At 41.1% G+C, this 112669-nt stretch overlaps 1 protein-coding gene across 3 annotated transcripts; it reads left to right on the top strand.

Annotated features, from left to right (window-relative positions):
- Positions 1-28748: 28748 nt before the first annotated feature.
- SNAP91 (synaptosome associated protein 91) lies at positions 28749-100159 on the top strand. Of its 3 annotated transcripts, XM_054821308.1 has the most exons (30): positions 28749-28904; positions 29548-29706; positions 48923-49065; positions 50151-50226; positions 52505-52607; positions 54540-54633; positions 55891-56002; positions 57434-57540; positions 58876-58917; positions 62488-62558; positions 63921-63948; positions 65894-66003; positions 67078-67178; positions 71950-71964; positions 72108-72278; positions 78419-78526; positions 79054-79311; positions 79519-79596; positions 79704-79775; positions 80227-80310; positions 81242-81325; positions 87413-87550; positions 88833-88982; positions 90413-90443; positions 91667-91778; positions 92608-92631; positions 94801-94884; positions 94955-95059; positions 97366-97466; positions 98727-100159. In XM_054821308.1, the coding sequence occupies exons 2-29, from the start codon at positions 29577-29579 to the stop codon at positions 97456-97458; spliced, it is 2724 nt and encodes a 907-aa protein (XP_054677283.1). In that variant the 5' UTR covers positions 28749-28904; positions 29548-29576; the 3' UTR covers positions 97459-97466; positions 98727-100159. The 3 variants fall into 3 exon arrangements, with proteins under 3 accessions (XP_054677283.1, XP_054677284.1, XP_054677285.1); XM_054821309.1 differs by lacking the exons at positions 78419-78526; positions 79054-79311; XM_054821310.1 differs by lacking the exons at positions 71950-71964; positions 72108-72278; positions 78419-78526; positions 79054-79311.
- The last annotated feature ends 12510 nt before the right edge of the window (positions 100160-112669 follow it).

The following is a 112669-nucleotide window of genomic DNA, read 5'->3' as shown; positions in this document are numbered from 1 at the left end:
TGACGGGAGAGTCTTTTCATTTTCCAGGAGCTCAGGCATGCTGAGGACCTTGGGAACTTCCTACCTGCTTGTGCATGTGGAAATGGTTTTACTGCCTTAGATCATACAAGCCCACCCTCAGTGCTGCTAGGTTTTGGAAAATAAGAAACATTCAGCCTATCTAAAAAACAACAGTTTGATACTAGGTGTCCTGGGACCTGCAGGAAGGCAGGTGAATTTATCTGGTACTCTGCTTTGGACTTCATTTCTGTGAAGGAGATGATAGAAAATAAATTCCAAATGGAAGCTGAAAATGTTCTCAATTTTTAATACTAATATCAATTCAGAGGTGGTCATTGGTAATGCAGAAAATCAAGCAAAAAAAGAAAAAGAAAAAGACTATATGGCTAAAAGGAATGGAAGGACAGATGAAGTTCAGGGAGAGCTATAAAATATAACTACTGTTACATTATTAAACAAACAGAAAGAATGATAGAAAATGGTTGTTTAATTCCAGCAGACTCAGATAAGAGTAGTGGTCAGTCTAGTTATCCCACCTTTCCTTCCTGTTGTCAGCTGACATCAATCAACATTTCATTCTGTTGGACAGTAGCGGAGAAATGTACTTTAAAGAAGAGAATATACTAGTATAGATTACAGAAAACTTGTGAACATGGGATACAGATGTTATTTGGATGTATCACAGTAATCATGCATGACCAGTAGCAAATACATTAGAAGAGGGATGCTCACGATATTTTACTTTGTGCTGAGAGAAGAAGCTGTGATATCTAAGCCTGGGTGTCAGTTTATCTATCTTACACATAATTTATGCATCTGCTCAAATAAATGTTGGTGTTAGTCAGAGGCCTTGAGACTACATTAGCTTTGCCACCACCACATGGTCAAAAGGAAAGAAACAGATATCAAAGACATGAAATATCTAAGCAACAAGAGCTATTAACCCTCACTTATTTAACAAGATGCAACTTCTCAAAGTGCATTTTACTACAGTGTTGAGTTGAGTTGAAAATAAGCAGAACATGAACCAGAACAAGAGCCAGACTCCTGGAAGCTACAGATGTAAAGCAATATCCCTTTATGTTCCCCCTGTCCTTTTTTTTTGCCTTCTCCTAGGATGAAGACCGTATATGAATTTTTGGGTTGAGCCAACTGAGCCTTTTTTATATTCTAGTTCTGCACTTTGTGTTCAATCTTTACTGAGGCAAAAGTCCCCATTGAATTATTATTGATTTCAAAGCTAAAGTGTGCTACAGAGTACACAAGACAATCCTTGATTTCTGGAGCTTATAATCTATGTTTAATGAGAGACCTGTGCTGAACAAAGTCTGAAAGATCTTAATTTGTATTTGCAAAATAAAGTTGCCCATCCTGTATACATATCCATGTGGTATTTTCCTCTTCATAGTCCCAGGAGCAATCGCTCAGTCTCGGTCAATACTCATTGACTACAATGAAATGGAAATGTAATGAAAGGAAAGGAGTCCTCTCAGATGTAATACCGCACGTCTGGGTTCAGGATTATGAAATCAGACATTCAGCCCCAGCAACATGCAAACTTCCCAGCCCCTGTTCTTTACTGAGGATACACAAAACTTCAATGTGTGCATTTAAGTTTGCAGAAAGAGTAATAGAGCTGGAAAAAAGTATAGTAGCTATGCTTGGGGGCAAATTACCCACCTCTGGGTAAGTACTGCAAATGAACCTCCAGTGTTATCAGCACACCAGGTTTTTGTTCAATCTTACTCTCAGTTTCCTCTTTTCAAAATAAATGACCTATTTCAGAGAGGAGAGAGAGACCTGAGTGGACTTCTACAAAGTATTTAATAAGCACTCCAAAAGGAAAAATTGTTAGCTCAACTGTACAAGGAAGGCATGATGTTTCAAGGTGGCCACAGCTGAGGAGGAGGGAAGGAGAAGGAGGGATGGGACAATAACAGCTCATTGTACCTGGAGGCAAGCTAATGATTTGAAGGACGATACTCTGAGAAGTGCTGGAGGTTCACCACTGACATCCAGTTTAACGGACAAGTTTGGGGTATGGGTGTGCACCGAGGTGCACACAGCTGTGGGACGCCAGCGCGTCAGAGGAGTATCCAGCCAGCAAGCTGGAGGAGACTGATGAGCCTAATGGCAAGACTCCAGCACAACAGGTAATAGCATGTACTGAACTGAGAGAGGCCTTGACCTCATGTGCAGTCTATGATGCCTGTTTTCTAGACTCCCTGTTATGCTCATAACAGGCAATGGCGGAAGCCTCCAAAAGTAGTCGAGAGACACCGTGTGCCCCAAGCTCTCTGCACCACTGCCCAACCCACCGCCTCTTCTCCAGAGATCCCATCCCCTCACCTCTTTCCTTGCCTGGTCACACCCTAATCTCACCTGGCTCACACCCTCCGGATGGCCCTCAGCAAGCTGATGTCTCTAAGCCCTTTGCCCGGGCTGGGATGCTCCACCGCCAACGGCAGCTGGGTGTTTTGTTGAGAGCCCAGGAGCAAAAAGCTCTCGGCATATCTTCAGGGTAGGGAGATGAAGGCTGAAAGAGCACATGCTCTTCCTCCCAAGCCTGTGAGCATGTGGCTGGGAGTCACACGGTCTAATGGGCCCGGTGGGAAGTTCTGTTGAGCAGGAAATACCAGGTAGGGAGAAGAGCCGTTCAAGCTAAAAAACAAAGCTGGTACAGGAATGAAAAAGGATGATATGTCTGCAAATGAATCTAGGCTGGAAATTAAAACCTTCCTAAGCTGCAGAGAGGTACAGAAACAAAACACAATCCCAATAGTTGTTGTGGGAATAAAACCCAGTAATTAGATTTTAAGATAGAGCTTCATCAGTTTATGAATAGGATTACTTTACCTAACTGCTTGCAAAAGCAAAATTAGGCTTAATGACTCTGAAAGTCCCTCACAATCCTGTGCAACAGCCTGTTCGGACTGCTGGGTCTTCAGAGCAGCAATGGTCCCTTCCTGTGCTCTTTCAAAGTGCCACCCATGACCATGGTGGGGCTTTTTTTTGCTGCTGTATTTAAAAAAAAAAAAAGAAAAATGACTGGGGGGGAATTAAACACACACACAAAAAAATAGTTGTGAAGCTCAGAACGGCTATTTGATATTTTTTTAGGATATGCAGAATCGTGTGTTGGAAGAAGTTGAAATTTCTAGCGTCTCATGGCAGACAGCCCATTTGCTGGGGCTGCTCTGGGGTGCAGCCACAAGCCAGCAGCCTCAGCAGGGCTGCTCCAGCAGCAAGAAGGGATTGCTCCGCTCATGGATGTTTGGTGCCATCTACGGCCAGATACTGAAAATTGTTCACACATCCTGGGATCATTTTAGGAAGGCAAGCATGCAGATGTGTTTTAATGAGATCAGCAACTACACTGATACACAATGCATCTATAAATATGTCTATGGATATTAGTGCATCACTTCTCTGCTAGTGTTTGGATGCTACCAGTGAGCTCCTATAGGCTATTAATAGCTTTTGAAAGTGCTAAATACTTTTCAGATTTGCCTTCATAGCCAAAGCAGAGTATATTAATTTGGGGTATGGAGTTAGGAAACTACTGGAGAAAAGGAAACATGTTGCCAGAGAAGATGATACAACATCTGTTTTTCTACACAAATGATGCATTCATTACAGACATCAGTTGCTGTGTCCCCTTCCTCCCATGCATCCTCAAAGATTGGCAGCAGTCCGTGCCATGGCCAGAGGTTGCTGTGTTGTTTTTGGGGATGCTGTCTGGCCGTGCCCGTGGCTTTGCAAAGCTAGCTCTCAGATGTAAAAAAACTACTGAGCGGCTAGGCAGAGGCCTTGGCAGCATCGTTTGTCCCCAGCCATGCTCCAGCATGTCTGTGTGTTCACCTCTTGGCGATCAATGTTGGCAGTGCTGCCTATCGACTCCCTCCCCAGCAGCAGCTCCTCTGGGGGGTGGGAGCAGCTAGCAGCAGCAGCAAGGACATGTGCACAAACCCAGGGCTGCCTGGAAAACCTCCCGGTCCCGAGGCAGAGGTCTGTGTCTCCTCTCTCCTCCCTCTCCATTCAGTCCCACTGTCTGATTCTGCATTTGTGGACAGCTGTGAAGCCTCCCGAAGTATCTCTGGAGAAATTTAGGGCACACCAAGGCTAGGACCAACCCTGGGTATGCCTAAACAGTCTCTTCAAATGAGTCTCTCTCCTAGATGACACAGGGAAGGATGCAAACACCTGCACGTAGATGTCTGCATATCTAGGTCTACATGTGAGCCAAGCATCCAGACCCCCACCACAACTGAGAGAGGGCATGAGTGGGATGCAGCGCCCACGCACACACACCTTGTGCGATTCCAGATGCCGTTGTGTATCTCACTTATCCACAGAGAGCTGCCACATGCAACAGCAGGACCTGCAGGAGACCCAAACCCTTCTGCAGCAGGAGCTGGTGGCCCAGCAGGACACCCAAGGGATGTTCAAAAGGCTTTAGATGCCTGTGTGTGGGCAATGGAAGACACTGAAATTCAGATGTGTTGACCTGGAGCTGAATCCCACTGACTGTATTGCTATCTTTTCAGAGCTACTGGCAACACACGACCAGCTGGTGTAGTCTCTATGTAAAACAGACCGCAGAATTTCCTCCAGTTACTCATAATATTGCACCAATAATTTCTACTGACATAATTAACAGCTGCAACCGTTAGTCAGTTCAGGTTGTGGGAACTTCCACTGAATTTAAAAGAAGGATCTTTTAACAGATTATTTAAATAGCCAAATGACTCAAATATTGTCTATGGATCTTTATCTGTAGTCTCAATCATCTGATGTTTACTCATGCAGTGCATCTCCTGACAACACCAGTGAGGTTTCTGATGTAATACTCGAGTGAAGAAGGTGTTGTGCATACACATGTTGTCTCCGTGAGCCAGAGAAAGGGGCTGGGAGATGCGTTCCCAGATTTTGACTAAGATCTGCTGTTTCACATTGATAATAGCATTGCTGTAGACTACATACGAGCCAGAATTTTACTAGTCAAGGGTTTGAAGGCTCAGAATTTGAAAGCTCCTCACTATTTGTGTTTATCTTTCAATAGGGTGTAAATTACTTTGTTGGATTTTAGAAAATGACAATACTTAGAAAGAGGTATGGCTTCCAAGTGTTCCAGCATCTGTAGGAACCAAATGTAATGAACCAATGCTAGTTTTCGAAACTGTTTAAGAGATATATATAATAGAAAGCAATAAATACAGCTGGGAAGTATAAAAAAAAAAAACCAAAAAAACCCCATAAACCACACCAGATGTGTATCCCCAACATACAAAATATACAAGAATATTGAAAAGAAAAAAAAGCCAACTGTGAATATGCCACAAGTGGGTGCAGGATCACTGAAAAAGAGAGTTTAATATGATGAAGCTGTCAAATGAAAAAAACATTGTAGTACTGGGACCTTTTCTTCTCAAGGTGAGTAGGTGTTACATTACAGCAGCACTTGTAAAGAATTTTGATTGCTTTTGTAATATCAAAAGTACAGGAAATAGGATTGGATATGGCACCGTCGAGAGTGTCTGAATTTGGTCAGTGACAGTAAAACTATCCTCTAATAGTCTAATAATTGTAGCAATTTCTTAAGAGATCTTTTACTCAATTACCCTATTATTTTCCAATTTAGGGTGGAGGAAGAAGTAAGGCAGGACCGGGCAGACGTCTCTGACATGCTGTCATTCTCCTCTTGCCTGACAGAAAAGGAAAAAAAGAAGCGGGGATACCAAGGAACAATGAACTTCAGAAGTACAGATGTTTTCCCTGAAGTGACCATGTTGGTGTGGCATAACTGGCATTGTCTGCAGATTGAATGTGGTGTATAGAAGCCTTGAAGAGGCATCTGGTTTTGGAAAATCAAGCTGATCAATCAGTAGTCAGAGAAATTAAGTTTTAAGCTTTACAAGTGCGATTACTTTAAGGGTGGTAAACGCCGCGGCCAGCCTCAGCAACGTACGCTTGAAATGATGGGTTTGGTCTTCTTCAGACGACAGGATTCTAACGCTTGGCACTTACAAGTGCATTTATTTCAACAGTACAGAAAACCTTTTTTTGGTTTTGGATAAGGAGATGAAGAGACATTGAGACTGACTTCTTTAGATCATAGGTTACGGCAGAAAGAGCAATACAGAATTCATATGCCCTGGGTCTAATCATTATGAAGAAACACAGCAATTTTATGCAAATCAAACATTTGAAAATAAATGCAATATATGAGTGCTGCTTTTTCTCACTTCCTGTTTGGATCTCAGCGTATTCGTACCATTTTTTATTAGACTGGTCAGTATAGTATAAACATATATACTATAATCCTTGCAGTATATATCCTATAATTTCTTTTTTGGATTTATGGCCTGACATTTACCTTCCTGTGATTAGACGATGAACTTTTGAGCCTAGCCATTTATAAGGAGCTTATAATTTGTCTCTTTTGCATGAGGGTGTCCCAATCCAGGATGTGTAGCCCCAGCAGAGACTCACAGTAGATCATACGATGGTGTAACATCCGTTGGCTCTTTCAAAATACTGTTTTTAATGCAACCTACCCTTCTTTTGACCTTTTTCACACACCAGACCTGTAAGAGTAGGAAGGAGGGTTTTTTCACATGGCCTCAGTGCAGTGATTTAAGCTGGCTGTCTTGTCTTCCTAAGCTCCGTCTCTGCTCAGCTGCGCCACACAGGCCGCAGCATCGGTCACCCCTGAGCAGAGGCCAAACTTGGACTCTGTGGACCAGCTCCTAAAGGCTTCTGGCTTCCAAGAAAGATCAAGGGCACCAAGCTCTGTGTCTGAATGGCTAGGGTAGAGGGGTATTCACATCACCTTTGTTCCAGGATGAGGTTGTTACAAACTCAATTTGGAATTGAAGGGTTTTCTGAATGAGAAAGGCATATATATACCAGGGAGGGTTGATAACCTGGAGCCCACTCTTTTATGCTTTTTTTTCTCTCCATGCTTACAGGAAGAACTGGCATTTTCAAAGACCTAAAGCATAAAATTAATCATTATTGTTCGACTATTCTGATGGCTTCACTGTACATACTTACTATCAAAAATATTTGAAATATTTGACATTAAAATCCTTTTGGGCAATACTTCATGGACTTTTCGATCCATGGTACATTTGTGGGTTTGCCTGTAGGTCTGCATTCATCTTGGATATATGTCCATATTTTACTGGATCATGTTCATACTTTAGAGGGACCTCTTGCATTTCATGATCTGGTGCCTCAAAATGTAAATCTAAATAAAACCAGGAAAATCAAAAGTATACTTTCAGTAACTGCAGCTTTATTAGAGTATTTGCTGTACTTGACCTTTAAATCCAGATTTTTTTTATTAGGGCAAATGTTCTAGCTCTTCTTAATATGGAAGGGGTTAAATAACTCATCAGTCTTTTATGTGCAGGGTATGCTGCAGAGACAGGAAAGAAACATTTGCAGATTTGTAACATTTGAACATGTCTTTATTAAAAGAAACTAGTACATAGCCAGCAGCCTCACTTCTGGCAAGGCATCTAAATGCAGCTATACAAATAAGCCAGTTTCTGACGTTGAAGCAATAGTCAACCCCGCTGAAGCAGAAGAATCTATCTTTTCTCAGCTCATTGACAGAGATGCAGTCATCTCCAAAGCCCAGAATTATTCACTGATGTTAATCCTGCTTCTCTTCACTGAGAATGCAGATAACCTTCAATTTGCCCCATCTTTGACAACTTTGCTCGCCTTCAGTTACCAAAATTGCATCCATTCTTTTGGCGAAATCTGGATCACTAGGATCTCCCCTCTCATCTGCTGCTTTCCAAAGCCTGTGATGCAGCCCTGGTTCCCGCTGTACAAGGGGTTATGTCTCAGAAGTGTTCTATAATTAGAACTGACCACACAGATGTGCTTCAAGAGACTATGCAGCTGAAATGCAGAAAATACTCAAAAAAAAAAAAAAAGTTGGTTTCAACTTGCATCATTGCTGCTTTCTGTTGGCAGCTTTCCTCCACGGTATTGCACATCGCTCTGCCTCCATTCATTTGAGCAGGGGTAATTAATGCCTTTTCCATTATTAAAGCCTTGGGAACAGAAGATGAAATCCAGTCTTCGTTAAAGTCAGTGGCAGAACTCCCATGAACTTCAGTTCCTTGAGTATCAGGCCAAAAGGGATCATTAGATCGTCCTGTATATCATTGATATTGATGTTGTGTTGGACTACTGCCTATCCTCCAGATGGCATCCAAGCTGTGAATCCAAAGGGACAGAAAATCCACCACTACCCTTGGCGGTGACACGTTCTCGTGATTAGTTACCATCTCACTAAAAAAAAAATCCTATCTTTTATCCTATTAAGCTTGCCCAGTTTAAAATTTCAGGCACTGATTTTTTATCACTTTCCTTCCCAAATTGAAGAGACTTATCCTACCTATCATACTTTCTCCAGAAAGAGGTTGATTCACTGTAATGTAATCTCTTTCTAAAATTCTAACATCTTTAACTACCCAAAGTAATAACTGCAATTTCTGGCACTTTGCCAGAAATTATCTCGTTCCTGTGTCTTTTGCCTGTACTTTTTTTTTTTCATTCTCCCCTACCTTCTAAAGATGCGTACAAAGGAATCTATGTGGTGTTTCAATATCCATCTCACCAGCTCCACTCACAGCATTATCTTCCCACACTTCTGCTGGTTGCAACCCCATCCGAGCACATTGTGTGTGGTGCTGAGTTCTCACGGTGAGCAGCTTGTCTGCTGTGGTCCTTACATCCCCTCCTGGACACATCTCCCTTATATAGACAGTTGGAGTACATTGTTCCCAGATGTATAAGACTGCTTTGAGTGACATTAAAATTTGTTTTGGTGTGGTTAACCAAATAATTCAGATCAGTGTGTATGATAGCCCAGTCCTCATCATCACCATATTGCCAGTTGTTGTCCTCTGCACACCAGGAGCGTTATAGATCTGTTCTAGATCACAGAGAGCATTGCATATGCTGCAGCCATGCATCCTGTGTAGAGCCCCATTAGAAATATGCACATTTGATAGTAATCCCCAAGGATAATTCTGAAATGTGTCATTTAGCTTGTTCTCAGTCCTGTTTAAATATTCTCTATTGGTATTTTGCGCTGCTTAACCATACTCAAAAAGCCAGGTGAATGTCCTTATAAAAGTCTCTCAGGTGGCAATCACACAGCTACATTTATCAACTAAAGTCAGAGTCCCACAGAAAAATGGAATATGTAGGCCCAGGCTTCTGTAGCCAAGACTCCTATGAAGCTGACAAGGTTAAGGCTATAGCAGCAAATGGAAAAGGTAGAGAATTTGCCAGAAGCAGGGTATTAAATACATAAAGCTACAATGACATTCCGTTTGGACTCCAAGTCATCCCAGTTAAAGGCAAGCTATATGTATTTACTTGGTGTTCTGGGTAAATACAGCTCTAAAGCCAGACAGCGATGCTGGACATTTTATCCTAGCCATCAGAGCCTTGGTACATAATCATCATGGTCAGGATAAGGAGAAATAGTGATATTAATAAAGGTATCATCTTGTATAGCAGGTAAATAATTTACAAAGGCTTATCTCCTAATGCAATTATACCATTATTAGTATTTCATAACACCGCTTTGTGTTTGACACTTCTGTTGCAGCATGCTGTTGCATAATACTTCACACTTTCATAGCGCATTCCACCTGAGAATCTGATCCTCTACCAAGAATAATGAGTTGAGCTCCACAAAACTGCCCTGAAGCAGACCTTGTGCTAGTCCCAACCTCAAGATGATGAAAGGGAATGACAGCAAGGATAAGGAGTGCTCAAGGTCGCTAAGAAAGTCTATGGAAGAACTGATTCTCGAACTAAATTTCCTATTTCCTTGCCTTAGGCTTTCACCACAAGACTGTTCCTCTCCAGAGAATAATGATAAAAAAAAAAAGAAAAAAAAATAAAAAGAAAAAAAGAAAAAGGCCTTTTATTAAGAAATAATTTCAATAGTTTGCATGGAGATGCCCCCAGGATGTTAGTGCATTGATGTACTAGAGAAGGCTTAGGCAGCACGCAGTCAAAGAAAGCAGAGTTTGCAAAGTCAGGCTCTCAGTAGTTGGGATGGAATGAAGGTTCATGTGCAACTTGGTCTGTTTTCATTATGGCATTTTTCCTGAAGATTGTTCTTTCTCTACTCTGAATAAGTGGAAATAACTGGAAAAAAAATCATATGCAATCATATAATTAAAGAGGTTTTCAGGGTCATGTAGCTGGTCTAGCCGTTGTCAGTGTGACTCCTGCTTCACTAGCTCCAGGAGTTACAAACTGTGCAGCGAATGAGGCCGGGGACTGCAGGCAATAGAATGCTGCCCTGGGGAGATTGATGCTATCCCTGCCTCTGTCATTCTTCATTTTCTTGTGGCCCAACGGGAGACATCTGGGTCTAAATTAGAAAAGGGCTGAACATTCACAGCTGCACTTAAAATTGCTAGCTGCAGCTTGAACACATGGAAAAAATCAGGCTCTGAGCTTCTAAAATTGGGCACCCAAATTTAGACAACACTTGATAATTCTGGATTTGACATCTGTTCTTCAGGTCTCTCTGTCTCAGGTCCCTGGGCATAAAATTGAGGGAAGATTAATGTCAAAACAGAGCTGCAGGGGTACATTAATTAATGTTGGTAAACAGTGATAATATTGCAAAGAGATCATTGTCATAAATCTCATGAGGAGATTAAGTATTCAATAGAGGGTTTGAATAATTGTGTTGATAATGTGTAAGTAAGGCTTGAGCTTACTGGAAGTGGAATATTTGATTGGCTTGCCCCTCAATGAGGTCTGTCCATCCTCCAGACAAAATAAGCAGGAGTGCTGTGGGGAAAGGATGTGACTGTGTCATTAGGTACGGTATTATTAACTGTACTCACAAATGAGCTAAATTCAAGTTACTCTCCTAATTTTGGCACTCCCTAACTTTTAAGAGGCTGAATAGCTCTTTAAAAACATTAACATTCTTTTATTACATGCTTCTACATACTGAAGTCTTTGTATATTATTTTTTTTAGTATAATTTGGGTGTAACTGCCATACACCCAATGGCAAATAGCAGCTCCCCTGAACTTGAAATTCATGTGACAAGTACAGGGAATTATGTATAAAGAAGGCAAGCCGGATTGCTGTTGTGAGCAGACTGAAATGTCATGCACAGATAAGAATCAATAATGCCCCTTAGTTTTAAATATGTCTTATTTGCACTGCCTTCCTCTGCTCAGGCTTATTCACTATGAAAATCACATGTTTCTGCTGCTCCTGAGAAGCTGGTATACTTTTCCACATGGCAAAATCTTTGGTCTCATGGTGGGAGCACAGGCTGTTACACACGACATACAAACTGCGGCCTTCAATTACACAAGCACCGCCTTCACAGTGTTGCAGAGCAATCTCCATAAGGGCCTTGACATCCCACCGGTGGGTTTTGGCAGACCGCACCCCAGGAGTGCCATACCAGGCAAAACCAGAACATGCTGATTTTAAAGGGATTTTTGCTCACCGATGCATGGATATTGTGTTTCAAAATACGCATGGTGGAGGGATGCTAACAACTGCTAACAACTACTGCGTTGCTGCTCTTCCACCCCAACAAAAGTCCATGTAAGTCTTTGCCACCACAAGCTTCACTGTGCATCTCCCATGGGCCCTCTCCATCACCAGTGGGAGTTCCCTGGCACTTTAGGGATGCAGAAACCCTATCCCACTGTCAGAAAGCACCAATATAATAAGGCTGGAATTTTTTTCACTGATAGTCATCAACCTACTTACCGCATCGCCCTTCAGCTGCTGCTGGAAAACCAGGCTATGCAGACCTGTGGCCACAACAGACCACGGGGTAATATTTTGAAGGGACGATGCGGCTCGATGAAACACCACGTTTTGGTTTTATCTTCTCTCTAGTTGGTAAAATAATCCAAGCTCCAGCCAATTCTTTTGATGCCACCAGCCGTCTCTCTTCAATTGCTTTCAGGTGTTGGCAGCCCTGTTTCAGTTTGGGGCCAGACCTTGCAAACTGACTTCCACATCACTAGGAAATGGTGCAGGTACTTTTACTGACTTACGTCTACCTAAATAAGAACAGGACTTTTTGCTTTTAAAAATCATTTTTTTTATCCATATGCAAAATTACACAATGACAAAAACTAGAACCCTGTTCTATATTCCAACACCAAACCAGATACGTAATACAGCTTAATTCTGACACCAACTTGTAATGAAATAATCTGTTTTATATTATTTCTGGTCTAACTTCATACAACAGATTTTAATAGTTTGGGTTTTTTTACTGTATGTGTTTTAATTTGGAGAGGAAGGACTTTTTCTTCTAGCTTCAGAGAACTTTTAAGGCAGTCAGCCAATATAGAAGGTGTATTTGGAAACTTTCCCTTTGTTCAATTAAGACAGCTGGGAGCAATCCAGATTCAATGCAATGCTTTCTTTAACCAGCTCTCATCAAATTTATTATTCATTTTTTTTAGCCCAGCTTTCAAGTAAAAATGATGAGGATATTAAACTATGAAAAAACCATTCAGATGGGCTGACCTCATCTCTCAAAAAGCAAGAGAGCCAAGGTTAAAACTGTCACTACTAGGAGACCTCTATAATGTTAAAGAGACACAATGAGAGCAAGCTAAAAATGGTATTTCAGGATTAACTCAATTTTTTTGTGTGTGTTTGCAGATTTGTTACAGAACCAACTCTTACTTATGTTAGGTGACTAATCTCATTGCAATGTAATAACTCGCATAAGTAAGGCAAATAGGACTTAGCCTTTACTGACTGTTAGCCCACTGAATTAAATTATAGTTTATTTTAATAACTCTTTAAATATATGTGCCCTTAACAACTGCACTGATTTATATTTTTGATATTTGGTCCTACCAATGACAGAATGAGATGGATTTTAGAGGGGAAAATCAGGAAGAATAACCATGTAAATCATGTCAAACAAGCATTGCTTGGCATGCTCTGAGCACTGCCATCACAAGTGAGCCAGAAAGCAAGCATATAAAATCAATGTTGCATTTAACTCTGTTCCATGGTCTTACAGATCTTTAAGAAAAAAAAAAAGAAAAAAAAAAAAGAAAAAAAAGAAAAAAAAAGAAAAAAAAAAGATTAGCATCTCCCACGTGTGCGCAGGTTGGGGTGAATTCAAGGTTTAGAGTGGTGAATTGTTCCATGATTGTTTTTTGGTAGTAGAATTAGTATTATGTCTAGCTGTGTCTTCAGAACTTGTAGCAAGAATGCAGGCTAGCATCAAATATGGTGATCAAATACCAGTTTGTTTTATTATAGAAACATGACACAGTAATCTGGAATGAAATACGTACCTTGTTGGTCATCTGTTATTATACAAAAAAGAGAAAAATTCAAAAAAAGATTTGTCAGAAGGTAGAATAATATTTATTAAAGTTCATGTCCTGGCAGTGAAAGCATTGCTTTTTTAAACTAAATAACTAAGTACAAGAAATATATATATATTTGTCAGCAGTCAAATGCATCTTGAAGTCACAGAGGGTACTGAATCACAGAGAGAAACAGTAAATGAAATGAAGAGTCTTTTCAGTTCTGAAAGATTATGCATTAGCTATTTGTTGCAAGAGCGTTGGAGCAGCGTTATGTTGTCATGATCTATGTCTGCCACTTCTATGTCAGTTCAAAAATTGGGGAAGGGAAATCTAAACATATTCGGGATGCTTTCTTAGATTCAAATTCTAAAACTTTTATACGCATCAAAGAATAACTTATTCCCTTCATAGTCCCATAGTCAGCGCTCACCTTCCACAATGAGGGACTTTTCAGTAGATACTCACAGTGACCTGCATCTTTCCTACCAGTTGCTTCCCTGGTGCTTACATCGAAATTCTATTCTCCTTCAAGGAAAGATTTTTTTTCCAATTTTGTACGAGCTTAGAAAAAGCACCGAGGGCCACTGTGCGGGCACATCTTCATATACTTCCCATGTGTTGTGGTGCCTTCTTTTTTTGTGTCATCATGATCTCTAAAATCTCCATCGTGTTATGTGTGCTTGTTTGCACACTTGCGTGCATGCACACTCACAGAGTCTCTCAATAAATTTTCTTCTGACACCCCCGCTAGCTAAAAGGCACTAGAGCTGTCACTGGGTCTGCGTCACTAAACTGGGTACAACAGTACAGAGCGTCTTTTTGAAATTTTGCAGTTTCTTTTCCTAAGACAAAATAACTCTGATTCACACTGGATGAAGATCTTAGTGTTGTATTTCTAGTAAAATCTGTCATATTGAAGTCGACTTGCTGAGGGAATGGGATGGTAATATGAAGGGAAAACCCTTCTACCCATCCTACACAGCTGCATGGACAGGGTGGGGACAGGATTAGGCTGTGGGGTGCTTGAGCAGTGCGAGAGGGAAGTCCCTGAAACAGCCGAATAAATCTCAGTAACTTTCTCTGCTCTAGTATTACTGGGTCATGTAAGTAGCAGGAGATAAAAGGACATGGCACAAATAGGTCAGAAACCCTCCTGATGGTCTCTTCCAGGGAAGCAGCCACTACTGCAGCCCGCTGGAGGAGCAGATGTCCTGTTCCTCCTCCATCTGCGTCTGCAAAACAGAGGGCATTTCCTTTCCCTTCTCTTTCCTCACCTCTCCCACTCAGTTTCAAGGAAGAATATTAAAACCCATTTACTCAGGATTTGTGGAGAGCTCTAATTTTACCCCCTCTAAAATCTCTTTTCCTTTTAAAAGAAGAGGACTGCAAAAAGGATGATCTGAAGTATTTTCAGCAGCTCAGCAGGTCTCAGGTTTTGTGACCTTTGATACAGCCCGGAGCCTTTATTATTGCTGAAGACCAGGTGTTCATCCTGCACTTCAGCAGCCTCCAAAATTGTCGGCTATAAGGACCTGGTTACACTCCTGAAATCCCTGGCAGAAGCATAGGAAGACACTGGAGAGGTTCCAGCATGTTACGTGCTTCCCAGAGCTAATACTTGTCAAGTGTCCTATCCTATCATCTCTGCTTTGCATCATTCATTCAGGGCTAATAACAGTCTTAGCAGGGAAATAAAGGCCATGGAGTTCTCATTATATTAGTGAAGCCAGGAACTAAGATTCATCTCAGGTCACTTTAGATGCCCACACCATGGATATTTGTACGTGAGCTCGTTACCTGGCTTTCCTTTATTGTCAAGAGAGAGAAATATGCGGGATTCATCTGGTCTTAATGAAGACACCTATTTTATGATAAGACGGATAGTACCTCAGAATTGCCACTTCTTGGCTAAAAAGCAGATAAATAGCTCAGATAGATGTCCACATTTCAACAAATGAATCACATTCCTAGAGTTCAATCTCCATCTCTTCGAACCTGTGATCTTGCCAGAGCAATGTACTCTGCTGTAATGATGACAGGAGTGTAAATGAGAACTAACACCACACGTAACTTTCAAAAAAGTTATAGAAGATAGAAACAGCCAATGCAAGGACATCACCCTTCTGAGTGAGAACTGGAGAACAATGTTTCTGTAATGATCTTGTGATTCCCCTGTTACAAGTGTCTAGCTTCTTTTCATTTTTTACCCTTTTTTTTTTCCCCCCCGGTGATTATTTTTCTAAGAAAATTTCAAATTGTTTACTCTTTTTAAGACAATACTTATATGTTAGGTACTGTAAAAAGCAACATGAAAGTATTCCTTGTTTAGGTAACCTCCTCTCCAGAAACTATCCCCAAAGTATCCTCAGCTGATTTCAAGCTGAGTATGACTCAACTCATCTTTTTTAGATCATTAAATGTTAAGTAGCTGGTTTTTTACTTGTCCCTTGAGTGGGTGCTTGAAGCAGGTTCACTGCAGTTTTTATTATTGTTTTCAGAAGACCCTATTTTATTTTCTTTGCTGTGAATTTTTGTGGTTTAGTATTGTCCTTTTGGGACAACAGAAATATAATGACCCAAGCTGGAATATATCCAAAGCCACTCAGAAATGTTATCTAATTCTTTATCTGCTGTGTATGTTACATGGAGAAGAAATGCTTAGTTATCCTTGCCTTAAAAAAAATTACAACCTGAAGATGTATATGCACTTGAACAGATATCTCAGTTATATAATTTTCCCCTAAAATACCAAAAAAAGTTTCTCGTTGCTGTGGATTGAACCCGAGCCAGAACTCAGTTTATGGACTCATAGTGCTTAGCAATCATGAAGAATCCACCTCATCTAATTGTTCAAAATCAGCAAACTTCAGTGCAAGACTTAAAGACGGCTCAGTGAGTTTCAAAGAGAATTTTTATTTGTTTATAGCTTTGTATGTCAGGGTTTACAGCAAAGGTTATAATGAAACCTGACTTCTAGACCTGTGAATAGAGAAATTTCTGAAAGTTTCGATAAACCTGTACACCAATGCGAACAACAAAACTGTAATAAAAAAAACATTACTGTATCCAGGTTCTTCAGATTCCTGTATTTGTGCGGGATTTTGGATTGTAAAGTGAATGTGCTTGATTTTCATGAAGACTTCTGTCTTCCTCACCCCCACTCTGTCTCAGAAGAATCATGTCATTCTTACAAAACTTTTGTGCAAGGTTTTACACTTAGTGTAATTCAAACCATTGGTTGTGAATGAAGCCTGTAAGACCCAGGTTCATCTTTTGCATCTGCATCAAACACATACAGAAAATCTGCCAAATTTTAACATTTTATATTCTGTACTTGTATATACCTTCCTCTTATATTCCATGCTCTCATAAAACATCTATATGAAAACCTTCTACAGGAATACTGGGCCAGAGCATGGCTGAATTATAAAACAAGGCAATCAGAAATTAACCCTTCAAGAATTTTAAGTGTGCAAGGGATGCACGGGCAAGGCTGCCTGTGTCTGATTCATTTGGGTAAAGAGGCGTTACCTCATGATCTTTTCCTGCCAGCGCACAAGAGAAAAGCAAGCTTGAAGAGTACTGGTTCTGTTTTTCCCAGTTTGTGAGCCAGTGATACAGAAGCAAACTCCTTTTTCTTCTTCAGAATTTTTTGAGGCAGTTCAATAACATTTCAAGGATGTTTGAGTGCAGTGAAGAACCAACACACGAAAAATCAGAGCATGCAGGGGTATTCCTGCATTGTCTCATATCATCCAAAAAGTCTAAAAGCTATGGTAATCTCTAACAGTTTGAATTAACGCTACAAACTGCTCTGGCATTTTAAATAAAGGCTTATCACATAATTTAGGCCTAGCTTGGCTGAGCTATGGCCTATTTGATGCATTGCAGTGACCACTAGAATTCTCTTTGGTGCTTGATATAGGTTAGAAAAACCATGATGAAGGGCTGCATTGTCCCCATTACTGTCATTCATGGTTGAGATCAGCCCTCTTTCCTACCCAAGGGCTGGAAAGAGACAGCATGCCATCCATATATTGTTTATATGCCAATAGAAATACTTGTGGGATGATCCTGGTAGGTTTCCAGATCCTTTTTGGGGCAGGAGTGACATGAAAGGGCAGCAGCAGACTGGAAATCCAGCCCCACTGTTCCACTCAGGTCTTTGTTTGCCAATATAGATTGTCAACAACTACTTTTAATCTTCAAAAATGGGTGTTTTAAATTAATAATGATGTTGACAAGATGCAGTCTAAATGAGTTATTCCACTTCATTACATCTATTCCAAAGTCATTATCGGAGATCAGAATGACTATGAAGCATTCTGGATATCAAACTTTCATAATGGATTCAGTGAACCCTCCAATATCAGTCTTGAGAGAGAAAGAACAATTCATCCCTATCAAAAAATTAATTTCTTTAACGCTGATACTACTGTTAATGCACATAAAGTGCATACATTCCAGGCTTACAGTCATGGTATGCACCTTCTGTCTTTGTCATGAGTAGGTATCAAATAGCTGTATAATTCCAGTGAAATTCAGTGTAAGTAAAAAGCAGTGTCTACAGATGTTTATTCCAATGAATGCTTACTAAAGAGACATAAATGCATATCATTAATTATTGAAAAGACATATAAATATAAATATGTTAGCACTATGCAGTGGGTTAGCCTCCCTCTACAACAGTCTCACTCAAACTCATCAAGATGAAACACACACAAATACTGAGTGTTCTGCCCTGATCTGCCACTGTAAATGCAAAAAAGATGCAAAAGGATAAAATTCCATATTCTCCACTCTTAAGTACAGCCGTAAGACTCATTAACTGCCACTTACACAGCTGAAAGCCACACATATGCATCCATGTGCTTATTTACATGGTTTGTACACCAAAATATCAATGGAGTATAATATGGCATGTGTGTTTTCTATATGACATCCTTGCTGTGTCTTTTTTGATTATTTTTGTCACTGAACTGCATTTTCCTGCCCATTTTTAAACTTACTGCTTAGAGACTTACTAGCAGAATTGTTTCACACTGAACAAAGATAGCCCTTCATTGGTTTTGCTCCTTAGCTATCTAGCGCCGCAAACAGCTTATTATAGAAAGTCTCCAGCAGTGCCAGCAATGTGGTAAGCACTTCCCCGACATAAAGAGAAGGCAGTCCCTGGGGGTAATAATACTTACCTTCCACACAGTGAAGTTGAGAGGTTAAATTAGCATTTGTGAAGTACTTGGAGTTATTTGAATGGAGGACGCCATAGAAATGAAGGCTAAAGCAAAGTACATTGTGAAGCAAAAATGTCAACAAGCAATGCTATTCAGTAATGGCCATGATTTTTGTATTAGCAACACATAGAAATGAGACTCATGCTAGATCTGGATCGGTTATTATTTTAGAGTGAAGTCTTCCATACAGGCACTTAATTATATACCCAGGCATATGAATAAGTAGCCCAGTAAACATGGTCGGGTAGGCAATCCCTGTCTGCATCTTGGTCTCGATCCATGTTTGCTTCTAGAGGTTGTCCCTCTCTTTCAAGCATATGAATTTATAATCATCTTTAGCCTCCTGCTCTTGCAGGCCCTACTATGCTTTCTTTGTCTGGCCTCGCTGTGGGAGAATCTGATTATCAAGCCACTTCCCTTATCACAGTTCCTCCTAGAGGTCACTTTTGCCATTCTGCCCACTGGAAGCAGCATTTCTTGATTAAACCATGCATGCTACATATGTAAGTGTGCATGCTTAACAGCATCGCATTTTCTAGTTCTAGCCTTGAATTCCCTACTTCACCCTAAATTTAACAAAATACTAGCTCCCACATATGTAATATCTAATCTGAGGCAGGATAAATAACTTGCTCCTGTCAATCTTTGGATCCTAAAAAAAACCACCACCACTTTCCAGAGCTGCGAGGTACTCATAGTGCCTCCTCTTCCAAGGAGAGCTTTGGCACTCAGCACTTCTAGAAAACAGGCTGTCTCATCAGATAGCTAAACAAAGATTGAAAAACCTCAGTAATGTTGGACTCGTTCTTCTTGTAGGCTGAACTCAACCTGGCATCAGGAAATGTTTGGCTCTTTTTCTGAACACAAAGCAATTAACAGGTAATTGTTTTCTTCTTAGAGTGAGTATTCTACAGCAGCAGGACAAACACAGTTTGGCTTAGTTAAAGATGATGTTTAAACACCTCTTCACATTTTGTATAATTTTGTATATTTTGAGCAGTCAACGTTGTTCTTACCCAACTGGGCAAAACTCAAGGAGAAATTAACTTTGATGCATTTTCTTTAAGTAATATTTTAATTTACTAACTAATGGCAGGTCCTGCATCTGCTGTCGAAATTATGCTTTCTTGTGATAGCCTACAAGGAAACTTTCCTACCATTGTCTTAAGAATAAAATGAACTCATCTGTCTACCCATTGCCAAATCCATGCCTCTGATTTTTATAGTCCTGAATTTCAAGAAATTGAGGACTGTTTTTCTGGATTTCTATTTAAGTATAAGCAGCTTTGACAAAGTGAGAAAATCATCCCACAACCAGAAGATACAAGAAAAGAAATGGGGAATGCCCCACAGGCAAGCAAACATGGCACTGGATAGAACTGCTGAAGGAAGAGCAGGAGCGAGCATCAGGGTTGCACTGGGCAATGCCTATGCCAAATACTCACCTACATGGGGTGTGTGCAAACACAGGAGTGGTTAATTTTCCTCCTGTGCTGGAATATATGTTTTTTTCCAAGTAAGCAGTTGTTATCACACTGCACAGTGAGGTAAGGAATGGGCAGGGGAACTTATATTTGTCACCGTTCATTACAGTTCTCTGTGTCAGGACTGGAGATTGCAAACAGCCTGAGCACAGTCCTGTCCCTGTGAGAGCCAGTGGAAAATCTCTCTTTTGGCTCGGAGGCAGCTTGAACAACCATCCTGTGCAAAAGGATGCATTTCTCTCCCTACAGAAATAGTAGCCACATCTATAGCTGGGCAGAAGAAAATGCCAGAAATAAAATCCTACCTCTTACAGATGCTCCCGACAAAGAAAATTATTTGTCCTCTTCTGCTTCATCTTTTATCAAATGATTTAGCTAATTTGCAGAAGTAGAAAAAATCTTTGCCTTTACGGAAAGCAGCCTACAGCCATGGTCCATATGTCTATCATGAGGAGATACATGAACCTCTCTCTCAAGAGGACAGAAAGAGCCTCCTAACACTCTAGTCCATTTTCTCAAAATTGTTTAAAGAGGCCATGAAAATAAGAATTTAAGCAGTCTCGTAGTGCCAGTGTCATCCATGCCATACATAGAAATGAAAATCACACCCTGGTCCTGTTGGTGGTATCTGATTATAAAGTCGTAAGTCTGACCAGGTCTTTCCACACAGCATCACACTGGAAGTTCAAATATGTTGTTTGCCTGCTATGATCCCTAATGCTTTTTCAGAGTAAAAGCTTTCCAGCAAGTAATCTTATAGGATTTGCTTCTAGATAGAGGTATTTGACTGTATTAAAGTGTTGGTAATGATCCCAGTTTACCAAGCAATCCAAAATCAGAAGGGCTTAGTCTTTTATATGGTTGTGACACAGTCAACATTGTGCAAGATCAATTAAATGTATAATGCATGAAGTCAAGAAGAAGGAGTTGACTGACTTCATCCCACCACCAAAATGGCCCTTAGGTTGCCACTGGAGGCCAGGACAATCCAAAGTGTCCTCCTGTGGGTGGACAGATTTGGTTGAAGAGCAACTTGAAGCTTGGAAGAGTAGGAAGTGAGAACATACCAAGCCATACCAGTCACGCTACCACTTCAAAAGCATAGCTGAAGAATTTGGTCTTACATTAGCAGACTGAGCTTCATGCTCAGAGGCCTTAGCAAAATTATAATGTGCACTGAAAATACCAGAACTATTACAAGATTAGGAATTAAGTATTGCTAAAAACATAGAAAAAAAATCACTGTGATATACATATCTGCATATATAAGTTTTAGCATACATTCATGTGTCTGTCTAATCTAGCTTCTTTTCAAGTGAACAGAGGCCGTATTTGGTTATAACGTATTACAATTCATAATCTCCCTCCCCTATTAAACACGTGCTTCTCTTTTTTTGCTTAAAACTTATTCTACCCTCTGGGTTGAAAATTTTACTTTTATTTGACGTGTAACTGACATCTATTGAGCCTCTGCTGAACAAATCTGTCACTGAAATTATAACTTCAGAAATTTCTTAGCAGACTTTGACAATACTTTGCAGTCACTTGACTGTACAGCTGTGTATTTCTGAGCCTAGAGCGGCAGCAGACGGGACATGCTGTATGTGGTTGAAAGTTCAGTCCTAAAGTCTGGAGGGCACCACTCTTCCACTGACCGCGAGGAAAATGCATTATGTTGAACCCCAGCAACTTCTTCCTTGTCGTTCAGCTTCTTTTTGCAATACATCAAGTTCTCATTTGGTTAAAACCTGCTTCTAGGATGTTGAAAAGCTCAAATAAACAGTTCACATCACCTGGCAGAGCTCTTGAACAGGAGGTGGGTTGTCCCTTCTGGCGTTGACTGAAGGCCCGCTGTCTTAAGAGCTTTTGCCTAACATTGTCTGTCCATCAGCTCCTGCAGATACTGGACAACATGTAAAATAAAAACATGCTGTAAATGCACATAATTTAACAAAAAGTATTCAGCACATTAAAGTTACTGTTTAATGGCAACCCCCTTTCTACAGAAACGGACAATTTGCCACCTAGATTTGCTGCCAAGAGCCAGACAAGCAGGTGAGAGACCAGGCTTAGGCTTCAGGATGCTTCAGCTATGCTTTACTGATTTGGCACAGCAAAGAGACGAAATTGCCTTCTCTTGAAAGGCTTTTCTTTTTGCAAAAGTATAGAGAAGCTTTCTCCTTTGCAGATCATGGCTAATTTCTTCTCAGCCATAAGAGAGAGCAGACAGAAGCTGGACAAGTGACAGTCAATGAAGAACCCCTGGGCACGATGGCCATAGCCACAATATAACCACAATTGTATTAAAATATAATTATTACAATTGTACAATTATTATAATTATTAATCATAGAATCATAGAATCCTAGAATGGTGTGGGTTGGAAGGGACCTCAAAGATCATCTAGTTCCAACCCCCCTGCCATGGGCAGGGACACCCTCCACTAGACCACGTTGCCCAAAGCCTCATCCAACCTGGTCTTAAACACTTCCAGGGAGGGGGCATCCACAGCCTCTCTGGGCAACCTGTTCCAGGGCCTCACCACTCTAACCAGTAAAGAATTTCTTTCTAACATCTAATCTAAATGGACCCTCCTTCAGCTTAAACCCATGACCCCTTGTCCTGTCACTACACTCCCTCATAAACAGTCCCTCACCACCTCTCCTGTAGGCCCCTTCAGGTACCGTAAAGCCGCAATTAGATCTCCCCGGAGCCTTCTTTTCTCCAGGCTGAACAATCCCAACTCTTTCAGCCTGTCCTCATAGGAGAGGTGCTCCAGCCCTCTGATCAGCTTCGTGGCCCTCCTCTGGACTCGCTCCAACAGCTCCATGTCTCTCCTGTACTGAGGCCCCCAGAGCTGGATGCAGTACTCCCGGTGGGGTCTCACAAGAGCAGAGTAGAGGGGCAGGATCACCTCCCTCGACCTGCTGGTCACACTTCTTTTGATGCAGCCCAGGACATGGTTGGCTTTCTGGGCTGCAAGCGCACACTGCCAGCTCATGTTGAGCTTCTCATCAATCAATACCCCATACAATACAACAGCAATTCACCACTGACGGCAAAATGCTGGTGCTTTGTCAGTATGAATAAGAAAATGACACGCCTTTACGAAAAAGAGTTGGGTTTGCTTGAACATAAAAATTTAATGACCACAAAGTCAAGGTAGGTTAAGAGTGTTGTCTGTTCCATGGATCACAATTTCTTGTTAAAAACGGCACATGGAGAAGTGAAATTTGGGCTGTATTTCAGGCAGCATCCTTCCCTCTTTGAGGAAACGATGCAGCTGTGATCAATGCCTTCAGAATTACTTTGTGTTCAAAGACAGGATTGTCAATTAGTCAATAAGTAATAAATTTTAAAAGTTAATTAGTAGTAAATTATCTGTTTCTGTATACTTCTGCAAATCTGTTTCATGGTAATGTCTGTGAGGCCTAGCGTGACTTCATCTAAATTGTTTGACAGATGTTCCCCTTCCTGCTATCAGCAGCTTCAATGGAATATTAAATATTTGTATTTAAGCTGACCTGCGGACTTTCTCAAATTAATTCTCACATCTGTCTAGTATCAATATAAAGCTGCTGTTTCTACATTGAATATATTAGAATACACATTACCTATAGAAGCAGCAAGTTAGGCATCTTTTGGTACACAGACTTGTTTAAATAAATCCGTAGAGTAAGATTAGTGCTCAGTATAAAAGAAAAGGTTAAAAAAAAATAAATTAAGCCTAGCTTGAGTCTGTTGTGTAGAAGTGCAATATACTTCATAAGTCCAGACTTTTGCATTGGAGGCTCTACCAAGATTATAAAATTAATGTCCAAAATCAATACCAAATAGTGAGGAGTTTCATGGGTGCTGACTTTCATGATTACAAGACTTATGTCCCATTTCTGATACGTGTGTCCATCTGTCCCACTTCTGGTCTATATTAACCTTGGCATTACTGCCAGACCCAATCCAAAAGCTACTCCAGCAGCAAAGTTTATCCTTGTAATGTGCATGACCAGGTCCACTAATGCATCAGACAACAGAGGTCTCCAAGACTACACAGATTTTAAGGTTGTCCTTGTGGGACCAGCATGATGGATAAGGGGAAGGAACACAGCCAGTTGCTCTGTACAGAACAGCACAACACGTGCCAATTACCACCTTTCTGTAATCACCAACTCTGCAATGTGCCAATTGCTCCATATTCCACAGAACATGACCTCGGTTTGACATGGCTTAGCAACCAGTAAAAGAGCCTATATAACTTTCTCCCTCATATTAATTCTCTCCCTTATCTAAATTATCTTTTTAATTTTTGAAGTTCTTCAAACACGCAAAAAAGGCATTTCCTATGGGATGCAGATTATGTACTCACACCTCCCAGCCTGCATCCTTACCACTGTGTATTGTTATTCTCTTAGATTAATTCAAGTGGTCCCCCAAAATTTAATTAATAGTCTACTCAGGATATATGAGTACATCCAGGCTACATCCTTCTTGGCCCTTCATTCTGACTGGAAAACTGACAGCCTGCTTTAATTTCTCATTGGTGCTTTTTATCACGGTAACCAAAGGAACTACTGGAACAGCTGCCATTAAGGAGGGTGAATACAGAGGCTGAATGAACTGTTGTGGACAGAAGCCACACGAGACCAAGTAATGAGGTTATATTTAACAGCAGAAGCACAGAAACTCCTGGGTATCGCATGATTTGGGTATCTACTGGTGTTCTGCAACTTCTGCTGCATGTGCCATAGAGGAAGAATACTGCTACCTACCTGGCTCCATCAACCTGATACAAAGTCAGGAGGATGCTCCTCCTTTGAAAAGTCCTTTTCTCCCTCTTCCCAGAGCTAAACAGATCTGTTCAGGACTGCTGCTATCACTATGGTTACAGCCAGCCTCTCCAGGAGCTCTGTTTGTACCACGGGCCCGAAGAGCATGAGGGAGAAGCAAAACAACAACGTTGGGCCTGATGCTGGCGCTGGCAGGAATAGGATGGGAGCTGAACCTCTGCCTGGGCTGTGAAGGCAGGAGGAAAGGGCATTGAAGTTGGCTGAAGAACTGGAAGACCTCAGGGGAAAAAAATGGGAAACAAACAAACAAACAAACAAAAGCAGAAATATGGTGAGAAAACCCTAACTTAAAATGCAGGAAATAGAGTCCTACATGCTTTACATCACCTGAGACACAGGCATCTCTGGTGCAGAATTCAGGTGTAAAGTGTGATGAATCAGACTTGCCTCCTTCCCTCCACGTGGGTGTCTGAATGTGAGATTAACATAGACCGACTCTTCTTCCTTGTTTCAAAATCAGTTAAGAATTATCTTTGAGCATTTGTCTCAAAATGGCCATTCAACTTGTCATTAATATATCTTCTCTCCTTCAGGGTCTTCATTATGAAGTTGAAAGCACAGTTACAAACAGTCAAGAAAAATCCCACAATTCTGGGTTATTCTTAACAGCAAGAACCCTTTCCGGCTGCTTATACAGCCCATGTCTAGACCTCCCGGTGCATCCCACCAGGCAAGCTGTGAACCTGGGTTTCACAGAACCAGCACACCAGGCGACTTCTCAGGACCAAGTCTAAAACTACCTTGCCAAATGGTAACCCCAAGCCGTTGTCTATTTAGGCCTGGGCAGCTCCCTCCATAGTCTCTCCCATAGTCAAGATGGTTCCTATTTCCTGTGTGGCTTTTATTACAAACCTGACCTGATTTGAGGGGTTGTTGGCGATTTTTTTTGGGTGGTGGTGGATGGTTTTCAATGCAAAAGCAATACACCTTCAGTAGATTGCATCCCTTTACTCTGAATTTTGAGTACTGATGTCTTCTTCTTGTCTCACCCTCTTAAAGCATCTTAGGTTTTCAAAAAGATCATCACGCACCAAAAATTCAGATAATATGCTTATGGAGAATGAGATTTGTCTGAAATACCTCTCGAACCTCTCAGGGTCAAGTGATCCTGGTTTTGCTCAACAAAATCTCTGTATGTGGTGGTCAACAGAAGTCCATCCACCAACTTTAAGAAGAAACAGAGGAGCCTGATATAGAGCAGTATTGACCAAACACAGTACAGACGTAAATAAGACAAATTTTCATAGTGGTTTGTATTCATGACACTGGTTATTTGCTGCAGAATATGCAAGCTATGGGAGATAAATTAACATCTTAGAAATGCTTCTGTAATTGCAATCTTGCAATGTGTTCCTTTTGCATACGCCAGCTCCTGACTTAGCAACCTGCTGGTGTATAACCAAAATACTGGAGGATCTCTTTATTCTTTGCATTTAAATTCAGTTTGCAATACATAAATTTTAAGGAAGTAGTGCAAATTGTCTAACTTATCTTTTGCCTAAATACTTTGACAATATGAAGATATAAAATGAGCTGAGTATTAACAATCATAGTTTTTTGTGACACAGATGAAAATGTCAGTGACAGAAACTGCTGATAACAATATGGGTTAGTTCAGAAAGTATCCAGATCTTCACATTAAACTTGGTTCAGAAGATGTACACTAGACATTAATAAAAAGTTGCATCACTAATTAAGTACTTTGCCTAGCATAAAGTTGAAAACTATCTTGCTTGCCGCAAGTAAAGCTACTCTAAATTTCTGCTGGGTGAAATCAGCAAACTCCAAACCAGTTTGTGTATTCTGTTTTCTTCTATAATACATCAGTTAAAAAGAAGCGTCCTGTCTTTTTGAAAGTTAAGCCATTCTAAACTCCTGTCAGTATTACCAAGACGAGTTCAGAGACACTCTTAATGCCAGTGATGGAACACGAAGTATCTGTAGATCCCAACTGTCTCTTTCCTCTGAAATCAATTGGCACTATGACCCCAATAACTGATAATGAAGTATAGAGGGAAAACTGTTTGTGTCTCTCTGCTATGACACGCTTCTAGCTCCTCCAAATCACCCCATTAATGATGAATTTCTAGGAATGGAAGTTAACATTTCTGTGGTAAAAGAAACATGATTTTTAAATATTACTAAAATGTGTCTGTACTTGAACAGTAGACTATAGTAATGCTAAAGAACACAGTGTTATATTATCTTTCTGTGCAACTCCAGCATTTCTTCATTTGCTACTCATTACTGAATGGAGCTGAGAAGCACGGACACATTCTCACTATTGGAATATGAGAGTCGCACTTACGGGAACATTCAAAGTTTGCAGACCCCTAAACGCTTATTGCTAGCAGTTAGCAACATACACTTCACATCTTTTCTGAAATTAAATCCTTCTCCATATTCAAACACTGCATTTGAGAAAACATTTGAATCTTGAAATCCAAATATCTCTACCTACTCTGCAAAAATGAAGGAGATTCAACCAATGTTGGAAGCCTGAAAGTCCAAACACCTTTCTTCAATGGAAACAGGCACCACTGGAACAGCTATTTTGGAAGGGATTTTCCATAGAAATGGTAACTTGAACTTTTGAGCATTGTTGTAACAGGATTCCCAAGATTTCGGACTACCTAGGACTTAAAAATCTCTTGGTCGTTAGGTTAAAAAAACCCCAAAAGAGTAGTAGTAAAAAAGCTGCTGTTTCATACTGTCACACACCACAGTCCCTCGTCAGTATTCTGCTCCTGGCATAATAAATAAAAACGGTGCCGTATGTCTTTGTATGCAACACAATCCAATTATCACTTCATATGCACAAATCTTCAATACTGACTGTACATACTGTTTTCTTCAGCTCATTAATAACACGCATTTACATCGTCTTCTGAAATTTGTTCTAACGGCAGCTCGAAGTAATTGCTACCAGTACCATTTCATTTAGACCCCACCCACTTAAATCACTTTACTCCAAAAACTAAGTTCAGCCAATCTATGGTAATATATGTATGCCACATTTCGCTTCACTTACACAATAAAATTGTGGCAATAAATCCTCCCTAGCATAGCGCTGTGTTGTAACCAAGACCTTTAGGATATCTCAGATAACAGAAAGAAAACCTTTCCGGGGACATATTTTAGATATCTTTGGTAATAATAACAACATCCTAAAGGGATTCTGGAGAAATCTAGTGTATGTGCAGTCTGGCCATCCCTCAGTGCATTATTTTAAGCGTTAACGACAGGACCACACTGCAGACAGGGGAAGCATCCGTGGCTTCGGTCCCCCCAACAAACCTCCGTGCCTGGCGGATCCCCACCGTGCTCCCCCAGACAGCACCCGGGTGGGAGCAGCTCCGGCCGGCCGCCCCCGGCCGCCCCCTCCGGGAAGCGGGAGGCGAGGGGGAGGATGGGGGCGGCGGCCCGGGCCGCGCCTGGCCGCACACCTAGCGGGCAGGCCGCCGCGTCCCCTTTAAGAGGCGCGGCGCGGCGGGGGGCTCTGCCCCGCGGTACCGGGCGGCCCGGCCGCACCGCGCCGCGCGGGGTCACCTGACTGCGCCCGGCCACCGACCTGCGGCGGCAACGGCAGCGCCGCGCCGGTCCGCTCCGCTCCGTCCCGCCCTCTGCACCGGGGTAGGGGGCGGCGCTGCTGCGGCAGTAGCGCGGGGATTAGGCTGCGGGAGGATTAAGCCGCTGGCTGGAAATAGCAGCGGCGGCTCCCGGGCGTGGACGCCCAGCGCATCCCCGGCGGCGGCGGTGGGAGGGGGCAGCCCGCCCCGCACCTGGGGCTACCGGGGCCGGGGGGAGGGGGGTGGGGGGACGGGCGGGCTGCTGCGCCGCGGGGCGCCTCACCAGCCGGCAGCGCGGCGGGCCGGGCCGGGCCGGGGAGCGGTCGCGGCGGGAGGCGGCGGTGCCCTCCCCGGAGCGGCGGCGGCAGGAGGACGGGAGGGAAGGACGCACTGACAGGTCGGCCGCTGGCCCTCGCTTCATCCTCTTCTCACCCCGCCGCGCCGCCCCGGGCTGCTGCATGGCGCTGGGCGCCGGCCGCATCCAGCGGCGCCCCATTTCCCGGCGGGAGGGGGGTCCCCATCGGGGCCGGGGGCTGGTGGTGGGGGAGGCACCGAGAGGGCATAACATGGCGCAACGGTGCCATAATCTCCCACCCGGGAGGCGGCGGGGCGGGCGCTGCGGCGGGGCCGGGGCGCGGCGGCGGCGTCTCCCCTGCGGGCCGGCTGGGCGGGCGGGCGCTGCCGGGGCAGGTGTGTGTGGGGTCCTTCTCCCCCCTCCCCCGGGGCTCGTACGTTATTTGTGTGTAGCCTCCTTCTGCTACCATCATTTCCCCTTCAGCCTTTCCCTGCAGCATCTAAAATATCCTCCCCCCCCCTTTTTTTTTTTGCCCCCAGGCGGCTTCTAGCAAGGCAAAGGCTTACACAACGGGGCGGGGGGGGCTGCGCCTCGGGAGGGGCCGGGCTGCCTGAAGGACCATTGTGCGTGTGGCGTGGCTGTGTGTGTCCGTGCGTGTCTCAGTCGTGCCCCCCCCCCCCCCCTGCCTCCCTCGGCGATAAACCCGGAATCTCCCCTTCCCCTCCCGTGTTTTCCGCCTCTGCAGAGCAGGCAGCAGCAGGCACGCCAGCGAAGATGTCGGGTCAGACGCTGACAGATCGCATCGCAGCTGCTCAGTACAGCGTTACGGGATCAGCCGTAGCCAGAGCCGTCTGCAAAGCCACCACGCATGAAGTGATGGGGCCCAAGAAAAAGCACCTGGACTGTGAGCATCCCTTTTTGTATCCCCAGCGAAGACCCGGGGCTGAGGAGGCTGCCCACGGGGCTCCTTAGTGTGTCTTTGAGCTGTCTGGCTACCGTGCTCGCTGTAATCCAGCTTGCAAACCGTAAGGGTTATGAGAAATCTCCAGGAGAGAATGAGTTATTATTGCATTTCTTCTCTTATTGCATAATACTGCTCTTTTGTCCACGTTTTTCTTCTTTTGTTGTTGTTGGTTTTTTTTTTTTTCCTCATGACCTCTTGCCTTTTATCCAGGAAGGCAGTGCGAAGCGTGCCTTGTGGAGCAGGGGCTTGGAAAGCGGGGAGGGAATTGGGCACAGGGTAAAATGGCTTGTCACCACCTGCTTTGGCCAGGATTAAGCTAGGCAGAGACATAAATGTTACACCAGGAGCTGGCCAAGCACAGGTAGGAGTGTGGATGTCTCCACAGCAGACTTCTGGAGAGGTTTAGATGGTGGTGTGCTTAAATGGCAAAGAGCTTGGATAACGCTACACTGTGGATTGGGAGAGTTTAAGCCTTTGGAGAGTTTAAGGGCTGTTGCTGAGGTTCGAAATATCAGAGAGCAACTTCATGAGCTGACTGATGGCTTGCATTATGTTGCATTGAAGATGACTGTAGTTTTGTCTCCAAGATTTATGATATATTCTGGACTGGCATTAGAATCATAGAATCGTTTAGGTTGGAAAAGATCTTTAAGATCATCAAGTCCAACCATTAACCCTGCACTGCCAAGTCCACCATGCTAGTTAATGCATGAAACAAGGTTGAAGTCAAAATGTTTCTTAAAACAATGAGCCAGTGATGTTTTGTCTTGACAATTTTATTTCTTTTCAACCCACTCAACTGTCAGTCCTTGCTTGGAGACACCAAGCAGTAGAATGGTGAAATAATTTAATTGCGTAATGTTAATTGGCCTTGTTTACCAGTAGTAACTGTGACCAGCATTGAACTCAGTAGATCAACAGCAGTTGTGATTTTCCCTTTTTTTTTTTTTTTTTTGGACATGGTAAGAAACATGTTCAAATAAAGATCAGCAGGTTTTATACCAAGCAGTCTCTTGGCTGCTGGCTGTTACTAAGTAATGCTGGTGCAGGTGCGTATGTAAGTACAATTCTGATGATGCTGTATTTCTTAGAAGGAAGTAGTATTACTTCTGGAAAATAATTCCAGTTTTCAGTGCTAATGACTTCATAGCTAACACTTAAAGTGGCAAACGATGTGTTGGTCTTCCACTATATCTAGTCTTGTACATATGTTGAAGAGATGCTGATGTAAGCAGCATTGATTGAAGACTGACTTGAGTGTAAACTGTTGTTTAAATAGATTGCCTGTCTTGATATCATGTATTCTCTCTTGTTTTCTTGTATATTTTAAAAAATCATCTTAGTTATTGATGTCTCTTACGTTGCTGTTTGGTAGCTGTCGACACTTCTTAATCTGTAGGCTGTGTCTGGACAGTCCTGCTGTATCTGTTACTAGAAGCTTTAGCTTAGAGAAAAAGCCAGCTTGTGTTTAAAAGCATGCTGTGTCTCTGTGTGTATTTTAATATATATACATATGTGTGTGTGTCTACATTTATATAAAAATAAAAGTACTAACTGGAATAGGCAGGATTAAAGTGAGGTAGAAATAATTTACCAGTGCTACATTAAAGTCTGGAAAGGGATTGTGTTTGGATATTGGTGCTGATATTACTAATTCAGAAAATGAGCATGGGAGAGACTGAAGTCGGTAGCATTCCATGCAATTTCATACCCACCTGCATGTAAGACACACAGGAGGAAGAGAAATTACCATTTCCTGGGAAGACACATCCCTGATCATTTTTCCTTCTATTTTCTAAACTGCATAGAACAGTTATCATTAAAGACAGAATCTTGTCAGTGGGAGATATGCATAATCAAAATTGTGGTCTGTAAATGAAAATCAAGTTCATGGTTCAGAAGAAAAAAATATTATCAGGCTCTTAAACCTGCGGCATCTCCTCAGAACTATGAATTGTTAGGCAGTTGCTTGAATTCTGATGTGTATCTTATGAACAAGTGTGAAAATGGGCCTTATACATTGTAATGAGAGAGTAAATTAAAAGGTCATCCTTTGAAAGAGCAATACCCCCTGCATGCAGGAGGTACTGCTTGGTGGAGGTAGATCTGAGCCACGTGGCTAACTGCATTTCAGGTTGGATAAGTAGCATTTGAAAATGTGGAGAAGGAAATGAAAGGTAAAACTTGCCAATGCCTTAAGGTAAGTTTTGAGTCAAGGTGCGAAGGATTGAGATGATTAAAACTTAAGGTACCAGAGAGCAATGGTTGGAGTGATACTTTATGAAGAGCTGTAATTCTAGTATTGGTGTGAGGGTTCTGTGTCCTTAGGGAACTCCATAATTTTATTTTGTGTTGTAGTGGCCAGGTGTCATGTCACACAACCTATCTTCTGCTGCTTTGCCTAGCAGCTGGGCTTTGTAAATTAAATGGAGAGATCGACTATTTAACATGAGTTAAGTAATCCTGTGAGGATGGGACACAATGATGCCTGTCCTCGTGTTTTCTGCAGAAGATGTTAGTTCCAGAGGGTTATAGAAGGATGATAGGTGACAAGGTGTGGGGTGGTGGTTTGTTTAGTTTTGTGGTTTTTCCTGGTTGGTTTAGTGTGTTGGGGGTTTTTTTGTTGTTTTGTTGGGGTTTTTTTTTAGTGAGTGCTACTTAAAGGGAATTTGCTCTGAGGAGTAAAAAGCATGATTTGGGTGTGAGTGCACGTGTGTGAGGAAGGGAGGAGAGAACAAAATGAATGTCTTTTGTGAACAAAAGCTGAGCTGTTAAGTGTTTACCTTGGTGTGGTTTTCTGTACTTGCATAGCTTACGAGTGCAGGCTTTAATATGGATGCTGCATAGTGCCTGTTCTTTGGCACAAGCTCTGAGTGCTGCACAGACTTGTCATGTAAAGAAGTACCGAAGTATGATTAGGTTGCTATCATATACTCATTAGTAAGATTTACCATTTTCTTGAATTCCAGCTCTCATACTAGTGAATTTCCAGCAACTGCAGGACGTCATGCCAGATGGCAATAAATGTATTTTCCAAGTCCCTGTGGGGAGAAAAGGAACTTAAATTTAGGATGCTCTGATGGTTTGGGGCAAGCCGCTGCAGTTGGCACATTAAGAGCTCTGATCCTTTTGGACTTAACAAACTTGTCATCTTGAAGCCATATCATTGTGGTGACTTTATCTCCCTCAGCTAACCATGTTGTGCTAAATAAATTACAATTAGATACAGCAAGTGAGGAAAGCATTTCCATGGAGAAGTGGGGATTAGCGACTTGATTTTGCTGCAGTGAGAAAGGCCATTGCAGAGTGGGTGAATGAGATGTATGGACTATGTTAAGGATATACGAGCTGTGGTAGTTCAATTGGAAGGACAATCCTAGTGCACAGCATATAAGTTTCATTCTCAGAATTGTTCTGAAAGATGTGTTAAGGCTTCACGGAGGGTTTAATTGTGTGGAGGAAGTAAAAGGCAACTTCCAGCCTCAAATGGGAGTGACTCTGATGGTATCAACAGGGAGAAGCTTCTGGAGAAGGGAAGTAACTTGACTTTCAAATGTTAAAACACATGATAGATGAGGGTAAAATAGGTGGATCTGAACTCAGCCCCTTTTATAAAGGATCTTGCTCAGAAACAGACCGTCAAGCTTTGATTTAGGGAAGTGAGTTGGAAACAAGTGAGGTTGTTGCATCTGCCGTTGGTCGTAACAAGTTCCTGTTTCTGAAAATGATCAAAATGGCTGGGATTTTCCTTGACTTATTTTGTTGAGTGAATTGGTTTGCAGCAAGAGGAAGTTCTGTGGAGTGCGTATTCTAAAAAGACCATGTGGTGCCTCTTTACTTCTTGAAAATAATTCTCATAGGTAGAAGGCCCTTCTGGAGGCCTGATCAAGAACTGGGAGACTTTCATGAAGTGTGGAAACAAAGCAGATGTGGAACAGGACTCGATTTCCTGTGGCTGTGGAGGTGACCTGTGTATCTGTAGTAACATCTTTCCATCCCAAGTCTAATTTTGCATATTTGTATGTGGCTGACAAACAGGAAAAACAAAAAGGACATTTATAGTTTAATTAATGCTGGTAACTGAACTGCAGGGCTGGTGTCCGTATTTTGCTTATACAGACACTTTTGTTGCTGCAGGGTTTTAACTTTTTCCTGCAAACCACAGGGATGACCTAACAAGTTGGAATCACTGTGGTCTCTAGTGTTGAAACAGAAGCGGCTGTTGACCAAAAGCAATAGGTTAAACTTTTTCCTAGGCTTAGTAAAGATAAAGTTGCTAGATCCCACAGGTTGGTCTTAGAAACCTCTATCTCATTCCTCAGGAATATGGCTGTGTGTCTCGTTTTTGGGATAGGTGGGGGGTCAGTGGAGCTATCTTGAGTCACTAGGCTTCAGTGACTGTTTGGGTTAACTTGGATGCATATTTCAGAAGTTGTTTGCTGCTGAAGTGATTTGGGGAGCATTCCAAGTCTGTTGGCACTTGAGGCCCTTTCCTAGCGGGAGTAGCGCAGATGTACAAGTACTGCATTGCTCTGCAGTCCAGGTGACGCTTTGTCTTTACGGCCAAGGAAGTACCTTCAAGAAAACTGCCAAGAACGGAGTCCCTGTACAAACTGGGCTTAATCCTTCACACTTTACTAATGAAACTACTTTTGTATGTCTCGCTGTATCTTGTATTGCAGGAATTTGTTACAGTTTCCATGTACAAGCAAACTGCCTTTGTTTAAGAGTTAGCATTGAAAATCAGCTGTAATACAGTGTCTTAGTTTTTGTTGTCACAGCTGGGGTGTATTCTAAATTGTGAACTCCGTGTGACCCCAATGAATCTTTCACACCTGAAAAGGAAAAAAAAATCCAAGCAAGCAATTCTTTTCTTTAATTCATTAATGGATATTGGATTAGCACATTTCTGTGTGTGTGTAAGGACTTGTTGTCAGTCTCTATGTTGAATAACTCTATTTCTGTGGGCTTCTCCCATGTCCTTTCTCAAAATAGTGTTGAAGACTCACTTCATTTGCAGGTGTGTAGATCTCTGAATAGGAGCAGAAATGTCTGTCATAGGTAAGGGGAGCTAATAAGGCAGCTTTTTAGATTAGTTGATCTCGAGTATTTCAATGGCATTAACTTTCAATTTCCCCCCCGCTCCCCCAGCCCCATCCTCTTTTTAAAGTCTGTGTAGTACCAAGAGTAGGCTGCCCTTTTAATTAAGCTAAGACTTAGATAACTAATGATTTTTCAAAATATGTTTGAAGCTGGCTAGAAGTTTGAATTCTTGTTAAGATAAAAAGGTTGAAACTTGCACAAGACCAAGTGATCCTGCCCATCTGAACTGTTCCGTGTTTAAGTCTTCTTATGGTACAATGTCTAAAGAAAGGGAGGATGAGGAAACAGAAGAGAGGGTAGACAGTGTAATGTTAAACTTTATTTCACCCAAACAATGTAACTTGATAAAGCTAGATTGACTAGTCCTACCCTCTCTCCCCTTGGCTTTTCCTCAGCTGAAGGCACGTATTCTTAGTCAGATTTCAGTAGTCATCAAGATCCTTCTGTTAAATGTGCTTCCTCAAGGTCATGGATGACAAATTCTGGGACAAATTGGGTCTTTCTGCTGTACTGATTTCCATTAGTAGACCTTTATAATGGAGTAGCCATGTCTTTCTTTGAAGTCCCTTGTTCATGAGATGGTCAGTATGACAGTGACCGGTCCATAGTTTTAATTACTTCTATTTAGTAGTTGACTATGTTTCATAATAGTCTCATAGTGTTACTCAGATCCTGGGTGGCAGCAATTGCACATCTTTTAAACAAGCAACAAAATCTGCAGTTTAATTTCCTGTGATTTGATTTGATCTGTGCCTCTGATTTCTCAGCCTGGTTCTCAAACCCTCCATTTTCTGCATGTGCCTTACTTGGGCCTGTCCCACGAGTGAGGAATTCTGTCAAGTCTCCAAGAAAGTGCTCTGTTGGTGTGGCTGATCCATACTTCTCTGTGTCTGCCCTGTGAAGGATCCTCTGAAGTGCTTAAAAGTAAATGACAGGATAACTCTGAGGGGCATAGAGCATTTTGGATGCTGTTCGTGTTCCGTGCTTCTTGCTGGATGGAGAAATTGGTAGCCAAAGAGAAGAATTTGCTGCGCTCCTAGTCCCCATTTCTGAAGAAATAGTAATATAGCAGAGGCATACCTGCCTCTAGTGTTTTTCTGCCTATGTTCAACATACTCCAGACTACTTCTCTCTTCCTACCCTACTTACCTTCCTGCAGTACTGAGTGTCCATGGCAAGGTGTTGGCTGCAGGAATGGCATCTGTGAAAAGAGACCAGGGCTTGCTCCATGCCAGACACAGCCGGCTCCACAGTGGACCCACCACAGGACACAGCTGAGCCCATCCACCAAGCTTGTGGCACCTCTAGGAAAACGTACTTAAAGGGCAGAAAACACTGGAGGGGCAGAAGAGGAGAAAGGAAAAAGTGAGAAATCACAGAGGGAACACCAAGGTCAGAGGTGGAGCAGGAGGGAGGTACTCCATGGTGCAGGAGCAGGTATCCCCTGCAGCCTGTGGAAGAGACCCATATTCTCAGAGGTCACAGCTGCAGCATCTCCTTCTGCTACCAAAACCTTGCCATGTGCACTCAGTATACCCCCTGCCTCTGAAGAAAAGAAAGGGAGAGACCTTCCTCAGTCAGCTGTGGACACATGGTATTGCTGAAGGAGCTGGGTCCAGTGTTTCCAGGGATGGGAAAAAATTGAGTTGGGGGGGCTGACATTATATCCCTTCCCTTAGTCTTACTGTAGTCTAAAGATGAGTCAGTGGTACCAAACACTATCATTAAGTTAACATGCCCTGTTCCTTTTTGGAGCTTCTTTTCAAGGCACAGATCAGGATGCAAGTAAGGGTAGAAAAGCACAAGTTCTGGAGTGTGCCTAAGGGAAATACAGTAGTCTCACCAATGAGTCTCTGGTGAAACTTGAATCTCCAAACTTCAACACATGGCATGTAGATTAGGAACAATATTCTGCCTGGCTTTGGAGAGAGGGGTTTCAAATACCCTGAAAACTAAAAAGCAAGGAATAAAGCAAGCCAGGAAATCAGGGTCTGAATCTCAGCACAGGATGTCTAGTGTGCCCAAAAAACAGGTCATCTAGCATGGGGTTGAACCCTGAACTCAAACTGAACAATAGGCTAGAAGAAGCCTTCCTAGTAGGTTGGCAGGCAGTGATCTGTAGCACAGGGTTTGCGGGAGTACTTTTGTTCCCCTGAGTCAGCAGTAGCGACAAGATTGCAGTGTGAAGCTTCGTTGGTAAGTTGATATTAGAGTATCCCACCCCATCAGACTTGACATGGCTGCTTGATTTTCCTACTGGCCAAAATTTTGCTTGGATGAGAGCTTGGTGGCTTAAATAAAACCTGAATAAACCAGATGTTGGCAATTGCTAGAAGGCAATCAGAATACTTGGCAGAGTCTAGCTTGTCACTTTGCAGAGCACGGTTAAGTCTGCTTTTTCTGGAATCTCACAAACGGCATGCTGGACCCTTAGAGCTGTTTTTAATACTTCTAATCTTGCTATTTTGATTATGTTTACTTCTGCAGAGCTGCTTGAAAACACTGAAAATCAATACAAAACAAGTTTTGCAAGGGTGGCCTCAGGTACATTTGACGGTCTTAGTTGGTAGCCAGTAAGCTGCTTGTGCTCATAAAAATTCTTCTCTTTAGGTTGTGAAACACATTTGCTGAAGCAGTTGAGAGCTGTAGTCCACTAGGAGAGGGAATATACCAGCAATCTGGACTAGTGCCACAAATGGTGTTGGACATCAGCCTTGAAATGTCACTAGGAATGTAGGTGGAATACTAGAACAGTGTTTTCTAGGCTGCTGGCAAATGGTGGCATCCACTGGGTGGCTGAGGCTTGCAGCTTAGTCGTAGGCACAGTATAGGAAATGGCAGTGCACTATTACCACTGACTTCTGGGCAAACCAAGTCTAAATACCCTTCTGTTCCTCCTCCCTGCCCAGGATAATGTGATCTCATGCTTTGTTTTAGATTATATCTGTATCTTAACTTAGTTTAATGAAAGGGATTGGATGCTGAAAAGTCCTGGTGTCATGCTAATGTTGTGTTTTTATGTGATCCGTACTCTGGCCATGTGAGTTGAGGCAATATGTCAGCTGGTTGCCTTTCCTAGAGTCTGATTTTTCTAGCTATTGGTAAAACTGAAATGTGTTACGATATTTCCCGTAGAGGAGATTTTGCAAGTACGTAGGCATGATCATGCTTGAAGGCGACCAAGAAAACACACCCTGCCTCTCATATGTACTGAGAACTGCAGGTTGCTGACAAGATGTGTCTGCAGCTTGAGTCTGGCTTGTGGCAATCAGCTCTTTTCCTGGTCGTAAGCCAATATGCAAAATTACCACAGGTAGAAAGCAAGTTGGCAGGAACTCGTGTCTTGTAGTTGGGCTACAGAGCTCTAACAAAACAGTTGAGCTGTGTGTTTTGCCAAGGTGCTTTACTTTCTCAAAGAAGGAATGAAAGAGAAAGCAATGTTCTTTGTTAGTTGTTCCTAGGTATTTAGGAGACTAGGTTATGACAGAGATGTGAAACACTGGTCAGGGTAGATTGGAGAGTTTGGTGTCCACTTGAGCTAAGATTCTTCTACCATTTAAAGGACCAAAGAACATGTGTTTTCAAGAAAGCGTCTTAAACTTTGCTGTCCTAAAGAGGTGGGAACAAGACTGTGGCTTGATTACTGACGGTGCAGTCGATCACTTCAAACTGCCGCTTGGCTTGGCACTAGCGTGGATGACACAATGGCAGCAGGTTCTTCCATAGCAGATGGTCAGCTGTTAGCCTGCAGAGCCTGGCAGGCTCCTAGTGCCTCTGGCATAGTTTTGTTATATCTCTTAAGTCTCTCTGATAGTTTACAGAATGTTCTAAAATGGCCCTCCATAGAAGTGAGGGGAAGACACGACTGCTGAAGCATGAATAAAACATGCTGACTTGTCGCCCACATTCTTAAAATGTATGCAAGTTTACAAGTTTGGAGGGAGGTCCTCAAAATAAGGCAGTAATCGGTTATCTTGCAGCAGTGCAGGACTGCACTAGCTAGAGCATCCATCTTTACACATAATTGAAGAGCCCACGTAGATGCATTTAAGTGGGAGTTCAAACTGTCTTTAAAAGGACTCTTCCTTTCACTTCTCATTTCAGAGAGTGTGGGACTTGTATGAAAGGGGGAAGCCAGCTGGCCTGTTTCCTGGCTCTGAAGGCTGCTGTTTCTCATTATGTAGAGGTCGAATATAGATGCAAGCTTTAACATACCGTTGCATCAGTTCTTCAGCAACCCTGGAGTTTTAAAACCTAACCTTTTCAAATGGAGACTTGGGTTTGGATCTTGTTGCCTGACTCTGGTATCCAAAGTATGATTATTGTGCCTGTAGCTCTTAATCTAAGTTTTATGGCTTCATCTAAACCTATTTATAGGAGGATGTACATTCTGCTAAGGGGCAGCAAGCCAGAGGAAGTGAGTGTATCTAGTGTGCCAGTGTTTTGAAAACATGTACAATTTATCATGAGTGATGTTTCGTTACTGGCATCTGAAACAGAACACTATTTTCATATGTGAGCCTCGTCTGTGACTTTCTGATCTTTCATTCTAAGCCATTTAGAGTCTTTCTAGTTTTGCTAAGCTTTATATAAACTTCAAATTGCTCTGTTTGTGAATGACAAGAGTATTAACAAGCAAAGTTTGCTGTGTTTGGAATAGGTGAGTTTAAAGAACTTCCTCTTGTTTATCAGGAAGATGGAAATTGCTTAAGCAGTATTATGAGAAGCTACCTTTCAAAACGCCTCTCCATAGTGTGCTTAGGAGTTTAATTGACACTTCTGGGTGTTCCAGTCTAGAGATCTGACTCTGCGCAAAGCTTTGCTGCCTGGATGTGAGCCTGTGCGATGGATTCCAACTTCCTCGCTCATCAATAGCTTGATAGGATACTTCCACTGCCAGTGGCAAACGCATCTTCCAGAGGCATCAGTGACTTTGAACAGTTAGATGATAGTAATCTAATGATGACAGTTTTTTTTTAAAGTTAGTAGTCCTAACTGCATCTTCTGTCTCTCAGGTGAATGTTCTATTGAGTTTAGCAGATTTTTTTTTTTTTTGCAACATCAAGAAATCTGCAGTATATGAAAGGCTGCAGGCTCATGTTGAAAAGTAAAGTCTACTGCTAGTTGATCTTAGTTTTTTCCAAATTTAAGACTTAAACTCACCTGTCTGTGTGGCAGAAGCAAAGGATTATTGTTTAACTGGTGCAGCACGGGGAATGAACATAAAGCAATTGCATGTTTGGTTTCTTTTTTTAGCAAGGAGAGAGTAAAGCTCTGTCTAATTGTGAAAGACATCGGTCAGTTTTTTAAAATAAAAACGATCCAACCAAAAAGAAAAAACCCCAAAACAACCCAAGTACTTTAAGGCACAGCATTCACATATGAGGCAGCTGTCTGGTTTTAGGAACTCTTACGGTGTTCCTTTTGCTTATACGTAGATACAAGACAAAATGGATTGAAACGATTGCACCATGTTATAAAGTACTTGCTCTTTAGTTGCAGCTGTTTCAGTATTCCTCTAGGATGTCATACTGTTGCACCGACTGTATGGACAGGTTTGTGTTATACTTGGTTTCTTTTTCCTACAGATATGTCCGTGTTTTCAGCAGGACTGTCTGCATAGTTACGGGCATTTCATGCCCAGTTAAGAATTGCAACCTATGCTAAGCTTCTGGTGGCTTGTCAGCTCGACAGAGCTCTCTGGCCCTGTCTGGTTATTTTTCAGACTGACCCTACTATCATGTGGGATCCACTGACAAAATAGCTGGACTTTCCTAAGAATCCCGCTGAGTGAGTGGGGAAAAACATGGACCATGGTCTGGATATTGAAAGTTAGATGTGTGAGCTGCTGAGCCTGCCTACTCAAGTGACCTGTTTCTAGCATACAGGCTGTAGCTAATTAACATGTCACCGAAGTTGCTTGCACATTGTCTCATCCCCACCCTATTTTTTTTATGTATTCCCAATGTGTAACAGCTAAGTAGTGCAGCTGAAACATCAGGCTGCTTCCAATGTGTTTTCAGTCTCAGTCATATTTGTAGTGGATTACAAATTGCTGTTCCGGGCAGAGTTGGTAGTCTAGTGAAAGTTTCACTTCTACAAGTGTGTTTAAAAGAAATGGTTTTCTGGGGAAAATAGATCACTTGGGGGTGGAAAGCACTAACAAGGTTTCATTCTTAGAATAAAACCGTCAGCAGTACAGCAACTCAGATAGCTCATGTGCCATGCCTCAGTTGATTACCACTTTCTGCCAGATGTGGTTGGAGTGTGAGATCAACCCAACATGTAAAGGCTGATTAGAAAACGCTCCAGTGCAGAGATTACAGTAAATGACTCCATGCTGCTGTGGCAAATGCAAAATCCTTACTTTTCTAGTGTAGCTGTGCTGTTTTGGATAAAAGCTGCGGTTGATCCTGTTACTGATATTCCGGTAAACAGCCAAGTGGTAAGAGTTATGAATTGATGTAACCAACAGGTAATGTTAGGGGTTGTCCACCCTCATGGAAGGATAATCACAGGCCACAGCTGGAATCCCGGTATCCAGTTGTCAATTAACTAGATCTTATTGACTTTTATCCTTCTGAGCAATAATCTTGCAACAATATACCCTCTTTAAACTTGTTCTGTTTGCAGCAAGACCTAGGATGCAATGGGACTGTTGCTTTAATGCTTACATGGATGGAGACAACAATTCTACCCTTTAGAGGAAATTGAATAAATGCTTTGAAGGCTTGGCAGAAGATTGGCTGGTGGCCACAGTTTCATATTTCTTCTCTAAATTAATATGTATTTTGGTTAAGGCTTCCAGGTTTGAACTGCTGAAGGAAATGGCTTGTAGAATGAGGTCTGAGATTTGCCATGCAGGATAAAAGTTCCTTTTTAGGAAAAGTTACTGGTCAAACACTTGACACAAATGCTACTTGTAATTGTAGTAGGGTTTTTTCCGTGTCCTTTCCTTCCCTGGAGTTTGGCATCTAAGGTGCCATATTACAATAAGATGGGGAGTAGCATTTCTCCAAGACAATTGCTTTTATATTTTAACCTTATAACCATTGGTTGGTGTCCAACAAATGCAAATGGCGCTTTGTAGATCTTAAACTATTGAAAGCTGTGCAAAAAAGGTGGTACAATGATGATTTGTGGCTCAGCTGCTATTTGCAGTAAATCAATAAAATAGAGAAGTAGCACATCTAGCTCCAGAGTTACTTGGTGTTTCATATCAACATAAGCAGAACTGCTCAATTCTTGTCTTTGAGCAGAAAAATACACATTCCTGTTAAGCTAGTTGTGGAGCAGGATTTGTGTAGAGACAGGGCCTGGAATGGGGTGTGTGGGTGAGAGGAAAGGATCATTAGAGCAGTGATTTCTCCTCTTTCCCTTGCTTTGCTGAACTTGTACTCTTGCTTGAGACACATTCTTTGGTATTCAAAGTGAGTGAACTCTGTACAAATGAGGTTCAAGACTGACCTTCTTACTACTTTGGACAGGGGAAAGTTTCCATGCTTAATAGCTAAGGCTTTTCCTGCACTGAAGCTGCTTGAAAAAGCTGCAGTGGCTGTGGTTGGGAAGAAACCGGACAGGATTTTTTGACCGTGGGGCCTTTACCCTTTGCTTAGTGTTCTGGCTTCATGTGTGTGAGATTAAAAAGCTGCTTTCCTTAGTATGTTTGTACTAGGGGTTCGTGTAGCCTGTCTTCTGGGTGACAGCTCTATTGTTCCTGATATTTAATTCATGAGTAAAACTGAAGCTTTTATTTTTCTGAATAGTTGGATCATGGGTGTCAGTAAGGTCTTGGACTTTGTCCTTAAAATATATTCATCACTAATTAATTAGCAGTCTTAAAGACTATACTTAAAATCCCAAAGACTGCTGCTTAAACTTGAGCTTTTGCAGCTGGCCTGAATGTCATCTTTCAGTTGTACTACTCTCAAGGAGAGAACTCCAATGTAAACACTAAAGGTAATGAACGTTTTTCTCCCCTAGAAGCAGTGGAGCTGTAAGTTCTGAGATCTTTTAAGTAAAAAGTATTCATAGTTCATGGAACTTGCAGTTGCTTCTGGCAAAAATTTTTTTTAACACAGTATAATCGCACTTTTTCCCTGTTACTAGCAATTAGGGAGACAGCTGCCTTGGTTGTACCCTTTCAGATCCAGTAGAAGACCACCTGACAGTTGGCTTTTATTTTCCCCTAAGAGAGCTGCACCTGAACCTCTCAGGAGGAAAAGCCATATGTATAGATCATTAAGGACCAAATGGGACACAAATGTAACATAACTGGTTTAATACTGCCAATGAGCCGGGGTGGTTCTTACAGATGGCTTGAAGCCAAATATCTTGCCTTTATATAGTGTAAACCATATGAAAGTGCATTGGAATAAAATCAGCAGTGTATATGGACAGTAGATTTTTCAGCTTTGTTTTCAAAACAGGTATTTGGTGAGATGGGAAGTGGTGCACTATTATCTTTACAAAGTAGTGTGATAATAAGATGATTCTAAGGCTAATTAAACTCTCAAATTGAGAGTTTAAGGAAGATCCAAGAGAAATTTGGTGGTACTCAGTCATCTGCCCTGTGTCTCTGCAGACCCTTCAGGTGATTGTTAGAGAGGAAGAAATGCTTTTTCTCTTCTGCAAAACACTTAATACTATGGGTAGTATGCCTATGAGTAGGTAGAGAGGAAGAAATTGTATATAAAAGGTTGTCTTGGTGTGAAATGCAGTTGTGTCGTTCAACGACGGACTGCCATCACCTCTCAGACTTAAGGATCTGCAGCAAGTATTTGTCCTCACAACAGTCAGATATGTTTGGGAAGAAGGAGGTCTGTGAGGTAAGGTTGGAGAGAGGAGGTAGCAGTTGCCCTGGTTATTTGGAGTCAGAACAACTACAGCTGCATTACTGGGAAAGTCTTTAAAGTACCTGGAAAGCATGCGCTCTGTGGAAGATTGTGTTTAGGTTTGTTGAGTTGGCATAAGCATGAAAGTGTGTAGGCAATATCTGGAAGATGCTGGACTTTGATAAAGGGTAGGCTTGCTGGGATCAGGGTGACATGTACTAATTCTTGAGTTAGACTTTTGGGGAGGAAGGAGAAGACAGGATGAAGTGCTGTTCTGCTTGGGGAGATTATCACAAGCCAGATTGTGATGCATGTTTGTGGACATGGGGCAAGCAGGGTGTGAAAAGAGTAGATGGTAAACTTTAACCCCACAGATAAATTCCAACTCTTGTTAGTGGAATTGGTTGACAGTCAAAGCCAACAACGTTAAAATCATCTAATGTTCTCATGAGCAATTTTTGTAGAAGCAGAAACCAATAACGTTGTTCTGCTTTCCAGTACTGTTTTGTAGTCAGTCTTCTGTACACCTGGAAGTTCAGCTCTTGCATCAGTTAGCACAATGGTGAGTAGCTTCCTGATACAATTCTGCATCTTGCAAGGGAGGACTTGTACCATTACTTGCCTGTTTAACTTTTTTGGTTGAGGCTTCTAAACTCTTACTTCAAGCCACTTCTTTCTGTTCTTGAAAGGTTGGATTTGGAACAGTCCTGCATTTCCTTTTCTGTAAATTCAAGGCATTATTTAAATACTTATAAGCAAGAAAAAACAAACTTGTGAAGGCTCTCGTAGTACTCAGTGTAATAGTGAGGAAGTTTGTAAGGGGGTTACAGTCAGAGAGGCTTGGCAAAGTTTAGGAACTGGATGTGTGACACATCTGAGATGCTGAGGCAGCTCGTGTGTTAATTCAACCTGGAATGACAGCTGCTCTTCAGTTGGCACCAATATCCCTCCGAACAGAGAGGTCTTGTGCTCTGCTGCTGTTCTCTGCATACTGAAATGTAACTTGTGAATAATTAACTTTGAACTGGGGAATCCCAGATCTGTTTATTAAAGAATTGAGTAAAAAAAAAAAAAAAAACCAACAAAACCAAACAGGAAAAACCCCTGCCCAGTTCCAGCATACAATCTGAAAAGGTAAAGGAATAAGATTCTTTGAAGTGTTATATAGTCTCTCTCATTAAAAAAAAATCTCAAAACTAGGAAGCCATTTCTAAGGAGATGGAAGAAGTCTGAAATTCTGGAGAGTTTGAAACTTTCTTGCTGTTCTCTTTTTTGTCTTATGAGCTTAAACACCGCAACTAGTTACATCTTTTAGTGGCCTCTTTAAAAGGTCATGGAGAGCTAAGGTGTCTTAACTTACTTCAGTCTCCCTCACTGAACCCTCTGCTGATCTTCCTCAATTTGGCAGGTTTGCCTTTTTATTAATGAAGGAGTTAATCATAATCTAGCTTTGCTTCTCTTCCCAAATTAAGCTGCAGAAGTCTCAGCCTGAGTCAAAGCTGGCTAGTCAAAGAGTTTAAGACTGGTGTTTAGATTTAAGTTATGGTGTCAAAGAATTGACAGCCATTTATTTCTTCTATGTCCATTGGTTTTGCATCTCAAAACTTCAATATACTTTTTCTAGTTAAGTCCAAATTATAACCTAAGCAAGGATCTCTAGACTAAATAAGTGTTCAGAGTAGAAGCCGCCAAAACGTGAAGAGAGGAAACAGGAGAAATCACGTACTGTGATTTGGCAGTTATAATTTAGTCCCACAGTAACCAAATGGATTCAAATGAGGGATATATAGGTATTTATTCTCCAACTACTTCAGTTCTGTGAAAGTAGTAATGAAAATACTTGCTGCTACTGCTGTACAGTTCCTGATTTCTTACTTTGCTTGGAATTTGTATTTGAGCTCAGTTTCTGGGTTTGGGGATTAGCTGTCAGTGTATTTGACATGGATATCTGCAGTAGCAGAAACTTCATCTGGAAGGTACCTTTAATCCTTGTTTGTCTTACTTGTGCATACCCCAAATGGAATCAACTTTGTAAGATAGCTTCATATGGCTTCTAATGGGCTGTTCATCTGGTGGTACTTAATGTTATCTGCTTTGTATTAATAAGTCCACCTGTGACTTGCTTGGAAGCCTGAACTTCATTGTCTCTTTCAAAAACTAAGTTTCGGTCTCACCCGTGAATGTCTGAATCTGTATCTTTTGAAAATGTAGTTTCCAGATTTTCTTTTTTTCTTGTATGCGTTTTCTTTTTCCTTATACCTATTTTTCCTGACCACACTGAAGTCAAACTAGTTTTGCTAAGTCCTATTTTCAAATTTAGTTTAGCCACCAAACTCTGTGGCTTAGAGTTGGTTAAAGTTAGCTATGCTTGTGAGTTACTCCAGATGCTGATGATTGCTGGTTAAGCTGACACTCCATGGTATTGGAGAAAGAAGCCCAGGAAGCTTGAATTCCTTAACTTTGTGGTGTGACTTAATGGGAAACAGCTCTACAAGAGCTAACCCCACATCTCCTTCCCCCCTGTCGTCCATGTCTTCCCCCCCCACCCCAGATCATGAGTAAAATCTTCATGCATGGTTTAATTCTTTTCTGTGCACTGAAAGCAGTAGCCTTAAATTTAATGATATCTTTCTACTCAGCACACTATAATTACTTGTGTCCTTAAACATTCAGAGCTGCAGACTGAGATGCCGTACCTCCAGCAGTTTGGAGGTGAGGCAGAGAAGACTGAGTGACTTCAGAAGCAGTGCTGCGGTAGCGTAGAGGAGTAGCGCCTTGTAGTCTCTGGCTGTGGATAGACTCCTCTGAGGTTTCATTATCTAACATCCACTGACGGAATACACAACTGATAGCACCCCTCTTCCGTAGTGAGCTACGTACTGAAACTTAGGGCTGAAAGCTTGCAAATTTGATGTGTTTTTCCTTATACTAAGGACAAATGCTGTTGTCTGCTGTAAAACCTCTGAACAGGGTAAGCCACTTGTGACTTGCTTCTAGGCTTTTACAAACCACTGTCTTCTATAATGCATTAATCAGCAGTACAGAGCAAGAGATTATTGGCCTGTCTGTACAACAAGATCGAGGAGACTTGTTGGAGCTCTGTGAGCTTGAACTGCTGTCATTCAGTAGCATGGCTTTACTACTGTAATATTTTGTCTGCAGGACTGCCTCCTTCAAGGGTAGTATTAATGAGGTTATAGAATTTAACTTTACATTTTGGAAAGTGTTCTGAAAAAAAACCAATGCCAACACCTACAACCAAAACAAAAACCACCATGACAACAAACATTTTCAAATCAAACTTGGCAAATAGATCACATAACTTTTGTCTTCTGTCTCATTACAGAAAATCATTTCACTGACCTGAAACTGAAGACAACTTGCAGCTTTTATGCCCATACAAAAGACAGTTTTAAACACAAGCATTGCACTTCTCACAGGCTTCTGACTCTGAGCTATAGATTTCTTGTATCTTAAGTGAGTTTGTTTAATAGAAATAAAAAGCCCCATAAAAATCACTTAACATGAATTAAATAAAAAACCACCAACCCCCCCCCCCCCCCAACAAAACACAAAAACAATTACTAAACTTCTGAAAGCGTGTGGTACAGCAGCATGGGCGTCTGAACACACCAGGTGATTCTCAGTAGCTGATGCAACTCACTGGTCTGTCCTCTGGACTTTTCCTGCCCTGCAGAGGCAGAATGAGTAGTTTCATAGCAGTCTGAACCTTGACTTTCTGCTCTTAGCAGCATTAATGCCCTCCATTATATGGGGCTGTGTTGGGGAGGGAAAGCAAGTCTGTAAAGTAGTGATCCTGCTGCCCAGGTGAACTGAACTCCTGTAGAGCATTTACAGCAGGCTCACATAGTGTGGGTGTGCAAGGATCAGTCACAGAATAGCCTGCCTGCTTCTAGGGTAGAATATCTGTCATCACTGAATGACTTGAATAGTTGGATGAACATTTCTAGTCTGGAGGCTGGAAAGAAATACATAGAAAACAATTAACAATTATTACTTTCCTCTCAGGGAAAGTAAAAGATGAGTATTTTCATTAGTAACATAGACAATGCTTAGTCTAGTAGTTAAACATTTTAATTTTTAACTTTTTCTACTTAGAGGTCTTCAGACTTTAAGCCTCAGTCCTACAATTAGGCCTGCATTCTGTGCTCTTTGTTGCATGAAGTCTTCTCCTGAAGTCTTGCTATGGCTGTGTCTGGCATCACACGGGTTTTGGTCATGCAGTTGCAGTATCCAACTGTGTCTCAAAAATAGATAATAGCTTGTAGAAGGTCATTGCTGGCTGCCTAGCAAGAGTCTGTAGGTAATAGATGATGTAGTAAATCAAAGATCCTATCAGTAGATGTGTGATATAGATGCTAGTGGAAAGCTTGCTGACCTCCTGCTTATGATTTAAGTACTTATCTTAATTTCATGTACTTTCCCATGGAAGTCTACACCTTCCTAATGTGCAGGACACAAAGCTGTGTTTTATTCTTGTTCCCTAAGAAAGTCTAATGTCTTCTACGTAAGGTGCAGTTGCTTGCAGAAGACTATTATTCTTTAGTACAAACTGTCTATCCTTGCCGCCTTTACTACTGTTAAAGAGGTCTTAATCCATGCCTGAATGTATTCTTCTGCTGTCTTAAGTCCGTAAGGACTTCCGGAGGTGTGCTGTAGCATGCTGGTGAAACTCTAACCTCTGAGATGACTACAGTATCTCTTTCTGGTGATACCTCTTTTAGCTGATGTGGCTGGGTTCAGTGTGCTTGATGTATTATCTGTAAGTGAAGAATTCAATAATTCTTATTCATCTAACCCAGAGGTAGTGAACTGCCACAATTAACTTGAAAACCTGCAAGCGGTAAAGTTGTGTGATGATGTGCACCCTGATTTCATCTGGGATGCACATGGAGAAAGATTGGGACATAGCTCAGGACAGAATTGTTGGAAAGCTAGTACTGTTGGATGAAAGTGTCAGACCAGTGTTGCTGTCATCATGTACTAGTATAATCTCAGTTTTGTGGTGGTTTTTATTTTGTTGGCTTTTATTTTGTTGTTTTGGTTTGGGTTGTTTGGTTTGGGTTTTTTTTTGAATGTAGAACATTAGCATTGAACTTGCTGTTTGTCACAACCATGGCCTGCAGCCTGGTGGGCTGAGAGGTGCAAACTTTGTCTTATCTGTGGTACCTAACACCTTCCTTTTTTCTCTCTTTCAGACTTGATCCAAGCAACTAATGAAACAAACGTGAATATTCCTCAGATGGCTGATACGCTTTTTGAACGAGCAACAAATAGTAGCTGGGTGGTCGTATTTAAAGCCTTAGTTACCACACATCATCTAATGGTTCATGGCAATGAGGTAAATGTAATCAGCTTTCTTTTGAGACCACATTGACACTGGGCAGACTCTAAGCCAAAAACTTCAGTAGTGCAAAGGCATCCCTTCTGAACCAGTAAGGGCCTAAGAACAGAGGGTAAGAATGATTCTTGATGAGGAGTGAACTTACCTTTAACAACATAGTTGGAGGCATGCTGATTATCTGTCTCTTCATTTACAAAACCATAGCCAGAGAGCAAGCAGCAGCCTGTTCCAGGATGTTGACAATTTATGTGCTATCTGAAAACAGAGCTGTGCAGGATTAAAGACTACCTGGGACTTTTTGACTAGAGTCAAAGTTGATGTTCTAGCAGATGTGTCCTGCCATCCACATAGCTGCTCTCTCTGCATGAGAGTTAAAATCTTCCTAGAGCTGTAAATTGAACTTGATAGCCTTTTCGATTGTGTTTTCCTTGCTGTTGCTTTTTATTGACCCGTATGGACTGGTATGTCTGTGTAAAAACAAAAAGCATACTTAAAGAGCTTTAGTATGACTGAAACAATTCCTCCCTGGTTGTATATAAAGTGTTTTCATGCAATGAACTTCTCCAATGTCACAGCATAAACTTTTACTCCTGTCCTATTTTCTTCCATTCCAAGTTTTGGCCAATATTCTGGTTTGCCTTCTGTAACTGTTTCAGTCTGTTAGTCCTTGTACTTGATGTGAGGCCTGCTTGTTATTGAAGCAGGTCCTCGGTTTGGCTGAAACTGGGGGCTCCTGGATTGAAAAGTCAGGGACTAGCCTGGATCTGCTGCTTTGCAAGCAGATAAGTCTCGTGCTTCCTCAAATCTCTTTGTGAATTAACCATTTTTACTGTTCCTTCCACAATCTGGTTTGTATTTGCACAGAATCTGTTTTTGTGTATACAGCAGGATATTCAGTAGACATTTGGGCTAAACATAATTAATCTGAATGGATGAAAAATGTTCTGAGGAAGGTATTGCAGGCTAAGACAAAAACCTGGGTTTTCATGTGTGTATGCTGGAGCTAGACTGGTAATCTTCCTGCTAGGAGGTACAAAGCCTTCAGATGCAACCTGTGATAAGAAAATAACTTTGTGTTGCAGAGATTTATTCAGTACCTGGCATCTAGAAACACATTGTTCAATCTCAGCAATTTTCTGGACAAAAGTGGATCTCATGGTAAGCCTATTCATGTCTATAAGCTTAACAAGATTCCAAATAAGATACTATTGTTAATTTGCTCCTTCATTCATAAGATGCAAATAATATAAAAATGTGCTACCAAAGCTTTTTTTATAAGTACTTAATGAATACAGGACCTCAAGTCAACTGCTGGACAACTTCAGAACAATGTTTCTCAGTTCCTGCAAAATTTTTACTCAGGTGGTGAAACTGTACAACTCCCTTAGAAAGTGCTGGTTGAAATCAGGGCTGGGTCAACTATCTCCGTAGCTGTTATGGGAGTTAAGGATGCAACGGATGACTTTCCTTTTTCATAGAATCGTAGAATGGTTTGGGTTGGAAGGGACCTCAAAGATCATCTAGTTCCAACCCCCCTGCTGCGGGCAGGGACACCCTCCACTAGACCACGTTGCCCAAAGCCTCATCCAACCTGGCCTTAAACACTTCCAGGGAGGGGGCATCCACAGCCTCTCTGGGCAACCTGTTCCAGTGCCTCACCCTCCTCACAGGGAAGAATTTCTTCCTAACATCTAATCTAAATCGACCCTCCTTCAGCTTAAAACCATGACCCCTTGTCCTGTCACTACACTCCCTGATAAACAGTCCCTCACCATCTTTCCTGTAGGCCCCTTCAGGTACCGTAAAGCCGCAATTAGATCTCCCTGGAGCCGCCTTTTCTCCAGGCTGAACAACCCCAACTCTCTCAGCCTGTCCTCATAGGAGAGGTGCTCCAGCCCTCGGATCAGCTTCATGGCCCTCCTCTGGACTGTCTTTTTGGGTTTTTTTATTTTGTTCTTTGTTTTTACTCAGTCTTAAATGGTAATTTGGTTGCATGGGGACACTGCAGTACTTAGGAACTGTCTATACAAATGTTTACTTTGGGGAGGCAGGTGGGAAGGCACCAAAAGAACTAGCTGTTCTTGATTTAAGTGGTGAATTTAGAAGGTCTAGGCAAAAATCAAGGAGTTGTTCTCTCTAAAGCTTACAATGTCTGCTTTTCTATGTTGATTCTGGAATTATTAGTGAATTTTCCTGTTGCCTCACTTAACAGAGAAAAAGTTTGCTTCATGGTAGCTTTAGTAGAGAAGAGAGGAAACTTGTAATTTGGCAGCTGTCAGAATATTTGTAGACTGTCTGCAGAGTGCAGAAATGCTACAATAATGGGCAAGATCGAAGCAATGCCATGTTACTCCATCTCTCAGTGGAGACGTGACACCAAAAACACTTGAGCATCTTTTATAAATGGTAACACAGGGCAGCAACAAAGCAAAACAAATATTAAAACTGTGTATATCTAAGCAAAGCATGCTATGCATGTTCAAAGATACTGGTATTTTGTAACAATGAATTCTGTTAAATGCATGCTTTTGTGTTCTTTGTCACTTTCTTTAAGCTTAAATTGCCATTTCATAGGTAATACAACAGTGTGTCATAGATAATGAGGCATCAGACTTGGTAGTGTTAAGCCTGAATTGGCAGAGATGCTTGATGTTGAGAGATATTAAGGAAAAATACAGTCAATGACTAAGTCAAGGGGTGTGGATTTTAACAAAGGTAGCAAAAGGGGCTTGTACTCGAGACAAGGATGAGTTGCCTTCTGCACACTCTTTCTGTAGCTTAGAGGAAGAAACTTTGAAAGAAATACGTGAAGGATAGACTGTAATACTAACTGTTCAGAAGTCTTACAGGCTAGAAGGTCACTGAAGTTTGGGGCTGCTTGTACAGGATCATGTGCCTTGAAGATCTCTGGTGTAACAGTTCAAAGGAGGCACTGAGCTCTGAATGCTATCATAATTTCATTGTTGTGGTAGACCTAGTCAGGGGAATTTCAAAGGTTGATGTAAGAGTTGGAGGGAGTGTTTAAGTTGAAATCCATCTTTATGCTGGAAGTCATGTACCAGTTAAGTATAAACTTTCTGTTAAATTGACTTTTTTCTGTGTTAATGGAGGAGTAACTAATTTCTCCATCAAATAATGTTACCACATAACTATGTAGGAGCCACTAGCAAGTTTCCCCAGGAACCATGCCACTGGTGCATTGGATGAATCTGTTGGAAGTAGAGGACAGTGGTAAATTGTTTTGGTGTAGCATTACTGCTTTTTCTTTAGAAGCTGGAAGATGTCTTGATGCCTGTTTTGTATGTGGGGTTGTCTGGTGCCACAGAGATCACAGGACCTTAGGGCCTATTCACTGTATATTATCATTTACTAAAGAACCTCCAAACAGGCATGAAAATTAAATGTAAAACGTGTAAGTGTTTGTTGTTTTTTTCAGGTTATGACATGTCCACCTTTATAAGGCGTTATAGTAGATACTTGAATGAAAAAGCGTTTTCCTACAGACAAATGGCATTTGACTTTGCAAGAGTGAAGAAAGGGTAAGCAAAGTTTAGATATGTAAGCTGATAGGGTTCCCTGACCCATGAAAATCTTGTTTGTGGTGTTATGCTTCATTTTAGTTCTTACGTTCTTTGTTCAGCCACAATGAAACACCAGAATGGTTGGATTTCATAGGTATTTGTAATGGGTTAAAAGTTGCGCAAGGAGGAGAGGAAAGACTGTGGGTAGTAAGGCAAATACTGAAGACTAAAGTAAGGTGCCTTGCAGAGTAGGGTGCTTTTAGTGCTAAATCTGACTCATTAAACTGTGCTGCAGTGAGACTGTGTTTAGGACTTGGAGAAGGAAATGCGCTGAAACTATATTTAGGATGCTTCATTACTCTCTAGACCTTTCCATAAGGGAGATGACTGATTACAAAGGAAGGCTGAAGTGAAAACCTGAAGCTCTTAGCAGGCAACACAGCAAACAGTTATAAATTGAACAGAATAAGGTTGTAAACTACTAGTTTCATTTCCTACAAGGACTGTGTTTAAAAAAAAAAAAACAAGAAAAACAAAAACAAAACAGCCCAGAGTGTGTTGGTATTTATTGGAACATTTTTTTGCGCCTCTGACCCCTGTAACTGGGACTTTAATGGCTCTAGATTGTCTCTTGAAGCACAGACAACACCGCAAGTGGCTTAACACCCACTGAAGGTGCAGCTTAATTGATTGCATACTAAAGATGTTCCTGCTAATTGTGAGTTATGTACAGGATCATTCTGGCAGTTCCAGAGTATTCTGCAGCTCAGGATTCTGAGCTGTTAATGCAGGCATTGCTGCGAGGCTTTCCTCTCCTGCTTCACAAGCTGTTGTATAGCTGGATGCCATTCCCACAGTGGGGACCACAGTAGTTATCTCTTGAACCTATCTGGAATATGAATCATAAAGAACTTTTTGACATGAAGACTAGTAGCTAGTTGGATTCATATTTCAGGCAGGCTTTGATCCAGCAAGCTACTGAAGTGATAGCATCTTAAATTCCCTTTGTCACCTAGCACCTTCAAACACTTGGTGTTAAATGAATATAAGTTTGAATTGCTGGGAATCCTTCTATTCCTGTGCTGTGTGTTCCTAGAAAGGCTTTCTATGCTTGTTATTTCTGGTGCTGCCTCAGAGTATAGAATAATATAAGTAAAAACGGTGGTATGTGTTCCCTGAGAGGAGATGCTTATACCTGTGAGTGGCCAAAATGGATCAATACGTAATGGTGGTTGTGCAGGTTTGTGATATGCAGAGATAAAAATTGTCATGTGTGAAGACTGCTCTAAGACTGTGGGCGGCAATTAAGGAATGCTACACATTTGGAACTGCTGCATGATCCCGTATGAGTAATGGTTCAGGACTGATAAGGCAGGTCAAAGTCAGTGGAAGTGCTATGAAGCAGTAATGGCATTAATTAGTACCCAGGAATACTGAGGAAAGAAGCCCTTAGCAAAGATTGCCCTGATTTAAATTGTCACTAAATTGGTATACATATATTGTGGCACTTGATGGGGGGGGGGAAATAGCCTATAGAGTTTTTTTGTCTTCAGTGACCACAGACATGTCATTAAAAAGTACTCTTAACAATGACTTGTCATTAGTTATTCATAACAAACAATGCACAAAGACTATGACTTCTGTAAGTACTTCTGCAACAGTATTTCTTGTCAAGTTACTTAAACTTTCAGTACCCTCTTTCCATAAAGAGATCAATCTCTTGCATTCATCACTCTAACACAAAACCCTCCTTTGCCTGCTGTCCGGAAGGGTGGCTGGATGGAGTATTTTCCATGCCAGCTCTTCTGATGTTGTGGGAAGCAGGAGAATCAGACAGTGCTCCAAATGCTTCAGAGGGGTTATAACACCTCTAAGCTTAAATTTAGACAACAAATCAGCTTGGGGAGAGGGGGAAATATCATGGCTTCTAATCTGTATTCCCTCTTGCAGAGCTGACGGTGTAATGAGAACAATGGCTCCTGAAAAGCTGCTGAAGAGTATGCCAATATTGCAGGAACAAATTGATGCACTTCTTGAATTCGATGTATGTATTGAAGCTGACCCAGCATTAACACTGGGCAGTGACTTATAAATGCTGCATTGTAATTAAAACATTTCACCTTGTGGGTAATGCTTTACTCATCATCCTGTTATGTGGCCAAAAAAAATCCCCTTTAAAGTATCCCAGTGAGGTAGAGTGAGGTGAAGGACGGCCCTTTCCTGCAAATACAAAATGTGCAGATTCTAGGGTTTTTTTTGTAGAGAGGATAGGGGAACAGCACAGGAAATGTGGGCTCTTTGAGGAATGCAAACTCAGAGCTGGGAGTTTCATCTTCTGCATCGGTAAGGGAAGAAATGGACAAAGCAAGGAGACTGAAGAATCTTTTTTTTCTGTCTCTTGGCAACCAACTACTTTTTGAAGGGAGACAAAAAGCCATTAGAATAATCACATGTACATTGTTTGGTTTCCTCAAAACTTTCATCTGGTTTTCAGCTGTAAGATGTATTGTATAAACTTTAATCTAGACTATTCATACAAATAAGTGTCTACAATTTATTTATAGTGTAATAATGTTATGAATGTTGGTGGGATTATTTATCTGCCTTAAGGGTAAAAACAGGAGTTGGTTGTTGTTGCAGGAGGTACAGTGTAATGTTGCAAAGAGGTCTCTGAAGGAATCTGTCTTGAAGTTCTTCTGTTCTTGGTGCGCAGAAGGACACATTCCAGATGGAAGGCAGGGCCCACAACAGCTTTCAGAGGAAAGCCTTAGAAATACATGTTTCACTAATATGTTTTCATTACTTAAATGGCATAGGAATTGTGATAATGGTCTTGGAAGAGGAGATATTTTTTAATAAAACATAGATCTTTTAATAAATAAGGACTTATTTTCTGCCCAAGCTAATGTCAGAACTGGAAGGGTCTTGACATCATTAATCCAACTGTGTTACATAGTAGACTACTGAGGTTTTATTCAGCTCTGCTGTGAACTGACATCTTTTGTCCAGTTTCATTAAAGATTTGTTAGTAGCATCTCTGCTTTCCACCTCTGTGATAGGTGAAGGATTCAAGACTAAGATGTGTACTGTTGATGGGGATAGTCCTCTGCTGTAGCGGATTGTTTTTGGAGTGGTGAAGAAAGCAATCCTTGATCTGCTAACCGAAACCTTTGTTTGGTTTCTTTGTGTGAAAGCTTCTATTCAGTGCCTGATTCTGTAACAGCATCAGATACCTGGTGCAAGCTAAAACTTCTGATTGCATTCAGTAAATCTGCTCTAAATAATGTTATTTTATTTGTAGGTTCATCCAAATGAACTGACAAATGGTGTCATAAATGCTGCATTCATGCTTCTATTTAAAGATCTTATCAAACTTTTTGCTTGCTACAATGATGGAGTTATTAATTTACTAGGTAAGTAACCCAGTGTCTGTATCTCAAACAAATACCACGAACAAATGAAAAATGGGTTTCAGCCCTGCTTCAGGTTTTTTTTACTTAATTTTCACTAAAACTTAACACATTTTTCTTGACTATTCTATTCTGAAGTGAGAGAAAACTTTAAGCCATAGCCTCCTACATTAGTGTTCATCTGAGGCTGGATTCTCATACGCCCTTAAAATTGTGCAGAAGTCTACTTAAAGGCACTGAGCATTTCTGTGCTTAAAGAAATGTACAGTGCTGTGTGAGCTTGCCTAATGTGTCCCGCAAGGTTAACGAAGCAACTTTTGCTATTTGATTGTTTTGAAGATGCCCAGATTCTTCCATTATATTTTCTGTATGGTAGCCTTATATCAAGTAATATTCTCCTGCATAATGTTCCTGATTTGTCTGAAAGCATGACTGCCAAAGCTGAGTCCCCACCAAAACCTTTCCTGCCATCAGCCTACAAAGTCTGTGGGAGGCTGTGAGCGTGTTCTGAAGCTCAGACAGCTGGGCATGATCATCAGCGTAACACACCTTAAGCCGGCCCCGCGGAAGGCTTTGTAATGAAGTCTAAAACCAGGAGTTACTGTAAACTGCAGGAAAGGAACTGACCCTGTAGAAAATGGGCTTCAGCTGTTAAAACTTGTGAGCACTTCAGCTGGTCTATAAAGACAGATAGAAACTCAGAGTACTTGGCCAGCATGACTGTACTAAAACTCTGGCTGTGTCTAGAACAGGAAGAAACAGAGAGGTTGCAGAGACTGAAAAGGCAAAAAGTAAAAAAAAAAAAAAAAAGTAAAGCTTGGACAATTTTTTCTATATTCATGTTGCAATGCTTTCTGGTGATGCTTCATAAAAGTAAGTCCCAGGTGTTTTGACTAAAATGATAGGCATGGGAAGCTTATGGAGCAGATACAAATGTGTTGGGTATAACTATTGGATTGAGATTTCAATGTCCACCGCTACTTAAAGCGTAACTTCAGGTTGAAATATGTGACAATTGTGCTTGGTAATGGACACAAACCAACTTCAGAAAGGTACTCAAGTGGAAAAAAGTATTCTTTGGAGTGAAGAGATCTTGGCAGAGGACATGTATTGATATATATTTAATTATCCTTAATTACTTTGAATTTTAAGTTTGGTCATCTGCTTATTATTTATCTTTAAAAACCTGGTTTATGTCACACGCAAAGCTGTGGCTGCTTAGGGTGTGATGTTCCAGTTTAATTCTTTAGTGGCCAAGCCTAACTTCTAAATTCTCTTAAGGGCTAGGAACATTACTAGATTAGTGTCCAAGTAGAAAAATGTTAATGGAGTGCAATATTCTTGAAACTTGATTTTTCTGAAAACTAGAGTTGCTGATGAATGCAGACCTAATGTAAGATATCTTAACTGAAATTTGCCAAATTATTTCTCTAGAGAAATTTTTTGAAATGAAAAAGGGACAATGTAAAGATGCTCTTGAAATCTACAAACGATTTCTTACTCGAATGACCAGAGTATCAGAGTTTCTTAAAGTTGCAGAGGTAAGTGACTTCCAGTCTTCTGGAGTCTGGCACTTACATATTTTGTGACTTTTTCTAGCACTCATATAAAGTATTAATTGCACTTGCTAAGCATCTGTCTCACTGTATAAATGTGAGGCAGTATAGAAGTTCCTGGATCTGCTTGTTCAGCTCTTCTTCAACTAGTTAAGCCCTGCTTAGGACTTCCACGTATCTCTACTGTGCAGCCAGACTCAGCTTTCCTTGTAATGTCACAGGTGGCATGACTTCAAATATATCAATATTTCTTGACAATGCTGTAATAAATGTATGCTTCTAGGACAGGGGTGAACATTAGAGGAAGACATTGCAATTAGGAATAAAAGCATAATGATTTAATAAGTCTGGTTTTTAAGTCTTTGCAGCCAGCTCCAAGTTGACTGGAATGTGAGATTTTCCTGGTTTTAATCCTTGTTATCGTCCTCTTATGTGGATAATACAAATATTACATGGTTGATTAACTCTTTTGCTGGGCTCTCCTTTGTGGTAATTGGCTCCTTGGCACAAGATGCACATTTTCCATATTTCATGCTTCATTATAATGGACAGTGACAATGAGCTGAATGAAAAGTTTCTTTGCTAATTTACTTAACTGTTTATAAAGGAGCCCGCTAGACTCACGAATGGCATGTAATACTGATATGAATGTTGGACTTGAGGGAGTGAGATACTTCAGACACCTATAGGTCAGCTTTGCAGGACAGAGATTGTAGTGACTGTACTTCAAGATTACTAGGTGCAGTGGAGCTTGTTCTTCTGCAGAGGCTAAACCATCAGGCGCTTTGAAGAGCCATAGTGAAGCAACAGGACAACTAGTAGAAGGTTACAGACTTAGATCTCATCTTCCTGTATTTGAAATGCTAGGAAAGAAGGATGGACCAACAAAGTAACTTAAGCTTTTTTAAGTGATGTCTTCTAGGATTTGTTCACTGGCTGAATTTCAGAGAACTTCATTAGGATAGTTGGATATCTGGATAGCATGTGTTTGGCAGTTCACTAATGCCGTCCTCTGAGACAACAGCGTATGACCAAAAAGCCCTGCCTGACGTACAGTATGGAGTATGAACTTTACCTGGGTGGAATCAAACTCCCCCTTTTTTTTAATGGACATTTAATTTGTAAAGAAAAAAAAAAAAGACTGCTTCAGGTTGTTGAAGGTAGTTACTGGAAAGATGGGCATCTGCACTTGCTAACTTTGTAGTCTTTTTCTAAAGATTAAGTTTATTATAGGTTGAAGAGAGTACTACAGTTCTAGTCAAAATTAGTGCCTTCTGCAGTGGAATAACGCACTTACATTTATCTCTCTTATATCTGCAGCAAGTTGGAATTGACAAAGGTGATATCCCTGATCTTACACAGGTAAGCTTCTCCTTTTGGATCCATGTACTAACTAAAAGTTCTGTTACTAGGAAGCACACCAGGAATGTAAATGTCAGTAGGAAGTCATACCACCTGACATTTTAAAGGCCTTGCAATCAAGAACAACCCAAAGCTATTTTTGAAGACCAATGTAACTAAAGTACTTTCTTTCACAATGACTTCCAACCTATACTTGAAGTGTAGATTGTTTTACTCTTTCCTTACTAAAGGACAGATTTTCACAGCTTGCAGAGCAAGTTCATTTTTGACAACAGACTGCATAGAAGTTTTGTAGTGACTTGCTTCATAATCTCTCCCTGACACAGTCTTGGCCCAGAGATGAAATTCAGAGCAGCACTAGCACTACTGTATTGGTAGTACAAGTTCTTGGTACAGTCAACTTGAAGTTTAAATGCAGAAGTTATGATTTGACTGCTGAACTTCTCTGTCAGTATGCATTAAAACTTTTAACATCAAAATTTGCTTATGCTGTAACTGCTTAAATTCTGTTGTGCTGGTCCACTTTCAATATCACTTGCAAAATTGGCTTGAGTGGCTGGCTTTGTGTTTAATGGGAGAAGGATATTTACTTGGATCCATGCTGAAGAGCTCACTCATGGTAGTTTTGATGCCAGTAAAGTTGGAACAGAAGAGCAGCCCAAACTGCTTAACAGTTGTAAATCCTAAATGTTCATAACCTATGATTGTGTGGTTTTTGAAAACCTCTTGAAAGCCTGGCTTAAATCAGCATCAGAATAGTGGTTTTCTTGGTTAAAGCCAGTTAAAAAGTCTGAAAGTGAGACATGATGTGAAGGTGGAGAGTTTTAATCTTTATGGGTTTCAGATGCTATGGAGCTATGAAGTTTGGCCACTCTTTCAGCAGAGGAAAGCTTAGACTTCCAGCAGCGTGTGGAATAGCAAACCCAATTCTGAAATAGCTGCAGTACTATTCACCTAACTCTGTACCTCAGGGGCTCTTTTTAACAAGGTCCAGTGAGTCATGAACTAAGTCCTTGAACCAGAACTCACCTTAACCTCAGTTAAGGAAAGATGCTCTATAAATTCCTGTAGCACTTTTATCTGCTGCTGCTTGTGTTGTCAGCCTGCTGGAAAGAGACTATGCAAGCCCTGTTCTGTATCATCAGTCAGCACCACGCTTGCTGAGTGGCACCTTCGCTACTGCTACTGGAGGGTCCTTTTCACCTCATGAACCAACACTTTAAAATAGAATGGAGTAGTTCAGTTGGAAGGAACCTACAACAATCATCTAGTCCAACTGCCTGACCACTTCAGTGATCTTCTCAAATAGTCCCTCATAGCTGTATTCTCCCAAAGGCTGCTTAGACTCCCTTGCAAGGCTAATCTGCAACACGCTGTAGCTTGTGTATGAGACCTGGGCAGTGTATTTCAGTGAGAAATAAATAAAAGGGGAATAATAAAACTGAATTTCAGCTAATAAGTAAGATATAATTGTATATCATATCAGTGGTATACCTCAATTCCTAAAGCAAGCCATGGCAATAGTTGTATTCTACAGGAAGCTGGATGTGTTGACACTTGATGGGTGTACATACTCTGTAAATCCAAAAAAGTGGTCACAGTACTGAAATACAAGTTGATAGCTGTCATCTTGGACTTTCTAGTTTGGCTTTAAGGTTTTGGAGGCTGAGTAGGCATCTTGGCAGCTGAAGAGCTTGGCTCATTTTCATTTATTAGCAATTCTGAGCGTGGCAGTTTTGCCCCAAATAGCTAGTGGGGAGCCCGTATCTAAGGTTCCACCATGATGCTGACTGATAGATTAGTCTAATGCTGAAGCAGTATGTAGAAGAAATTAAACAATGTTCAGTGTTGCAGTTTGAAAATTAAATATTGTTTGGTATCCAAATTGTTGCATCTGGGTGGAAATTTTCTGAAGCTTCCTCTGTGAATTCTGTTTGACAGATGAGTTTCATATTACTTTATTGGCTTTTAAGAAACCTATGAATAATATATTGGAAAGTTATTTAAAGCATGTAGAGGTAACAGGAAATAATACTGGATTTTTTTTTGAAACATAGCTTTCTGCTTACATGTTTAAGTAGACACAACTTGTATCTTATACTATAGCTGTTTTGAATACATAGAAATCTGAATCTTTTTTTTAGTGCAAATGAGAGCCTTTGCTCATCTTTTTCCTGCTGCTGGAGAATTCTTGTAAATAAATCACTTGTATTCAACCAAATTCTTTCTTGCACTCAAATTAGTTGCAAATGAGTAAATATACCTATAGAATAGCAGCAATGGTTAAGATGTTTCTGCACTGCGTATATGCGTGGGACGTATTTAAATTCAAGCCATCATTCAAGGATTTTTTTGAGCATTTTAAATTTCTACGTGTGTTAAGTTACCTTATTGCTCAGTTTTAATGCCAAAATTAATATGCAGACACTATACTCAAGTACGCTTAGCTGTATATTAGTACTAGCAGGTACTAAGCATCCTGAAACATCTGATTCAGCCAGCCAGCTAGTTTTCAGCATACTGGACATACGAGCAGTGGATAGTCTGTTTTCAAACATCAGAAACTGACTTTTTGATGCCTATGCATACCCTGAAATTAAAGACATTATTTATCAAAAACGCCGTAGGTATTGCTGGCAGGAATTGTGGTTGATCTGAAAAAGACTGACAAAGAGAATCCCCCATTTAAAGGCTGTACCCCTGAGGAACTGGTAACCCTGATGAAATATTTGACTATTATGTGCTACTGTATCTCCCAAGGGTTTCCTCCTTGCTTGTTGATCTTGTAGGACTCTTTATTTGGATGCTAATTTTATACTGGAGTAGCTAAGCACGCTGTCGTTTGTGTTCAGGACTACTTTTCCTACCTACCATTGTAACAGCAAGTGCATGCCTGGGTGGGGGTATTGCCTGACCATAAAAAGGTTGCTTAAAATAAAACCTAAGATCAAGGAGGCTTGATAAAGCTTAGTTTTTGTAGATGCCTAAAATAGTAAACGTTCCCAATTTTGAGTTAGCTGCTGGGGTCAGTAACCTGTGCCTGGCCACCATTGTGAGAAGACACAGCTGTCAGGTTTTGTAATGTTGGGAGTCTTGAGTCAAAGCTAACTCCTTTCGGGGTGTTGGAAAGGACTTTGAGTTTGTTTTGTTTAGACTGCAAAAATTATCTAACCTTCTGGTCGTGAAAGAGGTGTTGGAGATCTGACTAAAAGCAAAACTGAAACGATGACCTTGAACCTATTACTCTTAACCCTGTGGATGCCTGTGCTGTTGTCAGTGCTTAAACACTGACTCAAAGCACGATCAGCAGCACGTCCTGGATTTAGGTTTCAGGCGCTGTTTAGTAGAAGTACATGCTTGCTTTCTGCAAATTTGGACAGAGTATTATCTTTCAAAAGCTCTTTTTGCCTGAATACTTCTAGCGTGGAAATGCACTATTTTCAGTGGTGTAAATAAAGTAACAGCATAAGCATGCACGTGATGGACTTCAGGGAAGTTGGTGCTGGATTTCAAAGTATGCTTAGGTCAATGCAATGTGTTTAGAAATGTATCTTTCTCTTTGCTTTCAAGGCTCCTAGCAGTCTCATGGAGACCCTTGAGCAACATCTAAACTCCCTGGAAGGAAAAAAACCTGGCAACAAGTAGGTATATATGTTGGACCATGTATCAAGGCAAAATAGTAACAATGTGAGACTAGCTGATATTTAGGTTTGCGGCCCCAACCTCTTTTTGCCACTTAGCTGGAAAATAAGCTACGGTAAGATTAGGTTTTTCCTTTCCCTTACAAAGTCGTCTTAATGGCATCTTGCTTTTTCTTACTGGAGGATGGAGGGAAATGACACACCAAATTAGTAGGCACTTTCCAAAATGAAGTAAGATTAACTATGGAAAACTCCTGGAAGGAACTGTTTTTCCCTGATACTAAGGCTTTTATCATCAAAATTGATTTGTTTTCTAATGGCTTTGCATCTTCTTAATAGATAGTTGTTATGGCTAAGTCTAGGAAGGATTAAGCTAAACTTGTGTTTTCTCTTTTACTCTCGCTTTCCTTGCAATTTAGTGAAGGGTAAGTACATATGTTTACATACCACTTGCATGCAGACATGGTTATATTTTTTTAAGATGGCTTGAACAATTAGAAATAGATATATTCTTTAAATTGTAGCTAAACTGTTGCTTGCTTTTGTATATAGTCATTAAGTTATTTTTAGTCATTTCTGTCTTAGCTCCAGATCTTCTAATCAGTTCTACAGCTCCTAGGACTTATCCAATTCAAGTAACCTATAGGATGGATGCTAGTTCAATAGTGGTGCAGTTTTAACTTCAACTCCTCCTTTCATCTCTTAGATCAAAGCAGCTCTAAAAATATGTACCAGTATTTTCATACTGCATAATAATGATGTACATTTTAACTGAGAATTAAGGCTCTGTTGGTTAGTGTTAGTGTGATTTTCTTGCATGTGGGAGAACTTTCCGCTTGGACTTTCCATACTTTTAAATATCACTATTTTGAAGTAACTCTGACTTTCTGTAAAAGAACAGCAGACTTCGAAAATTTGCTGACACATCCTTAGAAAACTTGTGTTAGTTAACTGCTTCCATATCTGTCCTATTCTGCTGCTGTTGTATGATTTTACAATATAGTGATGTCTTGCCCCAGTAACTCTTTCCTACTGGCTCCTGTAGGCCCTAATGCAAGACACTTGCATGCATCTCTGCCTTTGCTCTCTTTAGTAGAGCCTATTTAAAACGCAGAATAATCTTGTGATACCAATTAGCTTAAAAGATTGATTTAAGCTTTGAAGTAACAATTTGCATTCCTTGTCTAAAGTGATGCATGAAGGTTTGAGAAATGGGGAGGGCATGCGATTGTAGAGATCTTTAGAGAGCTGTCATGCTTAGCTTTTGGTCTTTTTGCATGAGTTTTGATGACCAGAAACAATAGTTTCCAAAAGTGTGCTTATCTGGGACCTCTTCCTCCCTTTTTTTTTTTCTTTCCCTAGATCTGGTGCTCCTTCTCCTCTGAGCAAGGTAAATACTATCAACTTGCTGTACTAGTGAATTCTCGTTCAGGTGGTGCACTTTAGAACATCTTAAGGGCATAAGGATTTAAATTTCTATCTGTCTCATAATCTGCATTTTAGACTTCGCCACCTAGGCCCTACATAAGTGACAAAGTTGCATCTTTTAATGGCCTTGTAAATAATGGCCCCTTAAAAGCATTTTGTTCATCTGAAGGGTTGCAGTGCTTACATGAGTGCAGGATTTGATGGTCATGCTTTGTGAAGACAGAAAAGATACCCATAGCTTTGTCTCAATTTTTTTTTTTAATCCTCATGTCAGTGAGAAACTACTCCATACTGTTTGTCCTCCACATTCTTCACTCCATTTGTAGCATTTTAGGAGGAAGTGCTGATTCTTTTAAAACCATATTTATGTGAAAAGCCAAGAAGAAAACTTCCATCTGATATATCTAATTACAGAATTGACCTTTTATGAGTGAGACTGCTCACCTTAATTTAAAGCAAGAGTTGCCAGTGAAAACGTCTTGGTTTGGGTGTCAGATAAACTAATAAGCTTTATGATGTTAGTAATTGTAGTTCCTGGTATCCCTGAAGCATTGCCAGGTGCCACAGTTGTGTCTGCAGGAAAAACTCTGAATCTGAAGGAGACAAGTCAATGGTTGATTCTAGTGAAAGCTCTTAAATTTCTTTCCAAAAGCCCTTTTTTAAAAAAAATAAAAAACTCTCTTGTCCAATACTGGAACAGTTGGTGAGAACTACGTGATGGTTCAGAAAGTGTTCTTACAACTTTAACCCCCTCTTCCCTGATTTACTTGAAGAATTTGAACCACTCCAGTCTCAAACCTTAGTAAAGCCTTGAGGAGAGTCTAGAAAGCTTATATCCATCTCCTGCTAGAGTTGTGATGTTGGGACAGCAGTAGCAGAACTCAGAGAAAAAAAAAAAATGCTTCAAATTTGCTATTCATTTTCTTTCCTGGAAGTGGTCAGAATGGCAAACAGTACTATACATAGGACTTGGTTTTGTTTGTTAGGAGAAGGATCTCTCTAGCATGCGAGATGCTGTAACAAAGCTCATAGTATCTTTTAGAATTAAATTGACACTCTTCAAGGTAACTTGAGTCTTCAAGTGCACAGAAGAGTTGTAGTATGCTCTCCTGGGTGTCTGTCCTTGCCATACTTAAGGTATCTTTATCTAGAACTGGAGGAGCTAATGAAGCAAAATCATAGGCTGAGCTGTCTTTTATATCTTCCTGAGGACTTAACCATTAGCGCTGTTGATGGATCTTTAAACTCCCTTCAGTCTGAAGGTTTATGTACACACTTAACCTAGTTTCTAACCATTTGTCTTCTCCCACCATTCCTATGGTTAGACTACTTGAGGTCCTGTTGTGGATGAACAGATATTTAATTCCGTGAACAAAATGTGAAGGGTCTGACATGTAGAATTAAACCCACAAAATTACTTGTTCCTCCCATCTTCAGGATGGTCTTAAAACTGAGAGTAGGAAGTTTGCTGGGCAGCAAACTATTTTCTTGGAACTTGCTGAGAATCCTTTGGCACATAGGAACTGCTAGTTACCCTAATTGGGATTTTAAAAGGCAGGCAAGGCACCCCCAGATGACGAGTCTGAGTTAGTTCCCTAGACGTTGAGTAAGTCTTGAACCCAAGGGCCTGAAGCTCCTGTCAGGCTTGTTACTGGTATCTGTGTGCATCCAGATCTCCCGCAACAGGCATTTCCTCTTGAGCCGGGCATCACTAGGTGGGGTCACCTTGGAGTTTCTCAACTCAGAAAACTTAGCCCAGGCTTTCTGAAATTTTCTCAAAGGGAGGAGCAGCTTACGATAAGAAGACCTGATGACAAAATTGGATTTTTAAAGTATGTGAATCTTTGCACAAGTTGTTTGTGGAGAAATGCTGCTATATTGAATGTATATTTAAAATATTTCTCTAGTCTTCTCCAGCCACAACAGTTACATCTCCTAGTTCTACTCCAGCGAAAACTATTGATACATCTCCTCCAGTTGATCTTTTTGCAACTTCATCTACAGCTGCTCCGGTCAGGTAAATTAAAAAGCATATCTGAGTTACTGAGCTTGATGTAGATGCCAAAATCACACTGGTAACAGGAGGCTTGCATGCAAGATTTTGCTTACTTTACAGGTAATATACATCAGTACCGAATGGGCTACATTATTCTACCAGTATAGATCACAAATGAGCTCTAACAAAAAATAAATTAAAATATTGTGGCTACGCTGATTTGCTTTCGCTGTAGTAGTGATGTTGTACCATTCCCAACTTAAACTTCAAATTGAATAGACTGAAGTAATGTGCAAATAGAAAGTATTCTGTTTCTAAACTGCTGAATTAAGATTCTTTTTTCCTTGTTGTTCAAATTAATGAAGCACAAAAATAATGAACTTTAGGAAGTTAAAATAAAAACCAAACATTTAAGTTTGACTAATGAGAAATTCTGAGCCTTACTTTCAAGTCTGTAATGAGCAGAAATGAAAACTCTGGACATGTAAAACTCTAAGCTTGAACCAAAAGTCTGCAGATGTGACTAACTTCAGTTAAATGTCAGATGAAGTGCTTCATTGAAGAAAGCTTCTATTGTTTGTTGTTTAAATGTTCTAAATGAACAAGACTTTGTTTCCTAAGCAAGTGCTTAAGCCATCAAAGTTTTACAAACTCTGTTCTACCTAAAGCCCCTATTTATTGCCTGGAAATGTAGGTTTCTTGCTTTCTGACGTGGCACAATGAAGTGTTGCAGTAGAATGGAGCTGTTTTCAGTTGCAGCAGTTATTTGCTCTGTTCTTAGGAACCATCTGGGGTTTTGTTTTGGGTTTTTGGTTGGATTTCTTTTAGGATTATCAAAATCTAGTGATGTCTCATAGGTCTGTTAGTGTCGTTACCAAGTAATGGAAATAAGTTAAGGTCCCATCCTCAGGCATATTCTTGGCACTTAGGTGTTTATGGCCACTGCTCTGATCCTAAGGCCTGAAAAAATTGTGTCTCAATGGTTCCATCAGTCATGGATAATTCCTACAATTCGGTCATGTTTTTTTTTTTCTTGAACTTGAATGAAATGGACAAATTACTCCTGTACTTAACATCTCTTTCTTTCCTTGGCAGCTCTTCCAAACCATCCAGTGATCTTCTGGATCTTCAGCCAGATTTTGCTGCTACGGGGCAGGCGGCTCCATCAGCCCCTGCTGGAGCAACTTCATGGGGAGGTAGAGAAACCTCACTGTCAGCATCTCTTCGTGCAGTCTCCATGTTCTTGCCTGGCTGAACTGAAACCTGGCTTTTTCTCTGCTAGCACAGGATGTTCCCAGCTCACTCCCAGGCTTCTGCCAACCTGACAGTTGGGCATCCCTTTGCAGCACAAGGCTACTCCTTTTTCCAAGGATATTCATAATAGTATAAGCTGCTTATAGGGGCCTGACTGCAAAGCTGGGGAGAGCCAGGATTATGTGACTAAAAGTGAGCAGGAAGGGGATGGCTGAAGGTGAACAGGTAGGGTAGGCACTCTAAAACAGAAGAACTAGAACTGTTCGTGTGCTAATTGGCAAGGTGAGGGCAGAAATCGACTCTTCTGCTCGTAAAGCAGAGCCCACAGATCAGCAGGGGAAGGATCAAAAATGCAGCTAAAGTCAATGATGGCAAATTAGTTCTGCTGCAAGTGTAATTACCTCTGACAAGCCTTAACATATTTTATTAAAATTTTCCTTATCTGCTTAGAATAGTAATACAAAAATAGAAGTAGAGGGCTAACTGCTTTCAAATAGGAATACCTAGCCAGCTCTCTGAAATGTGAGCTCTGTGGGGAACTGAGCCTGTTCTTCCAGGCAGCGCTAGCAGCTGTGAACTGAGGAGGACCGCAATAAATGTAGGCAATGTTCGCTCCTGTCCTGTGAAGACAAGGAATTAGGCCAGTAAATGTGATTTAACTTACATAGTTGTAAACCCACTGTGGTGTAATCTTGAGAGATCTTTGCTTGTGTGGCAGCTTAATGAACTCATCAGCCCTCTCACGGCAGGAATGCTACACTGAGGCGTGCTGACTCTGCTATGAATGCTAATACTGGGTACTAGTGGCTTCTGCATTCCCTATTTCTGTTCTTAGCTTTAGTTCATTAAAGGTGACATTGTATCTCAGCCACTTCATTATGAGAGGATAGCTATGGCTGTCATGTAGACCATGTTTTGCTATTTGCTATTTTCCTATTTCCTATTTAATCTGTTGAATTGATTTTTTTTCTTTTTGCAGAAGTGTCAGTTTTATTAACTGAAATCTTACCCAGAAAGCAAGACCAGAGAGTCATCTGTTGCCTGGGACTAATTATTCTGCAATTTTTGATTGTGTCCTATTTGTCTTGCTTTGTCATTGCCAACTACACAAACTTTTGAGATGTTCAAAAGAGCTCAGGCATTTCAGCTAACTTTTTAAGCAGTTGCTCACTTATGCAGATTAAATAGCCATTAATATTGTAAAATACTGATTCACATTGCAATGAAAGCTGATTTTTTTTTTTGGCTTTGCTTTTCTGGACAAAGCACCTGTAGTTTGGAACTTAGGTGATTTTAGAAGACGTGTCGTATGTGTATTCTTTTGAATTACTGAAAACTTTAAAATTGACTAGTAATGGACCTAGTCCTCTTACTCCAGAAAAGAACAGCTAACTGTTTCTTTCCCTTTGGCCAGGATTATCACTAACCTCATCAAGCATACCTCAGTCTTATCTTTCAGAATAGCATTTTGGTAACTTAGTAAGCTTCGCGTTTGTCTGCTTTACTGCTGGCAGGAATCCAGGTATGATGCTGACCTGTTACCACACTGGAATCTTGCTGCCTTTTTTTTTTTTTTAAAATCCTTTGAAATAATTGCCATACACCATGTCAGATATGCATAAATGGAGAACTGGAATGACTTGGTTAGGAAAACACTGAAATTTCCATTCACAGTTGTAATGAGAGAACCTTTGAGCCTGTGTTAATTTTTATTTAAACTAAATCTGCAGGATGAAGCTGGTAGTAATGATAAATTGCATGCTCTCGTAGGTACTACAGAACCTTCTAATCAGTGCAGGTGAGGCCACATCTGGAATACTGCATCTGGTTCAGGGCTCCCCTGTTTAAGGGAGACTTCTGAGAAACTGAGAGGGGTTTGGCAGAGGGCTACCAGGACTCCAGAGGTCTAGAGCACGTCTTGGCAGAGGGAAGTTGAGGGAGCTGGGCCTCTGTCATCTGGCGAAGAGGAGGCTAAGGGGGACTCTTAATGGTGATCTACAACTACTTGAAGGGGAGTTACAGAGCAGAGCCAGAATTTTCTTGGAGATGAGTGGATTATAGTGAAGGGTAATAACAACAGATTGCAGCTTCAGAGGTTGATTAGACATGAGGAAAAAATTATTGCACTTGGAGGGTAGAGCAGCACTGGAGCAGATCCCCGATGTGAGCTAGTGGGACTCTCCATTCCTGGAGATTTTTCAAGACCTGACTAGACGAAGCCATGATTGCCCTGATCCAGTGTTGGCTGTAATGTTGCTCTGAGCAGGAGGCTGGACTAGATGACCTTCCTTTCACCCAGGAGTTGGGGAGGATGTGTAACAGTGCCTCCCTGCTACTTGAGCTTCCTCCTCATCTGCAAAACACTTCTGGCCCACAGCAAGTTAAGGTGGGAACTCATGAGAGAGAAGTAGTAGGGGAAAGAAGCTGGAAGAATTGCTGCAGTTCAGAATAGCTAGGAAAATGTGAATATCAAATATTTCAAGATGCAGCATCAACCTGGCACTTCAAATGTCACATGAACCTCAGCAATACATGTCACTTTTACAAATAATCCTGCTTTCTCGGTCTTACTGGCAGTGTAGATTCTATGTATTCTGGCATATACTGTATATTTGTTATAGTACCCTGTATATTTTGCTGTATACCTGGTATACTTCTGAATACAACATAAATTGTCTAGGAAATGAACTAAACTTGTGAAAAAAATCTACGGTTCTGTGCTAACAGGAGATGATCAAGGTAGGGTCATAAGTTGCCTGCAGCGTACTGCAAGGTGAATAGATAGGCATTTGGCAGGTAAACTAGACTGTAATATTACAAAAAATACAGTAGGTCAAATTCTGCATCCTCACAAGGTCTGACTGTCAGATATAAAAGCAAATTGACTTGAATTTCTGCTCTGAACTACCTTGCAGTGTGCCTCAGAACATGGATTTGCTATTAGTATTGTTACTTTAATATTACTGTGCAATAAAGCATTGATTTTAATCCTTCCCATATTAAGACTAAGTGTAGATTGACATGCTGGATAATTGTAATTTCACTGTATTGTGATCTGTAACATAACTGGATAACAAAAATGCATTGAAGAATAAGCTAATAGAAGGTAAAAGTTTGCCAACAGTTTTTTATTTCAAGTCTAACTGTGAGACGTCCACCTGGTGTGCAGTAATGAGATACCAGAGTGCTGCATTTTTAATATACTATTATGCTCTTTCAGAATGGTATTTTGACTTACCTCAGCTTGTGCAGTCAGTCTCAAGTTGAGGTCTCCCAAGGAGCCAATTACAAAAATACCTACATGTGGTTTCTTGGTGCCTTTTTAACAAGTGTTGTAAAATAAAGACAAACGTGAGCAGATTGAGCTGTGCTTGCTCAAAGTGTTTTGCTTCCTACGTACTGACCCACAGTAAAGCATCTGGACTCTGCGCTTGCTGCTCAGTGTGGATCAGGTGAACCCATGACCCTGTTATGTGTACGATGAATCTAGGAGCAACACTGAGCTACTGGTTAGTAAATAGGTAGTTGTCGAGCTCAGACTATTCTAAGTGCAGTATAAAAATGTAATAGACAAAAATGGTTAGTTTTCACAGGTTTTTGTAGCTCATAGTTGTTTTTTATGTAGGCAAAGCTTCCTCTACCTTTGAGCTCAATCTGACTGATGTCAGATGACATCAAATTGTAGGAAAGTCTGTCATTAAAGATGCTTCATTGGCTTCCAAAAGCAGTTGACTAAGGAACCAAAGTTGGAGCAGAGCCAATCATTCATACTCCTCATAGCAAGTGCTGACAGAGGTGGTTGTTTCTGCATAGTATGCTCTATCACAAATGCAGGAAAAGCTTTCAAAGAGGAGCTGCTTTCCTGGTTTTTTTGGTTTCAGGGTTTTTTTGGGTGTGGGGTTGTTTTTTTTTTTTTTGCTAAACAGTTGTGTCAAGTACAAGAACCACAGCCTGTCTGCTTCTCAGAATGTACTTGGGGCAGTAGGGATGCCATGTGTTGTATCCTGAAGTAACTTAACACTGTATTTGCAAGCTGCTCTCTGGTAGAGTACCCTGGCTTTAGTGCTGGTTTTGCGAAGGGTTCTAGGGCTGATCACAACAGCTCACTTAGAATTCAGCTTACTGTTCTGCCAACTTTTAAGGACTGTAATGTTGGTTTTGACAGCTTTCTGACTACTCTGGTCTAGAAAATACTTACAACTGAGCAGAATTATCTTGAGCTTCTCTTTGGTATCTATGTTCTGCTAATAGCGCATTGATTTAAATAAGCTTCAACTATGCCTGTTTACTGTACTTCTGTGTGAGCACTGGCTTTGCCCTGGGGTAGTGAAAGGTAGGAGACCTTCCTGTCAACCTTTACAGGCCACTACTTGGTTCTCTCTGTTGCAGTTTAAGAAAAGAAAACCAGCTGTATAAACCAGAAGTGATAAATACTACCAGTATTTGAATATCTTGTTGGTTAGAAATTAAAGAATTTATCAAATATGGGAAACTAATGTACTGGTTCTGTTTTGAAAAGAGCTATTAAACAGAATGAGCTTTGTCATGTAACAGTAACTTCTTGAATGTTGGAAAATCAGGTGCAGAAATTATGCTTAACCCAGGCATGTCACTTAGAGAATGAGCTTATGGTTAATGAACATCTTCAATCTGGCAGTTCTACTAATTGGTCTGTTTCTTTATTCTGCTGTCATTTTAATGGACAATCACTAGACCTCTTGGGAGAGGGTGAGTAATATTTTTGATTTCTAAGACTTTTGAATGTTAAGACTCCTTATTAAAAGCTCCAGCTTTCTGGAGTTGAGTGATTGTGGTCTCTCTCTCTTCCCCTTACTTTTCTTGTTTGATCTTCATTATATGGTTGCATATAGATAATCTGGCTGCACTTTCCGGTGTTACCTCTGAGCCACAGATTTCAGATCCATTTGCCCCAGAGCCTAGTGCAACTACTGCTGCAACTACTGATACTACAACTACTTCAGCCGCTGCCACTACAACTACAACTATTACTGCTGCCACTGCTGAAGTGGATCTCTTTGGAGGTTAGTTTGGTTGCTCTAGTGCTCTACACCAGGTCATAAGGTAGATGAAGCAATATTGAGTTCAGCTATTGTAACCTCTAATTTAACTAACTATACCTACCAGAGGTGCCTGTGTGTTGGATGCTAGATGGAACAGGAAATGTAAACTACCCAACTACCTCTTTGTTTGCTGTGCTTTTAGCTAATAGACCCCTCTGCATTTATATGTAAATGGAAAACTGTATACACTCAAGACTGAGTTTACCTTATGGTTGAACGGCTAAGAACATTAGTTTTCAGGTCCACACTGTGGGGGTGAGCAGGTATTCTTTCCACATTATTCAATAACCATGCACTATACTACAATTTCTGGGAAAAGCAGTTGTGCGTTCGTAGTTACTGCACTGGAGAGGATGGATGTGGCAGCTTCCTGCCCCTTCATTACATGTCACGCTTGAGCTGTGTGTTTCTTTTGGATCTTTCCTGTAAATATAGTGCTGAGCCAGCTGAAATGGCTATATTTCAGCATTCTTGAGTCTGGGTTTTATTTCACATAGCATTAACAGTAAATTAAACTGGCAATCAACTTGTAGTAAATGCCAACTATACAACTGATGTATAAGAAACATATTCTTATAGTTTAGTTACGTTCTTTCAGCCTCTGATGTTAGCAGCTAGCCTCTTGAGTAAGAATAAATTTCCCCCTGTATGTTGTCAGCTTTCTTGTCACTCTCAAGGAGCAGAAGGCTTCTCAACAGCACGTGAGAAATTATTGTTTCTTTTCAACACTCTACCAGCCCAGATTAATGGAGAAATGTTCTGATTTACAAACTACTAACTTGTTTGAGATCACCTGACCACTGCATTTTTCTAGTTGTCTCTTCCTGTGATGCGTACTTCCAGCATAACAGAGGATGTTGGGAATTAGTAATAACTTACTTGCTATCAAAACTGAATTCCAGTGTATTTTCTGTGGGGGTGTGTTTATTGCTTCTAGTTACAGGAGTCCTGCATAGGTCTCATACATAAACAATTTGACTACAAAAATTTTTCCTACGGACTGAAAGTTCCCGGTTAGAAGTTTTGTTTAGGACTGATTTCAGTAGATGTCTCCAAGATATCCCCAGTAAAACTGCTAAGAAGCTGTAAGGAAGGAGTACAACTGCTGCCTGCTACTTAACTGAGTAATAGTCAAAGTGCCAGAGGATCAGGCAGTTCTGGAGCAATTTTAAGAGTCATGGGCAGTGGTTCTGGACAACAGTAGGAGCAAGAGAGTTTGTTGGTTACTCTCAGAAGCCTGTTGCAGAAGCCAAGGCCTGTGCTTGTTAACACCCCTGCAGATGCTACGCATCTGCAGCTCCTGGTATGTAGACATTGGGGCCAAGCCAGTCTTGGATACAGCACTTTCAAATTGCATTATTAATTTAGCATGGATATATGACTTTTAAAAAAATGAAATGATAGTTAAATGGCTAGAAAGCACTGTAAACTTGCAACAGTATTAGAAAAACATCTGCCCTTGCCTGTTCTTCCAGTATTACAGCAGGAAGATGTACCCTTCTTTCTACCTTTTCCACTATTCTGTGCCTGGAAAAATGGCTGCTACCAAATCCTGTGTCTGCTTCCACGTTTATAAAGTGGCAAAGAGCTGGATGTTTCTGGAGATTTAGCTGTTCATTAGATTACTTAGTGGCACATGTTAAGGAGTAGAGTTGCCTTCATCCTCTAATGTGGAAAGAATTTTAGTTTTGCAGTATCCAGACTTCCGTGATTTGATCTCTTATAAAGAGAATGTATTTTGTTGCTCAAATACTATAAATATCCAGTGGGTTCTTAGATGAATACTGACTCTTCCCTAGAACACTCTGGGAAGAAGCAAGGTTATATTATGTACAATAGCATCAATTTCTGGATTTGAATACCTCTAATTCTCAAGAAGAAAAATCTCTAAACACCCTCAGCAGTGAAGGTACTTTGGCAGTGCCTTCAAGGCACCCACAGGCCCAACCCTTTTAAGATCCTGGAGTCCATATTGAACTTCCATCTATCTGCTTATGGGGGTTTTTTTGTTTGTTTTTTTTCCTGAAGCCTCTGCTGTAAGTGATGTCCCATACTAACATTCGTTGTTATTTTAAGACTTTGAACAGTGCAAGAAGTGGTAGTTTTTGGACAGATGCTGTTGTGAGCATGCCTAGCACCACAAAAGCTAGAGAGCAATCTTAGTAAGTAGGTATTTGACCTTTGAGGTCTGCTAGAGATACAGTCTTCAGGGTCACCTTAACTTTTTGCAGCTTGCCAGTTCTTAGTCGCTTTACACAGCTCCTTGCGGTGAGGAAGGTACAGGAGCAGGGATCTCAGGGGAAAGAATGTAAAGAGTCTGCAGGGAGTGGCTGCCTAGGGAAAGCAAGCTGGAAGCTGCAGGAAAAAGGCAGCCAAATTGGTGGAAGAAGCAGAAGAGGAGACTGCAGGGATGACTGTTGACTGTTACTCTCTTGCACTGTATCTTTGGTGCTTTAGCTGATAGGAGCCTGCGTGCTGCCTATGGCTGGGCTTTGTCTTTAAGAGGAAAGGCAGCTCTGCATTATGTCTTCATCTCTTAACGTGGTCTTGGAAAGCAGATGAGAAATGCAGGATTGATCCAGCGTAGCTTTTTTGAAGATTTCGATCTGATTAATAGGCAAGCTTTTAGTTACCTGGGCCAACTCGAAGTATTCCTTATCTTGTTTCTAAGAGAAACAAGAAGAGGCTGTTTTCAAAGTGCAGCTAGAATCTTTCCTGAGAGGGAGAAATCTAAAGGTAGAAAAAAGGTGAAAAATGTTGAAATGCCCTGTATCTCAATAATAGAATTTGGACACAGTGTTTTGGGATGCTAGTGATGTGCTCTTGAGTTACACTCGGTGTAATTACACTGTAAGCGGTGTAAGAAACAAGTCATGGCAGACACTGTGCAAATGTCAATTATTAGGCATTTGGATGGCATGAATCATAAGCAGGCAGAACGGTGATTTTCCCTTTAAAGAAACTAAAGGCAAAGTGATCAAGACTTTTTGGCACTTGAGGGCTAATGAACGTTCTTTGTGCTGGAACATGCTGGTATAGCAAACTAGTGCTTACTTTAAAAAAAACAGAGCACAACACAAACAACAAAAAAATCCCATAAATTCTTATGATTCTTTCCTAGCACTGAGCCTAGTGGAATATTTTGTGTTAGCTCAGGTCAGGTTCTCCATGCTAAAAAGTGATAAAGGATGACTGAAGAGGAAAAATCTGTGGAAACCGAAAAAAATTGTTTTCACCTATGCACTTTGGTTTTATGATCTTTCCTATACTTGTGACTTTCCATAGGGTTGTTTCACATGTTGCATAATACATTAAATGATTATAAGTTAGCTGTATCATCATGTGTGAATAACTTTTGTCATATATTGATGCCATGGCATCAGATAAAGCCTGAATTTATGAAATTAAACAGATCACTCTTCAGGAACACTTTTTTTGCTGCAGACAAGATGCATTGAAGCACTACTTCAGTATTTCAGAACTTAAAAATGACCTTGGTTTTGCACATGATTGCAATAAGAACTATTTTTATTTAGCAATTTAAGTGTTACGCAGGACATAATAAATACCTGTCGCTCCTAATAGATGGTCCATGCAGTGTGAACTTGCAAAGGTTTCAGCAACATCTCTTTACATTTCCAGGCTGTCTACAAGCCTAGGTGAGGATCATGTGCTACATGATTCTAGAAGTCAAAAGCTAGATTTACATTAGAAGCAGAAGATGCATAAATGTAAGGAAGTGACATAAACTGAGTAAATATAATGACCGCTTTAAAGGGAGAAGATCTCTTACAGCGCTGGATATGCAAATGTAAGGTTGCTGTGCCAATACGGTGAAACAAAAAAGAAAATGGTCCCATTTTTATTTTTTTACTAATAAAATATTCAGTACTTAATTGTATCCATTTCTGTATGCAATGCTAGATTTTAGCAGAGGGCATCCGTGCAAGTGTAGCAGAGCCTTTTGAAAGACTTCAAAGAACTCGATGAGCATTAACTTAAAAAACAAAACCAACAACACAACACCTTTGGTTTGAACTGTATTGTAGGGTCACCTGTTCAGGTTGGTCTGTCTCTATGCTCATATAGGTTTCTTGAACCTCTTAGAGCAACTGATATTTAAAGTTCTTAATATGGCATTTTTCCTTTAGATTCCATTATGAACTTAAGTGTTTATCCCTCCTGCCATTTAACCCAAATATGATAAAGAAGATGATTATGCTTAGTTAGAACCTTACTCAGAAGTGGCAATAAATAATAAAGCTGGTGCCAAGCTAGCTGTTCTTTGCATCTTCTGGCTGGAAGGAACTTGTCCCCACCTGGATCTCTGCAGCTGTTGCATGTGGAACTTCAGTACTCTACATCTGGACAGGAATAGGTGTTACTTTCAGGCTGAAGTGGTCCCGACATAGAACTTGTGACTATCTCTATGCATTCTGAAATCCCACTTTATATGAAATCTGGAGTCTCCCCTTTCATGCTGGGAAGTAATTATAAGTCGTATTGACTGACTTCTGTTGCATTGGCCTGTGAGCTTGTGTGGATAGAAATGTGTTCTTTTGAAAAAGCCTGGGGTGACCCTCCATCTGAAAGCTGGCCCTATAGAGCAAGACCCAACACACATTGACCATACGTACAGCATATTCTGTAGTAGTACAATTTAAAACTCTTCAGTTCTGTGTTGAATTTCTTCTAGGCAGTGTATGCCAGTGTCTGGTATACATACAATACTGTGATGTTGGACTAATCATGATTTTTTTTTTTTACTTGGACAACTGCCATCCAGTTTTGTTGGTTTACCCTGTTACATGAAAAATAGAATTACATTTGAAATGGCTTATTAGCAGGCCGGGTTTTTGCTACTAACTCATTTTAATTCTATTGTACAAGTTTAATTGGCTTTCATATCTTCTGTTGAAGTTTCAGTGCATGTTCTTTTGAGCTTTTTAGATTAACTGGCACAAACGTGTTTTTAAAATGGTTGTTTTCATTTTAAAATTGACACTCAAGTTAAAGCATGTTAAGCTTTTTCCTGTACTAGTTTGACAGTGCAATTGCAGTATTCCCCAACAGATTTTTTTTTAAACTTGCTAACTTTGTAGCAGTAGAAAAATGGCCTTTGTGAGCATCTTGAAGTATTTAATCTTAATTGCACAGTCTTTTTATGACTAAAATGCTGGCCTATGAGGACAGTCCAAATGGTGTTGTCCATTAGGACTACTTCATGGAATTAAGAGCTACAGATGGTGGTTTAAGTCTAGCAATAATGCTGTAAAAGTTCAGAGCTTGAAATTTAAACATACCACTTAACAAGTGGCAAACAAAAAACAGTCAAAGAAAACTCATGTGCAAGTTGTTCCAAAAGCCCACAACAGTTGTTTTCCCTGACTTGACTGGTTGGCCTCAGAGGTGATCCTCAAAGAAGGACAGACAAGCTATGGCTGGCCAGTAGTTAAGACGAATGTTCTTGATCTGTCAGAAGCAAGCTGAATAAATATAACCTATGCATCAGGTTATGGCTTCAGAAAGATCCGATTGGAATACTGTTAAGAAACAAGTAAGTTCAATTTCTCAGATGTTGCATGACTGACTTGGCTCAAAAGCTAGAAATGGTAGATGCAGATCTCTGCCAATGTAATTTGATTGTTATTCGTAACAGTGCTTAAGTTTGCAAAGCACTATGCAAGTATATTCACAGTTGCAGATTAATCACATGTATTACAGGCTTTGAGCATGCAAGTTTTTAATATCTTTATTAACACCAACTTACTGCCATACCTCTGCTCTTTCTTCATTAGTTAATTTTGGGGAGTACATGAGCATGCTGCTCTGAACCCTTATACAATGAGAATAACGCCGCCTTTTACGCTCACTGTGGGCAACCCAAGAAGCTCCATCTTCAAACCCTGTCTAGAACCCGCTCGTGTGGGGTTGGGGGAGACAAAGCGTTTTGCGCTGCATGACTTGTCTTGCTATCAGAGTAACAACATTCATATTGTATAAGGGGATCTACCTGTGCAATTTAACTTGGTTCTTTTACTATATTTTTCTTCTCTTTATCCTTTTTTTCTTTTAATTTCTGTTCTTAAACTGCACCCAAGATGCCTTTGCAGCTTCTCCTGGGGAAGCCCCTGCAGCAGCTGAAGGGGCAGCAGCACCAGCTACCCCAACCCCTGTAGCAGCAGCTCTTGATGCATGTTCAGGAAATGGTGGGTTTTATGTCATTAGATAGTCTCTTGTTTTGCTGATTTTTTTTTTGTTTTGTTTAAACTACATGGCAGTGTGTTTTTCTGAAATTTTCGTAGTGTTTGCAATTGGTCAAAACAAACCTTAGACTGAAGAGCATGCTTAACAAAACTGCCTGTTTCTGAGTCCCAGTAACTTTGTGCTGCTTTGGTAGTGCTAATAGAAGATTCTGGCAGTGCTGAGTTTTGTAAGCAGTAACCTGCTAAACTGGATATTCTTTTGTCATATTTCTGTCTATTTTTGGCCTTGTCAAACAGCTGTTGAAAGTGCACCCCTTTAGCAACTAGACTGCTCAGCCTTTCAGATGGTCTATTTTGGAAAAACATAAGTAACATGTCTGGATAAGTAGGCTAGATGTTAAAGCGACCTCCTCTGTGTGCGTGCGTGTATTTGCAGTATGTGCATTGCCTGTAGTTGCTTTGTTCTTGACTTCCTCCCTCACCGATCCTAAGTATGCATACACATATATTTCCCCTCTCCTTTTTACAAGACCCCTTTGCCCCATCCGAAGGTAGTGCAGAGGCTGCTCCTGAGCTGGACCTCTTTGCTATGAAGCCAACAGAGACTGCTGTTCCTGTAGTTACCCCTACAACTAGTGCAGCCACTCCAGTTCCTGCAACAACTCCTTCTCCAGCTGCTGCTGTTGCTGCTGCTGCTACTGCTACTACGGCTACTGCCACTACCACTACTGCCACCACTTCTGCTACCGCCACCACCTCTGCTCCTCCTGCTCTAGATATCTTTGGTGGTAATTTTGTTTTTAACTCTTTGATTCTGGTGGATTGATCTGTCAGAAGTACAGAACAAACAAATCATTGTTGCATGCATGCTGTGTGCTAGGCTCTCAGTCCAGAGAGCCTATTAACTCCAAACATAATGTGCAAAACTTGAAAGTTCTGCTTTCAGTCCTGCCTTTCAAAAATGAGTTAAAGACATGTTATGTTCTTGGCCTTAGATTTATTTGAGTCTGTTCCTGATGTACCTGCAGCACCTAAACCAGATGCTACTCCTAGCATAGATCTCTTTGGTACAGGTAAAGAGAGAATTCTTCCAATACTCTGCTGCTTTGATGCTGTGTAATTGTGTAAACTGACTTGAATGATACTTACTTCTCCGTGTTTTTTCTTTCATTTCTGGAAGATGCTTTTTCATCACCGCCACATGGAGCTTCTCCTGTGCCTGAGAGTTCTCTCACTGCTGATCTCTTATCTGGTGAGTGCTTGTTTTCACAGGCCATCCTACAGATTTAGGGTTGTTTTGTTTTTCTCAAGAGTAAAAAAGAAAAGACTTATTGCCAATTTACGTCTTTAAGCTGAAGTACTAAATTGTGGGTTTGACGCTTTGGTCACAAGATTAGCAGCTGCTGAAGATGCAAACCATGAAGTGGCTGACACTAAAGCTGAGTAAGTAATGTGGTTGTTGAGAATAAATCATCTGCTTAGTACAAGAAAATTCTTAATAAACAATGTTTTCTTTAAAGTACTGTGGTTTTCAGTTGCTGTATGAGAAATGCAACACTTTTTCTGTTTGCAGTTCTGAAGACTGTTACCTGAATTTACCAACCCTGTGGTTCTAACTGGTGGAGCCCATGTGGCTTTGAAATATTTAGCTATCATTGGTGCCTTGCTGATACTAAATATTATTTATCCTGTGCTTACTGCAGTGGATGCATTTGCAGCCCCCTCTCCTCTACCCACTGCCTCTCCAGCAAAGGTGGATTCTTCAGGTGTGATTGACCTATTTGGTGGTGGGTATTTTTCTTTCCTCACCACTTCAGAGTTGAATCACTTCATTTTAATTACCTTTGCGCTTGGCTAAAGCTGTGGTTTCCCCTTCTCGCAGCTTTTCTATGTAGCATCACAGCTAATATTAGTATGTTCAGTTCTTCATATTGCAGCAATAATGAACTGCAAATAAGCTATTGATGTGGCCATTCTGATGTCATGACACTTGCCATTCTGTCTTCTGTCAATGCATGTATGGCTCTTCCTCAGAGGTCCAATGAAAGTCTGTTGTGTGCTCTTTTTCTTCTTTTCAACTCTCCGTGTTCACTTTGTTTCTCTCAGTTCCGTTTCTCAAAGCAGCTGAAGTTTTGAGGGTGACTTATCTCAAACTGGATATCTGAATCCCAAGATCTTTGTTGGATTTGATAAGGTGGAAATTAGGATGGCCCCAACCAACTCTAGAAGTGTTGTAGAACAGCAATGTTGCTTAGAAGTAGTGAATTTTCAAACATCAGTGAAATATTCCTTTAAAAAGACTTAATGTGCATCAGTAAATTCTGGCTGGAATTATTCCAGTCTGTCATCCAATGCATTCATCTCCAAAGGGCTTAACCCTCTCATCTAGAATGCTGTGGTTTGTGTGGCTTTTCTGAGAAGAGGCCCAACTAAAAGGACTCACAAACCTCACTGACTTAATATCGATAACTTCAGCGCTATTCTTCCCTATAGAAAACCAGATTTCTTTGAAGTGCTGGTTTGTTGCACCTCCTTTTTTCCACCTGAGCTTTGCATCCATGATACTGCTCTGCAATAAAGATGGCCAAGCACTTTCATTTTCTTCTGATGAATTAAGTGGTTGTCCTTTTGTCATATTTTGTTTAAGATAGGTGAAGGATTAATGCATTTAATATTGAACTATACCTTTTTCTTAATGCTTTCTGGAATTCCCTTTAGATGCTTTTGGAAGTAGTGCTTCTGAACCCCAGCCCGCAACCCAGGCTGCTTCTAGTTCCTCAGCTTCTGCAGACCTACTTGCTGGTAATAAAGAACTCCTAAAAACTTGTTATTTTAAGGCAAAACTAAGAAATGGTCTTTGAAATCTTATATGCTCCTTGGGTGTAAGTGGACTTTTGCAGTGGAATAACATTGTTGTTCACAAGATTTCTTAATACTTTATAAGTCTTAAATTAGAACTACAATGATTTATAATGGATTTCTAGATTATCTTCACATACTCTTCATTTTCCTACCTCCTAGACAAGGCTTATTTTTCTGTACTGTTTACTGAATAGGGGTGTTTACGTAAAGTTTCTTTGGCTGACTAGTAGTACTTTAGTAGTATTGCAGGCTATGCTACTTATTCCTTACTTTTATTTCATCTTTGTTTCTTGGTTAATTTAATTGAGGGAGGTTACACACTTAAATATTAAGAGCTTGAGTGGATGACTTGGTAGCAGTCTTGTGTTTAGCCAAGGAGAGTAGGTTGATGGAGAGCTTTTTCTGAGCAACAAGGGCATAGAAGTGATAGAGACCTTCTCCCTATACTGGTTGGGATGAGGTCTCTGCTAGTGCTGAATGTGGCATCACGATCACACCTATTTCAAATGTTGAAGAACTGTGTTGTAGCCTGCATCCTACAGGTAAGCAGCTTCAGCTGAATTCTGTTTGTATCATTATCCAAAATTTGTGCTATACCATGTATTTTAGCAGCTAGAGCGATGGTGCTGAACAGTTGTGACTCTCCCTATCCCAGATTGAAGTTTGTAGAGAATGGCATCCCAGCATGTCGTCCTCAGGTTTAATGGAAACTAATGCACTTCTGCTTTGAGGAAGACTTGGCTTAGTTTCCTCTATGTTTCTGAAAGGGGAATTTGTCAGTAGAATTGGTTGGTAGGTTATCCATCATGAACTTTGAAGATGATTGTTAGCTTCATGTTGTACCTTTGACCTCTGAGCAGGAGTGATAGTCTGCCCTTAATGCAACTGCTAACTGCTCTAGTTATGGTGGGCCCTGACGTCAGTTGCTGTCTGTATGTCTGCAGGTGTCTCACGCCAGCTTACACTGTATCAGAAATCCAGCCCTGTGTATGTTTTGCCTATATCGTGATCGTGAGAGATCCTCCATTGTATGAGGAATATATAATGCAAGATGCCTCAGTATGTAATCTGCTCTAAGTGCTGTGAGTTGATACAAGTGGGTGCTTGCATGCCGAAGCCATCTCAGAAGAGGGCGCTTTTTCTAGTACCTGCTCTAGGTGTTGGCATCCTCTAGTTGTGCTGCAGGAAGGTAGAAGCAGTCTAGATAATAATGTATATGTCTGTTCTCAATCGGTTCCAGTGCTGGCAAGCCAGCTACTTAAAGTGAGACATAATGCATAAATGCATGCTAAAGCTGTAGTACAGGCAGCTTCAGGATTTTAAGGTAGAAAACCACCTTTTGTTTTGATATTGCTTCAATAGGTCTTTGTATTAGGTAGTCTATGGATAGGTTAAGGCTGGAGATCAGGCTTTAACTAGTAGAAAATACTGGTCCTTTGCAGTTTTGTGCCTTATTGGGGGACTGGGTGCAAAGATGCTGTCAGGCAGAAGATAATTCTGCTTAAGTAAACATTACAATACAAAATATTTTATGTCCTTGTCTGTAACTAAGCTTAAATTCTAGTAGAAATTATGCTCCAGATGGCTTGAACCTCAGCAGTGTGCTCTCAATCTGATGAGTCACACTAAATCAAAACCTAAATTATAAAAGGGTTGTTATAAGTCTAAATACTCAAGCAGACTTGAAGCAGTTGGGGTGAATAGATGTTTCTTTAAAAATTTTATTTTATATTTGCTTTGAATATACATTCAAAATGGCTCCAAGTAGATTTGAATCTTTTTTTGGCAGATACAGAGAGTCTGTAAACATCACAGCATATTGCTAACCATTTGTTCACCCTAGATAATGGCAGATGTATAGCCTGCAGTGTAATCCAGTTTTAAATTTAAGACTGTGCAGAATTCGTATGGTGGCTGAAGGCTTGTCCTTCATGGTTTATGAGTATTTGGTTGTACTAAGTGCTTATATGCATAATGTTACAAGTATATTTACTACGCGTCATTGTCTCAAGTGTTCTGCTGTCAAATACATTTCTAGTCTCTTCTTGGCTCACATAAAATACATGATAGAATTTTTTTCATACTGTTTTAAGCCTCTCAGCAGACAAAACTACAACTGTGGTGATGAATACAATAGTCTAGCCATTTTCCCTTCTAGATCTTTCTATCCAATTAAACTGTGTGCATGTGTATCCGAGTACGTACTCTAATAGCATATTCTTATAAGAAATCTTACTTGAAAGTGTAAGTAAAAGCAACCTCAAAATCAGGCGGTTGGAGATGTCCAGACATCTAACTCTGCTGCTGTTTCTGCAGACTCACTCTGGGTCTTGTGCAAGCTCTAGACAGCTGGGAGCTTAATCTCTTAAAGTATTTTTATGGCTTCTGTGCCTGATGTTGCTGTTAAATTGCGCAAGGGTAAAAGCTATGGAATTAAGACCAATCATCGTGCAAACTTCACCCGAAGCTGGGGAGAAGTCTCTTCTGTAGCTGGAGAAACAGACAATTTATGGGGCTTTGTAAAAGCTTACATAACTTTATAAATGGAATCTTATAAACGGATATTAAGTCATGCCCTGCTGCCAAGCTCCTTGTTCTCACTCAGGAAATGGAAAGGATCTATCTGAGCACAGGGTCTTTAGATGGCTCCAGTGCTTTAGGAATTGCTGCAGTCAGCTGCCTTTTGTCATCCCTGTATCTTCTCAACTTGCTTCTGGTCTGATTCTTTGGAGATGAGTACTTGTTTACAGAGCGTTGAATGCACAGAGCGTTGCCTTGGGACAGATGATGAACCAGGAAAGAAATTGTAGGTAAGGATCAGAGGACAGGCCAGCAATGGTGATGTTACAGTAGATGCCTGCTATGGACCACCTAATGAAGAAGAGGCAGTAGAGAAAGCCTCTTTTAGGTAGCTGGAGAAAACCTCACTGTCACAGGCTTGGCGTTCACGGGCAGCTTTAACCACCATAGTACGTACTGGAAGGGCAGTATGGCTGGGTGCAGGTAATCCAGGCGTCTTCTGGAATGTATTAGAGAATCTCTTGATGCGGATGATCAAGGCATACCTGAGTGAGTTCAGTGGAGGGCCACCGAGATGGTGACTGCTGCATGTGACATCTGAGGAGAGTCTGAGAACTGGGTCCATTCATCCTTAAGAAGAGAAGGCAAAAGGGAGGGCTTATAGCTGTCTAAACTACCTCACCAGAGGATACAGAGAAGACTAGCCAGGTTCTTCTTGGAGGTGCGCAGTGATAGGAAAAAAGGCAATGTGGGTGGGAAATTTTGGTTAAATGCTGGAATTTTTTTATTTTTACCATGAGGATGGTCAGATATGACAACAGGCTGCCCAGAGAGGTGGTGAAGCCTCTCCTCTTGGAGGCATCAAGGCAAATCTCTGGGCAACCTGATTTGATTAGACTGGCTTTGAGCAGGGTGTTGTGCTGGCTGACCTGCATAGGTTCCTTCTGACCTAAACTATTGCGTGACAAACCCGCGTCAAGAACAGATCTTGGACAGCTGAGGGCAAATCTCTGGTGCCAGTGTGTTTGTCCAGATTCAGAGTTAGCATCTGCGAGCGTGTGACTTGCTGTGGAGTAGAATTTGAGTGGTAAAGGCTTCTTGGTGCCAAACCCTAAAGTAGGTTTAATAAACACAGGGAAGCTCACACAGGCTTTTGAAATGCTTTTTAATTCAGACCGTAGAAAGCAGGCTGCTCTGCTTCTCCGTCTCCAGCCAGTGCCCTCGGTCGGGCACTGAAGGGACCAGTTTAAGTTACAATCTGGGTGTTTTCTGTTATTGCCTGCAATCTGGCAAGCTTCAGCTGAAGGACGTAATTTGAGGTGTTTGTAATCAGGTTGTGTTTTCCTGGACCTGTAGTGCATAGTCAGGTTTGCTGTCCTCTCCTAGCTGTGTCTGGGGTCAATGTATTTGTTCATATAGGCCAGGCGTTCCACAGGTAAAGCCTGTTGGCTGGTGGTACAGCAAGTTGCTGGTCTGGTGCCCAGGACCTGGTGATGGCACACCACTCTCATTTCCCTGCTGAGGGTTTTGATTTGAATACAATTAGCTACTACTAACTCACTTATCTTCTAAAATATGCATCTGCCTGACATGTAAATAAGTCTGATGCTTGCATTGAGTGTGTGTGTGTATAAATTTTTCCTATTCTTTCAACATTTGTTAAGTGCTTAGTGTTTAGTCTTACTTCGCTCTTTGAGAAAGCAAAGTTTTTGGGGCGAGCGTATGAGATCTCACAGTAACATTTGATATCATTGATGCTCACAATTTGAGTGTGAGTTCTTTATGTTGAGCTCCAGCCTGTCTTGTAGTTAAGTATCTGGCAGATGCTTGATTTCATAGCTGGGAAATGTGCTGTTGTCACTGTCTGTAAGATGTCTGCATAATGTGCTGTAATCAATATACCCTGTGACCATGAAAAGCAGTTTGGATAAAAAAGTGGTTAGAAAATCTTCAGAATTTTATTTTCCCATTTTTAAAAAGCTGACCTCCCCACTGAACGGGTAACTAAAGAAAGCTGAAGAAAGAAGAGGAAGAAAGGAATTAGGTGACTGCTTATACAAGAGTGGTACAAACTATCTTAGTAAAAAGACAGAAAGTAGTGATAAGGGTTTAATGTAAATAGATGATCTCTTCTAGATTGATAAGTTGTATTTGATACTTAATTTCAAAATGTGACTGTTGGAGTAGCATGCTTAATTTTTAAGATTTCACCCACATGAAAAGATCTGTATTTACTTTGGATGAGAATTGGACTTAAAATGGTCTCTAGAAATTGGAGAAAATTATTTAAAGGAGAAATTTGAAATGAATAAACGTTCAAGCTTCTATCCACAAGCAGCAATGATTAACTGGACAAATAAGGACAGTAGACTGTAAGGCAGGATGTTTCCTGAAAAGAAACTAAAGGCAGTGGTAGAGTGCTGGCTCGCCACTGTCTTGTGCTCAGCTGTGGCAAAATAATACTCTTCCTACTCTGATATAGGGGAAAAAAGTACAGCCTGCAGGTTGTGCACAGTTCTTCTTCCGCTGTATTTGCGTAGTCACAGTTGAAGCACTAAGTTCAGATCTGAACCTTTCTATGTAAGGGCAGCTGGGAAAAAACAAGGCTGAGACTGAAGATGTAGTGCGGAGGTCTTGGATGTCACTGTCAAGAAGAGATTGAATAAGAGGAATGCCTTGTAGACTAAAGAGAATTGAGCAGGTGTCATATGTCTCTTCTCATTTTGACAGAGTCTTTGCATATTTAATCAGTTTCCAGAGTCTGTAGATAATACAAATAAGCTTAAATTGCAAGGGAGATCAAATTATATAGTGGGCAAGGGAGGGATTTTAAGAATAGTCAAGTATGGGAGTGCATTGCTTGAAAGGTAGAGAGGTAAAGAATCTCTGAGTAGAGTATTTATATAAATACAAGGTTTACAATATGTACATTAACCTCAGTCATGGAGATTCTCCAGCCTACAAGCAGTTCGCTTGTGGATGCTGTCGATCCTATTTTGGCATGGGAGTGGGGAGGGGCAGCAGCTTGAAGACATCTTGACAAGGGAGACCAGAATGTTTTAAGATGGTGAGAGGCACTAAACTGGATTAGTAAAACACCACCTTCTGAACTGAGATTACAAAGTCATTGTTGGATGATCACATGCTTTTTTCAAGTTAGCCCTCTGTTTCTCTTTTTTTCTGAACTAATTCTTGTTTGTTGCGTTCTGCCTTTGAGATTACTTACCTAGAACTATAGCACACAGTACTGGAAGGACTGTGTTCTCTACTCCCTTGGTCTGCCTCTGCAGAAATCTAAATGACAGACATTAAAGACTCCTACAAAAAGCTTAAATTCCCTGGGTCATACCTGGCATAACAAAGATGCTTGTGTAGTACTGAGTTATTTACAATGGTCTGGTAAGAATTGTCTCTATCATTCTGCTTTCTGTAGATTGAGCTTTTGTTAAACACAGCCCAACAAGACTGACTCTAATGTCTACGCCTCTCTTATGTGGCTTTTTCAAGGCTTTGGAGGTTCTTTTATTGCTCCCTCTCCATCACCATCCCCAGTCACTCCAGCTCAAACCAGCTTACTACAGCCTAACTTTGATGCAGCTTTTGGGACAACAGCTCCAACGACTGGCAGTTCATTTGATGCATCAGGTGAGCCACAGAGTTTCTTCCTGTGAATGGTCTAATGTGATTTATGTGTTGGATGAGTTAATGGCACCATATTTAGGCTCTGAGTACAAGCAATATCAGTGATTTCTCTGTTCCTTCTCACTGGAAGAACTCAGGGTAGCGTTTAGGCTGGTGTGTGCCCAAGAGCTTTCTGTACCCATTTCTTATTCTGCCATGTCAGTATAAAACAAACTATAGTGTGAACATCATCCGTGCATGTGCTTGATTGCATGAATCAGGAGGTACTCGAGGAACATATTGTTCTGTAAATGAAGTATATAGGCAAGTCATCTTGCTGCTGCTGCTGAAGCTGTTCATGAGCTTGCATGGCACCTGAAGGTACACAAAACAGACTGAGGTTGTGTTCTTTGCCTGACTATAAGCTTAAACTTTCATCACTGCTATCATTTTGTTTGTATCTCTTCCATTCTATATTTTCCATGCTGGGTCCTTGCTACAAACTTAAAATTGGTGAGTTCTGCAACTGTACAAGAAAAAAAGGTTGAAGTAGTACTGCTGGTTGGTTGTTTGGTTGCTTGCCAGTGCACATGCTACCCCTTCCTGTTGACTTAACGTTAGCATGTACCTCAAATATAGATCAGAAGATAGAACGCTGGCATGAAATGTACCAGGCAGTTTGACTTCAAGGGATCTGAAAATGAACTTCTGAGTTAAATGAGTTGACTAAGGAGGCTAGCTCTGTCAGTGTGGATGGTTCTGGTTCCTTCTGATCTCATAAGATGTTAGTAGGTTTTCCTGACTCCCTGCTGCTTGCAAGTGAATAGTAACATCTTGAGACTTTCAATCCTGTTGCTGTAAGATGTCAAGATATAAGACTGCCTTTGCCACAGTAATTCTGACTAGTGTTTGCTACAAGATGTTCATTTTAAAAGCCTTTAAATGAATATCTCCTGACAAATGTGTGTGCATCTGACATCTCTTTAAGGATAGCTGTAAGAAAAATAGTGTCATGTGGAAGTGGTGCTGTATCTATGTGGATTCAACTCTCCAGTTAAAGTCCTTTTAGGCATGTCCTGTCATATCAGTTCTCACTGGTATAGCTCTTTCAGGATTACTATACATTCAGTGCCTAGTAAAATGAAATGCATGCCCTTGTTGGCATTACTCTTAATGTCAAACTGTGTTTTGGTAAGATTTGTGACGTGGTTGTCTGTGCTATATTTGTTGGAGCAACAGTGAAGTTGCAGGTAGTGTATTTCTTACCACGGCGGCTGTTTCTAACCCACTTTCCTTTCACTTCCAGTGTTTGATGGCCTAGGTGATCTTCTTATGCCAACTATGGTTCCTTCTGGTCAGTCTATAGCACCTTCAGCCACAGCAACAGTCACTGCTTCAGCTGCAAGCAAAGGCCTCGGAAGTGATCTTGATTCGTCTCTTGCAAACTTAGTAGGCAGTAAGTGACAAATTTCCATTTTAAGTGCTGTGGCATACAACTGTGTTACTCTTCTGTGGAGCCAAATAGCTGTCTATTTTAGCTTTCTTCTTTCAATGCACTCCTGTTTCCCTGGGGAGATTGGGGAAGCCTTGGACAGGTATAAGGCCTGATTCAGATAGGTGGTGGTCTGGGGTCATAACTTGTCCCTCTTTGTGCCCAGGATCTCAGTCAAACAGTGGGACCTGTTTGGTGGGTATCACGTGTAACGTGTGAACGTCCCAGATACCTTCAGAGGCACATCAGACTCTGTGTGATTACAGATGGAAAGGTGAAAATTGTCCAAAGTGTCTGATAGCACTATAGAATTTAAGCAGAAAAGCTGGTGGACACAGCTTTTTTTCATGGATATCACAAATAGCTGACTCCTTGCTTAATGAAAGCAGGAGTAGCAGCGGGGTGAGGTGTGCACAACAGCCAAGAACAGACCTTCTCTCAGACAGTGAACTCTGCAAAACATGTTCTTGAAATGCTAAACTAAAAAATGTTCTTTCCTGTAGTAGGACAAGGGCTAGAGCCCTTCTTACTAGAGATCAGTAGCCACAGCCCCCATTAAAAAACAAACCAAAAAAACCCAAAAAAACCCCAAAACAACAAAACACCAACTGAAGAGGCCCACCTAGGCTTAAGGTATGATACTTCAGGAGAAGTTGAACTTTGGAGGATTGTATAAATGGAATATTCTGTTAGTACGTGTAAACAGACCACAGCAAAGATATAACTGATGTTATGATACATACTCTTCTGTTGGGTGTTGGGGGGAAACTCCCATGCTTAGATGTCAGGAGGACTCTTAGTCACTTGAAACCTCTTCTGCAAGTCATTTGGTATATCCAAGTTTGGGGGAGAAAATCAAACTTAACAATTTGTGACTTACAGGACTTGTCATGTGATAAGAGTATTCTTTAAAACTTAGCTTAAAATTTCTTCCAAAGAATAATTAAGGAAACTGCTTGGAGTTCCTGTGTATGATAGAGCACATAAAACAGTGCAAAACTTCCAGGTAACATTCATATTTATGTGTATAAAAATAGATTTTTATTTCAGTATGTATAGTGAGGAATAGAAACTAGTGTTGTCATTCATGATAAATAGTTTTGGCACTCTTAAACAGTGCTTTGTAGGCCTAAATATATGGTTACTTTGGATTGCTTATGGAGCAAAAATCACTTCCTTGAATATAGGACATCCACAGCGTTCCTCAAAAGTTTGTCCTCAAGAAAGGGGTAGATGTGGCCAGTCCTCTGACGCTGTAAAAATGAAGACATATAGAACTTTATTACTCTGTATAAGCCCATGTGCAATGAAATATGAGCTGTTACTTTGACATGCTTTAACTTAATAAACACATGACCTCTTTTTTTTCCTTTCTCTTTCCTTATAACTTTCAGATCTTGGAATTTCTGGTACCACTTCAAAAAAGTAAGTTCAACTTTGTTTTAAAAAAAACCACAATGTTTTCAAATCTGTTGAATAGTCTTATATCTATTTCAGTGTTTATTAAGACTCAATGAATTGGTCATGTGTCCCCTACTCCCCAAAAATCAGTTCAGAAAAATTCTGGAAAAAATATTCTATACAGGTTCACTGAATAATTAAGGTTAATTGTTCCTGATACAGCTTTTAAACTGGCTGGCTTTAATTTGAGTCTTTAAAAAAATTTTCTGTAAATCACTGTCTTCATATTGGATAGCTGATTTCCAAACAACTTAAAATGAACGAATAGTTCAGATAATAAACTATATAGCTGTCCTCAGTAATCTAGGCTAATATGTAATAGTTTTATTGTCTTTTTACAGGCGCTGGATGCGCTTATCGTGTAGGCATTGGAATACTTGTAAAATAGAAAAGAAGTTCATTCCATGCAGTGAAAAGCTTCTTTTTTGCAACAAGAAATATTTACTGTGTTGCATTTATTTCTGAATGTATCTTCTTAATCTAACTGATTGCTTACTTCTGTGCTAAGTCTTCCTCTGTATGCAAGACCAGTTTATGATGTGTATACTTCAAAATATGTTGTGCCTCTGTGGACATGATAGGAGGGATATGTAAAAACACATCATGAGGATTATCACCAAAACTTAGCTTCTTTCAATGTACTTCATTCAAATGGTGTAGCTTATTTTGGATAGAGTGGCCTCTAACAAAACCTGGTTTTGCAACAGCCCTTTTATTCTATGAATGATTTTTTTCTTTTGTATCTATCAACTTTTTTCAGAACTGAATGCTTTCCTCCTTCAGCTGTCTGAGCAAGATTTCCAGCAATGAAATGACCTTTCAAAGACTTCTAGCAGGCAGCTCTACTGCCTGGTCCCACTAGAATAGGCAGTAGCAGTCCCTCTTCCTACTTTGCAAGGGTATATGCAATAATATGTTACCTTTGGTCAATACTAAGTTAAACTTCTCCTTAATTCTCACCACAAAGGCCATAACCATGTAACTGATGTCCATATAGAGTGTAGTGGTGTCTACCACTAATAACCCTTGAAACTGAGTGGCACTAAAAGTTTATCTTTCTGTTAATAACTTAAACTGCATCCGCCATAAACTAATGTAGCTGCAAGCTTAATGTTAATGAGTACTGCAATTGGTTTTCATTTTCACTGTATGTAAATAATGGCGCGCTCTCTCTCTCTCTCTATCAGGGGAGACCTTCAGTGGAATGCTGGAGAGAAAAAGTTAACAGGAGGAGCCAACTGGCAGCCAAAAGTAGCACCTGCAACATGGTCAACTGGTGGTGTCCCAAGTGGTCCATTGGTAGGTCGTTGATCCATTGATACCACTGGTATTGAAACCTTAATATTTTGAGACAGTGCTTTAGCTAAACAGTTTGCTTCTGCATAAATGATACAATTGTTTCAAGTCACATTTTTAAGACTGGATTTACAGCTGGCGTAAATCAATCATTGACTTCAGGTCAATGAAAAGACCCTAGTGTATGTGTCAAGATGTTACTCTACATGTACACTTAATACTTGTAGATATTTCCAAGCGTGTGGTTAGCTCATGTGGTCTTGCCAGCACCAGGCCTGGGTTGATTGCCCAAAAGACAATGGTATTGATCCAAAGATGAAGTATTGGAAGGTCAGAAAATAAATAAGTTTTTCTCAAGCTTTCCTGAATGAATTAGATCAAAAGACTACACAGTATTCAGACTGATCAGGTACTCGATGTTAGATTAGAAGTGGGCAGCTTGTTTAGTGGAGTAAAACAGTCTGGAAGAGTTAGGACTGCCCTGTAAAATGTATCAGAAGGCACTAACTTTGAGAGAAGAGGATTGAATTGAGCTAAAAATCTAAATTTGGCATACAAAGTTTGGCAACTTGATCATGAGTAAGCTACAAGAGAGGTAACCTTATTTCATCAAAGTCGCACAGGGCATAAAACAGCCTCCATTTGAAAAAAGTTGGGTTGGGAAGGGAAGGAAAGGACCACCAAAAGGGAGCATGACCAGTTCAGTTCCCTGCTGCCACAGCCAGATGTTGATGTGGCTCTAAGTGTGTTCCAGCTTGTTCCTTAACCTTATGGTTAAGAATTCCCTGAACTTGAATGTATTAGTTGTAACATCAACTTTTTTTCTTAATAGAAAGGCTGGGCAATACTGTACAGTGTAAGTGATTTTTTTTTTTGATCTCTTATTGTACTTACTTACTAAACATGAGGATACTAACAGCATCTCACCTGCACTACAGTTGTTACCGCTGACTTAAAACTAGCTAGAAGCTGCCTAACATAGCTCTTCTTGGCCTGTCTGTCCAGCAGACAATTCTCAAGCAATGTATTGAATATGATAGTAGCAATTAACAAGCAATTCTGTGCTGTAAGCTTGAAAATAATGGCTTCAAACTGTCTTTGCTTTACTTGGATGTGAACTATCTGAAGACTTGTACTACCTGAAATTTCTAACTTCTGTAATATCAGCCTTATATTTGTAGGGGTTTTATCATCTGATAAGTAACTAGCCTCTCTGGAAAGCTGGGTGGTTTTGATAGCATTTCATAAAATATGGGTGCTATACGTTTTTCTTCAAAATCATGCACTTAAATATTTTTTGAAACCAAAGAAAACCAGATCCACAGGAAGAATAAACGTAGATACCAAAACAAAGCTTTCCTTCATGTCACTGTTGAACCACTTAAGTTTTGGTCACTTCTTCCCTTCCTTGTGACCTTTCATCTCCTGGATTACAATCAGAAAAATTTCATAAAAGCCCATTCCCTTGAGACCCTAGTGCTTGAGGCAAAAGCAGATTCAGTTTGTGGGGCCATTTTCTTGGCATCTGCCTAACTGGATTTTGAGCTACAATGTGTTCCTGTGGCTGCAGTCACATCACTGCATCTGGTATCATTAATCCGTGTCTTTCTATTCGTTGCTTTCCATACCTGAGCATCCAGATGTTGGCTTTAGTTTGGGGACAGCTGTGGTGCTAGGGCAGTACAGCTTTTAACTGAAGTGCTCCCCAGAAAACTTTCAGACTGGAAAAGAGGTTCATAATTATCAGCCAGAAACTATAGGGTGTTTGCTGATTACTGAATCTGGAACAGGTTATCTTGACTTGTCTGATATTTTATATTGGTATATGGTATATTTTAGTCTGGAAGCAAGGATCAACCAAGGGCACTAAATGCAGTGTTCACAGAAGTGGACTGTGCAGTCAGGAGTTCCCACATTTCCAGCAGTGTGCTGACCTTTGCACCGAAAGCATGCTAACTGCTCTGCAAGTGTGGTGGGATATAAGTGACTCAAAGTAGGTGGTAAGGATGTGGAGGCTCAGGCATGGCCCTACAGCTTTTGTGATAGCTTGGGAAATTGTGCCAGTATACTTAGGCCATATGACAGCAGTAATGAAGTTCCTTAAAATCCTACTACCATTTTTAAATACCTTCCTTCAGTGTTTCCTGCCTCTCTTCAGAGTTGTTAATTTGGATTTTATATATTTCTGTGAAAAGGAGAGACTTGGCTTTCAAGGCCGTTAGGAGACTCTGTGCGTGGGAAGTTACAAACTAGGGAACCAAAACGGTTGATGTGTAGGTACTGCTAGATAAGTGGGGTGGCCTTGTTCAAAGATGCTGTTGTGCAGCAGTCAGACATTATTTTTTTATTACCAGTCAGACTACTAAACTAACAGTATTCTTTTTCCTGAATCCTAGTGAAAGATCACCTTTTTTTTTTTCTGTTATTTGAATGAAAATCGTAAGTTAAGTGTATGAATGAAAAGCATAACAAGATAAACTCTCCTTAGTAAAGTATGTAGTGGTTGTGATTGTGGCTTAAGTGTATGAACTTACTCTTTAACTTAAACGAATCTCACTGCATAACAATACTATTTTTTTAATTGGAAACCAATTATAGCAGTTATTTCCCTTAGCTTTACAATCTGCTTAAGTTCATACTAAAATACAGTGCTACAAGAAGTGCAATAGTGTGTTGGCTATCAGTTATGAAATTGGGATGCTTTCTTACACTATGTACGAGGAGGAGGAAAGTACATATTTTCTTGGGCCTACTTTGAGTTGTATTCAGTAAATGGACTTCATTTATGAAGAATATGGAGTCTATCACCCTTGATTTCTTATGAAAAAGCAAGCTGAGCATCAGCATAAGTCTCATTCAACACTCAGTCTTTGAAGCACTGTGGTTTTGAGGTTAGGTATTATCTGCTATGTAAGTCATACTTTCCAGAACAACTTTGAGAATGCTGGAGACTCCGTGTGGTTTCCAGGTAGTTGATGTTACAGAGACTCTTGCATTTTTAATTTTTTTAAAAAAAAATTTTTAGACAGGAGCCGTGCCTCCAGCAAGTGCTGTTCCTGCCACAGGAGGTACTCCACCTGTCCCACAGCCAGGCGCAGCATTTGGGATGGTGAGTCTATTTTGTTACGCTGCTGTCCTTTCATCACCCAGAACCTGACTCACACTGCGTTAATTTACAGCCCCCGGCAGGCACAGGTGTACCCATGATGCCCCAGCAGCCAGTTATGTATGGGCAGCCTATGATGAGACCACCATTTGGAGCTGCCGCTGGCCCTGGTGTACAGGTAAGTGTTACTGCTAGATGAATGTTTAATTGTTTTCCATTTCTCTAGAAAACAGCTTGTCCTAAGTTCAATTTTAGCTGTAGGGACTGTAAAAGATACTTCTTACAGTATCAGCTGCCTGACTTAGAATCATGGAATTGTTTAGGTTGGAAAAGACCTTTAAGATCATCGAGTCCAACCGTTAACCTAGCACTGCCAAGTCCACCACTAAACCATGTCCCTAAGCACCACATCTATGTGTCTTTTTTAAATACCTCCAGGGACTGGTGACTCAACCATCTCTCTGGGGAGCCTGTTCCAATGCTTGATAACCCTTCTGGTGAAGAATTTTTTTCCTGTTAACCAATCTAAACCTCCCCTGGCATAGCTTGAGGCCATTTGCTCTTGTCCTATCACTTCTTACTTGGAAAAAGAGACCAACACCTGCCTCGCTACAACCTCATTTCAAGTAGTTGTAGAGAGCAATAAGGTCTCCTGAGACACTTTTTCTCCAGGCTAAACAACCCCAATTCCCTCACCTGCTCCTCATAAGACTCATTCTCTAGACCCTTTACCAGCTTTGTTGCCCTTCTCTGGATACACTCCAGCACCTCAATGTCTTTCTTGTAGTGAGGGGCCCAAAACTGAACACACTATTTGAGGTGCGGCCTCACCAGTGCCGAGTACAGGGGGACGATCACTTCCCTAGTCCTGCTGGCCACACTGTTTCTGATACAAGCCACGATGCTGTTGGCCTTCTTGGCTGCTGACTCATGTTCAGCTGACTGTCGACAAGCACCCCAAGATCCTTTTCCTCTGGGCAGCTTTACAGCCACTCTTCCCCAAACCTGTAGCATTGCATGGGGTTGTTGTTGTGACTCAAGTGACCTGGCACTGACCATTGTTGAAGCTCATACAGTTGGTCTCGGCCCATCAATCCAGCCTGTCCAGGTCCCTCTGCAGACCCTTCCTACCCTCGAGCAGATCAACACTCCCACACAACTTGGTGTTGTCTGCAAACTTACTGAGGGCGCACTCGATCCCCTCATCCAGATCATTGATAAAGATATTAAAGAGAATTGGCCCCAACACTGAGCCCTGAGGAACACCACTTGTGACCGGCTGCCAACTGGATTTAACTCCATTCACAACTCTTTTGGCCTGGCCATCCACCCAGTTTTTTACCCAGCAAAGAGTATATGTGTCTAAGCCAATCCTTGACTTGCAACAGATCACATGAAGCACCTTGATTTTTTCAGTTCCTTTGTACAAGACCAATGGAACAGGTTTGAAAAGTCTCCTACTATGTCCAAGATCTGGTTTGGGGGGAGACTTGAGTAAAGCTCAAAGTGGAGCTGATGGTCATTCCTATTCTGTTCAGCGCTTGTCAACATTTACTAGAGCTGCACTCTGCCTCTTCCCTCTCAGCCCACCAAGAGGATTCTTCATAACACCGACCTTCTGCTTATGAACAAGCTAAGGTCTCAAGTTCTTGGATGACAGCTATTTCTCAGTAAACGCAAGTTTAACTGGTTTAGACTGGTAGCTTGCTGGGTTTCTTTCGGTGCGAAACACCTGGTTCCCCGAGTAAGGTGGAGGCTGGGGGGACTACGGTCAGGGTGGAAGAATCATTTGTCTCCCTAGTGAAAAGGGTTGCATGGGAACTTGAAAAACTGACACTTTGTGGGGAATAATTGATAATTTTTATACCTACCGGAGGAGGAACAGAGTATAATATAGTCACACCTCCGGTACGCTTTGGGCTCATATTTATCGTACAATCATAGACTGGTTTGGGTTGAAAGGGACCTCAAAGATCCTCTAGTTCCAACCCCCCTGCCATGGGCAGGGACACCCTCCACTAGACCAGGTTGCCCAAAGCCCCATCCAGCCTGGCCTTGAACACTTACGCTGCCAATGTAGAAAACTTGTACTTAAATGCCAGTTGCTGGGATTTTCAGATGTACTTTGCAGCATGCACTCTGTTTATTCTGCACCTTGGTGTTTAACATTTGCTTAACTTCTGTCTGGGTTGATGATCCTAACACCATTCTGTCTTACAGGGAGAGAGTGATTTGAAGCTATGCTAATTAGAATATGCAGTTTCTGTAGCAGTGTCCATTAAACCAGCCAAACATTGTTAGCCCTGTAGTAAGGACGGAGTCTAAACAATGCTTGAGCAAAATGGCAACACACTGAACTTAAAGAAAATTTAGAACTTTGTATGCTTGCAATGTGCATGTGTGGGAACCAGCTATATCTACCTAATGCTTGTGTATCCTTGTCTGCTTTGTTTTTTTTCTGCCTTCCTGGCTGGCGTCTGTTAGCTTTCTCCAAGCCCAACTCCTGCTACTCAGAGTCCCAAGAAACCTCCAACAAAGGACCCATTAGCGGATCTTAACATCAAGGATTTCTTGTAAACGATAAGGTATTCTGTGACTGCGGAAGCGTGTTACGCAGTGGTATGTGTCTGGCACACAGATGTTGACTAGGCCGGTAGATTGAATATGACTGATAAAGTTGTAGCTGCGGATACAGGTAGAAACATGCACTGATAATGTGGTGGTTTAAACAGAAACGTGAGTTCTCTGTCCACACTCTTAATTTTAGCCTGAAATCTTGACTTCTGGTTAGTCTTTTTGCCAAAAGTGACTGCCAGGAGAAGTTATTTTTAATCCGTAACTTCCATTTTTGCCTTGTTTTGATTCAATCCAAAGGTTCGTGTGGTTTTGTTTTTTTCTTTCCCTCTTAAAATTAATACTGAAGCAAATAGAATCATAGCAGGGTACAAATACTGGGGGCAAAACAGTACTGAAGTGGCTTGTTCCAGTCTTCAGTGTGGAAACAGATTTGATATCAAAAGAGCAAAAACTTACATATCCTGATCATCAAGGGAAGGATATTTGCATCTCTTAACTGCTGCCAGCTACTGTTCTCTTCCACCATTCAAGTTTTTGTGGCACTGCTTTTCTGAATGCTAAGGTATGAGGTCCTGAGCAGCAGAACAACAGTGGGGAAGAACAGAGGAGTAAATAAAAAGAAAAAATGGAGGAGGAACAAAAAACCAGTACTGCAGAATGGAAGGAAAAAAAAAAGGCAAAAACATTACTTTGAGGATTTTGGAGAAGGATGTGAAGAGAGCCAAATAGAAACATCAGATTGAATTCAACTCTTAAGCCAATTAAATAATAATAATAATAATGCAGAAGTAGAGTAGTTTTATAATTTTATAATTAAGACTAGAATAATTTGTGAGGTGAGGACAATCATTATATATCTTCAAAGCCTTCTTAAGTCCCTTTTCTTTCTATCTAGAGCTTAATTGTAAGACTTGTTCTGAGTCTCCGCTGTACTGGAGTTAGCAGTGGATGGGATCAGGCTGCTCTTAGCAGGCACCACCCAGTCCCACTTTCCTCTTCTCCAAATTCCAGCCCCAGGGAGGTGTAATTAGCGCTTGGTGGAGATGGCCAGAGGTGGGGATGCACCTTCATGCTAGGACTCACTGCTTTTGACTTGGGTTTGTAGTAGACCGATTCATAACCGTCTGTGGGAAGACTGCTGCCTCATTAAAAACAGATGACGACTCCTTTGAGGTGTGAAGTGATGAGCAGATGTGGTGTCTTTTCTAGAACATGCTTTATCTAACACATTATTCTGGTTTTCATCTAATACTTCTCTGTTTTCACAGCTGCAGTTTTTCTGACTGGATGATAAAAATGTGAGTTTGGAGTCTACAAACAGATGCTCAGAGTTTCAAAGTGAGCCACCAGTACCAAACCCAGCGCTTACTCAGACTTTCTCTTCCTCCTGAAACGTGTAGCACAGCTGTGAAAGTGAACATTAGGAATGTGTACTACCTTAGCTGTTATCCCTACTCTCTCGAAATTTGTGTACTTGGGTTATTTGTGTTTTACAGTTTAAACAATGGATGTATGTTTCTGATGCCTTCTAGTGCTTTTCTGAACCTATCCCACAGGGACAGATTATGCAGCTGTTGTTTGGTGAGCCATTTGGAGCGATGTCTGTGGTTTTTGAAGGTTTCAATGTATATAACTTTTTGAGGACACCTAAAATTTCCCTAGGACTCAATTTCTCCTTTATCTGTTATGAAACATAGTGTGATAATACCAGATAGTAAGGAAAATACTTATGAAATTGTGTGGAATACATTTTTTTTTTCAGTCACAGGAATTTCAATTGTCGTGAAAAAATGTTTTATTTTTGTGGCACTGTATATGTTAAAATAATTTAAAGTAATATAAAGGTAAACTTCCATAACAAATACTTTTTCGGTGATTTACCAAGAATGAAAAATCATATCTGAAAGAATACCATACTTATTGCTGTTTTATTTTAAAATCTATTTTAATTATTTAAGTTTTTGCATTTAAAATTGGCATATTTATCAGTTCTTGCTAAATGCACTGAAAATAAGTAAAGGGTCAGTTTCTCTCCATGTAGTTGGAAAAAGCGACCATAGTTGTGCTGGCATTAAGGGATTTCAAATATGAGAGCACTCTTTGGTATATCTGTAGTCAAAACATTACGAGTGATGTTACTCATCTCTGTTCAGTTCTTACGTACATCTCTTAATTTAGTGCTTACCTGTGTATGCCTTAGGCTAGTGTTTTCTCCATTGCCCCGAATGCGCTGTGAGTAGCTTTTGTACTATTGGTGATTAGATTTAATTCTGATCCAGAGATCCATGCCCTTTACTGTACATACTGTGTTTCTTTAATTTTTATTTGTTCTCATACTGTTCCAGCTGATGGCTTGGCGTAAGATCTTGACTCTTCAATGAGGTCACTGTTGATCAGTGTTACAAGTGGCTTGGCAGTTCTCTGTAAAAGCATATCGGGTTGGAAAGATATTCACCTAAAGTCTTTCAAATTAACTATTTAATCAATGTATGGTACCATTAAAAGTGGTTGTATCTGAATTTGCTGTGGGGATAACATACACAGTAATGGAAAAGTTCTATAAAAAGCTAATTTCAAAATGGCTCTTCTTTGTATTTCAGTTTAAACAAAAAAAAACGAAAAAACCACCAACCAAAAAAACAAAAAAAACCCAGTGCATGTGTGCCCTCTGAGATGCAATAAACACCTTGATCAAAGTAAATATCTTGTTGCCACTTTCATGGTCATTGAGATATTGAACACATCAATACACTTTGAGAAGGGAGAAATGTGTACAGGTCCTGGCACTGATTGCTGAGCCTGCTGGACGTGGCAATGGCTTTTGCTGGTCTTTAAGCAGTACAGGAGAGATCCATATGAAACCAGACTGAGCACAAAGCTACAAGTAAAGTGGGGAGAGGAGAATTCTCTAGTTTGACCTATAACACCTCAGGAGGCTTCATTAAAGCTCTTCATCCCCTTAAACTAGAATAATACTGGACCTGTGAAAGTTTATAATACTGGTCCTGATTTCTTTGCTATGAAGCATCATTCAACAGCTTATTGAGCACTAGCACAGCTACAGGTATTGCTTGTGCTATGGTTTGTCTTACGGCAGGATGAAAGGAGGAGAAACATTTCATACAATTTAGTACGTTAAGGTCTTTTTGGTACGAAATGAATAATGAGAGACCTTCTTTTAGTAACAAAATGAACTGCTGAAGCAGTACTGAATGCCAAGGGCTGCTTCAATGTACTTTATAAACAACAAAACACTGAAACGACTCATTGATGCTCTGGTAAGGTTTGAATCATGAATTGGATTTCAAAGACATTTCCAAGTTGTGCAATCACTATGGGAGTGTCATTGCTTAAAAGGTTTTTTGGTTATTAATTTGGGGTTTTTACTTGCTACTACATTGATTTTCTGAATCCATCAATTTTGGCCTTGGAAAAGTTGATTTTAACCTTCAGCCTTAGGATGAGTGCCCTGTTGAGTCAGGGTGTTCTGGATTAGGAATCTGTAATGCTCAGTAAATCGCTGTGTTTTCTCACTGTTTGAGCATGATGAAGACCTGAACAAGGTCAGTAACTGCACCCCTAGAAAGGCTCGCCGTGGTTTTGCCCATCCTTCCTATGTGCTATGTGTTGCCAAATGCAGGGGGTGCTCAACTTCTGAGTTGTGCATGTCTTCTCAGAGTAAGGACAATATTTTCAGAGGACAATCATAACCAAACATGTAAATATTTTCAGACCATTTCATTAGTGTCTCATTCAAATTAAGATGATGAACTCACTGAATTACAAATGAATGCTTGCAATGTTACATGTTTCAAGGGGCCAAACCTCAGCATGAGGGCTTTTTCTTTGCCAGGTACACACCCCTGCCCTGCAGCAGTTGCCTTTCTCCATCAGCTTCGTCCACAACCCTTGCTCTTCATTCTTGTTAGTCTTCTGTAGATCTCATGGCCAACAGCTCTGTGCAAGCCTGCAGAGTGTGTGTCATTTGATATCCCGTGAGGAAATAGAAGCCTGCACAGAAAGCAAACTTGGAAGAGCAAGAAGCTTGTACGCTGTGGGAAGTAAAACCAGGGTATTTCCCCAGTATGCGAAGTAAGGCTAAACAAAAGTGACTCTTGTTCTCCCCATCACAAAGGAGTTATAAAATCTGATTTGTGAGGAAAACAAGTGGTTGTCTCCTGGCCTGTAGACAAGAACATGTTCTTGTTATCTGAGTTTCATCATCCAGGCATGAATGCATCTGTGTCCTGCTATGACTAACCACTTCTCAATACAAGCTGTAGAGAAGAGTGGGTGGGGAGGAGAGCTCCCTTCTGTGGGAGGAAGAAACTGCCTCCTTCCCCTGCATTTTTCATGAGGGGAGGACAAGTTTCAGACAGCTGATATGTCCCTTACCCAAGCTCTTGCTGTTCTGTGTGCTGGCTTCTTTAGAAGTTGGCACCTTTGGCCAAGTGAGACTTTTGTAGCTCCCCCTTAAGCCTTGGGTGTCTTCAGGAGTGGTAAATACCTGGAGAACATGAACTCAGCTTACTGTAGAGGTTTGAACAAAAAAAGCCAACTTGTTCCTCAGGACTGACTCATTTTTTGAATGTTTGGGGTTAGCTGTGTTTCCTGTTCTTCCCCATTGATTTGTCATTAATTTTAATTGGCTTTATTAGAGATTTTTAGCTGTGTTTTATAATGTTTGCCTTTCGAAATACACTGTAGCTTGAGTTGAGAGCTTCTGGATTGATGCTGATGTTTCCCCAGATGAAAGCCTGGGTGGTGAGAACTAAATTGTTGTTGTCTTCTAAGATCTGGGGACCACCTTAGCATTTCAGGCTGATTGCAAAATCAGGCTGCTACCTGAACTTCCATTCTGAAGATTTAGTAAGGCAACTGCAAAGGCTAAAGACTTGCCTTAAAAATCAAGCAGGAAAGTTTAGAGCAAAAACTGTAGCTGGGGGTGGGGAGGAGGAAGGGAAGATTTGCTTTGTGGATGCATTTGAGACTTTGGTAATAATGAGATGCTACTTACTGGTGGGTGACAGCATCTAGTTCATGAAATGTCCAGCAGCCACAGATGACATAGTTGTGTCTTTTTGGCATGAGTCTTTGCTCCTGCCCCTCTCTCCCCATCTCTTGCCCCAGAATAAGAGCTGCCTGCTCAGGCAACTTATTCTGCATGGAGGGAAAAAAAAAAAAAAAGAAGTCCCAATAACTCTTAATGCCTAGAAAAGCCAACTGAAACTTCCTGGTGGTAGAAGTAGTGGCAGTGACACAAAGATGATACACTGAGTTAGTGATCTAGCTTTTCTAGAACATGAAATATATTAGAAATTGTATTAAGAGCAAACCTTTTTTCCATGTATTGTATATTGCTAGTGCTGTAAGCAGTGTGGGAAGTGGCAGACGCTGAGTGGTAATGAGGGGACGAAATAAGAATTTCAGAGACGGGATTGCAGAAGGAGAGGCTATTCATATTTTAAAGCAGACAGGACTGCCATTTTTTCTGTTCCAGATCTTGGCTCCTAACACTTCACTGCCTCTTCTCTTTCCCTTAATTAAACTCTGCAAATGATGTGGGTAGCAAAAGCCTGATGCTTGTTCTTTTGCCCAAGACATCTCTGAATGCAATTATAGGTGTAAGACTAGTTGCCTTTGGGAGTTAGCAAAGGTGGTAGAGCAGAAGCAGAAACTGAAGCAAGTGAAGAAATGTGTGTGGGTGTGACATCCACTGCAAGGACTAGAGAGGGCAAACCGGTTCTCACAGGGGAAGCTGTGAAGGGTCTGATGAATGTCCACCCTGCAACAGCACTGTAAAGTACCTCCAAATGTTCATGGTTGAACGTGGTGAAGTTTGACCCATATTTTTGAAATATAGTTTTGTATGATGGAACAGATTTGTCAGTTTACCTCAGTATCATCAGTACCTGAAGGAGACATCTTTTTCGAAAAAGATGCCAAAGCACTGACCCGCTCTGTCAGAAGCAGAGATTTCATACCCCTAAATGCAACAGCAGGTACATTGAAGGCACGTGCTACATGAAGCTACTGTAAAGCTGCAAAGATCCGAGGAACTGCGGGAGGGAAGGCTGAGTCGATCTTTCAGAGTTAAACTGGTAGCTGGAGACAGGTTGGTTGTTACCAGTGATAACTAACTATGCAGAGGTTGGTGGGACCCTCTTAACATCAGGTTACTCCTTCCCATAGTCCTTGTCTGTATTTTTGCCCACCCAGGCCTGGAAAGAAGCTGCTTGTGTGGGAGTGGGGATAGTATTGCGCTAGGAGGGGAAAGAGAAGTGGGCTAGAATGGATGGACGGATGGAAGCAGTAGGGAATGGCGTGGGGGATAGATGGTGTGGTCTTTGGGCTGCGGGTTGTCTCTGAGGGAGAGGATGGGTGATGGAACAGTGGTGGTAGAGTGACCCCAGGGAGTGCGCAGCTCCTTGCCCTCAGCCTTGTGAGCTCCTGCAGGGCTGCAACTTGGGTGTTCGATGTCAGCAAACAGATTTTTGTGCACAAGAGCAAGGTACAGGTGCAAGCAGACACCAGGCTTTAAAAGAAGCAGTATTTCTTACTTCGAGTGTGTCAGTGTATAAATAAAGGGGATATTTTTAAACGCTGCTCAAGTGCAAGAGTAGGACAAGTTAAAGGCTGAAGTTAATAAGACTATGCTTTATGTATCTATGATGTCTCTATAATTATGCTCTGTCAATCTAGGTTGATCAATCAAGAGAGTTTTTAGTGATTTTTTTTTTTTTTCCTTACTGGAATAATCCCACCCTGGCTCCAGTCAACTGAAAGCGCAGTTTCAAAACTTGGTAATTTGGCTTTATTTTGAAAAATCAAGGAGGAGAATAGATCACTTCTTTTCTGAAATATGGAAAAAACAAGTTTAGTAGATTAGCAAAGGAAGAAATGGGAAAAAATTTAGTAATATTGATACCAGCATACTGTATAAATAAGATTGTCTTATTATACAAATTCTGACTTACTTAGGTATTAGCATTTCTGAATCTACTGCTCTCTTCTGAACCTTTACGTGGACCATCTTCTGTTGTTCACAGGGCTTCAGCCACTTTGGGGTTTTGGTCTTTCCACTTTTATAGGAGAACTAAATTTTAGGAGCTATTTCTGTGGGCATGCCATTGGAATAGAGCACACCATTCCCTTTGTGCTTGGAAGAACGGTTTCCAGCAGTGTGTTGAAATCACCACTTCCCAGCTCACCTCCACCCCATCATGACAGCATCTGGCACCTGTCTGGCATCCCTGCTGCTCAGCGATGAACAAACACACTGGGCCTTGCTCAGCCCCGTGCTTTGCAGGACATGAGCTGTCCTGAATTTAAATATCTGTTCAAATATACAAATAAATTAGCCTTGCTGCCTGGGTCCTGTGCCGCCAACGTCGCAGTTTGCTTTGCGTTTCTTCCTGCGAACCTTTGCAGCAGCATGACCGAAACACTTTCCCATAGTTCGATACAGCACTCTCATTTCAGAAATGGTATTGATGGAAATCCAGCTGCTTACCTCATTGTGCTTTCTTGAAGATCTGGTTGTGCAGAATTTGCTTATAGAGCCCTTGGCTCCAAGGCAAGTCATGCTGGAAATTTGCTTCTCTCGAAATATTTGACCACCTGTGATGCCTATAGGATGGCTAAAATGTTTTACTCTCTAAGGCGTAGTCCGGGCCCAGACAGGGAGAAGGCAAGGCAGCACTCAATGCACTGTAGTTAATTTTTAATTGACACAAAAGCTCCATTAACTCCAATTGCATACACATCACCCAGCAGTGCATCTATTTTTGTGTATGGGCTGTTTTTAAGCATCCTCCTAAACTTATGTGAAATTAAATTAGGCTATTTTTTTTGGCTAATAATTCATTCATTTTTTCTCTCTAAAACTTCCCTTTATATTTTAAAATCCAAAATATGCAAATGAAATCACCTTCTTATTACCATAGTCCTCATACAGACTAGAGAGAGACTTGATTCCTATTTATTAACAAAGAGACCATAAAAAAGATACGCTTCTTTTTCAAAGTAATGTAAATAAATTGCATAGTGACAGTAAGCAGATATTCTATTTAAATGCTGAGCTATTGTTTAGAATTGTAAACAGTAATTATCAAACTCACCTGTGTGTGTAAGTCTCTAATGCTCTGCACACTTTTTAGTCTGAGATACTATCAAGTAAATGTATTTCTCCCAAGCAGCTCTGTGACCGTGTTACTGGAGGACAGCTAATACTTGTTTCCATATTTGCCTAAGCCTTCCTGGTTTCCCCAGAACCTGGTATCTTCAGTTATCTAGAAAAAGTGCACCTCGTGGTTCCGAAGTGAAGTATTTCTCTTCTGAGGATTTTAAAACATAGCCTGACAGATTCTGTTCTTGACAGTTAGTAAGATGTAACATAACGTTTTGGTATATACATCTTGGATGTACGTAATCAGTACAGTTAAATGTAATTTAGAAAAGTGCTACACTGTTCTGTCCGCCCAAAATGCAGTGTTTTGTATCCAGGATTGATTTCCCCAGAACTTCAGGATCCTGGCAAAGATTTATTGTAATAAAGTAGCTTATGTATCTGTTAAAATATTTTGCTTCTTTAGACATTTGGCTTCATGACCAATCATCAAGATCGACTCTAATCCTACTCTGTCATGTAGCCTAGCTTGTGGATGTTTCAGACAACTCCTGTTTTTTTTTAAAAAAAAAAAAAAAAAATGTTGAGGGCTAGATTTGGGTGGTTTGTGCTTTTAACACCTTTTAGAAATACCTCAAAGAATTTGCTAATGTATCATTTACAACTTCCATCTCTCTTTAGATAAGGAGTATATACTGAGAAATGGGCAAATCATCTATATTTCATTCAAATGCAAATTTTAGAGGAACAGAAAACTGCAAAAAAAATTTCAAGCCCTGGGAGCTGCAGTGATACCTACACCAGGCTGTATCCCATCATTAGCAAGGGAAATTCCCCATCTCAAACCCACAACGTTCTTTTTGCTGTACCCTTACTCCTTTGGGTAGGAATAGCCCTCACTTACATTTTAAGTAAACCACTTTACACCGATGTAGTATTACAAGTGGGTGGTCTGTCTTAAAATGAAGTAGCTGGTCTCGTGTAAGAGCTGTTTACAGTCCAGTTCAGCACAGTTTGCATGAAGAGCCTGTCATGGATGTGCTCCTCTCATTTAATGACCTTTAAAATAGCTGGCAGGCTTACAGAATATTATTTTTCTAGCTGGATGGTTCAGCTTGCCCACCAGGTTTTGCCATTTGAGACTGAACTTACAGTGGCTGGAAACTTTAACTGATAAGTCCAGTATTTTGATAGATCTGTCAGAGATGGAGGAGAGAGACAACCAAAATGAAATAATTTTTCTCTAGCCAAACTGAAGAGCTAAGCTGATCCAATCTATGCTGTACTGGAACAGGCTCTTGTGTGAAATAATATAATATTTTTTCTCTTGGCCAAAGCCTTTTATTGCCAATATAAAAGTTCTGTATGCACGCTGTTTCACTTAAAAGTTGGCTCTCTGCTAAACAAGACCAACACAGCTTGCTGCGCTCCATGCAAAGGCAATGCGTTCAGAGCATGTGAAGTTTAAGTCTGCTGGGCAGGATCATAAGATAGAAATCACAGAAAAGAGCTGTCTATTCCCCTGCTCTAAAGCCAACATTGTAAAATTCCCAACGGATTTTTCTAAAAGACCTCCATCACACCACAGCCTTTCCAAACACCTCTGCAGGACATTACCACCTTCGCCCAGAGAAAGCTACTGTTCCTGTATTACCTGATTCCTCCTCGCTGCCCATTGAACTGTTATTTCTTGTGTCCGTGGGGTTACTCCCTTTGTTCTTTGCAGCAGCAAAGATGATAATTGGACAGTTAACGAGGTCAGCCTTCTGTCCTGTGCCCTCTGTCTTCCATCTTTCCTTGTCAGTCAACATTTCTAGATACCTGATCAACCTTGGTATTCTCTGCACTCTCTTCAACCAGTCTGCACCTCCCATGAAGCACAGCATCCAAAACATGACACAGCAGCAGAGCGAAGGCACGCCTGTGCTGCATGTAACAGAAATACCATGTCCCAGAGGTGGGAGTCGGGCTCCCAGTTAGAGATCCAAGCGTGGCACCTGCACTTTCCCCAGCAGGACTGCATTGTTGGGCTGCGGTCAGCCTACACTCCTCTGCTCCTAGAGCCCTTCCTGAAAAGCTGTGGTTTAAGCAATTGCCCTTCAGCGTACAGAGTCCAGAGGAGGGCCACAGAGCTGATCAGAGGGCTGGAGCACCTCTCCTGTGAGGCCAGGCTGAGAGAGTTGGGATTGTTCAGCCTGGAGAAGAGAAGGCTCAGGGGAGACCTAATTGCGGCCTTCCAGTACCTGAAGGGGCCTACAGGAAAGCTGGTGAGGGACTGTTTATCAGGGAGTGTAGTGACAGGACAGGGCGTAATGAGTTTAAGCTGAAGGAGGGTCAATTTAAATTTATATTAAATATTAAATAAATATTTATATTTAAATAGATGTTAGGAAGAAATTCTTTACTGTGAGGGTGGTGAGGCACTGGAACAGGTTGCCCAGAGAGGTTGTGGATGCCCCCTCCCTGGAAGTGTTTAAGGCCAGGTTGGATGGGGCTTTGGGCAACCTGATCTAGTGGAGGGTGTCCCTGCCCACAGAAGGGGGGTTGGAACTAGATGATCTTTGAGGTCCCTTTCAACCCAAACTATTCTATGATTTGTGCATAGTGTGTAGCCATTGGGGGGGGGAACAAAAAAAAGGAATAAAAATTTAAAAAGGAAATAATTTTTAAGAGGAAGAAATTTGATACTTTAAAGACTTTCAGTATTAAGCATTACTGTTAGGCTCTTTGTGACATTAATAAGACTCAGCACACTGCTAAATCTTTTCAGCAAGGGAAGAAATTTGGGAAGGAGGAGGGAAGCCGTGGGCTGAATGTCTTTCCACACCCTGCTTTTCAGCTGGTTGGATCTCTGTGTGCACGGGGAGTTGTCTGGGAGATTTCAACATATGGCAAGGATGGTGGGGCAGAGCGGCTCTGCAGGAGACGAGACTGTCCATCCTCCCTCAGCCCTTTGAATGCAAGATCCTCATCCTCTGTTTCTCCCACGTGTGGCTCGCTCAGGCTCCTGGCAGGAGAGACAGAAACAAGGTCCCTGATGGGTGATGCGAGAGGTGAGGCTACATGCACATACACTTGATATCTAATTTTCAGTGGGGTCTCTGAAATCTGCGACTGTACATTCTTTGTAACAAAGCTGCTATGTACAGGTTGGCAAATACCTTGTTTGGTAACCCTAGCTGGTTTTTGCCAGAGTAGCGCTGGTATGTCGGCATTTTCTCTGGGTTGCAAGCTTGAGGCTGCCCCTGATACAAAAGCGTACAGAGCAGCACATTTGGCGTGAGATGCGCCGCTGTGCAGGGGGTCTCGCTTGCAAGGTGATGAATGCGCCCATCTGGGGGAATCTCCTGATGAACATAATGATGCAAGTAGTTGGAAATAGCAGAAGGGAGAGTTTTAGGTGCCTCCTGACTAAGGACGGTGGTAGCATTAACAGAGCCGGAGCACAGGTTTCTTTTCCTTGCTAGCTGCGCTGCATTCACATGCTGTGAATGGGTAAGGGAGAACAGGGAGAGGCGGGATACAGCTACCAGCTGTAATCTGGCCATGACACAGGTCTGAACTGCTCTGATCTTATGGAAAGTTTTGTGAGTGTTAATGGCCATAATATCTGTATGTTGTTTAGAAATCTGCCAAAAGACTCAGCAGCAGAAGGTTGATCATCATCATGAATGGGAGCTACTGCCTTTGGATTGCCCCAGGGCGCATAGCACTACCTGCTGAACCCTTAATTCTGTAATTGGTGGAGCTGCCTAAAAAGCCCTCTGCTGAGAATGACATTGGCATCTCACTAAAATCAAATCAAAACAAAATGAACTCCCCCAAAACCCTAATTGCTTGAAAATTTTCTTTTCATGCAGTTAGTCAACTGGTAGTAGAAAAAAAAAAAATATCATGTAAAGTCTTCTTTATAAGAATGGCTGTGAATCTTGCAGTTATTTTACCCATTATCTCCTTCATAGGTAACCTTGTTTCCCACCCATCTTGTATCTCTCAGCTGTATCTTCATCATGTTTCTACCAGGATATACTTGGTTCCACGGTGACATTGCCAGACAAGCCTAAAATTTTACAAAAAGTTTGCTTTCAAATTAGGAGGAGGGAGACGGCTTCTAGATCTAGAAATGTGACTTTTTATATGTCTAAAAAGACTTGCCTTGAAGCTTAGCCTTTGCCAAATAATAAAAAAAAAAAGCTGCATTGGAAAAGTGCGTGTCTGCACCCCTCTGTCCCAGGACCATGTAATTTTGGCTCTGTACGCGGGCTCTGACTGATGTGGCAAGAGGCAAGCGTTATGAGGGCCAGCATGGGCTTGGCAACAGTTTGAGCTTACAGCCCTGGCTCCACCTTGGACGTTAAAAAAAAGGCCTGGTATAGGGATATAATGAAGCATAGAGTTTCCTAAGTTTTTTTCCACTATTTACAGTGTTTTAAATGTATGCTGTTTAATGGTATTGAGGGGGAAAAAAAGCAAGTGCTCTTCACTGTACTTACTGGAATATGAAGGCTTTACCCCTTCTGTGGAGTTGTGATTTTCTCTTTCACAAATGGTATGTAAAGAAACACTGCAGATAAGACCTATCATCTGCAACATCTATAGCTTTTCTTTTCCAGGCTTAGTCCTTGGATTAGACCTAGAAGGCTGTGCTGCTGCACCGAGACATTACCTTAACTGGTGTGATAAATTTTACCCACAACCAGCTACCGAGAAGGTCCCTGCCGAATTTCTCCAGGTGCTGAGCAGATGTGGCTCACACACAGGCACATCTCCCTGATGGGGATCATTCATTTTTCACTTGAAGCTGTTTTTCCGGTGGATCCTGTGAGGCTATGGGAGCCATTTACAGCCCAGTTAGTATAATCTGATTAATAACATCAAATTATTGTTATTTTTGCAGTCAGTTAAATCAGTGAAATTAAATAAAGCTTCCTCTGGAGAGTAGGATGGGTCAAGGAGATTAAACCCTGTGCTTGCTCCTGGGGTCCAGAGCCTATGACCTTTCCCTCAGGCAGCATTCGTGGCAGGAGGAGCTGTCAGGGCAGTCCGGAGCTATTTTGTAAGGGACATCACAAGATCACTCCTTCAGCTGGCAGCCTGCGTTTACGTTGACTCAGAGCTTATGAAAGCATTTCCCAAGGCTGGTTCCAGATTCGATGCGTTGTTTTGGAGCTATGAACACTGGTTTCCTTGCAGCAATTTTGCCTTTAGTTCTCTGTTTGCAGCTGTTACCTTAACAGCACTTTGAAGTGGTTTCTCTCGGACAGAAAGGCAAGGTGAGCCCTACAGGGACACCCCCACCACCCGTGCAGCTCCTGGCTGTGGCCCTGGCTGGCACTGTCCTGCTCAGTCAAGGAGCTTCCTCTCCTGGAGGGAGGATGGGATGGGATGGGATGGGATGGGATGGGATGGGATGGGATGGAAGGGTGCACTCTGTGTGATGGGAGAGGCACAGCATGAGGATAAGGGACATCTGAGCCTGTACATCACTGACAAGGATATTGGGAGGAGGGGGTCTGGGCCCACCCTCGCTGCATTTCCTCCAAGGTCTCTAAAGCGGAGCAGGGGACGAGTTCTTTTCTCGCCTTCATCCCTCGGCTGTGTGCATGCCTGATGGAAAGCTGTTTGAAGACTGAGGAAAGCATTCTGAAGCAGCACCCAGAAGTGAACAGGCAATTGATGGAGCTTGTTGCTTGTAGAACTGAGGCACGGGTTTCCCAGCTGTCCTGGTGGGGAGGAGCAGCATCAAATCCATACATTACTGGAGCAGGGAGAGCCAGGACTTTTCCCCACTATAAAAATAGTTGCTATAAGATAAGAGTCAAAGGCATGAATAACGATTCCTAGGGATAGGATCAAGGTGAAAAAAAAGCACACCGGCAAGTTCAGAAGTGGCCTGTATGTAAGCTTTCCGATACGCAAAAGAAAATCAAGAAAAGGTGCTTCATTAGCCTGATGATAAATGGATTGAGCATAACGGGGCAAAGTTGATGCCATTAAGGATGCAAAGGTGAAGGCTGAATTGGGAAGAAATACACAAATACTGCGTGGCATTTCTTTTATTCTTGTAGCTGGAAATAGCTAATGCATTCTCTGTGGAGCCTTCAAGCTGAAGACGAGTTTAAAGTTGCCCCTCCTGGGGTGTGTGTGTGTGGTGTACCATGGATTTGTGCATCAAAATAACCAAGCAAAAACTGCTTCCAAAGTCATAACTCTTTAAAGACAATTCTCCACCACTGTAAAGGTAATAAAATGCAATTAGTAGAAGCTGTATTTAGTTTTTTTTAAAACTTGTGGTCACTGTTTTCACAGTATGGACAGAAAACTAACCTCACATTGGTCACTGCACAGATGCCCGATTTTATTTAGTCGCAACTGGTAAGGAAAAAATCAATAAGCAAGAAGTGAAGGACTCAAGCACGTCGGTCGTATAAGCAGCACCACAGATCACTGTTGTAACAGGTTAATTTACAAGCAATAAAGCATCATATCTAAATTGAACACTCTCAAAGGTACGTTCCCTTTTGAGTATTGGCTTCCTTTTTATCTCTTTCTAAAAGAAATAAACCTGTTTACAGATCATAAATGCCTAGTGTATAACGCTCTATAACAAGTAAATACATATAATACGTGGCAGGTCAAATTTCCCTCTAAGGTTCACCATTGTAAATGATAGGAGAACGTGATGCAATGTTTGTTCGGTTATTGGACCTTACTGTTTCAACCCACCATTATTAAAAATGACTTCATACATCCTCCATGGATACATGCAGCAAAATGTATAAAACCCTGAAATGTCAGTGGCCACGTGCCTGGAAGCCTCTGCTCATTTCCACCATTTAAGAAGACCAGGTCTGAGTCCAAACTCACAATAAGCAGCAAGAGTTTGGTAGCGCAATAAATCCCTGCCCCTGAGGGGAGATGGTGGGACAGACAACCAGCAACCGGTTGTTCTTTTGCCATGTGACTCACGGCAGCTCTGGAACGCATCCACGTCCTGCACAGATGAGCGTGGCAGAAAAACTCATATGCCACACATATCTGTAAAGTCTCCGTTGCCTTTATGCATACATATTTTTCAAAATA

This window comes from Grus americana, chromosome 3 (assembly GCF_028858705.1).
Source record: "Grus americana isolate bGruAme1 chromosome 3, bGruAme1.mat, whole genome shotgun sequence".
Taxonomy (NCBI): domain Eukaryota; kingdom Metazoa; phylum Chordata; class Aves; order Gruiformes; family Gruidae; genus Grus; species Grus americana.
This window is presented reverse-complemented; position numbering and strand designations above follow the sequence as displayed.

What these genes read in the sequence shown, in the direction of transcription:
- SNAP91 (XM_054821308.1), top strand. Translation starts at nt 29,577, where the DNA reads ATGTCGGGTCAGACGCTGACAGATCGCATCGCAGCTGCTCAGTACAGC. An exon ending in TGGAGTTATTAATTTACTAG is followed by an intron (nt 56,003 to 57,433) that starts GTAAGTAACCCA and finishes TTATTTCTCTAG; the next exon opens with AGAAATTTTTTGAAATGAAA. An exon ending in TCTACAGCTGCTCCGGTCAG is followed by an intron (nt 66,004 to 67,077) that starts GTAAATTAAAAA and finishes TTTCCTTGGCAG; the next exon opens with CTCTTCCAAACCATCCAGTG.